This window comes from Ochotona curzoniae, unplaced genomic scaffold (genome assembly GCF_017591425.1).
Source record: "Ochotona curzoniae isolate NIBS_2020 unplaced genomic scaffold, NIBS_Ocur_1.0 contig_2321, whole genome shotgun sequence".
Lineage (NCBI taxonomy): Eukaryota > Metazoa > Chordata > Mammalia > Lagomorpha > Ochotonidae > Ochotona > Ochotona curzoniae.
In genome coordinates, this window is record NW_024465421.1 from 8,638,370 (window position 1) to 8,773,913 (window position 135,544).

The 135,544-nt window shown below is 54.0% G+C and overlaps 12 protein-coding genes across 21 annotated transcripts; 7 read left to right on the forward strand and 5 right to left on the reverse strand.

Annotated features, from left to right (window-relative positions):
• Positions 1–4,920: 4,920 nt before the first annotated feature.
• On the forward strand, positions 4,921–13,026 carry SEPHS2 (selenophosphate synthetase 2). The gene is made up of 2 exons (XM_040973016.1): positions 4,921–5,036; positions 10,439–13,026. Exon 2 carries the CDS (start codon positions 10,862–10,864, stop codon positions 12,230–12,232), a length of 1,371 nt encoding a protein of 456 aa, XP_040828950.1. The 5' UTR covers positions 4,921–5,036; positions 10,439–10,861; the 3' UTR covers positions 12,233–13,026.
• Positions 13,027–24,863: 11,837 nt separating this feature from the next.
• Positions 24,864–26,946, forward strand: DCTPP1 (dCTP pyrophosphatase 1). Its single transcript, XM_040973712.1, has 3 exons — positions 24,864–24,970; positions 25,352–25,462; positions 26,532–26,946. Exons 1-3 carry the CDS (start codon positions 24,864–24,866, stop codon positions 26,788–26,790), a joined length of 477 nt encoding a protein of 158 aa, XP_040829646.1. The 3' UTR covers positions 26,791–26,946.
• Positions 26,947–28,289: 1,343 nt separating this feature from the next.
• ZNF771 (zinc finger protein 771) lies at positions 28,290–35,443 on the reverse strand. Of its 4 annotated transcripts, none has more exons than XM_040973860.1 (3): positions 35,360–35,443; positions 34,854–35,018; positions 28,290–29,314 (listed from the first exon to the last, which is right to left on the reverse strand). In XM_040973860.1, the coding sequence occupies exons 2-3, from the start codon at positions 34,992–34,994 to the stop codon at positions 28,502–28,504; spliced, it is 954 nt and encodes a 317-aa protein (XP_040829794.1). In that variant the 5' UTR covers positions 34,995–35,018; positions 35,360–35,443; the 3' UTR covers positions 28,290–28,501. The 4 variants fall into 4 exon arrangements, with proteins under 4 accessions (XP_040829794.1, XP_040829796.1, XP_040829792.1 ...); XM_040973862.1 differs by having other exon boundaries at positions 34,854–35,030; positions 35,360–35,409; XM_040973858.1 differs by having other exon boundaries at positions 28,500–29,314; positions 34,848–35,003; positions 35,352–35,408.
• A 12,095-nt stretch (positions 35,444–47,538) lies between these two features.
• On the reverse strand, positions 47,539–51,917 carry ZNF48 (zinc finger protein 48). The gene is made up of 3 exons (XM_040973017.1): positions 51,800–51,917; positions 51,501–51,594; positions 47,539–50,116 (listed from the first exon to the last, which is right to left on the reverse strand). The coding sequence occupies exons 2-3, from the start codon at positions 51,577–51,579 to the stop codon at positions 48,303–48,305; spliced, it is 1,893 nt and encodes a 630-aa protein (XP_040828951.1). The 5' UTR covers positions 51,580–51,594; positions 51,800–51,917; the 3' UTR covers positions 47,539–48,302.
• A 9,416-nt stretch (positions 51,918–61,333) lies between these two features.
• SEPTIN1 (septin 1) lies at positions 61,334–65,989 on the forward strand. The gene is made up of 11 exons (XM_040973018.1): positions 61,334–61,569; positions 61,722–61,812; positions 61,896–61,982; positions 62,144–62,267; positions 63,693–63,827; positions 63,926–64,043; positions 64,422–64,523; positions 64,613–64,712; positions 64,957–65,116; positions 65,422–65,512; positions 65,635–65,989. Exons 1-11 carry the CDS (start codon positions 61,567–61,569, stop codon positions 65,719–65,721), a joined length of 1,098 nt encoding a protein of 365 aa, XP_040828952.1. The 5' UTR covers positions 61,334–61,566; the 3' UTR covers positions 65,722–65,989.
• Positions 65,990–66,090: 101 nt separating this feature from the next.
• MYLPF (myosin light chain, phosphorylatable, fast skeletal muscle) lies at positions 66,091–68,103 on the reverse strand. The gene is made up of 7 exons (XM_040973863.1): positions 68,047–68,103; positions 67,440–67,535; positions 67,139–67,214; positions 66,858–66,962; positions 66,676–66,754; positions 66,382–66,430; positions 66,091–66,287 (listed from the first exon to the last, which is right to left on the reverse strand). Exons 1-7 carry the CDS (start codon positions 68,047–68,049, stop codon positions 66,183–66,185), a joined length of 513 nt encoding a protein of 170 aa, XP_040829797.1. The 5' UTR covers positions 68,050–68,103; the 3' UTR covers positions 66,091–66,182.
• Positions 68,104–71,927: 3,824 nt separating this feature from the next.
• Positions 71,928–80,674, forward strand: TBC1D10B (TBC1 domain family member 10B). Its single transcript, XM_040973019.1, has 9 exons — positions 71,928–72,837; positions 75,194–75,293; positions 75,503–75,610; positions 75,695–75,801; positions 78,148–78,262; positions 78,354–78,419; positions 78,562–78,751; positions 79,049–79,203; positions 79,296–80,674. The coding sequence occupies exons 1-9, from the start codon at positions 71,951–71,953 to the stop codon at positions 79,929–79,931; spliced, it is 2,364 nt and encodes a 787-aa protein (XP_040828953.1). The 5' UTR covers positions 71,928–71,950; the 3' UTR covers positions 79,932–80,674.
• A 133-nt stretch (positions 80,675–80,807) lies between these two features.
• LOC121151545 (sesquipedalian-1-like) lies at positions 80,808–82,025 on the reverse strand. The gene is made up of 2 exons (XM_040973020.1): positions 81,692–82,025; positions 80,808–81,470 (listed from the first exon to the last, which is right to left on the reverse strand). Exon 2 carries the CDS (start codon positions 81,444–81,446, stop codon positions 80,808–80,810), a length of 639 nt encoding a protein of 212 aa, XP_040828954.1. The 5' UTR covers positions 81,447–81,470; positions 81,692–82,025.
• A 259-nt stretch (positions 82,026–82,284) lies between these two features.
• Positions 82,285–84,993, forward strand: CD2BP2 (CD2 cytoplasmic tail binding protein 2). Of its 4 annotated transcripts, none has more exons than XM_040973022.1 (7): positions 82,285–82,371; positions 82,908–82,999; positions 83,507–83,645; positions 83,732–83,889; positions 83,999–84,437; positions 84,523–84,629; positions 84,719–84,993. In XM_040973022.1, the coding sequence occupies exons 2-7, from the start codon at positions 82,928–82,930 to the stop codon at positions 84,827–84,829; spliced, it is 1,026 nt and encodes a 341-aa protein (XP_040828956.1). In that variant the 5' UTR covers positions 82,285–82,371; positions 82,908–82,927; the 3' UTR covers positions 84,830–84,993. The 4 variants fall into 4 exon arrangements, with proteins under 4 accessions (XP_040828956.1, XP_040828959.1, XP_040828958.1 ...); XM_040973025.1 differs by lacking the exon at positions 82,285–82,371 and adding an exon at positions 82,398–82,417; XM_040973024.1 differs by lacking the exon at positions 82,285–82,371 and adding an exon at positions 82,421–82,507.
• A 23,142-nt stretch (positions 84,994–108,135) lies between these two features.
• On the forward strand, positions 108,136–112,389 carry SPN (sialophorin). Its single transcript, XM_040973026.1, has 2 exons — positions 108,136–108,226; positions 108,552–112,389. The coding sequence occupies exon 2, from the start codon at positions 108,586–108,588 to the stop codon at positions 110,032–110,034; it is 1,449 nt and encodes a 482-aa protein (XP_040828960.1). The 5' UTR covers positions 108,136–108,226; positions 108,552–108,585; the 3' UTR covers positions 110,035–112,389.
• On the forward strand, positions 110,516–117,095 carry QPRT (quinolinate phosphoribosyltransferase). Its single transcript, XM_040973713.1, is given in 5 exon segments — positions 110,516–110,560; positions 115,893–116,211; positions 116,214–116,443; positions 116,881–116,980; positions 116,983–117,095. Coding segments are annotated over 5 exon segments (807 nt in total).
• A 6,426-nt stretch (positions 117,096–123,521) lies between these two features.
• CUNH16orf54 (chromosome unknown C16orf54 homolog) lies at positions 123,522–125,318 on the reverse strand. 4 transcript variants are annotated; one of them, XM_040973029.1, is made up of 3 exons: positions 125,215–125,318; positions 124,849–124,925; positions 123,522–124,634 (listed from the first exon to the last, which is right to left on the reverse strand). In XM_040973029.1, the coding sequence occupies exon 3, from the start codon at positions 124,632–124,634 to the stop codon at positions 123,810–123,812; it is 825 nt and encodes a 274-aa protein (XP_040828963.1). In that variant the 5' UTR covers positions 124,849–124,925; positions 125,215–125,318; the 3' UTR covers positions 123,522–123,809. The 4 variants fall into 4 exon arrangements, with proteins under 4 accessions (XP_040828963.1, XP_040828962.1, XP_040828964.1 ...); XM_040973028.1 differs by lacking the exon at positions 125,215–125,318 and having other exon boundaries at positions 123,522–123,961; positions 124,100–124,634; positions 124,849–125,133; XM_040973030.1 differs by lacking the exon at positions 124,849–124,925.
• Between the last annotated feature and the right edge of the window lie 10,226 nt (positions 125,319–135,544).

Consider the following 135,544-nt stretch of genomic DNA (forward strand, 5'->3'; position numbering starts at 1 on the left):
TGTTCAAGAGTACACCTCAATTCTCAGTCTTAGGAGCGAGTCAAACGTCCACTCTTGAGCTACACACCCTGGTCATCCTGACTGTAAGGGGCAGGAACAGATCACACCCTGAAGTATAAACCCTGTGTCTGGCCTTCTCACCAGAGTGGGGACATGTTCTCAAGTTCATGCTGCGGGGTGAGGCAAATACATCAGAAGCATTCGCCCTGGGGTCAAGCTCAATTTTACTTTATAATCTGGCCCAGCTTCCCTCTGGTAGGCTCCTGTCTTGTTTTGCTTCCTCAGTCGCTCTGGTTGGCCTAGAAAATAAATTCTCCTTTACCACTTGCCAACATGACTCCAGGCAACTAAGGTGTCATCTCACTTCTCCATGTCATCCCTTTAAAAATAAGAATACAGAAGTTTGTTTATTTGAAAGGCAGAGTGAGTCTTTTCAAATATGAAATTGTGTTATTACACATCTAGTTGAGGATTAAATACCATTTATCCCCTCCAAGATTGGCATGTGCCAGCATTGTGGCACAGTAGGATAAGGTGTTGTTTGAGGCACCTGCACTGTGTGTCCCATATTGGAGTGACAGTTCTGGTTCTGACTCTACTTCTGGCCCAATGCCTTACTAACATGCCAGGGGACGTTAGTAACATGATGGTCCAAGTACTCAGGCCCCACCCACATGGGCAACATCTCTCTTCAATCTGGGCCAGCCCTGGCCATTGCAGCCTTTTGGAGGAGTGAACAAGCAGATAGAAAACCTCTCTCTCTCTCTGTTTTTCTGTAACTCTGCCTTTCAAATAAGTCATTTTAAAAAAAATACTATCTCCTTATCCATGTTTTCATTTTCCCTGGTTTCATGGATCTACTGTCAACTACACTCCAAAAAATAATATTAAATGGAAAATTTCAGAAGTCAACAATTTGTAAACTTTAAAATGTACTTACCTATTTTGAAAGACAGAGAGAGAGACATCTTCTACCTTTCCATTTCCAGCCAGGGTGGTCCAAGCCAAAGCCGGGAGCCTGGACCTCCACCCAGGTCTTTCTCATGTGAGTAGCAGGGCTCCAAGCATGTGGTGCATCTGCTGCTGCCTTCCCACACCTGTTAGCAGGGAGCTGGATCAGAAGCAGAGCAGCAGGGACCTGAACCAGCCAGCCTCAGCAGCTACTCCATGCCAACCCCAATTCATAAGTTTTATGTGACAAAATCTCTTATTACGGCGTATTGACATAGTTGTTTGCTTTTATTATTTTAATTATTATTGTCTGTTGCTATGTTTATTTTGTAAATTTTACCATAAAAATGTGTTTATAGAGGAAAGTGTGGTTTACGTAAAGTTGAGTACTGTTAGTGGTTTGTTTAAAAAACATTGATTGATAATCAGGTTTAGCGAGAGAGAGGGTAAGGGAGAGAGAGTTTTCATCCACTGGTTCACTCCATAGATGCCTGCAATGGCCAGTATTAGGCCAGGCTGACACCAGAGCCAGGAGGCCCTTCCAGGTCTCTCACGTGTGTGGCAGGGACCCAAGGGAGCTTCTTAGTCTCTGCAGCTTTCCCAGGCGCATTAGTGGGGAGCTGGATCAGAAGTGGAGCAGCTGGAACTTGAACTGGCACCCATATGGGCTGCTGGCATTGCAGGCAGTGACTCTCCCTGGTTGTACCAAAATCCCAGCCCCTACTAGTGGTTTCAGACATCCAGCAGTAATAAGAAGTTGGTTAAACTGATTAAATATATCCATTTTATAAGGCTACCATTCAACTCTTCACAAACTATATGGGGCTCACACAGGCCAATGTGGAAAGATTACGCTCTGTAAGCGGAAAAAACCACCACATTACACAGTAGTGTCTTACTTCTTATCTGTCTGCTCGGCAGGAAGTCCGCCTTTCGCAGCACCTTTCTCCCACATCCCTACTTCTGACACATTCTTCATCATGAGGTAAAATGAAAGGGCAGATACGTGTATGAACTCAACATAGCCACTACTTCTAGTTTTTAGAGAGGTCAGGACTTATCTGTCGGCTATAAATGATAAGGATTTAGCGAACTCCGACATGTTATTTATATACAAGTGTGTATTTATATTTTCACACATATATGTATCTAACTTTTTAAAGACTGATTTATTTTTCTTGGAAAGTCAGATTTACAGAGAAGGAGAAACAGAGAAAGATCTTCTATCTGCTAGTTCACTCTTCAGGTGGCCTGCAATGGCCAGAGCTAAGCCAATTCAAAGCCAGGAACATCCTCGGGGTCTCCCACATGGATGCAGGGTCCTAAAACCTCAGACCATCCTTGGCTGCTTTCCCAGGCCACAAGCAGGGAGCCAGAAGGGAAGTGGAGCAGCTGGGACATGAACAGGCACCCACATGGGATTGCAGTACATGCAAGGCGAAGACTTTAGTCACTAGACTATTGCGCCAAGCCCTACAACTAAATGTTTAATGAACAACATGTAAAAATTAGAATCAGAAAATAAAAAAGGGGGCCCGGCGGCGTGGCCTAGCGGCTAAAGTCCTCGCCTTCAACGCGCCGGGGTCCCATATGGGCGCCGGTTCTAATCCCAGCAGCTCCACTTCCCATCCAGCTCCCTGGATAACCCAAAGCCTTAGACCCTGCACCCACATGAGAGACCTGGAAGAAGTTCCTGGATCTGGCTTTGGATCGGCATAGCACCAACCATTGCATTCACTTGGGGAGTGAATCATTGGACAAAAGATCTTTTTCTCTCTCTTTCCTCCTCTCTGTATATTTGACTTTCCAATAAAAATAAAATAAATCTTTAAAAAAATAAAATTAAAAAAGGATTTGCAATGCTTTGGGAATCCCCCTGAATAACAGGTGCTGCTCGAGTGACAGAGGGAGAGATATTCCCATCTACTGATTTACTTCCCAAATGGCTGCAACAGCCAGTGCTGCTCTGAGCTGGAGCCGCAAGTCAGGAACGCCATGTGGGTTTCCCATGTAAGTGGAAGAGATCCAAGCACTCTGGACCATCTTCTGCTGCTTTCCTGAGTGCATGAGCAGGGAGTTGGATCAAAAACAGAGCAGCCGGGATTCGAACCAGCACTCTGATATGGGATGCTAGCAGCGGCTTAACCGGATGCACTAAACGCTGTCACTTCTTACAAAGATTTCTTTATGCAAAGAGACAGAGGCAGACAGAGATGTTCTTTTCTCTTAATCATTCTTTCCATTCTTTCAATCAATAGTATCTAAGGTTTTCTTTGCAACAAGCTCCCTGCTGCGCCTCGGGCTCACAGTGCAGAGAAGCACGGACTCAGTTATGAGGGTCCCCCCTCTGGCTGGCAGGGACCCAAGGACTTAAGCCATCACAGCAGCCCCCCAGGGCAGACATTAGCTGGAGCCTGAAATGGAGAACCCACGTACTCCAATACACTGTGCAGGCTTCCAAAATTACATGTCGAGGGCTGGGCCCAACTCCTGCGTCGTGTGAGTTTTTTTTAAACAAAATTCACGGGAACTTCCGTTGGTCTCGAGGCTGACCAGCTATGATTGGCCAATAGCCGTGTCTGTGAGGCAAAACTGCCCATCAGGCCACCGTGTGCGATTCTCTCTTCAGTTGCTGCGTCCACACGGCGTGAGAGAAGGTCAGGCTGTAGGTTGGAGCGGTTCTGGTTCTTGAGCAGCCGTCTGTGGCCTGAGTGTTTCCTCCCTTTCCAGTGGACCGCCTACCGTGGGAGTGTGGCAGGAATGACGCCATTTTGGCTACCGGAAGTCACATACCCGGCTTCCGGCTTTCTGTGACTTCTTTCTCCCCTAGAGATAACAAGCGCCCAGTCCTTCCCAGGACCCACGGGATGTCACAGCAGGTCTATCCATATGCCGGGAACTGAGTACCTGCCCTTCTCTGCCTCCAACCACCCGACCCCACCTACCCAGACAGAGAGAGCCTCCGTCACCCACTCCACCCCACAGCCTTAACTCTCCCACCCCGAAGGGAAGCCAAAGACCTTCCAGTCGTCACCCACAAGGCTGGGAGGGTGCCATATGACCCTTCATGGCATAATGTCCTTTCCTCTTGTTCATCTCTCTCAGCACCAGCCCTACTACTGGGCTTTCAAAACATCAGGTTTGCCCCAGCTCAGGCACGGCCATTTTCTCTCCCACTTGAGCCACGACTGCCACCTTGCTCCCTTCACAGGCGCCCTGGCCTGCTTTCTCTGTGTCCTCCACTCCTCTAGTTCCTCCTCCGCCCTTTCTCTTTGGGTTTTCCTCTTGCTGGGGCAGCAGCAAGCAGCCGCTCCCTAGCGTTGCTTCTCACCTTTGCCCCACGCTGCCACTTTCTGCCGCTTGGGTTGGTGGAGGGTGGAGCGGCTGTCAGCCCTGTGGGCCAGGTGTCATCACTCAAGCTTCCGGCGCCAAGTCTCTGGCCGCAAGTCCCAGAGGGTGTGGGAGTCGGGAACTGAGGCTGGGCTGGTCCCATCAGGGGCTAAGAATGGAATCCCTCCTCACCTGGTGGCTGGACTGGGTACTGCAGATGAACATCTACCATGAAGTCAGAGGATGCTATTCTTCTAAGGGCTTGTGAGGTCCCATGTTACGTGCCACCTTCCTCCCTCCCACACACACATCCGTCTGCTCCCTTGCTACAACTCTTACATTCCCCAGTCAAGACCTCCTGGTCACCTTGGCCTCCTTGTTGCTTCTAGAACATTCAGATACATTCCTGCCTCAGGACCATTGACACTTGCTACTCCTGCTGCCCACAACACACTTCCCCAGCTGACTGTGTTTCCTCATTTCCTTCAGGTCTCCAAGGTCAAGCTCACCAAGGCTTCCTCTAAACACAGTCACGTGCTGCACCCATCCTGCTTCTGTACCTCTCCCTTTGGGCTCTATCCTAGATGCCCTTAGCAGCTATCCCTAACTCATGACCAATCTTATCTATTGCAGTAGTAATGGCGCCTCCACCAGGACAGGATCCTGGCCACCTGGGTTGGCAGCACACCGCCGGGGTCTGGTCCAGTGGCAGTGAATGAATCTCAGGGGAGTGGTGAGCCCCTGGAACGTACCAGGTAAATTCCAGCCATTATGTTATTTCTTACTGCAAGTTCAATATACCTGATGGGAAAACCCAGAATCTGAAATGTTCAAAAGCAAACAAAATCCAAAAACTTTCCAAAAAGTGTTTTTTTGTTTAAAAGGCAAAGAGACAGAAGAACCTTCCATTTGCTGGTTTGCTTCTCAAATACCCACAAGAACCAGGAGCCTGACACTCCATCTGGTCTCCCACATGGGTGCCAGGGCCATCACCTGCTGTCTCCCAAGGTGTGCATTAACAGGAAGCTGGAATATGGGGCCGAGCTGGAATTCCAGCCTGGTCATTCCAAGCAGCATCTTAGTTGCTCCACCAAATGCATGCCGTCAAAATCAGAAATCTAGGGGGCCAGCACTGTGGTATAACAAGTTAAGCTGCCATCTGCAATACCAGCATCCCATATGGGCATCAGTCTGAGTTCACAGCAGCTCCACTTTTGATCCAGCTCTCTGTTTATGAGCCTGGGAAAACAGCAGAAGATGGTCCAAGTGCTTGGGCCCCTGCACCCACATGGGAAACCTGGACACATCTCCTGGCTTCTGGCTTCAGCCTCGCCCATCTTGAGCCTTTCCAGCCATTTGAGGAGTGAACCGGAGAACGGAAGATTTTTATCTCTCCATATTTATATATATATGTATATATTTATATATTTTTTATATATTTATTATATATATATATATATATATCCCTCTCTCTTTCTGTAAAGAGAAAAGTAAATAAGTGCCAATAATCTTTTTTTAAAAAAAAAAGTCAAAGTGTTTTGAATGCTGATATAATATTAGTGGAAAATTCTACTGAATGAAGCACAAAATTTTTAAAAATAAACTATTTTCAAGATATATGTATAAGGTATTATAAAGCACCCAGTCCCCAAGATATATCCTTATTTCTACCAACATATTTTTAAAAATCAAAACACTTCTGATTAAAGGGATACTCAGTCTATAGAAAGAAATGGTGATGTGGCACAGTAGGTTGAGCCAGTGCTTGGGACAGCCACACTCCATGTTGGAGTGCCTGGATTCAGTCCTGCCTACTTGGCTTCCCATCCAGCTCCCTGCTGATGCATCTGGAGGGACAGCAGAACTTGGATCAAGCAGTCCCCACCCACGTGAGTAATCAGGATGAAGTTCCCGGCTCCTGGCTTCCACCTGGCCCAGACCTGGAGAGTAAATCCGTGTGTACATGCCTTTGAAACAGATTATTAGAAGGAAGGAAGGGAGAGAGGGAGGGAGAAAGAGATAAAGAGAGAAAGGAAGAAAGGAGGCAGGGCGCCCCCTGGTGTTTGGTGGGAGCCGGTGGTCCCGTGTACCCATGAGGAAAGATGTCTTGAGACGTTACCCACTAAGGCACGTCACTCAGGGAAGTTCATGAAACTACTTATTACAGGAAGAAACTTTCAACTCTTTTGCAGTATAATAAATTTGCCTTTTAATTCCATTTCCCATGTACTTTTAAGGCATCTTCGTGATTTGTTTTCCTACCATGAAAACGGAATTATTTTAAGTAGAGAAAAATGTAATTAAAGCTATACTAAAGCTGCCTGTATGCTTATCACAGCAAAAAAAAAAAAAATCAAGCATTAAAATAATCTACAGTGTAGTGTTACAACTCTAAGTTATCATCGTAGTGGGGGGGGGGGGGAGGAAATCATAGCTATTCCAAATGCTTTTTACTGTGTGTTCAAAACAGAAAATAGGGGCCAGCATGGCGGCGTAACAGACTGACCTGCGATGCCAGCATCCCATATGAGTGCTGGGGCTTCATATCCTGGCTGCTCCACTCCTGTTCCAGCTGCCTGTTAATGTGCCTGGGAAAGCAGCAGGGGGTAGCCCCAGGCTTTGGGTTGCTGCACCCACGTGGGAAACATGAAAGCAGCAGCTCCTGGCTCCCAGATTCAGACCAACACAGTTCTATCTGCTGCAGCCATTTGAGGAGTGAACCAGGAGACAGAAGATCTCGTTTTCTGTCTCTCCCTCTTCCCGTGAGTCTTTCAAGTCATAAAAAAATAAATAGAATAAAAACAAGATACTCTGGGACTTAGATTTGCTAATTTTTAAAAAATTTATTTGAGATACAAATACAAAGACGAAGACTTTGTATCAGTTGGTTTGCTCCTCAGATACTCATGGTGGCTCCCCAGGGGCCAAAGCCAGAAGCTGGGAACTCAATCCAGGTGTCTCAGGAACCCAACTGCCGGAGCCCTCAGCACTGCCCCTGGAGTGTAGCACTGGTGGGGAGCTGCAGTCAGAAGCCAGAGGCAGCTGTCAAACCTCCGCTGTTTGACTGGGGTGTCTGGACTCTTAGGCCGAACGCCCACTCCACGGCCCCTCATCTTTAAGGACCTTTCCTCTTCCGTCTCACATCCCACGCTCCTGCCTTCACCCGGAAGAAGCTCCTGGCTCCTGGCTTCTCCTCTTGTATTCCCTTCTCCCCCATACATGGGAAGAAGAAAAGCAAAATGTGTAAACAGTGGTCTCACCCACTCTCCTCTGATCCTTGACCCCTCCCACACTGATCAACTATGTAAACATCATGAATAATAATAATAATATCTATTTTATGGGGACCAGCACTGTAGAGTCAGTCATAAGTTTAAGTGCCATCTGCAGTGTGGCATCCCATATGGGCACCGATTCTAGTTTTAGCTGCTCAACCTCTGGCTCAGTTTCCTGCAAATGTGCTGGGGAAAGCAGCAGAGGACGGTCCAGGTCCTCGGTGCCCCTCGCACCCAGGGGAAGACCTAGAGCAAGTTCCTGGTTCATGGCTTCAACCTGGCCTAGTGCCGGCTGTTATGGCCATTGGAGAGTGAACCAGCAGAGGGAGACCTCTCTCTTTGTCTCTCCCTCTCTCTCTGTAACTCTGCCTTCCAAATAAATAAACCTTTCATCCCCCTCCAAAAAAAAAAAAAAAAAAACCTGTCATAAAAGAGTTATTTCATTAGATAGGGCCCAGCTCATGACTAGATCCTGTCCTGGCATGCACGGGAATCCCATGTGGGTGCCCGTTCATGCCCCAGCTGCTCCATCTCCCTTCCAGCTCCCTGCTTGTGGCCTGGGAAAGCAGTCGAGGACGGCCCAAAGCCTTGGGACCCTGCACCCGCGTGCGAGACCCAGAGGAAGCTCCTGGCTTTGAATTGGCTCAGCTGCAGCCATTTTAGGAATGAAGCAGCAGATGGAGAATCTTTGTCTCCCCTTCTCTCTGTAAAATCTACTTTTCCAATAAAATTAAATAAATCATAAAGGAAAAAAAATGGTTACAGACAGATTTTCCATCTGCTGGTTCACTTCACCCCAACAGCCGGGCCAAAACCAGAAGCCTGGGGCTCTTCCTGCATCTCCGTGTGGGTGAATGGAGCCAAAGCACCTGGTTCATCCTCTGCTGCTTTCCCAGGCACATTAACAGGGAGCTGGATCAGAAATGGAGCAGCTGGGACACAAACCAGCATCCATATGGGGTGCTGGCATCACAGGCAATGGCTTAACTGGCTACAACACAATACCAGTCCCTTCCTCTCTTTTGTTTTTGGAGTTCTTCAGGGTGGTTATGCTCATTCCCATAATTCATTTTCACAGGTAAATAGTCTTTCAGGAGTGGGTATGGGTGCAACAGTTAAAATCCCACTTCAGACTCTGGCCTCCCCATACGAATGTTTGGGTTCAAGAACCAGCTGCGCTCTGAATTCCAGCTTTCTGCTAGCCCAGACCCTGGTAGGCAGCAGGTGCTTGCTCAGGGGGTGGATCCCTGCTGCTCAGGTAGGGACCCCAGCTCCCAAGAATTAGGGGAGTGATCCAGCACATGGATGCTCTCTTCTGCTTATCTGTCTCTCAAAGAACATAAGCGAAAAGTTTAAGAGCTGTTCCATTGTGCTATTGCACTACAATTTATGTATGCAGTCTTTTTTTAATGTTTAAATTTTTGTAAATGTTCATTGTTATTTGAAAGGTAAATATGTACAAAGAAAAAGACACACAAAGGGAATTTTTTTATCCTCAGGTTCACTCCTCAAGTGGCCCCAATGGTCAGAACTGAAGCTGGGAGCTTCCTCCCCACCTACCCACCTGTGTGCAGGGGCCCAACTCCTTGGACCATCCTCCACTGCTTTCCCAGGCCATGAACAGGGAACTGGATGGGAAGTGGAGCGGCCAAGACACAAACCGAAACCCACATGGGCTCCCGATGCAGGGGAAGGATTAACCAATTGAGCCACTATGCCAGGCCCAGATTTTTTTTTTAATTATTTATAGATTCAAAGGGTGACATCAGGCTGATATTGTGGCATAGCTAATAAAATTTCTGCCTGCAATGCTGGCATGCCATATAGGTTCAAATCCCAGCTGATCTGCTTCTGTGTCAGCTCCCTGCTAACAATCTGGAAAGGCAGCAAAGGATGGCCCAAGTGCTCGGGCCCCTGCACACACCTGGAAGACCTGAGGAAGCTCCTGGGATGGTCTGACCCAGCCCTGGTCATTGTAGCCATCTGGGAAGTAATCAAGCAGAGGAAAAATGTGTGTGTGTGTGTGTGTGTGTGTGTGTGTGTGTGTGTCTCCATTTCTCTTTGTAACTCATTCAAATAAAAAGAAAAGAGTGACAGAGATAGACAAATGTCCCAGCTGATTCACTGCTGCGTGGCTGTAACAGCCAGGTCTGTGCCATGTTGACCCCAAGATCCTGAAACCCATCCCAAAGGCCCGTGAGGAGGGGGGCAGGGCTTTCCCACGCGTGTTAGCAGGAGCAGGATGCTGGTGTGGCAGGCAGGAGCTTACCATGCTGCTCCACAAAGTTGGCCCCTCTGGAGATTCTGAGGTGTAAAGCATTTAGACTATGCTTGTTAGAATGGTGTGACTACATGAATGCTTTCACATGTTTCACAGTACATGCCATTATGTGAAAATGACATCGTTTATCGTAATCATAGCTGATAAGCAATTAAACAGTTTGCAGAGCGCTGATTTTACAAATGACACAGTAATCAAGTCTCCCTCCCTATAACTATCTGGCACATATGCAGGATAAATCCTAGAACTGGTGTTACTGGGTCAAAGGTGCGGTGTGCGGTCGTTATTTTAACAGGCTCCGGCAAGCTGCCCTGCTGAGCCTATCACAGTTTCTCATATATATTAACTTCGACACAGACATTTTAGAACAGAATAGTCCCAAGGGAGCCACCGGATGATAAATGACTCAGCAGACGCCAGGTGAGGCGAAGCCACTCCCACAGGGGGGCGGGACAGGTGACTGAACTTTGACTCCTAAATCTCTTTAAAATCTGTGTTAACATTTCAGCACGTTGATGCGCCACGTGTGGACTCAGTGGTAGTGATTTAACTTCTATTTGCTCCTTTTCGCTTTTTTTTTTTTTTTCCTTTTGGCCTACAGGATCGCTCGTGTGCGTTGCCAGGTGACCGATCTTGCCGCTGCAACTGAGTGAAGTGACCGCAGGGGATCCTCCGGCCACTCCCGAGCCACCTTTTAAATCAGCAGGGGAAGCGCACGAAAGCACGTGACGTCCACCCATGCGCCAGTGTGTGGTCCGGCCGTAATGTGTCCTTTAGAGTAAAGGAAGCCCGCCTGTCGTGGCAGCGCCGTCATTGGATGCAGCGGCCGTCAATCACCGGGCTTATAAATACGCGAGGCCGGCAGCTCTTGCTTCAGAAAGGTCCGGGAGGCATCGTGAAGCGTGCGTTTTGCAGCGCGAGTCTTGCAGAGGAGAGACTCTTGGGGTAATATCTGACTGTTACTTCATATTAACTTAAACAAGAAAATTTAAAAACCCCTTCCGCCGCCTGCCGAGCCGGTGCCATGGCGGAAGCCGCGGTGACCGGCGCCAGCGGAGAGGCGATGGCGGCGCTGGTGGCAGCGGAGGGCCCCAGGGGCCCGGCGGGCTGGTCCCCGGGCCGGGGCTTCGCGAGCTACCGGCCCTTCGAGCCGCAGACATTGGGCTTCAGCCCGACCTGGCGGCTGACGAGCTTCTCCGGCATGAAGGGCTGAGGCTGCAAGGTCCCGCAGGAGACTCTGCTCAAACTCCTGGCGGGACTGACGCAGCCGCCCGCGACGCCCTCGCTGGGCCCCAGCCCGGTCGGGGGCCAGGAACCGGCGGCCCAGGAAGCCGGCCTGGCGGCCGGGACGGGCCCCAGCCCAGCCTTGCCCATCCTGACCATCGGGCTGGACTCGTGTGTCATCCCGCTGAGGCACGGGAGCCTGTCGCTGGTGCAGACCACGGACTTCTTCTACCCCTTAGTGGACGATCCCTACATGATGGGGCGCATAGCATGTGCCAACGTGCTGAGCGACCTGTACGCCATGGGCGTTACCGAATGTGACAACATGTTGATGCTGCTCAGTGTGAGCCAGAACATGAGCGAGGAGGAGCGAGAGAAGGTGACTCCCCTCATGATCAAGGGCTTTCGAGATGCCGCGGAGGAAGGAGGGACCGCGGTGACGGGTGGACAGACGGTGGTCAACCCCTGGATTATCATCGGCGGCGTGGCCACGGTGGTGTGTCAGCCAAACGAGTTCATAATGCCGGACAGCGCGGTCGTGGGAGATGTGCTTGTGCTAACCAAACCCCTGGGGACCCAGGTGGCTGTTAATGCCCACCTGTGGCTGGATAACCCGGAAAGATGGAACAAGATCAAGATGGTGGTCTCCAGGGAGGAGGTGGAGCTGGCTTATCAAGAAGCGATGTTCAACATGGCTACGCTCAACAGAACTGCTGCCGGCTTAATGCACACCTTTAATGCCCATGCAGCCACAGACATCACGGGCTTCGGCATTCTGGGCCACTCTCAGAACCTGGCGAGACAACAGCGCAATGAGGTGTCCTTCGTCATTCACAATCTGCCCATCATCGCCAAGATGGCCGCCGTCAGCAAGGCCAGCGGGCGCTACGGCCTGCTGCAGGGCACCTCGGCCGAAACCTCCGGAGGTCTGCTGATTTGTCTGCCCAGGGAACAGGCCGCTCGCTTCTGCTCTGAGATCAAATCCTCCAAGTACGGCGAGGGTCACCAAGCTTGGATCGTGGGCATTGTGGAGAAGGGCAACCGGACAGCCCGCATCATTGACAAACCTCGAGTCATTGAGGTCCCACCTCGTGGGGCCGCCGCTGCTGCCCCTGCTGCCCCTGCCTTTGCTCCCGACCCTGCCAACGCCTCCGCGGAGCCCAGCGCGTGAGCTGGGCAACGCGGGATCATTGGGGTCTCGGAGCCTCCGCCCACAGCTGTGGGTGATGGACAAGAGTTGGTTTTGAGACTTTTCCAAAGAAGGCTGCCCTTTGTGGGTGATTCCAGCCCTCCCCTCAACCCCAGAAAAGCTACCTCCCTGTACATTCCAAGGCCGGGAGAAACAGGTTGAGCTGGGGGGTGGGGATGGGGAACAGCTATTTGTTCATCTCCTGGGGAGATGAGGAAAAGAAAAACCTGTTTTTCTCTCCAAAGCAACATAGGGCCTTCCCACTTTGAGGGGTTTTTCTTTGCACTGGATCGATATATTAGTGCACAGGGAGTGAGGTTATCACAGCTACATGCACATAAAAATGAATTGCAAAATGAAAAACAAAAATTTCCATTAAAGTCCAAAGCAAATGAGCTATTGGTCAACCTAAATGCTGTATCCGATTTCTCGGCAGCACTGGCTCTTTCCTGTTCTGGATGAGAATTGAGCAGCTTGTCCAGTGACTGGGAAAGGAAGGCCCCCCCCCCCGCCCCCGTGGCTTGCTCTCTGATAATGACGCCTCTCCCTCTAAACTCCATTACGGACCTGGGGGAGGCAGAGCGAACCCCAGAGCCCAGGCCTCGGCGGTCTTTAAGATGTTCCACCTTGTGCTGCAAATTCCTCGTGATTCAATTTCATGATCTGGCATTTCTAGGTAAATAAAGGGACTTTGTTAACAAATTAGTCTGGCTAATGTTTGAGTCTTTGGGACTAATTCATACTCTCAGAATGAGCTGGTTATTATCACACTTGGAGTCTGGACAGGGAATTTAACACCCAGGTTTAGGTGGACGCTTTGGCCCTTGAGACGGCAGAAAAAGGACTCGGCATGGGCCTCAACTAAGGAGGAGAGAAGGAGCGGAAGATGGGAGCGGGTGCTGTGGTGCCACGGCCTAGGATGTCCGTGGCACCTGGCAAAAGGCTGGTTCCAGCCTCGGCTACTCTGCACTTGTGATCCAGCTTCCACTCAAGAGCCTCGGAGGCAGCGGACGATGGCTTAAGTACCTGGATTCCTGCCACCCAATGGGAGGCTCTTGGTTTGGGCCAAGCCCAGTCCTGGCCGTTGCTGCCATTGGGGGAGTGAACCAGCGGATGGAGCAGTCTCTGTGTTAACTCCACCTTAAAAAAAAAAGAGGGCGGGGGGAATCACAGGTGGTCAGTATTAGGATGCAGTGGGTTAAGCCACTTCCTGCAGTGTTGATATCCCACTCCGCAATGCCTGGTTTGAGTCCTGGCTGCTCTACTTCCAGTCCAGCTCTCTTATTAATTACCTGGGAAAGCAGTGCAAGATGGTACAAGGACTTAGCACCTACTACCCACCCACGTGGGCTACCCAGTTGGAATTCAGGCTCTTGGTTCTTTACCTGGCCTGGTTCCAGGCATTGCAGCCTTTTTAGGGGAGTGAACCAGTGGATGAAGGATCTCTCTCCCTGCTTTTTAAATAAATCTTTAACAAAAAAAAAGACACATCTAAAGACAGATGTCAGTAATTCTTGGAAGATGGAAGAAGTGGGAAGCATAGTAATAACCTTAGTGGAACAGAGGAGGGGTCCCCAGGAGAAGCAAGGAGCTAGCTGCCGGTACTGAGGAGGTCAGGATGATCAGAAGGATGCCGTCCGGGTAATTAGACCTCTGTCACTCTCAACCCTTCCCCTCGACCCTGCCTCTCACCTCTGCAGGTAAAAGGAACATAGCAGAGAGAAGGCAGAGAACTTGACTGAAAGGGAAAGGAAAAAAACCTGAACCATCAGACTGTTGCAGCCCCTTCCTCCGCTTGGCTCTTAGAAGCACTGGTCACAGAGTTTCTCCCGGCCTCTCCCTGGCACAGGTGAAACAGGAGTAGCCAGAGAAGGTGACCCTGGCCACCAACAGGATGCATAAACATGAGCCAGTGAAAGCGACACTGCCCCAGGATGCCTCCTACTCACTGCCACCCTCCTAAAGGCTGCCTCCTGTAACACGAGCAAGTCAGAACTGCTGGGCATCTGGGGCTGGAGCAGCGGGGTAAGCTGCCCGTTGCAAGGCCCCTATCCATGCACCCATTCAGTTTCAGCTGCTCTGCTTCTGAACCGGCTCCCTGCTGGTGCTCCTGGCAAAGCAGCACCAGAATCCCCAAAGTACCTGGGACCCTGAAACCTACCTGGGAGACCTGAGTGGTCTCCTGACTTAAACTGTTGAGTGAATGACAGGAGGGAAATTTCTCGTTCTGTCATTCTGCACTTGCAAATAAGATTTTTTAAAAATGGGGCTAATACTGTGGCAGAGTGGATGTCAGTGCATGTCTGAGCTGCTCCACTACCGATCCAACTCCCTGCTCGTGGACCTGGAAAGGCAGCAGCGGATGACCAAGTGCTTGGACTCCGTGACCCACCTAAGAGGCCTGAGTGAAGCCCCTGGTTGGGCCTGGTGAGTGCTGGCCATCGCAGCCATCTGGGGAATAAAATGGTGGATTTTTTCTTCTTCCTAACTCTTTTTTTTCTCTCTGTAACTATAACTTTAAAAACCTGTTTTAAAAAAGAATATCCACAAATTTTTAAAAAGATTTTTATTGGAACATCATATACACAGAGAAGAGGAGAGACAGAGAGGAAGATATTCCATTTGCTGATTCACTCCCCAAGTGGCCTCAATGGCCGATGCTGCACCGATCTGAAGCCAGGAGCCAGGAGCTTTTTCTTGGTCTCCCACATGGGTGTAGGGTCTCAAGGCTTTGGGCCATCCTGGACTGCTTTCCTAGGCCACAGTAGGGAGCTGGATGGGAAGCAGGACCACCGGGACATGAACTGGCACCCATATGGGATGCCAGCGCATGTAAGGCGAGGATTTTGGCCACTAGGCTACTGTGCTGGGCCCAAAATGGTTTTTTTTTTTTAATGCACAATAGGATATCAAAATAAAACTGAAAATTTTAACTCAGGAGACAAGATGAAGTTGATGTAATTTATCAGAAATAGTAAAAAGACAAAAAGATATATAATTGAATCATATATAATATTCAGAGTCAAGAAGGTTAATATCTTTCAAAGGCAGGCATTGTGACATGGCAAGTAAAACCACCACCGGACGCTGGCGTCCCATATGGGCATGACTTTAAGTCTCAGCAGCTCCCCTTCAACCAGCCCCCTGATAAGGTGCCTAGGGAAGCAGCACGTGACCAAAGTGCTTGAGCCCCTGCACCCATGTGGGAGACCCAGAAGAAGCTTCTGGCGCCCGATTTCAGCCTGGCCCAGCTCATTTTGGGAATAAACCGTCAAATGGAACAGCTCTCTCTCTCTCCCTCCTTCTCTGTGTGTGTGTGTGCCTTTGTATATCTCTAATTTGCCTTTAGAGATCCAGAAAGAACAAGTAAAAAAAAATCATCAAAGAATAACACACATTCTGCACTTTAAAAGCTGTAAATCACTTGCCCCTTACTTTGCCAGGATAGTGAGTTTTTTCTTTTTTCTTTTTGTAAGAGTATTTTATTGGAAAGGCAGATATACAGAAAGGAGGAGAGACAGAGAGAAAGATCTTCTGTCTGATGGTTTACTCTCCAAGCGGCTGCAACGGCTGGAACTGAACCAATTCGAAGCCAGGATCCCAGAGCCTCTTCTGGGTCCCGCATGTGGGTACAGGGTCCCAAGGCTTTGGACCACCATCCACTGCTTTCCCAGGCCACAAGCAGGGAGCTGATGGGAAGTGGGGCTGCCGGGATTAGAACCAGCATCCATATGGGATCCTGGTGCATGCAAGACAAGGACTTTGGCAGCTAGGCTACTATGCCAGCCCCCTACTCAAGTTTTATTACATTTCAAATTTCCTGGGGTGAAGAGTCTCTGATAGTCATAGTAGCAAATATATGCACCGTGTGTGTGCAGCAGTGCTATATACATGGTGAAGTGCTATATACATGGTGAAGTGCTATATACATGGTGCCTCGGCCTCCCAACACCTTCTAATTTAGCAACAGAACCCAAGTTGCAGGAAGATTCAGAAATTTTTCAAGGATTGGTGTCTGGCCCAGGACCTGAGACGGCTGCCTGCCATGTTAGAGTGCCTGGGTTCAAACCTTGGCTCTGTTTCCAATTCCAGCTTCCTACTGCTGTGGACCCTGGAAGACAGCAGGTTCCCATGGAAAACCTGGATTGGGTTCCTGGCACCGGCCTTGCCCAGCCCCACCTGTAGCAGTCATCTGGGGAATGACTGGTAAGTTCAGGAAAACGTCTTTATCTAAAACTCCAAAAGTTGTCCAAGGCTACACAGGCAGACTTGGGTTGCAACTTTGGTTGCTTGGGCCTGCAGCACTGACACCCTGCATGAGTACCAGTTCGAATCTCGGCTGCTGCACTTTTGATCCAGCTCCCTGCTTATGCCCTGGGGAAGCAGTAGAGGATGGCCTAAGTCCTTAGGCCCCTGTACCCATTCGGGAGACCTGGAGGAAGCCACCTGGCTCCTGGCTTCAGCTTGGCCAAGCCCCAGCCAGTGGGGCCATTTGGGGAATGAACCAGCAGCTGGAAAACTTATCTAACTCTGCTTTGAAATTTTTTTTTAAAATAAGTTAAATTTGAGCTTGGTGTGATAGCCTGGTGGCTAAAGTTCTGACCTTACATGCATTGGGATCCTATATGGTTACCACTTTGTATCCCAGCTGTGCCACCTCCCAAAGCCTTGGGACTCTGCACCCACGTGGGAGACCTGGAAGAAGCACCTGGCTCCTGGCTTCAGATCAGCTCAGCACCGGCCATTGTGGCCACCTGGGGACTGAATTATCAGATGGAGGATCTTTCTGTCTCTCCTCTCTGTATATCTGCCTTTCCAATAAAAATAAATAAATCTTTAAAAAAAAAATGACTTGTCTTCTGCTAGGTCAATTTCACCTCAATCAACTATTTAAAAAAATATAAAGAAATAATGTAAATTTATTTAACCTCAACAGCCAAAAAGAAAAATAAATTCAGTCTCTCCTAAATCCCCACGTGCCCCTCCCCTCCATAGCCCTCTGACTCCTGCATGTTCTGTCTGCCACGCGTGCTAGGTGGGAGCGCACTGGTCACTCTGTCTGCACCGGCGCTAGGCAGGAGTCCAGTTTGAGGATAACAGAAGGGCTTCAGATGGAAAGCAGGACAGAACTGAAGGTGGGCGCAAAGCTAAGGCAGCAACGGGAGGAAGTAAAGAAAAAGGAGAGGGCTCTGGAGCTTATGGGGAAAGGAAGGGAGATAGAGTGAAAGCCAAGGCGTGACCAGGTGAGATCAGCCCATGAGCTGCACCAGGCCCTAAAAACGCTCTGTTCTCATCTGTTCTCAGAGCGTGTCTAGGCGAGAGCCAGGACAGGGCACTCCCCGATTGGCTCACTTTCTAGCGGAGGGGTGGGCCGTAGGCAAGCGCAGGAAAATGATTGGATGCTTCTCCGACCTGGCGCCTCCATGCTCCCCACATGAAGAGGAAAGAGTGGTAAGAGCTGTGAGAGCCAGAACAGATAAAGAGAACAAAGGGCAAATGAGGTCCTCTTCGGAACAAGTTTGGGAGAGCGCTTTGAAGTGCAGTTCTGCAGCCAGTGGGGCTAGGATTACGAGGTGGAACCCACAGAGCAGGGCGTGGGCATTACCACCCAAAGACAGAGCAGGCTGTATGGGCAGGGCAGAGAAGACACAAGTGGGCAGCTGACGGGATCCCAGCCTGGGTGTGGGAGAGGACTGGGGAATTGAGGAAGCACTTCTGAGAAGTGACACAGACTCCTGTGAGCCTGGCTGGGCTAAGCTAAAGCTTTCAGCTGAGGCGTCCTGCAAAAGTTAATAAATATAGACATTCCATATTATAGCAGCAACCTTCTCTCCTCCCCCAACTCCAACCGGGGAAAGGCCAGTGAATCCCTCCAGACACACTATGGTGGCAGGTGCTCAGGATAGGGCCCTTTGAGCTTGTGCTTGAGACCCTGTGTCTCCTGATCAGAGGTCCTGAGTTCGAGTCCTGGCTGTGTTCTCAGGCCTGCCATCGTGACTCCTGGGAGGCTCAGGTCCTTGCTTTCCTGCCACACGGAGGAGACCTGGTGCAGGCTTTCAGCCTCCAGCTCCAGCCTGGCCAGTATCAGCCGATGTTTCTCCCTCCACTCCAAGGTTTCCCAAAGAGCCGAGTTGGGCCCTGGCAGGAAAGGTGACCACACTTCCGAGCAGTGCAAGGGTGTGTGGCTGCACGCAGGTGTTTGTCTAACGCCACCCATCCGGCCCATCACAAAACCTTCATTTGTTTGAAGACACTAGGACAGCTCATCTGTTAGAAGAATATTTTTCTAAAGGACACATCATGGATGTGGACCAAACTAGACCACACGCACACACTGAGGCCCTGGCTGGAGTGTGGAGGCTGAGCTGCCCAGACGTGTCTGAGGATAGTGGAGAAACTTGACTGCGGGGTTGGGGTGGAGGTGAGAGGACAAGCTGGAGGGGTCCAGAGGATGTGGCCGGTCATCCGGACATGAATCTGTTCCCTCTACTCTGGGTTTGTTTGGTTGGTCAACAGAGGGTGACACAATAGGACAAAGAACCTGGGTGTTCCCACATGATTTTTTTTCCCCATCTGATGTTTGATGTCTACTTTTATATTTCCTCCAGGATGGGTGTGGGCCGCTTGGGCAAGGCCGCTGTTCCTGCTAGGACAGGAAGTGGGCCAAGGACCCACTGTTGTGTGTGAGATCTGCCACTGGGAAGTGACCTCTGACAGAATGCAGTCCCTGCAGGTGAGAGCAGGAACCAAGGCTGGGAGCAGTTGCTGAGGCCTGTGCGGTGGACGGCAGGCCGAGATGCTGATGGAGGACATGACAACCAGTTCATTGAAGCCTGCAGAACACATCTGGTACCATGGAGGGCAGAACAAATTGGACAGCTCTCCCAGAGAAGTACCTGGGCAAATTGAGACTCTGAGGTGGACTATGTCAGCCAGTGGACCTTGGAAGGATTTCCTCAACCTTGGAGCAATGAAATCAACAGCATCTCAGAACTATCAAAACCACTTACGCAATATCCTCGGGACCCCGGGATGACATCAGGTGCCCTTCCCCATTCCTGGACACTGATTTGGTTGGGCTGCTGGGAATGGTCCTCACCCTTCTCTCTCCACTTTCCCCAGATACCGGAAGGAAAAAGGAGATTGGAGGCAGTTGCTTTATTCATTTGCCCCCATTCCTCAACGCTCCCCACTTTAATTGGTAGTCCACGTGAACATGCATCTTCTTAACTGTGTAAACATCATCAAAAATAAAATGAATTTATTATTAAAAATACAAAAAATTAAAGAAAAATTTCCTTCCATAGCTCTTATTTTTAAAAGATGTATTTATTTTTATTGGAAAGTCAGATTTACAAAGACGAGGAGAGACAGATAGAAAGATCTTCCATCTCTGGTTCATCCCCCCTCAAATGGCCACAGTAGCAAGTTAAGCTGAGCTGATCCGAAGCCAGGAGCCAGGAGCTTCTTCTGGTCTCCCATGCAAGGTCCCAAGGCTTTGGGCTGTCCTCGACTGCTTTCCCAGGCCATAAACAGGAAGCTGGAGGGGAAGTGAGACAGCTGGGATGTGAACCAGCACCCGTACAGGATCACGCACTTGCAGGGGGAGTATTTAAGCCATCGAGCTATTGCACCAGGCCTGTCCCGTTGTTCACGTTCTTTCCTAAGTTACTAGAACGATGTTGAGACACCTCAGACCTCAGAAAGTCACTGTCTGCTTTCAGTCTGATTTGTCACTGGTCGGTCCCAAGTTGCAGAAGCCAGATCTGATGCTCTCTGCGTTGGAGGTGTCAGAACTGAGTGAGAGGACGCCCCGCCAGCTCAGGGCCGCTCGCTTGCTTATTGGTGCGGAGAAAGCCCTCCCGCCACACACACACCTTTTGGGTCACGAAGCAATCAGTGTTGGGAGTGGCAAGCAAGAGAAGCTGAGTGTGAGCTGGCTTTCCCTCCCTGTTGTACAAGATGCCTAATGAGAGCTGTGGGGGTCCCTTGCTGCGGGAGGCCAGAGAGAGTGTCTGCTTCTTCCAGTCATGGCCAGGACATCCTGCTCTGTGACTGCACAGCCCCGGCCCGGCTCCTGCACGCGGAGCACTCCTGAGAAGGCTGCTCCCTGCCACGTGACTGACTGGGTCTAGAACCGGCGTTCTTGTCAGGACAGGAATAGCAAATACCGAGGAAGGAGCTGGAGCCCCAAACTTGCAGTTCACAGACCTATAAGGTAGCCCAGAGTGCTTGAATTCTAGGTCTGTATGCACCTCCCACCCCGCCCCGATTGGCAGCCAGTTGGAACTCAACCATCTTGAACTCAAATCATCCCAGAGTGAATTCATCCTTATCTTCCCTCCCACGCCAACTCCTGGGTCTACTATGTCTTCACTCACTGGATGGCATAACTCTATCTAATATCTCAACCCAAACCCACCACTCTCTCTTTTGTTGCCAACCCCCCTAGCCTGCCTTCATGCTGCCTCAGCCAGGGGCTGCTTCTTATTCTACCTTACCATGCAGCACCCAAGGGAGACTCATTTGGAAATGAGCCCCATGTTCTGAACCCGTCCCTCTCTAACCTCCTTAACACCACACGCTGCCAAATTCCTTCCTGTTGCCCGAGCTTCTCCTCTGCTCAGCTGACCAACGTGGGAGTTCTCAAATCTTGTGCTTGCCTACATTCATTCTCATTTCTAATTATTTCCTTCTATGACTAAAAACTCAGGGCTGGGCCCAGCACAGTAGCCTAGCTGCTAAAGACCTTTCCTTGCAAGTGCTGGGATCCCATATAGGCACCAGTTCTAATCCTGGCAGCCCTGTTTCCCATCCAGCTCTCTGCTTGTGGCCTGGAAAAGTTGTCGAGGACAGCCTAAAGCCTTGGAACCCTGCACCCCTGTGGAAGACCTGGAAGAATATCTGGGCCCCTAGTTTCAGATTGACACAGCCATTACTGGCCATTGCAGTCACTTGGGGAGTGAATCATTCGACAGAAGATATTTCTCTGTCTCTGCTCCGGCCAGCAGAGCCAGTAATATGGACAGGGAGAGGGTCTGGGGATGAAACACCAACAGGAAACCAGTGATGGTAGAAGTCTCTACAAAGTCTTGCTTTATTGCTCCTTCACCTCTCCTTATCTACTCCCCCTCCCAAGTCCTAATTTAGACAGGAAATTAGATAGAGATGAGTCCAATGAGTCTAGGTGTTTTTAGCCATAAGCCCAGTTCCTGTTTCTGCCCACAATATCTCTCCTCCTCACACTATATATCTGCCTTTCCAATAAAAATAAATGAATCCAGGGCCTGGCGCGGTGGCACAGTGGTTAAGGTCCTCACCTTGCATGCCCGGAATCCCATATGGGCGCCGGTTCTAATCCCGGCGGCCCCTCTTCCCATCCAGCTCCCCGCTTGTGGCCTGGGAAAGCAGTTGAGGACGGCCCAAAGCTTTGGGACCCTGCACCCGCACGGGAGACCCTGAAGAGGCTTCTGGCTTCAGATCGGGCGGCATAGCATCGGCCATTGCACTCACTTGGGGAGTGAATCATCGGACGGAAGATCTTCCTCTCTGTCTCTCCTCTCTGTATATCCGCCTTTCCAATAAAAATAAAATAAATCTTAAAGAAAAAATGAATCTTTAAAATTAAAAAAAAAATGAACCCCAATGCAAGCTTTTAAAAAAAGTCACGGTTTAGCCAGTGAGCCATGTTCAAGTCCACCTTTTCTCACAACCCCAAATCAAACCAAGAACCCACAGACCCAGCCCTGAAATCTGTGCCCCATGGATGCTCTTCTCTCTGTCTTTACCACCATCAGCATGGTCCAGGCCACCAGCACCTCCTGCCCAGAAGGCTGCAGTAACTCATTCCTGCATCCCCACTCGCCCATCCGCAGAGGCCCAAGTACCTGCAGCATCCTTGACTATGTTCCCAGGCGCATTGCCAAGGAGCTGAATGGGAAGTAGAGCAGCCAGGACACTCCAACCAGCACTCCAGCTTTGGATATCAACTTTGCAGGCAAGGGTGTATCGCACTATGCCACAATATCGAGCACTAAAACGTATTTGCTTGTGAGGCCAAAAGAAGAGCTGTGAACTAGAGAACTAGTGACAGAGCTGTCCACTAGTCAGTCCCCTGGTGCCCGGAATGGCTAGAACTGAGTCAAGGTTGAAGCTGGGTACTGCAGCCCTCACCTGCTGCCTCCGTGTGTGTGCATTCACAGGAAGCTGGGATGGGGACAGGCACTCTGGTCCCTAATAGGAGCATCTCAATCCAGCAGCTTACTTGTTAAGCCGCACACCTGCCCCTATGTGACTCTTTCTGATCCTGGACACTTTCCCAGAAGCCTCCAACAGGCTTCCTCTATCTTCTCATGGCCAACGATCAGGTCATGCACTCACTCACAAATCAATCAATGGTGAGGGCGGTGGGATCACATGACTGATCACCAGCTCGAGCAAACGGAGCCTCAATCACCCCACAATGCCTCTAGTCATCTCCTCAGTAGGCAAAATATGGTAGCATTTGGGGCAGGAGTGTGGCACATCAGATAAGAGGTCCCTTGGGACACCTGCAACCCATATCAGGTTCAAGCCCCAGCTCTGAATCTGACTCTGGCTCCCTGTTCATGTGCACCTGGGAGGCAGCAGGTGCCAGTTCAAGTGCTTGGGTCCCTGCCGCCCACCTGGGAGACCTGGGTGGAGTTCTGGACTTTGGCCTAACCTCAACTGTTGAAGTACTTTTTCTGTCTCTCTACCTTGCAAATAAACACAAAACTGAGATTAAAAATGGATAAAACTGCATTAGCAGCCCCCTGTTGCCTACTGACCTGAATTAGAACCTGTTTGTTTTGTTTGGAAAGGCAGATATACAGAGAGGAAAGATCTTCCCTCCAATGATCAACTCCCCAAGCAACCACAAAGGCCAGAACTGAGCCAAGCCAAAGCCAGGAGCCTCTTCTGGGTCTCCCATGCAGGTGCAGGGTCCCAAGGCTTTGGGCCATCCTCCACTACTTTCTCAGGCCACAAGCAGGGAGTTGAATGGGAAGCAGGGCCACGGGGATTAGAACCGGCGCCCATATGGGATCCTGGCGCATGCAAGGCAAGGACTTTAGCCATTAGGCTACCACACCGGACCCTGGAACCTGGTTTGAGCATGCTGTTATCAAGTTACTTTCTTTTCAGTTTCTTTTTTTTTTTTAAGATTTGTTTATTTTTATTTGAAAGGTGGATATACAGAGATGAGGAGAGACAGAGAGGAAGATCTTCTGTCCGATGATTCACTCCCCAAGGAGCCGCAACAACTGGAGCTGAGCCAATCCAAAACCAGGAGCCAGGAGCCTCTTCTGGGTCTCCCACGTGGATGCAGGGTCCCAAAGCATTGGGCCATCTTCAACTACTTTCCCTGGTCACAAGCAGGAAGCTGGATGGGAAATGGAGCTGCCAGGATTAGAACCGGTGCCCATAAGGGATCCCGGCACATGCAAGGTGAGGACTCTAACCACTACGCTATTGTGCCGGGCCCTCTTCTCAGTTGCTTTTTATTTATGGCTTTTTTTTTTAAAAAAAAGAGATTTACTTATTTTTATTGGAAAGGCATATATACAGAGGAAGAGAGAGAGGAAGATCTTCCATCCCATGATTCACTCCCCAAGGAGCCGCAACAACTGGAGCTGAGCCAATCCAAAGCCAGGAGCCAGGAGCTCTTGCGGGTCTTCCAGGCAGGTGCAGGATCCCAAGAACTTGAGCCATCTGCCACTGCTTTCCTAGCCCACAGACAGGAAGCTAGATGGGAAATGGAGCAGCCAACTGAGCCATCTTACTGACCCCTACTTCTCAGTTTCTTTAACTGCAAAATGAGAATAACAATAATAATAGACACAGGAAAGATGAAATATATACAATGTTTAAAACAGTTACCCTGGGCCCAGCACAGTGGCCTAGCGGCTAAAGTCTTTGCCTTGAAAGCGCCCCGGGATCCTATATGGTCACCAGCTCTAATCCCAGCAGCTCCACTTCCCATCCAGCTCCCTGCTTGTGGCCTGGGAAAGCAGTGGATGGTGGCCCAAAGCCTTGGGACCCTGCACCTGCATGGGAGACCTGGAAGAAGCTCCTGGCTCCTGGCTCCTGGATTCAGATCAGTGCAGCACCGGCCATTGAGGTCACTTGGGGAGTGAATCACCAGACAGAAGATTTTCCTCTCTGTCTCTCCTCCTCTCTGCATATCTGACTTTGCAATAAAAAAAATAAATCTTTACATTTTTTTAAATCAATAAAACAACTATCCTGGGCCCAGCACAGAAATAATCCACACTGCCTGATCACGTTCATTATCATTTTGCTGCCTTCTGCACTATTACAAGCCAAGCTGTAACGAGTGCCTCTGGCTCCTCCTAGTGACTCAGACGGGAAGTGATGCGCCTGCGCTTTCCATCGGTATCTACACCTTCAGAAGCAACCCCCCCCAGACTTCCTCGGATTGGTCTGGTCCAGGCGGGGGGCGGGCCTTTCTTCCGGCTCCGCCCCGGAAAGCATCCGCGAGCTCCTGTGATTGGTGCGGGCCTCCGGAGGCGGGCTCCGAGCGGGGCGCGGGGTCCTTCGATCCGGTCCCGGCGATCGCGGGGTGGTGGGCGGCATGGCCGCTGCCAGCGGGGACCCGGGTCCGGAGGGCGCTGCTGCCGCCCCTACCGCCGCCGCTGCCGACACGTTCCGCTTCAGCTCGGAGCCCACGCTCGAGGACGTGTAAGCAGCCCGGGCCGGGGTGTGGGGTCGGCGCGCTCTCCCCCTGCACGTGGCTGCGGAGCGCGACTCCAGCAGCCCACCCGTGCACGCCTGAGGCGGGAACAAGTGGGTCTTTCGTGCTGAATATTAGGGACTCCCTCTTCCGTCCCAACCTTGGCGAGGTTTCGAACTGCACCCTTAGCGGCACGAGATAGTGACGAAAAGGCTGCAAGTAGGAGTCGGGCTGAAGTCCCTGCACGGCGGGGGTGTGGAGTGGGGTTGCCCAGCAGAGTCCAGGAGTGAGGGGATTAACTGCTCCAAGCCGTGGATCCCGTTCCCCTGGGGTGGGCGGACCCCCCCCCCCCCAGTCACCCCGACCCTCATTCGGTGTCCCCGTTGCAGCCGGCGCCTGCATGCTGCCTTCGCCGCTGAACGAGACTGGGAGCAGTTCCACCAGCCTCGGAACCTCCTCCTGGCCCTGGTCGGAGAAGTCGGGGAGCTGGCAGAGCTCTTGTGAGTACGCGGGTGTTGGGGGCCAGCAGTGATAGGGGCAGCCGACGTTGGTGGATGTCGTTCCCTCCTCAAGGGCCTGGGCCCGGGCGGGTGTCGGGTATAAAAACGGGAGAGAGAGAGGTGTCCATGGCTGTGACCCCTGCTTCCCGGGCTGGGGGACTGGGGTGTTCTGTGGGGAACCTATTGGGGTGTTGTTGGGGTGGGGGCACACGCAGGAAAAGGGTCACTTGGGGAAGCACCTGATACTCGCTCAGTGTAAGGAGGTCAGGGAATCATTGTGCCCTAAGTGAGCACTTAATGTACCCCTGCGTGAGTGATGGGCTGAGCCAGGGAGTGATGGGGTGGAGCAGGCTCCTGGGAACACACCGCAGAGCTGATGGATGAGAACAGAGAGTGCGAGAGTAGCCGCTGCCCCACTCCCCAAATGGCTGCAGTAGGCAGAGCCAGGAGCCTGGAGCCTCCTCCGGGTCTGCCACAGGAGTACAGGGGGCCCAAGTCCTCTGCTGCTTTCTGTGGTCCATCAGCAGGGAGGTGGAACCAGTGCCCGTATGGAAATGCAGATTTTCCTGCCATGAGACAATGCCCGCCCCTAAGTAAACCAGTTTGAAAAGATCCGGAATTGCCATAGATAGGTTCTGTGAGGAGAGGAACACATGACGATGATGACCGAAGGCTTCTCTAAGGGGACACCTGAGGCCCAGAACACCACAGCGATCCTGTGATGGGCAGATCTGTGGTGGGAGAAGCAAGGGGGCAGGCCTCCAAGGGACAGAAGGACAGTGGCAAACCATGATGGGGTGGGGAGGACGGGGCAGGGTCATCCCCGGTGGGTTCTGGGAAGTTCCAGATGTGACCCAGAGGCCATGGCAGGCAGTTGAGGGGTAGAACTATGCCTCCTCAGCTAGTATTTCCTGGGACCCCGGTGGGTAGGGTTGTCCTTGAGGAACTGCTGGAAGTGTGAGTTCAGGACTGTGAGTTCCAGGGTGCTCCTGGGGGAGGCGGAATCCTTGTGCCAGCTGGCTTCCATGTGTGTCTCTACATGTTGTGTGTGTCCTGTCCGCCTTCCCAGTCAGTGGAAGCCCGATGAGGAACCTGGACCCCAAGCCTGGCCCGCCCGTGACCGGGCAGCCCTGGAAGAGGAACTCAGTGACGTCCTCATCTACCTGGTGGCCCTGGCAGCCCGTTGTCGCGTGGATCTGCCCCGCGCAGTGCTCTCCAAAATGGACACCAACCGGCGACGCTATCCAGTCCACCTGTCCCGCGGCTCTGCCCGGAAGTATACAGACTTGGGCCAAGAGGCCGCCTCGGAAGACCAGGCCCCGGCCTAACCACGGGCCGGGGTCCATCCACATTCGGCCTGGCCGTGGAGCTCGAGCGTCTAGATCTTTCCTCACAGAGCCTTGCTCTGAGATCTGCTGTCCGCAAGCTTTCCGGCAGGTGGCTTCTTGGTGTTCTCTCTCCCAATAAAAGTTCTGGGTAACAGCTTCTAGATTGTTCCCTACTGGCCAGGGGGTATCTGAGCAGGTGCTGCAGAGACAGACGCTAGGGGTGACCGTGAGTGAGTCCAATTCCCTGTCTCTCTGGCTGCCTGCTAGACAAAGGCAGGTCAGGCCTGAAGAGGAGGGGAGATGTAGTGGGCTAAGATCCAGGTTATTGGCCAGGCTACCTGGATTCAGGTGTTGCCTTGGAAGCCTTCCCAGGCAGGTGACAGTCATGAGCTGGGAAACCCCAGCGCCAGCTTGATGGGGTGTTGAGGGGGTGAGTTAGCGGAGTGGTGTAGATGGGGCCTGCCGGGGTTTGGTGGGAGAAGGCTTAGAGCACATGCTGTCGTTTGTGGCACCTGCCTTTTCAACTCGGAACTTTTGCAGGGGCCTCAAGTCAGGGACAGGTGTCACGTGTGCAGACCAGGCTGCCCCTGCCTCCTCAGAGATGGCCCGTGTCTGACGCATTGCCACCCTGTGTGGGGGTGTGACCTTGGGCACTGGATGCCTCTCTGAGATACAAGTGGTTGCCTTCCCCACACATGGGGTGAGGCAGCACTGGGTCTCCCTCCAGACAAAAGCAGCGAGCCTCCAGCCTCGGGGATCCTCTGGGATCCTCTGGGAGTGCTGTCCGCCTCGCCCACTTACTCCACCTCACACCGCCATTTACTTCCCCCACCGGCTGTCGCAGCCCAGCTCACTGTTGGCAAGATACCTCAGACAAGACAGGTGCCTGGTCCCTTCTTGCCTCTGGTAGTCCTGTCCCACCCCTGCTCTTCTACAGGTGGGCTCACAGGCTCCCAACTTGAGGTCTGAGTAGACATGTCCCACATATGGTAAAACCCCTGCCATCTGCTTGGCATTCTGTACCCAAATCTTGGGGACAGTGTCCAGCAGTTCACCAAGACAAGACAAATGAGGGCAGTCACATCTGCCCTTGCCACATGCCCAACATGTCATTCGTTCCTGGGTCCCCGGGGGGTTTCCACATTGCAGCAGTCCTGAGAGACTTCGGGCTTCCTCAGCTCCGTCCTTGATGCAGACCAGGCTGCTGTTGGAGACCCCACCAGTTCAAAAACATATTCCTGGGGAGAGCGGACTACAAATGGTTTGTTTCTGGCCCACTGCTGTGTCTGTATCTGCGACTACCGGAATAAACAATGCACCTAACTTTGGGGTGTCCTGAGAATTGAGGCATCTTGCTACCCTGCACACGCCTGCGGCGGTGCCTGCTGAAGTCCGTCTGCGTTGTGCTCGCAGTGGGACCTCCACCCACCAAGACGGTTCGGTCGCTTAGGTTTGAAGGACACCTCTCCACCCGCCTCACTCACAGGCACGGGTGGGTGGAGGGTAGAATACTTTATTCATTAACGCGGGCCACAGGATTGCACTGAAGGGGGAGTGGGCACGCTCTCCGGGGACCCCGGCAGGGTTTATGCCCTTTGTCCCTGGGCCACCACACACCTGCCCGTCCCACCTTTCCCCAGAGCCGCGTACTGGGGCAGGGTGAGTGTATCGAGGGCCAAGTCCCCCGCCCAGCGGCGGTTGGGCCGGCAGCTCAACTGCCCTCGCACTCCGGGCAGCGCTCGGTGGCGGTGGCCGCTGTGGCGCCGGCCGGCAGCTTGAAGTCCCGGCCACAGCCGGCGCAGATGTAGAGGCGGCGGCGCATGTGCGCGCGCCGGTGGCGGATGAAATGCGAGCTGAGGCGGAAGCGGCGGCCGCACTCGGTGCACGGGTAGGGCCGCTCGCCGGTGTGCGTGCGCGCGTGCTCCGCCAGGTTGGAGCGGTGGCCGAAGCGGCGGCCGCAGACGGAGCAGCGGTGTGGCTTCTCGCCCGTGTGCACGAGCCGGTGCTTGGCCAGCGCCGAGCTCTGCGCGAAGCGCGTGCCGCAGTCGGCGCAGGCGTAGGGCCGCTCGCCGGTGTGCGTGCGCCGGTGGCGCGCCAGGCACGAGCTGCCGCCGAAGGCGCGCCCGCAGTCCGGGCACGCGTACGGCTTCTCGCCCGTGTGCACGCGCAGGTGCTGCGCGTAGTTGGAGCTCTGCGCGAAGCGGCGGCCGCAGTGCGCGCAGGCGTACGGCTTCTCGCCGGTGTGGCGCCGCCGGTGCTGCCGCAGGTTCGAGGCGGCCGAGAAGCGCTTGTCGCACTCCGGGCACTCGTAGGGCCGCTCGCCGGTGTGCGTGCGGCCGTGTTTGGTCAACGCCGACTTCTGCGAGAAGCGCCGGCCGCACTCAGTGCACGCGAACGGCCTCTCGCCCGTGTGCGTCCGTGCGTGTTTGGCCAGCGTGGAGCGGCGCGCGAAGGCGCGGCCGCAGTCGGGACACGCGTGGGGGCGCGCCGGATCGGCGGGGGGCGCTGGCGCCTGGCTCGGGGCCTGCGGGGAAAGGAGAGGGGGACAGGTCAGCCGGGGCCTCCGCAGGCTGCAACCCCTGTGCTTCAGTTGCTGTGGTCTGCGGAGCGTGGGACGCTTTGTGCACATTCGGTGAAGACGCAGGTACCACACGCATTCCTGCTGGCTTTATTACTTCAACAGATATGTACTGGGCGTGTGCGGTGTGTTGGCCCATGTTAGGTAAATAATTGGGCATTAAGCCTGGGGACCCTCCAGCTCCCTGCTTCTGGCCTGGAAAAGGGAAGGGGATCCTGCACCCATGTGGGCTATCTGGAAGAACATCCTGGTTCCTGGCTCCGGATCAGCTCAGCTCAGCTCCAGCCCTTGCAGCCATTTGGGAAGATGGAGAATCTCCATGTCCTCTCTCTGTGTAACTCTCTTTCAAATAAAAATAGTCTTTTTTAAGAGAAAGCTCCTGCTTTCAGAACGAATGGGCAAGGAGCACTCGCCGGCACAGGGGCACGGTGAGGGCTTCGCATGGTTTTCTGCCATCTTGCCGGTGTGAAAAGCAAATATCTACAGGAGGCACCCAGGAAGGTGCCCAACAGCAGAAGCCCCAGGGGCTACCTGCCCCAGGTTCTGAGGGACGCAAGGTTAAATGGAAATGCAGCATCTCTATGGGATGCTGGAGCTACAGCGAGAAGGATTAACTTCCTGTGCCATAACACTAGTCCCTCAGTGGCAATCTTTAGTCAGGCTAGAAGAGATGGCAATCCCCGAACACGAGGTGCACACCACAAGCTGCCAGGAGATTCTGGGGATCTGCGGGCAGACTTCTTTATGGAGGACAGTCGAAAGCCTTGAGACGCTGCACCCGCATGGGAGACCCAGAAAAAGTTCTGGCTCCTAGCTTTGGATCACCTCAGCTCTGCATGTTGTACCACTTGGGGAATGAATCAGCAAGTAGAAGAGCTCTCTCTCTCTCTCTCTCTGTCTTTCCCTCTCTCTCTGCAACTCTGACTTTCCAAGTAAAATAAACTTTTTTGGAAATACTTAAAAAAAAAAAAAAGCTTTGCAAAAAGCAAACCAGAGAATCCATGAAAGGACGGGGCCTCCAACAGTTCCACAGAATAAACAGCACTGGGCCCAGTGTGGCACAAATTGGGACCCATATTGGATCTCGGTGCTTACAAGGGGAAGATTTGGCCACTGAGCCATCATGCCAGGTCCCAGGTCCTACTTTTGTAATTCGTAACAATGACATGGGGCAGGCAGTGTGACACAGTGCTTAGGCTGCTGCCTGGCATAGCTGTATCATGTGTCACAGAGGCTGGTTCTGGTCCAAGGCACCTGCCTGCTAATGCACTCTAGTGAGCAGTGGAGGATGGCTTGATTAGGTTCCTGCTGCCCACATGGGAGACCCGCACTGAGTTTTGAACTCCTGGGCTTCAGCCTGGCCCCGCCCTAGCTATTGCAAGCATCTGGGGAGTGAACACAAGCTCTTTCTCATTCAAATAAAAACCTGGGTAATGGTATTGGTTCGCCACTTCCTCATTTTGAAATCTCACAGTGCTTTGGCCTAGGTACCTTTGCCTTAGCTTTTTTTTTTTTAAGATTTATTTTATTTTTATTGGAAAATAAGATATGCAGAGAGGAGGAGAGAGAGAGAGGAAGATCTTCCATCTGATGATTCACTCCCAAGTGGCCACAACGGCCGATGCTATGCCGATCCACAGCCAGGAGCCAGGAACTCCTTTCCGGGTCTCCCACACGGGTGCAGGATTCCAAGGCTTTGGGCTTTGCCGTCTTTGACTGCTTTCCCAGGCCACAAGCAGGGAGCTGGATGGGAAGTGGAGCTGCTGGGATTAGAACCAGCGTCCATATGGGATCCTGGGGCGTTCAAGGCGAGGACTTTAGCCGCTAGGCCTCGCCACCGGGTCCCCTTTGCCTTAGCTTTTACAAATGAGACTTAGACGTTAGATTAGGTAACTACCCAAAGCCACACAAGTTACAGATGGCAGAGCCAAGACTTTGAACTGGAAACCTGGTATACTTTAAGGCACCCAGCCTCTTGACCAGGCCGCAGTTCAGATCTGATGGCTCACACACTTCCTCTGGGCCCTTCTGGTGGGGGGTAACCTCCCCCTTTGCAGTGCAAGGTAGGAAACAAGCCCCCAAGGGCTCTGCAGACCACAACGTGGGCAGCATGGGGACCCTATTGGAGACAGAGGCTCACGTCCCAGCCCTCCACCCCGAAGTACTTGGTCAAGATCTTCATTTGAACAAGATCCCGGATTCCTGTTGACAAATGAAAAAGCCTGTCCTAGGAGAGAGAAGAGCGACCCCCGGAGGGAGCAGGTGGAGGTGAGGCCAGCCCCATAGCAGGATGGGCAACACCTCAGAGGTGCGAAGGGGGCTGATCTATGAGGAGCTGGGCTGGGGTACATATTCCAGGAGTCAGAGATGCAACCAGGAGCGCTCTGAATGCCAGGTAAGACCTGATTCCGAGGGACAGAGCCAGAGCCAAGGACAAAGGCAGGTGTGGATGGTCATGGAGCCCTCTGAGAAAAACCTTTTCTGCGCCCTAAATGACGGGCTGGATTTTGATAGGCCCAGATGCCCAGTGCAGCACGATTGGGGTCAAGTACTGGCAGGGTGATGAGACAACCTCACAGGATGTCCACTAAGGGAAGACACTTCTGAGATCACCAAGTTACAGAGAAATGAGGCCAGTCAGTGTGCCGGCTTGCAGCTGGGTCCAGGACGCCTGGAATCCTTAGTTCCACTCTCTTCTTCCAAAACCCACCTCCTGGAGAGCACCTCACACACCGGCACGCGAAAGCCTCCTGCTGCTGTCCCACTGCACAGGTGAGAAAGCTGAGGCAGAGCTGGTACATGCTGGGGATCAGAACTGGCCATGACACCACTTAAGAGTGTGGCCCTATGTGCACTTCTGACTGGTCAGGCCAATCCTCCAGTGTGGTCCCTTCTCCCCATCACCATGGCTACCACCTCAGTGCCAACACTGATCCCATAAGCCCCAAGCAGCCCATCCTGCTTCTCAACAGAAAACCCAAGTCCAGCTCTCCTGGGACTTCCGGAGTCCCAGCACTGCACAGCCTAAAACAGGACACCCAGATTTCCTGCCCTGGCTCTCCAGGCCTTTTCCTCTTTGGCCCCAACTGCCTTTCTAGTCCTGCCTCCTCTGAGCTTGGCTCCTGCTTCCAGAATGCCCCCCTTCCATTTGCCAACACGCCCCATCTAAGCCTTCCAGGCCGAAGTCAACCGTGAGCATGGTGAAGAGCTGCCCACTGCGAGACACTCTCTCTCAAGGCCTCCAGGCTGGCTTCCGGTCACCCCGGTCCTCAGGGTTCAGTGCAGAAAGGCACTGATGAAAAGAAGTTAAAAACTCTCCAGCAGGATGACCTAGCCCATGGCTCTGAACTTCCAAGAGAAGAAGAAACGGCAGCCAATATTGACATGTTTATTATGTGCCAAATCTGGTTCCAATTATTTCTGTCTTAAGAATTTATTCACTTGGGCCTGGCAGAAGGGCCTAGCGGCTAAAGTCCTCATCTTGAACGCCCCCAGGATCCCATATGGGCACCGGTTCTAATCCCGGCAGCTCCACTTCCCATCCAATTCCCTGCTTGTGGCCTGGGAAAGCAGTTGAGGATGGCCCAAAGCCTTGGGACCCTGCACCCGTGTGGGAAACCCAGAAGAAGTTCCTGGATCCTGGCTGTGGATCGGCATAGCATCGGCCGTTGTGGCCACTTGGGGAATGAATCATTGGACGGAAGATCTTCCTCTCTGTCTCTTCTCCTCTCTGTCTCTTCTCCTCTCTGTATATCTGACTTTCCAATAAATAAATTAAAAAAAAAAAAAGTTCCTGGATCCTGGCTTCAGATTGGCACAGCACCGGCCATTGTGGCCACTTGGGGAGTGAATCATCAGACGGAAGATCTTCCTCTCTCTCTCTCCTCCTCTCTGTATATCTTATTTTCCAATAAAAATAAAATAAATCTTTATATAAAAAGAATTTATTCACTTGAAAGCAGAGTGACAAAGAGGGAGCAGGGGCAGTGAGAGGTCAGATCTTCCACCTGCTTGTTTACCTCCCCAGACGCCTGAAATCATCCCAGGACCAGACCAGGCCAAAGCCAAGAGCCCGGGACTCCATTCGGGTCTTCCACATAGTGGCAGGATCCTGAGTACTTGGCCAGCACCTGCTGCCCCCAGAGGACACTGCCAGGGAGCCACACTGGAGGCACAGCAGCTGGGACCGGAACTGGCACTCTGGTAGGGAATGTGGGCATCTCAATGGTGACTTCGTGTGGTTGTCACAATGCCAGTCCCGGTTCTAGTGCTTTCTTAAACCTTCACAACTCTAAAGGATTTTGCCTTCTACCAATGGGGAAAGTGAGGCACACAGGTAGAGGAACTTGATCCATGTCGTGGTGAAGTCCACCCCAAGCTCCGGGCTCTTTGTTCTCAACTTCCAAGTCCAAGTGGAGGTGGTAGTGGGGAATAAACTGGGCCCTACGGGGGTGACCGAGCTAGGAGGAGGGGCTGACAAGGAGCCAAGAAGGATGCAAAAAAAACAGCTGGAGTGAAATGAAGGACGTCGCCCTAGGGAGCAGCCCCCAGCCCACGGCACAGGCAATGCCCACCAGGGGGCAGCAGAGCTGTCTTTCCCTTAGGCCTGGGCCCCGCAGTTGGCCCTCCTCCTGGACCTGAACCTTCCTGGCTAAGGGCGGACCTGGACCTGCGGGATTCTGGGAAGTGGAAACGTACCTGGTGACACGGTCTGGTGTGGGGAACTTGAACACAAACCTTCAAGCGCCTTACGGATAAAACACAGCCTTCCTCTTTCCTGCCTAACCCGCCCACCCACTGTCACCCCAGCCTCACGGAGGGACGCAGTCACCCCCACCGCACTCCCACTTTGGCTCATGATGAGCCGTCTGTGCCTTCACTCAACTCTGTGTGGTCATTTACCAGGCTGCCCCAAGCCTGTCTCTACCCTGTGAGGGGCAGTCACCGGGATGAAGGCTTAGCCCCGTGGGGAAGACGCTTGCATGCCACACCAGAATGCCTGGGTTCCAACCTCTTGGCTCCAGCCTCCTGCACATGCGGACCCTGGGAGGCAGAGCGACACCTCAAGCAGTCAGGCTCCATGGGGGAGTCTCCTTCTCTGTCTCTCAATAAAAGAAGTGGAATAACTACCACGTACATCACAGACTCAAAGTGCTGGGCCAAGTCAGCTGTCACTTCCAAAGCTGTTCATCTCCCATTATGTCCCCCAAAGTCTGAATGCTCTTCTCGCCTCTGTGTTTGCCCACCCTGCCCCTCCATGACTGAAACAGCCCATGTACCCTTACCCAGAACCCAAAGCTTCTTGGGGATTCAAGGGTAGCTTCCTCTCCAGCACCCCACCTGGCACATGGAAGCCAGGCTGGTGGGCGGATGGCAGGAGCCACCCTCACATTCCAACTCTGAGCGTCCAGGGGTGATATCCCAGGTTTCCCACTGTGGCGGGGTGGGGGTGGGAGCAGAGGGGTTCAGACTATGCAACACGTACCTCCTTGTTGTCCACCGGGATCTTGAGTTTCACCACCTCATACTTCTCCTCCCCCTCCTCCTCCTCCCCCTTCACCAGCAGCACCATCTCCTCCTGCATCTCTTCCTCCTCTTCCTCCTCGCCCTGTTGCTCCCCGGGCATCTTGGAATCCTGCAAGGGGGGAAGCTGGATCAGGAGCTCAGGACCACCGAGCACCACCACCCTGGCCCTGACCCAAGGAAAGCAGCGCAGCCCAGATGGTTCCCACAGCTTACCCTGCTCCCCAGGTCCGGCCCTCCTCCCATCCAACCCCAGCCTGGACCCCCTAAACCCTGCACGTTCACCCCACTCATCCCGGCATTCAAGGCCCTCAACAGTTCCAAATCTGCAAGCCCAGAGTCGCCACCCACCCCGACGCTGAGTCACTCCCTGCAGCCCGGGTCGGCGCCCCAGGAGCTCCAGGGCTCGGGCTGGAGACGGCGTGGGGCGCGGACCCTGCGGAGGAGCGCAGGGACTCACCACCCCGCGATCGGCGCTCGCGCGGACCCAGGCCTGGGCGCCGGGCTGCGGGGCACTCGGCGAGGCCGCGGCGCCTGGGACGGGGCGGGGGCGGGGCCCCGGAGGCGTCCCCTCATTGGCCAAGTCGCAAGGCCCCGCCCCGGGGGAGGGGCGCAGGGGCGGCAGGGCGGCTGCTCATTGGGCAGACCACAAGGCCCCGCCCCGGGGGAGGGGCGCGGGGGGCGGCCGGGCGGCTGGTCCCGAGCAGCCCGCACAGCGGCCGCCCTGCGCTGCTCCCCCGGCGCCCCGGAGCCCGGCGCTGCCCCATCGCGCCTCCCCCGGGCCTCGCAGCCCGGTTCTAACGTACGCTCCCGGGCTCGTCTCCCACGACTGCCTCGCAGGTCCCGCCGCTTCCCCGCGCCGAATAGGCCACGTGCGCTCCCGCCCCGACCTGGGCCTCTTGCTCGAGCCCCGCATGGAGGGTGGACCCCTGCTGCCTCCCTTATCTCTCACTTCTTCCCGTTTTCTTTTTCTTTTTCCTTCTTCCCTCTTTTTTTTCCCCCGAGAGATCTGGTGCGGGGGTGCCTTGCTGTGCACTTGGGGTCACAGCTCATGTTCCTTCAAATTCAGGCAGGGGGCCTACAGATGAGGTGTGGGAGCAACCCTGTCCACCAGCAGACAGCCTCAAAAGGAAATGGAAGTGCCCGGGGCCAAATCCAGTCCCTAGCTGCTGAAGTAGCTTACTTTGCCCTCAGGGTGTATTCTTTAAAAAAAAAAAAAAACTGTGGGGTTATTATTACAAATTACTTAAAAATAAATAAATAAGGTCCATCCTAAGGCACCTGTGTGGAAGACCTCAGCGAGCTCACCTTTGGCCTTTGCCGCCCTTTAGGGAAAATCTTTCTGTCTCTCTGTGTCACCTGATCTGCCTATCCAATATTTTTTTTTAAAATTACACAGACAAATAGATATCACTCCAGACAAAAGAAGTACCAGTTGCAAGCTTTTAATTTCCAACATCTAAACATTGGGATGCTTCTTACAAAAGTCTGTATTTCCCACATCAACAAATAATCTCATTCCCTCATTTTCTGAATGGGGCAGAATCAAGAAAGAGCTACAGAGAAGCAGCCTTCAGCAAGTGCCTACAATCTGTTGTTCCGGTAGAGTTGACCCTGAGAGGGTCAGTAACAGTGTTTCCCTTGCACCAAAGAGCAAACACCCCAGGAGAAGAGACAACGGGCAGGGGCTGGCTAACGCCCATGCCCACCCTGTGCTCCTTGACTGGCAGGGATTTGCTTTCCTGGGAGTCAGGCTGCCTGAGGACTCGGGCAGAGAAGGGATCCAACCCTAACCCCAGGCTGCAACACGTGGCTGCGCTGGGAGGAGGGCAGACCTGGACATTCACATGCAGGAGCCCCCAAAGCCACTTTGATTAGTATTCATCTCTCTCTTTTTTTTTAATTTTTAAAAATTACATATTTTTATGAAAGGCAGATTTAAAGAAAGGAGGACAGATCTTCCATCAGCTGATTCACTCCCCAAGTAGCCTCAAGGACCACAGCTGTGTCAGTCCAAAGCCAGGAGTCAGGAGCTTCCTCCAGGTCTCCCAAGAAGCTCAGGGTCCCAAGGCTTTGGACCATCCTCCACTGCTTTCCCAGGCCACAAGTAGGGAGTTGGATGGGATGTGGAGCATCCAGGACACAAGCTGGTGCCTATTTGGAATCCCAGCGCATGAAAGGTGAGGAATTTAGTCACTAGGATACTGCATTGTGCCTGGGGCCCTTTAAATATATATCATTTTTTAACATTTATTTTTTTAAGATTTATTTATTTTTATTGCAAAATCAAATATATAGAGAGGAGGAGAGACAGAGAGGAAGATCTTCCGTCTGATGATTCACTCCCCAAGTGACCACAACAGCCAGTGCTGCGCTGATCTGATACCAAGAGCCAGGAACTTCCTTCAGGTCTCCCACATGGGTGCAGGGTCCCAAGGCTTTGACCTGTCCCTGACTGCTTTTCCAGACCACAAGCAGGGAACTGGATGGGAAGTGGAGCTGCCGGGATTAGAACCAGCACCCATATGGGATCCTGGGGGCGTTCGAGGCAAGGACTTTAGCTGCTAGGCCATGGCGCTGGGCTCTTTATTTTCTTTCTTTCTTTCTTCCTATTTATTTTTATTGGACAGTCAGATATTCCGAGAGGAGGAGAGAAAGAGAGGAAGATCTATTCTGCTGATTCACTCCCCAAGCAGCTGGAATGACTGGAGCAGAGCCAATCCGAACCCAGGAGCCAGGAGCCGCTTCCAGGTCTCACACACAGTTGCAGGGTCCCAAAGCTTTGGGCCATCCTCGACTGCTTTCCCAGGCCACAAGCATGGAGTTGGATGAGAAGCAGGGCTGCCAGAATTAGAACCAGTGCCCATTTAGGATCCCAGCACGTGCGAGGTGAGGACTTTAGCCTCTACTACTGTGCCGGGCTCTTATTTTATCTTTAATATTGTTTACATAGTTGAGAGGGATGCACACCCATGTGGATGTCCAATTAGGGCAGGAAGGGGTGGGTGGTACAAATGTTGCAATTTTTTTCCTCCTGTGTCCACAGTGAGGGAAAGGGAGGGGCCATTGCTTGTTACCAAAGTACATCAGCAGGCACAGATAGGGACAGTTATTTGATGATGTTTGATGACACCTTAGAGGAAGTGTTCCAAGTAGAGTGGTTTGATAGTTCAGAGATATCATCACTTTTACACTAGGGTGGTGAAAATCTTTCCAAGGTCTACTGGCAAATTAAATCCAGCTCGGTGCACCCACAGGCCCAGGAACATGTGGCAAAGCTTGGCCGGGTGAGTTGACCAACCTAGTTTCCATTCCAGCATCTGAGAGTCGACATCCTCTGCTGCCCGAGAAGATGGTGCTGATATGAGATTCTTGAACCACAGGTGGAAGATTAGCCTACTACACTACACTGCGCCCAAGGCACTTCTAACATCATAAAAAAACAACCTCAGACAGTGTGCCAGATTAACCTGCTGAGATGAGACAGGCACTGAGGCAGCAAGGTCTGTTTCCGTGGGTGTTGTAGCAGTCTGTTCACAATGACAGTACTGCAGAGTGGTCTTATTTTTTTTTTTTTTAAGATTTATTTTTATTATTTTTTTTTTATTGGAAGGGCGGATATACAGAGAGGAGAGACAGAGAGGAAGATCTTCCGTCCGATGATTCACTCCCCAAGTGAGCGCAACGGGCCAATGCTATGCCGATCCGAAGCCAGGAGCCTCTTCTGGGTCTCCCATGCAGGTACAGGCAGGGAGCTGGATGGGAAGTGGGGCTGCCGGGATTAGAACCGGCGCCCATAAGGGATCCCGGGCGTGCAAGGCAAGGACCTTAACCACTGCGCCACTGCGCCACCGCGCCGGGCCCAAGTGGTCTTATTTTATTTCCCTTTTTCTGCAACCACACGTGAAAGTTGCTCTCTGCCAGTGGCAAGAGGACAGTATGTTGGAACACTCAGCAATTATCAGGCAGCACCAGGAAGCTTACCTGTCTCTTGGGTGAAAATCTCAGAAGCCGATCATCCAGAAATGGTAAGCGAGATCACACTGGGAACTTGGACTGTGTTTTCCATCAGCTTTTCCTCTTTCTTTTGTAAACAAGGTGAGATGGAGAGAAATCACCCATCTACTGGTTTGTTTCCCCAAATGGCCACCATGACTAGAGCTGACCTGATCCAAAGCTGAGAGCCAGGAGCTTCTTTTTGGGTTTCCCACATGTGTAGGGGGCCCAAGGTTTGAGCCACATTCTGTTGCTTTCCCAAGCCATACGCAAAGTGCTAGATAAGAAGTGGAGCAGGTAACACGCCACTTGTCTAAAAACATACAGATTTTTTTAAGCCTTTTTTTTTTTCTATTGCAAAGTCAGAGAGAAGGAGAGACAGAGAGGAAGATCATCCGTCCCATGATTCACTCCCCAAGTGGTCACCAACGGCTGGAGCTGAGCCAATCTGAAGCCTGAAGCCAAAAGCTTCTTCCGGTGCTCATATGGGATCCCTGCATGTTCCAGGCGAGGACTTTAGCTGCTAGGCCACAGTGCCAGGCCCCATACAGATTTTTATATCCCAAAAAGCCAGGGTGTCAAAGCTCTGGTTACAAAGTCCTGGATATACAATCTTTTGTTAATCCCCATCTTGGGTAGAACTGAGTCTAGGGTTGGCTTTCCTGTGTTAATTATTGAAGAAAGCCAAAAGGGAAGAGCAACATAGCCAACTTGAACAAAGGGAGAAAGGAGGAGATCGACTTGGGTTGGGCGGGGCCATCTTCCTTGATTTACAATGGGAGGGAGATTGGAAAGATAGCATTGGGACTTGGTTGCTCCAAGTCACCAGGTGTTCTTGGTTGTGATAAGCCTCTAGTCCACAGACACTCTAAGTTCCTTCAGCAAAGCAGATCTGATTTTTATACAGACAAGGAGACAGGAAAAACTTCCATCCACTGGTTCATTCCCCAGGTGGCTACAACAGCTGGAGCTGAGGAATCCGAAGCCAGGAGCCAGGAGTTTCTTCCATGTCTTCCACACAGGCATGGGAGTGTTGCAGGAATTTTGACTCCGAGTATGGCAGCAACCTCAAATTCTTGTCTCGCAGGAAAGAAGAATTTTCATGCGGACACAGTTTAGTTTTAACACAAGATTTATTAGGAAAGTTGAGAAGAGAAGACTCCCGTCCTAGTGACGGGAGGGGGCTTTGAGATAGAAAGAACCCTTACCTCCTGCCATAGTGGCAGGAGGAAAAGGACCTCAGTGCTCTGCCATAGTGGCAGGAAAATAAGAAGCAAAACCCTAGTCCTCTGCCATAGTGGCAGGAGAAGAATAAGCAAAACCCTAGTGCTCTGCCATAGTGGCAGGAGGACAAGAAGCCAAAACCCCAGTGAATGGTGGGGAATGCACCTTTTAAAGGTTTCCCTCAAAGATGTTTCTCCTTAAACAAAGAAAGTTCCTGATTTCCAAGGTACCTGGCCTTGGGACAAAAGGTCACAGAGATACCAGACATAGGACATTCCAGGCCTTAGGCACCACTGTCCCTTGGAAGAGACGTGCCCTGGTGAGTTCAAGACATGGTGGGAAATTCTCTTTTACTCAGGGACCCAGAATACCCTAACTGCCTACTACCCACTCTAACTCCTCTCTCAGGAGGATGGCTTTGGACCATCCTCCACCGCTTTCCCTGTCCACAAGCAGGGAGCTGGAGGGAAGTGGAGCAGCAGGGACTTGAACTGGCAACTACATTGGATGCCTTGTTCATTAGGATAACAGCTGTAAACAATAAAGCAATAAGATTATTAGACTTTAGTGATGTTTTCACATTTGTACCGATAGCAGTCTGTTAGGTTAATAGTTCATTATACTGGAACTAGAGCTAGCTAGCAGATTTAGTCACCAATAAGATGAAAATAACTTGAAGTTTAAAAAAGTTGCTTTGACAAATAATCAGATTTCAATTCCACTGTCCCAAAGATGAACATTAAGATGTTGTACACAATGTTCAATTGTACCATACATCCTTTAAGAACTTGCTGTCTTCCTGTAAGACAAAGTCTCACAAATGATGCTTTTTGCAAGTTAGAACATAAATAATCAACAATGCAAGAATACAAATAATTCCACAACGTGATACAGCTTCGCGATTAAAAGACAACTTGATCAATAAACATAACCACCAGTATATGCATCAGCAGTTTTTGAAACTTCACCAAGAATCTTTGTAATTATGCAAGTATTCTTTAACTTTAGTTAGAACATACAAGCTCGCACACAGAATCTGCTCCTCCTTATAGCAAGCACTACTCTGGGTGTAAACACTGTAGGCCAGATCTGGTCAGAGCTAGGATGGCACTATAAATCAGTAGATGGTTAAACTTCAAGACCAAATAGCAACAAAAGCAGCAGAAAACATTGCAAAAACACTGAGAACTCATCGCTGAAGCCAGTTGCAATGACACAGAAAAACTTTGATTGAAACATGAACACAGCATTAACAGTGAGATACACTATGAAGCAAAAGGCACATAGAATGAAATACTAGTAGTCGGGGGCAGAGGAGACTGCAAAGGGAAAGAATCTCTCAGGCTACAAAGAGTTAATGAGTTTTAAGTTCTCTCCGGGGGTGCAGGAGTCTGGGGTCTGGCCCATTGTTAACTAGCAATATTCCCGTTGGTTCCCGAGATCAGTGACCAAGGAGAGACAAAATGAACTTCTACCTCCTGTTAGATATCTCTAGCAATTAAGCCTAAAATGAAACAATTAAAGCTAAAAGACAAAACAGGGAAGGCTCAAGGTAAAAGACAGTTGTGTGCTCCACGTGGCGGTGGAGCCAGCACAGCACAGCAGCATAGCCATGCAAAGAGGCCCATCCAGACTAACTCTCTCCACTCTAAAGCTCAAAGCTGGCAGCCAGGCTGTGGCATCCCTGTAATTGCGGAGGCACCCCAAGGGGTATCTCCGTTCAGCCCCCCATTCCTGTGACATGCTAGCTCTGGGACTCCTGCCAGTACAAGTAAATCCTGGTTTTGCACCTGGACATACTTGTCAGAATAGCATGTGCTGGGAGCACTGAAATGAGGATAGAAACTAGAAGCGGCCCTCAGTTTCTATCTCTCCTGAGTCTAAGACGTCTCTTAGGACTCCTATAGCTCGTCCGTGGTGTCCAGGTGTGCGCTGCTGAAGACCACAGAAGAAGGGAGGAAGGTGGGAGTGAAGTCAGCACACTTGACTCACGTCGCTCGACCTTCCACGCCTTGTGGGATGTCTCGGTTAGAACAGCATGTGCCAGGAGTGAACAATCCGCTCCTGTTTCCTGCGCCATGCTAGACCTAGGCCTCTGCCTGGTGCAATACTCTGATGTCCTGGAGAACATACAAGTCAGAAGCAGCATGTGCCAAAAAATATCCCCTGCACCCTGCTGCATCTGGGACTTCTGCCGGACAAAATATGCTCTCCTTTTGAAATTTGTTCTAACCTCGAGCTGACAAGCCTGACCTCAAACTTCGGCCTGATTCTATAAGCCTATGTAACAATGTCCTTAATGAGAGCTGGAGGAATACCTGTGTTGACTCTGGTTTTCTGCTCACATTAGCGACTACACTCGTTAAGAGCTAACCTGGAGGAACTGTCTCTGCTGACTGCCTTGTGAGGGAATTAAAGTGCTTTCCAGTTAAGTTTATCTTAGATCTCATCTTTAGAGGGGCCTAGAAAGAAACTCTGCCTGCCTTTTCCTTTTCCCCATCACAGACCAGCTGGTATTTAGCACATGCTGACCAGTAAAAGAAAACCCAAAAACTGAATCCATAGAGAATGAGGAGACTTAGTGAGAAAAAGCCTTTGGAGAAGATATCAGAAAAGGTAACGGAGGACTCGTCTGTGCCTGAGGCCATTTGGGAATTGAGGCACGCAGCCCAGGGCTCGTGGCCTCGCCGTGGTGACAACTGAGTCCCCGCAGAAGGAAGGAAAGAGTGCAGATTTCAGCCCGACACCCTGACGGGCTGTCAGAGTCTGGGGTACAGTCCAGAGGCCTTTCGAAAAGCATCAGGGAGTGGCCCTGACCAGAATTTCTGAGGCGCCCTAAGACTTCTCCCAGTCTCACGCGACGGGCTTAGTCCGCGAAAGGAAACCGAGTCTGGACAAAACCGACATTCCTGGAGCCAAGGACCCCAGCTCCAGGGGATCAATTTAGCCAAACTCAGCAAGCCTCGCCCCTGAGTCTTAAGACCGGCAGCCGCGCTAACCGCATTTAACTGGCTGACAGGGACCCGGTGTTTCTTTTTTCGAGAGTTACTAATTGTGGAGAGCTAGTGTCTCCGAAAAACAGGATAGAGTCCGCTTTGCTCACCGTCCGACGAGATGGATGTCTGGAGGCTGGCTGGAGATGAACTCAAGTCTCGCTGGTAGAATCCGAGTCACACGGCACCAAAACTGTTGCAGGAATTTTGACTCCGAGTATGGCAGCAACCTCAAATTCTTGTCTCGCAGGAAAGAAGAATTTTCATGCGGACACAGTTTAGTTTTAACACAAGATTTATTAGGAAAGTTGAGAAGAGAAGACTCCCGTCCTAGTGACGGGAGGGGGCTTTGAGATAGAAAGAACCCTTACCTCCTGCCATAGTGGCAGGAGGAAAAGGACCTCAGTGCTCTGCCATAGTGGCAGGAAAATAAGAAGCAAAACCCTAGTCCTCTGCCATAGTGGCAGGAGAAGAATAAGCAAAACCCTAGTGCTCTGCCATAGTGGCAGGAGGACAAGAAGCCAAAACCCCAGTGAATGGTGGGGAATGCACCTTTTAAAGGTTTCCCTCAAAGATGTTTCTCCTTAAACAAAGAAAGTTCCTGATTTCCAAGGTACCTGGCCTTGGGACAAAAGGTCACAGAGATACCAGACATAGGACATTCCAGGCCTTAGGCAGATGTGTATTACTCCTTTCAATGATAAAGAGATCAGCCTGAGGCCCTCCCACAATAGCCAAGGTAATGGCCGATACTTCAGGTGGGGAATTGATATGCTAATAGCACCACTGTCCCTTGGAAGAGACGTGCCCTGGTGAGTTCAAGACATGGTGGGAAATTCTCTTTTACTCAGGGACCCAGAATACCCTAACTGCCTACTACCCACTCTAACTCCTCTCTCAGGAGGATGGCTTTGGACCATCCTCCACCGCTTTCCCTGACCACAAGCAGGGAGCTGGAGGGAAGTGGAGCAGCAGGGACTTGAACTGGCAACTACATTGGATGCCGGCACTGAAGGCAGAAACTTAGTCTATGTGTCATGTTGCTGCACCAATTTGTTTATTTTAATGGAAACTGCTCTCAGCTAACCAGTCTTGTAACCAAATTTTTCTGCATTTAAGCTTTCCCTCTTTAGTCACATATTTGAACTTAAAATATTACTAATGAGTTATTACATTAAGTGAGAGGTAATTATGAGAAAAGGGAACATCCGCGAATGATGGGGCACTGAGGGAAAGGAGGAGGAGGACCCTGCATGCAGCGCCTGTGGTTTAAGGTCTTGCTTCACACCAAGAGAGGGAATCTCTGGAGAAACAGTACTTGGAATTCGGCCCACTAAGAAAAGGTCATGGGTGGCGAAAGAATTCACCAGGGTACATACTGAGCAGACTGTGTTGGTCCAACACACTCCAAGAAAGGGGGTGACATTGTGGTATAGTGAATAATGCCTGTGACAGCTAGCATCCCTTATAGGCACCAGATCCAGTTGTTCCACTTCCCATCCAGCTTCCTGCTAATGCAACTGAGAAAGCAGCAGAGGATGGCCCAAGTGCTTGGGGCCCTGCGCCCAAGTGGGAGACGCAGGAGAAGCTCTTGGCTCCTGATTTCAGCCTGGCCCAGCCCCAGCCATTGTGGTCATTTGGGAAAAGACTCAGTAGATAGAAGAGATCTCTTGGTTGTTGGAAAGACAGATTTCAGATTTCAGCACAGCACTGGCCGCTGTGGTCTCTTGGGGAGTGAATCATCACATGGAAGATCTTCCTCTCTGTCTCTCCTCTCCGTATATCTGACTTTGCAATAATAAAAATAAATAAATAAATCTTTTAAAAAAATACTTATTTAATCCTTTAAAAAGTGGAGTTACAGAGACAGACAGGAAGAGAGAGAGATCTTCTTTCTGCTGGTTCACTGTGTAAAAGGCCCCACCAGCAGGACTGGACCAGGCTAAAGCTGGGAGCCTGGAGCTCCATCTGGGTCTCCCCCATGGGTGGCAGGAGCCCTCGTACTTTGTCCATCATCAGTTGCCTCCCCCACACACATTAGCAGGGAGCTGAATGGCAAGTGCGGAGTAGATGGACCTTCAACCAGGCACTGCGTATGCCATGTGCATGCCCCCAGGTGGCAGCTGCATCCCATAGACCACAACAGTTCACCCTTTGCTTCAGTTCTCTAACCCCCAAGCATTTGGACAGCTTTCTCTACCAGAAGAAAGGGTTCCATCTCCCACCCGCTCCCTGCCACCTGCTTCCCAGCCTTGCGGATGGACACCATCGCCACCTCTGATCAAAGGCCTGGGGGGCCACAGGAGGCCCCCCCCCCGCTTGTCTGCTGCCAGAATGGCCCTTTCCACACCGTTTATTCCATATCTGTCTCCCGCCTGGAAACAGAGCAGGATCGCAAGTTCCTTTTGCCTTCTTTTGGGACACCTGGACACAGCTGATTTCACAGAAGAGGTTAACGTGGGTGCCAGGATGTGGGGAGCAGCCTGAGTAAAGAAAACGATGTTTACCAGGGACAGATCGAAGGGCATTAAAGGCTAACTGAGCAGTTATGCTTTACAGAGAGGGCATAGAGGGGCCCAGTGTGGTGGCCTAGTGGGCACCGGTTTTAATCCAGCTCCCTGCTTGTGGCCTGGGAAAGCAGTCGAGGATGGCCAAAGGCCTTGGAATACTTCACCCACATGGGAGACCTGGAAGAAGTTCCTAGCTCCTGGCTTCAGATCAGCAAGGCTCTGCCGTTGTGGTCACATGGGGAGTGAATCATCAGACGGAAAATCTTCTTGTCTCTGCTCTTCTCTGCATATCTGACTTTCCAATAAAAATAAATAAATCTTAAAAAAAAAAAATCTCTCTGGGGACGGTGCCAGGGCACAGCTAGCTAATCCACTGTTTGGGACACCTGCATGCCGTGATAGGAGCACCTGTGATGGATTCACACCTCCGCTGCAGGTCCACCTGCCTGCTAATGTGGACCTTGGCAGACAGCAGAAGGTGGTGCCAGGAGACACCGGTATCCCTGCCACTCCCAAGGGAGAACCTGAAGGGTGTCCCAGCTCCTGGCTTCCACCCTGCCTCAGCCCGAGGCTGCTGGCATTCTGGAAAAGATCTCGCTGTCCCTCTGCCTTTTAAAGAAATACATACTCTAAAATGTACAATATTCTTGGAAAAGTCATTTTTTTTTTCAACTCGACCTTATCTATTTCCTCTAGAGAAGAGTTTCCTTTTTAAAACCTTTTTAAAGATTGTATTTATTTTTATTGGAAAGTCAGATATACAGAGAGAAGGAGACGGACAGAAATCTCTTCAGCCCACTGATTCACTCTCCAAGCGGCCACAACAGCCGGAGATGAGTCAATCGGAAACCAGGAGCCAGGAGTCTCCTCCAGGTCTCCCATGTGGGTGCAGGGTACTAGGGCTTTGGGCCATCCTCGACTGCTTTCCCAGGCCACAAGCAGGGAGCTGGATGGGAAGCCGGCCACCGGGATTAGAACCAACGCCCATATAAGATCCCGGCGTGCAAAGCTAGATGCTTAGCCACTAGGTTACCGCGCCGGCCGGAACAGCACTTTTCATGTGGGTGGCGTGCCATAGTCCTGTGTAATTTACTGAGGTCAGCTTGAAGTATAAACTAGTCAGGGATGGGTAACAAGCAAACCGGCAGAAAGGATCCGTCAGCAGCCCAGAAGGTCCACGCAGGCGCATGGTTACGTGCGTGCCTGGCGGGCGGAAGGAGTCTTGCCCTGAGCCTAACTGACCAGGGGGCGGAGGCAGGAGGGCTTTGTGGTGCCCCAACGAGCTGATTGGCTTCCTTAGAAGTCAATCAGAGGGCTAAGATCTCGCGAGAAATTCCAACTAGGGAACAACTAGTGTAGCACAGATGCTGGCAAGGGGTGAACTTGCAAAGCCAGCAAGTACTTGTTTGCTGAAACTCTGGTCTGTTTTGTCCTTGGCCGGCCAGTCCCTCTTTCACTTTTTCTCCCTGTTCTTTGGAAAAGCAAAGAGTTGGAAGCCTCTTTGCGGCCGTCCTTGTGGCCCTCGCCTTGCAGCCAAGTGACCCAGTTTTCTGGTTATCTCAAATGACCAGCGCCACGGTCACAGCGTCCACGCAGGACCCGCCATATCCCCCGAGTGCAGTTTTGCTGATGGCCCTGCTCCATTCTTTGGCCAGGCCTTAGACCTGGACCTAGGTCATCTGTGGCCAAACCTGCTGGCCATGGGGCTAAATGTCCACCAGGACTTGAGGATTTTGCCTGGAGCGACCCCTCTAATGCCCTTTGCAAGGCTTGCTACAGATGGGGTGAAGATCTTCAAAGACTCAATGGAAAAGTGAACTCAGAAAAGTTCATAAAAATGTACTGCTACAAAAAGTGTACAAATTTCAAAACTACACCCACCTTAAAATTCATATTTCTGTGAACACACACACACAATACAGGCTTCAGACAAGAAGCAGTTTATTGGCAAGGAGACAAGGAAAACATGGCAATTGGACCCCAGAGCATCTCCAGCTGGAAGGACGGCCCCTCACCCCAGTCCTGACCTCTCCCAGCCAGCTGGAACTGGCTCATGCCCACTAAGACCCACGCTTGGCACCATGCTGGATGCCAGACACACTAGCCCCTGCTGTGACCTGTCTGTCACAGTCCAGACGTCAGGGGGACTTGAAGGTCCTTGAGGCCACACAAAAACATCTGAGCTGTCCCAAGAGTGTCCATCCTGGCTGAAACCAAATCCTGGGTGGGGTGGACGAGCACTGCGGCCACACAGCAATTCCCTGGCTGGGATGCTCCACCTGCCCCTGCCTCCTGTCATGTCATTTCCACTGTGACAGCTCCGAACCCCGTGAAGCCTACTTCGAGTGTTAGTCTCCCAGGACAACACAGGGAAACGCGAGTTCTTTGCAGGCGAGAGGCTGCGGGCATTTAGGGCTCCCGAGGTGTTGAGTCAACGGATGCTTGCTGAACGCCTACTGTATGCTAGGCGATGTTCTGGAAGCTGGGGCTCTGCTCATTTTGGGGGGATGGGAGTCCTGACTGAGCCCAGCCAGGGCGGGTTCCTGAGCGTAAAGATTACAGTGCCCATTGCCTACGCCTATCTAAGTCACTCCTTTCTCCCCAGTCTGCCCCGTCTTCTCCCTCCCACCACCTCCCCGGCCCTCCTTGCTGCTTGGGCCAGCTGGCCTCCCTCCCTTGGTGACCCCATCACTCCAGTTCTATGGGTGGCTCCTCCTTGAGGGGCCTTGCCCGCACATCTGCGATCCCAAAGGGCCTCAAGACCAGGTGGCCGCGTTGGTGCTTGATCCGGGCGGAGCTGTCGCCGAAGCCCTTGCCGCACTCGGCACACTTGTAAGGCTTCTCACCCGTGTGTGTGCGCCTGTGTTTCACCAGATCTGAGCTCCGGGGGAACTCCTTGCCGCAGAAGCCGCACACGTGGATGTGTGGCTGGCTGGGGCCCGAGGTCTGGGCCCGAACTCGGGATCGAGGAGCTGGAGGTGCCAGGAGGCCAGGCGGGTTGTGCAGGCGCAGGAGTGTGGGCGGCGTCGGGAGTGGCCGGGCGCGCTCCCCACGGTGAGTGCGCAGGTGCTTGACCCGGGCTGAGCTGTCGGCGAAGCCCTTGCCGCACTCGGGGCAGAGGTAAGGCTTCTCCCCGGTGTGCACGCGGTGGTGTTTGACTAGGTCGGAGGTGCGACGAAAGCCCTTGCCGCACTCAGGACACTTGTGGGGCTTGTCGTAGTCCAGTGGTGGGGGTGGCTCACCGGGCTGTGGATCCCCTGGCTCTGGCTCCAGACCCGGCAGGCCAAAAGGCCCGTCCCCGGAGTGGGATGGGCTTCGGGGCGTCAGCGGGGGGCTGGTGGCAAGGGGTGGAGGGGGCGGGGCCGGGGGGCTGGGAATCAGGGCGGCCAAGGGGTACCCTGGGAAGCTAAAGTCCTGGGGTTCCATGTGAGTGAGGCGGTGGCGGAGCAGGGTGGAGCTGAGGCTGAAGGTGCGGTCACACTCCGGGCATGCGTGGGGCCTCTCGCCGCTGTGCGTGCGCAGATGCTTGACCCGGGCTGAGCTGTCCGCGAAGCCCTTGCCGCACTCGGGGCAGAGGTAAGGCTTCTCGCCTGTGTGGACACGCAGGTGCTTCACCAGATCCGAGCCGCGGGCGAACTCCTTCCCACACACGTCACAGGCAAAGGGCTTGGGCCCTAGGTGACTGCGCTGGTGGCTCAGGAGGCTGCAGCTGAGCACGAACCTTTTGCCACAGTCGGTGCAGATATATGGCTTGTCCTGGGCCTTGGATCCGGCCGCGGCTGCTGTGGCTGCCTGAGATGGTGGTCGGCGGGGAACCACTGGCCGGGGTGGCTGCTCCCCGCGGTGTGTACGCTGGTGCTTGATGCGAGCAGAGCTGTCACCGAAGCCCTTGCCGCACACACCGCACTTGTAGGGCTTCTCCCCTGTGTGTGTCCGCTGGTGCTTCACCAGGTCCGAACTCTGCCGGAAGCTCTTGCCACATTCGCCACAGATGGTGGGGCGCTCGCCAGCCGGGATCCGGGGCCGTGCAATCTTTGGGGGGCCCTGGGCCGCTGGCCGGGCTCGGTAGGGCTTCTCCCCACTGTGAGTCCGCTGGTGTTTGATACGGGCTGAGCTGTCACCGAAGCCCTTGCCACACACACCGCACTTGTAGGGCTTTTCCCCAGTGTGGGTGCGCTGATGCTTCACCAGGTCAGACATCTGCCTGAAGCTCTTGCCGCACTCGCCGCACACTGCTGCCCGGTCCCCACTGGCCTGGCCCCAGCGCGGCTCTCCTAGGATCCGGAGGCCTCGGTCCCGGGCCTGCGGTTTCCCCAGCCCCTCTCTCTGGACCCATAGATCATCCCATGTCTGGATGCCTTCGGGTTTGAGAGAGACGGTCACCATGTCATGGCCCGGGCCAAGATCTTCCTCTTCCTTGAACTCCAGATCCTCTTCCTCCTCCTGGGGAGTGGGCTCGAACTCATCTGGCTGAGAAATCTCCACACTGTCACTCTCCAGACCTGAGGGAGCAAAAGGGAGGTGGAGGCCCTGCCCTTTGCTCAGGGCCCGCACTGCCATTCAGGGCTCCCCTGGAAGTGCCAGGTGCCTGGTGATGGCGCCATTACCAAGTATGTCCCAAGATTGTGGTAGAAGGAGGCGGGAGAGCCCAGGGCCCCGGACAGGGTGAGGCTGGGAATGCTAACCCGGGCTGCCTTGCCCCCAGCAGGTATAACTCCCCTTCTATGCTAGACTTCAGGTATGTATCACTGAGCCCAAGTATCAGTGAGTCATCCTAGGAGATGTAGTGATCTCCAAATAATTTGCATGGAGACTTAAAGAATTTCAACCACTAGCTCATCAGGGCCATGAATGGTTAAAGGGGTGGGTGAGCAGTCCAGCTCCTCACCTTACACCAACACCTGGGATGCCCGCTCCCTGGAGCAGCCTACCTGATGCTGGCCCTGGCTATCCTGTTTCCCATGGCAAATGAGGGCTCAAGGACTTGAGCCTCTGCCACCTACGTGGGAGACCTGGGTGGCAACCTGGGCCTAGCCCAGCAACCCTTCCTTGGGCTGACTCCAGCTGGGGCTTGATAGAAGATCTCTTTATCTCCTAAGCTGCCTTTCAGAGAAAAATAAACATTTTGTTTTGAAAGCTTACAAGGTGAGGTTTCTCCTGGGCTCTGCCTGAGAGCTCACTGGTTGTCCTAGCAAAGCCCTGGCATTTGCCTGGTCCAGTGTATCTTGTTATAGAAAAGGTCTTCCGAAAGTTCATGCAACACGCACATTATAAAACCACTAGGCATGAACTTCAAATTTGGTTCTTTTGGCATGCAAATAAACTTTATTTTTCATTCCATCCTGCTCTTGAACTTCTGGAAGCACCCTGACCTCTAGCCCCTCTGTAATCTAGTACACTCCTTGTGGGCAGCTGAGAGAGCTCAGACGCCCATCAGGATGTGTGCAGGTGGTGGGAGGGATTCAGAAGTCACAGGATGGGGGCGCTACAGGCACAGGCATTCACAGCCACGCAGAGAGGCTGTGAAGTTGGAAAAGGGCGCAGGGGCTAGCCAGAGCACAAACCCCTGGGGACTAAGCACCTCAGGAAGGCTTTTAATTAGCAGACACAGGAGAGGCAAAGCAGGTTCTAGAGATGGCAGGATAAGATCTGGATTCAGACCAATCTGCCTGCAGAGCTCATCACAAAGGGTCTAGGGAGGGTTGTTGTAGAAGCTAGGATGAGCGGGGAGAAGGGCCTGGGCTGGTGACAGCTGCAGGGAGAGGGAAGCAAGTCCTGAAGAAGATGCCTTTGGCAGTCCCTGGGCCCAGCAGGCATGAGCCCAGCACCAAAGAGTCCACACCCTGTCCCGCCATTCCCTAGCCAAGTGATGCATGCGGCCCTCACCTGCACGGGAGTCTCCCAGCTGCTCCCTTTCCTCGGGGTCCTGGAGATCTGGGTCCCAAGGCTCAATGGCGCGTTCCATGGCCCGCACACCGCCCTGAGCGAGGGGACAAGACACAGCAACCAGCGGTCACACAGAGTCATGTGCGCGGCCCATGACGCCCTGCCGCTGCCCTCTGCCGGCCAGTGCCATGTCCCAGGCTCCAGGAGCGATTCCCGGTGACCACCCCACCCCACTCGGGCAGCCCTGCACCTGCTGCTCGGCTTGGCCTGGCCACGCAGCCGGACCTACCCGCTCTCACCTCGGCGCCGTCCGGAGCTTCTCAGCCGCCCGCGGTGCTGGGGAGGCAAGCTCCGCGCCCAACCCCGAGTGGAGATCGGGAGAAGGGGGGCTCGGAGCCCTGGCGTCCCGGGGGTGGCCGCCGGGGGCGGGGACGGGAAGCGGAAGCGCAGGGCGCACGGAGGGAGCCTCTCTAGGACCTCGGAGGAGCCCGCCCGCGTCGCCCGCAGCACGGTGGCCCGCGGGGGGCGGCTGCGTGCGGCCGAGAGGGCTACTCTAAGCCGAGGGCCGGGGCCCGGACTCGCTGGTATTAACCGTGTGCCTCCTAGGCGGCAACTGGCTCGTCCAGGGATCCCAGGGATCGGCGTCGCTGGCTGGGTGGGCTCTCCGGGGGTGCTGCCCGGTTAGCCTCAGCCACCCGGGCCCAGGACAAAGAGGGCTCCAAAGACGGACCCGGAGGAATGGGGTGTGTGTTGGGGGAAAAAGACCGAAGCAAGCAGACAAAGGGCGGCGGAGACCCCAGACGGGGCGGGGCGGGGCGCCGAGGCTCCGGGAAACAAAGCCCGGCTGGTCGCGGAGGCCGAGGGCCAGGGCTGGGGGGTGGGGACTGGGCTGGAGGCGGGGGTGGGGAGGACCGGGGCGGCCGAGCAGGCAGGCAGATGGGCTTAAACCCGGGGCTCTGAGCCAGAGCCCTAAGAGACGGAGGAGGCAAAGAGACAGAACACACAGCAGGGAAAGACGAGTAACCAGAGACAAAGAGATGCAGACGCAGATAAAAGCCCTACATCTCCACCAAGTGCAGGAAGAAGCCACAGTTGGAGGAGCCCTGGGGGGAGGGAGGAGAAGCCAGAGTTCCCAGCGAGAAACAGGTTCAGAGTAGGGTGGTGGTGGTGGTGGGGAGGAGGGGGAAACGACAAAAGGCAGCAGCAGGCAGCGACAAAGGGACAGAGCCTACAAAGGCAAAGAGACACCAGGGACGGGTGTGCAGCCCGGCGGAGAGGCCGCGCGAGCGCACAGGCTGCGGAAACCAACCCTGCTTCCCATCTGTGGCTCTGGCTGGGGCTGCAGATTCCCCGGGGGCCCCAGGAGCTTTTGACTGGCAGCAGCTGGAACCCTCGGCAGGCAGGCAGGCAGGCAGGCTGGGCTTTTTTTTTTTTTTGGTCGGGGGAGGAGGAGGGGAGCTGGACTTGGATCTTCATTTGCATTTGTTAGCACCTGGCTGCTAAGCCAAGAGTTTGGACCGTAAAGCTGAAACCCAGGCAAGGTTTGCCAGAGTGTCCCACACCCCATCCTCTCCTCGGGAGGATTGCTACAGGTTTAAAGGGGCAAGAAAAATAAAAAGAGCTGCAAGGGCATGAAAGAGTTACCAGAAGGGACTGGAGAGAGTGTGGGAGAGCAGGAAGAGGCTATTTGTGGAATGAGTCGCACGGTTCTGTGCGGCTGGGTTTGCACCAATGTTCCTCGCCGATCCTTAATGCTCGAAGACACAGCCCCAAATGCTGCCATCGAGATCCTCAAACATCAGTTTGAAATCTCACCTCCTCCTTCCATTTCCCAAATCACAGTCCTGGAAGATTAAATTCTCCAATACCAAAATCCTCAGGACTACAAGTCCAAAACCACCATTTGCTCTGAGACCAAAAAATAAAAAAACTTCTCTAAGAAGAAGAAAGCCAAAAACTGAATTTTGGGGGGGATCGAGGATTGTAAGGGTGGTTCCTCAAGTGAAGCTGAACCAACATCCCTGGTAGAGCAGGAGGTAGGTGGGGTGCTGGGGAGAGTGGCCGCACAGGAAGTGAGTGGGGGAGGTGGGGAAGGTCACAATTGGAGCGGACAGACTGCTGGGGGGGCGGGGAAGAGGGCAGAAAGAAGGATTCCAGGAGGGGGATGGGTCTCAGAGCTGGGATGGAATTTTTTCTTGCTGTCCTGACAGCCCCAGGCTGCAAGCCTCTCTATACTCTAGAACTTGAACGCCCAGTACAGTTCTACCCTGGCTCCTCAGAGCCAATGCTGGCATCCTAGATGGCCTGCTTGGCACTTCTCAGCCTCCACACCCACAAGAGCTAGTTCCCCTGAGAAGCCCCTCCTTTTACATAGCAGGGTATTTCCAAAAGCTTATGGGGAGGGGGAGATTAAAATTACAAGTTTACTTTGTGCAAAAAGCTTTTTTAAATCATGCATATTTCTTCCCCCACATGAATGCTGGGAAAAAAAGTTTTATTTATTCTCAGTGACTTCAAAGGCAGTGACAGGGAGAGAGGAAGATATCTTCCATCTGCTTGCTCACTCCCTTTTAAATGCTTGCAACAAGCAACTGGACCAGGCCAAGGCCAGGAATCCAGAAGGCCACCACACGGTCCCACACGGGTGATGGGGAGCATGCATGAGAGCCACTGCTGCCCAGTGTAAAGCCAGGAGCTGGGTCAGAAGTGGAGGAGCAGGGACTAGAACCAGCACTCTGCTAGGACATGTGAGCTATAATGGGAAAGAGCATGACACTACTCCTTTGCTAAAAGACTGACAGGAATGGTGTGGTGGCCCAGCAGGTTCAGCTGCCACCTGTATCGTATCCTACATGGGAACCAGTTCTGATCCTGGCTGTGCTGCTTCTGATCCAGTATCCTACCAATGTGCCTATGAAAGCCATGAGAGATGTTCTCAGTGCTTGGGTCCTTTTCACCCAGCCAGGCTCAGGTTATTGTGGCCACACAAAGTAAACAAACTGATGGAAGGTCTCTCCTTCTCTGTGTATCTCCACCTTTTAAACAATTAGCAGATAGAAGATCTTTCTCTTTGTCTCTCCTTGACTCTGTAAATCTTCTCTGCCTTTGCAATGAAAATAAATAAAAGTCCCCCCAAAAACTCTAATTACTGTCAGTATTGAAAAAAAAAAAGAAAGAAAAAGAAAGTAAGGGCCTGGTACAGAAGCCTAGCTGCTGAAATCCTCGCCTTGCAAGTGCCAGGATCCCATATGGACACCAGGTATGGCCCAGTCTTGGGACTCTGCACCTGTGTGGGAGACCCAGAACAGGCTCCTGGCTTCGGATTGGCTCAGTGCTGGCCATTATATCCGCTTGGAGAGTGACTGTGTGGATGGAAGATCTTCCTCTCTGTCTCTCCTCTCTATATATCCGACTTTCCAATACAAGTTTTAAAAATCTTTAAAAACAAAAAAATATTTATTTTTATTGGAAAGTCCAGAGAGTTCAGGGTCCAAGGCTTAGTCATCCTCCACTGCTTTCCCAGATCACAAACAGAGAGCTGAATGGGAAGTGGAGCAGCCAGGACACGAACTGGCGCCCACATGGAATGTCAGCCCTTGAAGGGGAGGATTAGTTAAATTGAGCTATTGCACTGACCCCCTTCATGGATCAGAACATTCTAGAAGTTTTTCACTGGTTTAACATTACAATTTTAGGGTGTCATCAATAGTTTGTTTTAATGAATTGAAAGCTGCAAATGCCTGAAAAAGTAAAGTTACCCATGGCTAGAAAATCTCTATGCATGTATGTGTGGTCAGACAAGACTGGTAATACTGCAATATTACTGTTGCCACGTCGGTGTTCTGAGCTCTCAGAAGAGGGCACATTGGGTGGATTTTCAGTAACCAAAACAACACGAATCATGGTACAGAGATGGCAGAATTTCATCAGCAATGCTGAGGTGGGTAGAGAACAAAGGCTGGAAGAATTTCAGAAAGTGGACATAGAAAGTGAATGGGAACATAATCTGCAAAGAGAGCCATGCCTAGAGGGGAAAAAAAACAAGAGTAAAAGCAGCTATTCACATTGAAGCAAGACCAAGATATAGTTAATGACCCTGAAGATGACCAGGCACGTGCTCTCTGTGCGGTTGATTACAATCTCTCCATGTAACACACACGCTCACACACACACATGCCCTCTCTCTTTCAATCCATTGATCTATTTGAGAAGCAGAGAGACAAAGAAAGAGTTTCACCTGTTGTTAGAAACCCCCTCCCCCTAAATGCTCCCAACAGCTGGGGCTGGGCCAGGTGGAAACCAGGAGCCAGAAACCCAAGCAGGGTTTTCACCCAAGGACTTGAGCCAGCACCTGCTGCGTCCCGGAGAATGTATTAGCAGGTAGCGGGAATGGGGAACAGAACCAGGACTTGAACCCAGGCACTCCAATAAGCAAAGTAGACTTCCCAGCCTAGGTCTTAACTCTCAAACTCCCACTTCTTAATTTGTTTTTTTTTTTTTTCCCCTCAGTTTTTGTTTATAGTTTTTTCTTGCCATTTTAAATAATTATTTTGACAGAGAAGGGAGCAAGAGTGAGAATGCTTCATTCACTGCTGCTTCACTCCCCAAATGCTCAGAACAGCAGCCAGGGCTGGGCCAGGCTGAAGCCAAGAGCCCAGCACTCCAGGCAGGCTCACATGGGTTACAGCGACGCAACCCCCAGAGCCATCACCTGTTCCTCCCAGAGTCACATTAGCAGGAATCAGAAACTGAGTAGCTGGGACTGGGAGCAGGTACTCTGATATGGGATGTGGCTCCTGTCTTGTGAGATTAGAGCCCAGACTCCTGGATGTTAGAAATAGACAGAAATGGGGCCCAGAGACCAATCAATACACATTTATACTGACCATTAACCAATATGAGAGTATTTTAGGAAATGCAAAAAACTCCTCAAGGAGCTTTTTGCTCGTGAAGCAAACAACGTGGCAAGTTCCAGACTGGCTGTGTGACAGGACATTATGGGGGACCCTGCAGAGAGCAAGCTGCCTTATGCCTATCCGGGGGCCATGGATAACATCCTAGGTCCTACGCCTAGTGCGATTCCTTGGCCTCATCACTGAACTGCTGTTTGATCTACGGGAAGTAACTTAAACTTCTGTTTCCTGGACTATAAAAATAGGGCTGAACATACCCAATTTGGACAGCTGACGATTAACTGTGTGGAAAGCGCTTAGCTCTGGCTCCAGGCCAGAGTAACTGCCAGAGGACAAGGAGGCTTTTGTGTTGCTCCTTGCAAGATGGCTAAAGTCTCAAAGTCCAGAGAATCTGGCTGGAGTGGGGGCTGAGTGAAGGACTCCAAGCCAAGGCATGACATGAACCACTGCTCCCCCATGAACCAAAAACCTCCCGTGTGCTAGAACTTTGAGATCCAAAGACAATTAAGAACAATCCTTGAGGTTGATGCTGTAGTGTGGAGGGTAAAGCTGCCAACTGCAACGCCGGCATCCCAGATGGAAGTCTGAGCTGCTCGAGCTCCGATCCCACTACCTGCTAACGCACTCAGGAAGGCAGCAGAGGATGACATATGCCCCTAGGATATCGCATATCTAATACCAGGTTTTGGGTCTGGTTCAACCCTGGTTGTTAAGACCATTTGGGGAGTGAACCAGCACTCTGTGCTCTGTCTTTCAAATAAATAAAATAAATATTTAAAACAATACAACACAAGAGGGCTATCCTCAGCGAGGAGCAAGTGTGGTGGTACAGTAAAGCCACCACTTGGCCCTGCTATCATCCCATGGGATGCCAGTTTGAGGGCGTGACTCAATTGGCTGATCCTGCCCTTGCAAGCAATGGGATCCCATATTAGTGCTGGTTTTTGTCCTGGCTGCTCCACTCCCCATCCAGCTTCCTGTTTATGGCCGGGGAAAGCATTAAATATGGCCCAGAGCCTTGGAACCCTGCACCAGAGGAGGCTCTTGGTTCCTGGCTTTAGATTGGCTCAGCTCCGGTCACTATGGCCATCTGGGAAGTGAACCTGGAGATGGAAAATTTTTTTCCCCATCTCTCCTTCTCTCTAAATTTACCATTCCAATAAAAAATGAATAATCTTGGGCCTGGCACCATGGCCTAGTGGCTAAAGTCCTCGCCTTAAATGTTCCTGGATCCCATATGGGCATTGGTTCTAATCCTGGTAGCTCTGCATCCCATCCAGCTCCCTGCCTGTGGCCTGGGAAAGCAGTCGAGGATGGCCCAAAGCCTTGGGACCCTGCACCTGTGTGGGAGACCTGGAAGATCTGGGGTCCTGGCTCGGGATCGGTGCAGTACTGGTTGTTGTAGTCACTTGGGGAGTGAATCATCGGACGGAAGATCTTCCTCTCTGTATATCTGACTTTGCAATGAAAATAAATAAATCATAAAAAAAGAGAAATATTTACTTATTTACTTCATTGAGAAGCAGAGTAAGGAAGAATGACAAAGATCTTTGCTGGTTCCCTCCTCAAATGGGCACAATGGCTGGGGCTGGGCCAGGCTGAAGACAAAGCGCTCCACCTGGGTCTCTACATGGGTGGCAGCCTGCCCAAGTACATTTTCCAAGAGTTGGATGAGAAGTAGAGCAGCTAGGACATGAGTTGTGGTCCTGATACGGGGCAGCAGCACTGCAAGTCTCCGTATATTTATTGAAACGTACCTTCTGTAAACCATACAAGTTTCAATACACACACAAGTTGCCCAGCAGAGAGGTTGCCTTAGGGTGGGGAGGCGCCAGGAGCCAACTCTGGGGCTTTCTGAGGCTGCATCCGAGACACCAGGCCCTGAGCAGCTTGAACAAGCAGACTTGTTTGCTGACAGCTCCGGGGATGGAGGTCCAAGCTCAAGGGCCAGCACGGTGGTGCAGGAGGCGCCTCTCCTCGGACTGCGGGTGGCTGCTGCTTGCTCTGTCCTCACGTGGCTTTCTCGTCTCTGTGTGCACACGCACACAAAGATTATATAGGAGACTGACCTTAGGTATCAGGCCACACACATACACCCCATTTCTCCTTTCTGACTTCTTATGGATTTTAAATTATGTCATTTCTTTGAGAGACAAAAATCTCCCAGTCTGTACAACACCCACGCCAACTGGAACTGAAGCTGGTACCCAAGCCCTCGGCACACTTCGGTAACATGGCGCTGAGGCAGAAGACAGTGGAGGGTTAAACTGGGGCTGCTGAGAGGAGCAGATTCCAGAACTCCCCACCCCTGGCAGCCTCAGTCTGTTTCTCTTTTTCTGTGTGTCTGCCTCCCTGTCCTTATTCCTGACCTTGAGGAAGGAGACAGAGAAGGACTACTTGAGGAAGCTAAGAAAAAAAAAAAAAAGTGAGCCTGACAAAGCTTCTCTCAGAAGCTGGAGGCGTCGTCGGTGCGATTGTGGCCAGCTGGCCTGCGTGTGCACGCTCGCTCGGCAGCCCACTAAGGGGCCCCTCGCCCAGGACCAGAGCACCCTTAGAAAAGACACAGCTGCACGCGCCTTGGGGACCTCGGGTTCTGACCTGCGGCTTAGCGGGGAGCACTTTTACTATCCTCTCCTAGCAGCAATGTTGGCTGTTAATGTTTGTTCAGTGCCTGCCCATGGCTTCCTACCCTCCACTCCCCCCACCGTGCTACATCCCAGGGTGCACAGCAACAGGAAGCTGAGCTGGGACCCCACCCCAGGCCCTTGGGTGTGGGAGGGGTCTGCAGAGGTGGCTTCATTGCCGCACTCTCCCTCTCCAGCTCTGTTCCCTCATGCGGTTCTTTTGGGAGGTAGAGGAGTTTCTTGGGGGAGGATATAATTAACCCCTAACAGCTAAAAGGGAATTCATACACAGGACCAAAGAGAGAGGGAGAAGAAAATGGGGCTGGTGAGGCAGGCAGCTGCAGGTGCAGCATTCTCTGTCCAAGGACATAGGTCCCTGTCCGGCTACGGTGAGAATAAGGTAAGGGGCCCCTACGCTAAGGTACACACCCAAGGGAACCCTGCTCCTAAATGCTTAGTGTTTGTGCAAATGACTGAAATGCACTCAAAGTCATTCATTCAAGACCACTCAGTCTTGATGACAAAGGGCTCCTATTCCAGCAAGGGAACTGGTTCAGAAAGATTAGTCACTTGCCCAGGGTCACACAGCAAGCAGGTGGTAGAGCTGGGTTGAGAGTGTGTCCTTCCTTCTTTCACTCCTCTCATTGTCTTTGAAGATGTGTCCCCTGCTTCTTTTAAGATTTATTGATTTGAAAGGCAAAGTGACATGGAGGAGGGACAAGAGGTTTTTCATCTGCTGGTTCAGTAGTTGGCCCGGAGCCAAGGAGTCCATCTGGGGTCTCCCATGTGAGTGGCAGCAGGAATCCAAGGACTTGGGCCTATCTACTGCTTTAGCAGGAAGCTGGGGGCTTAGCATGGAATGACTGGGACTCGGGCAAGCACTCTGATGTGGGATGTGGGGGTCCCAAGCAGGCAGGGTCACCCCCTGCTGCCACCCTCCCTTGCGGATTCTGATGGCAAAGTGAGGCTCCTGTTGTGTGTTCCTGCAGCCTCCAGCTGACTTCCTGCAGTCACTCTCTCAGGCAGACACACACGTGAAATATCACTGCCTCATCCTTTGTGCCAGGCCCTGGGTATACAGAAACCAGTAAGTCACGGACTGTGCCCCCAAGGCTTGGCTGGAAGAGAGCCGGCTGGGTGGCAAGGGAGTGTGACAGGGCTGGGAAGTCTACAGGCTGGAGAATGACACCGCCTGGGGCAGCTGGGGACACATTCACCGGAGCGCTCTTGGACGGATGAGGTGGGAAAGAAACAGCTGGTCGGGAGCAGAGAGCCAGGGATGCCTGGGCTGATGAGAGCCAGGTGACAAGTCGGAAGCTTCGGCTGCCAGGCCGGGACTCGGAGGGGTGGAGGGGTGGCAAGAGGGCACCCTGAAGGTATCTGAACTAGGGAGCTTTAGGAAATAAGGTTTCCTGGCAGCCCAGTCCAAAGACCTGAAGTTCTTTCAACAAACCATCAAATCTGCCACGGGAGCTACAAAGTTGCCAGTCCCTCCGGCCCTGCTGACAATGCTCAGAACTCTCCCCCACCCCATTTTTAAAAGTATAATTGATGCACCCTCTGTCTGAGGACAATATATTAAATGGATTTTTGGAGCCTAGAGTTGGAATGGGATCTCGCATCGTCCACTCCGCACATCGACTTGGTGTTGTGGTACCTCCAGGAACGGTGCACCAAAAAATCAAAATAAAGGGTGTGTGGGGGGGAAGAGTAACAGAGAAAGAGAGGTGGTGTGGCACAGTAGGTTAAGCTGCTGCCTGTGACACTGGCATCTAGGTTTGAGTCTCAGGTGCTCCACTTCTGATCCAGCTCCCTGTTAATGTTCCCGGGAATGCAATGGAAGATGATGCAAATACTTGGACGCCTGTCACCACGTGGGAGACCTGAATGTGGAGTTCCTGGCCCAGCCTAACCTACTGCAGCCACTTGGGGAGTGAAGCAGTGAATGGAAGAGCTCTTTCTCTTTCTGCAACTCTGCCTGTCAGATAAAAACAAAACTGAGAGAGGAAGAGATATCTTGCACCCTCTGGTTCACTCCCTAAATGTTTGAGTTACCACAGTTGCCCATTAGCAAGAAGCTAGGACCAGAAGCTCAGGTGGGACTTGAGCCCAAGTGCTTTAATACGGGATGTGGATGTACCCAACCGTGTCAACACAGCCATCCCTGGAACTTTTAAAAAATCATCCTGTCAGCCTTTCTCTCACCTGCCAGACAGCAGCCTGCTTCCTTCCGCTCTGCCCACACCCCGCCTCTCATCATGGTAAAGAGGCTGCTGTGGGGCTTGGACTAAAGGAATGTGGAGAATGGAGGGGTTGATGCTGCCAGAAGCATGATGGGAAAATGGATACAGGTGAGGACCGCCTCCCACCCACCTGCTGTCATGGTCATGGTTTTCATCACCTCTCTGGCCTGGGCGGACTCTGCATCGGAACTTCCTACCACCCGCCCCCTTGTTTGCCGCCCTCAACTTCCTGTCCCGCCAGAGGAAGTGGGGAGCGACAGCAGGTGCAGCAACAGCCAGCAGAGCCATGGTGAGTCCCTCTGCCGAGGAATCCAGTAGCTGGGCCCCCTAGCCCCCTACTCCCAGGGTGGCCAGACCCAGGCCGAGTCGCTGAGTTCCGGTGATGCTGGGGTCCCTGCCTGCCCCTGCGGCCACCTTAAGTCATCCGCCCCCTGCCAACAGGACAAGGAGTATGTAGGTTTTGCAGCTCTCCCCAGCCAGCTGCACCGCAAGTCCGTCAAGAAGGGGTTTGACTTCACACTCATGGTGGCAGGTTTGGAGAGGAACGATGGGAGCTGGGGAGGGGGACCTGGCTGCTCTCTCACCTACCAACCAAGCAGGCATGTCTCTCCCTAGGGGAGTCAGGTCTGGGGAAATCCACCCTCATCAACAGCCTCTTCCACACCAACCTCTATGAGGAGCGGCAGGTGCCGGAAGTCAGCGGTGAGAGTACCGCTGCTCCCCCATCCACCCCCGCCTCATGTGTTGCTTTTCCACGGGGGGGGGGGGGGTGGGCGAGGGGGGCAGCTATGATGCTGGAAAAAGGAAATGAGTGCCCACTGAGACCCCAGGCAGCCCCGAGACCCTCCCTGTCCTCCTCATAGCTCGCTTGACACAAACGCTGACCATCGAGCGCCGGGATGTGGAGATCGAAGAGGGAGGCGTGAAAGTAAAGCTGACCCTGGTCGACACACCTGGCTTCGGGGACGCGGTGGACTGCTCCGACTGGTGAGGGGGCTAAGGGGAAGCTGCCCCTCTGTGCAATTCCAGACCAGAGTGGGTGGTCCGGACTCCATCACACACAATGTATCCCAAAGTGCCCTGTGCTTTTCTTTTTTATTTGCTTTTTTTTTTTTTTTAATTTGAAAGGCAGGAGGGGGATAAGGGAATTCACCATCTACTGGCTCACTCCTCAGATGGTTGTGATTCCCAGGGCTGACCCAGGCTGAAACCAGGATCCAGGAGCTTCTTTCAGGTCTCCCACGTGGGTTCAGGGGCCCATGCATTTGGACCATCCTCCACTGCTTTCTCAAGTATGTTAGCAGAGACCAGGATGCTAGGACTGCAGTCCGAGGCTTTATTTGCTATGCCACAGCTTTAAAAAAAAATCTTGCCGGTGCCATGGCATAGTAAGCTAAGCCTTTCTGCCTGCAGTGCCAGCATCCCATTCGAGGGCTGGTTCTAGTCCCGGCTACTCCACTTCCCATCCAGCTCCCTGCTTATGTCCTGAGAAAGCCGTGGAGGATGGCTCAAAGCTGTGGGACCCTGTACTTGTGTGGGAGACCAGGAGGAGGTTCTTGGCTTTGGATCAGCTTAGCTCTGGCCATTGCAGCCATTTGGGGAATCTATGACTTCCTTTCAAATGAAAATAAACCTTAAAAAAAAAATCTTGGAGCAGACATTTGGTGTAGCAGTTAAAGATAAAACCTGGAGAGCCCTCATCCCTTATCAGAGTATGGGATAGAGGCAGTCCCAGCTCTGCTTCTAATCCAGCTTCCTGCTGATGCATACACTGAGTGCTGGCTCAAGGACTTGGGTCCCTGTTACTCCTGGGACACCCAGACTGACTTCCAGGCTCTTGGCTTCAATCTTGCCGAGCCTTGACTGTTGTAGGCGATGGGAGAATTCTGCTTCCAATAATATGAAAATAAATCCTGACAATACATTTATGGGGCAGAGGGTGACAGGATGTGTGATGTAATCAGATCAGGGTTTGTGCCACTGCTGCCCCAGTCCTGCGCTCCTGGCTGTCTTACCCACACCCCTGCCGGCTCTCTTGATGCCTTTTAAAATTCATTTTATTATTTTTAGATTTTCATTTTATTCTATTTGAAAGATAGATTGAGAGAGATGAAAGAGCTTCCTTTGTCCGGTTTACTCCCCAAGTGCCTGCCTGCACTGGCTGTTGCAGGGCCAGGCCCAAGCTGGGACCTTCAGCTGGGTTTCCGGTGGCTGAAAGGGTCCCAAATACTTCAGCAGTTCATCACCTGCTACCCTCCTGGGTGGGCATCCTCAGGAAACTGACTCAGAAGCAGAGGAACAGGGACTTAAGCCTGGCATGCTGACAGGGGATACGGAAGTGGCAGCCCCACCTCCGCATCTTGCTCCTTGCTCCCACAGCCTCTGACCTCTGGGGGCACTTCCTCTCCCCAGCTGGCTGCCCGTGGTGCGCTATATTGAAGAGCAGTTCGAGCAATATCTTAGGGATGAGAGCGGCCTGAACCGCAAGAACATCCAGGACTCCCGCGTCCACTGCTGCCTCTACTTCATCTCGCCCTTCGGCCGGGGGTCTGAGGAGCACCCTGGGAGCACCAGGGGCGGGGGAGGAAAGAGGCTGACCCTGTGCACCCTGGGACTGGGCCCTGACCCATCCCTGCTGGGTGCAGGCTCCGGCCCCTCGATGTGGCCTTCCTGCGGGCGGTGCACGAGAAAGTCAACATCATCCCGGTCATCGGCAAAGCAGACGCTCTGCTGCCCCAGGAAACCCAGGCCCTCAAGCAGAAGGTGGGGATGGTGACCTCTGACCTTTGGCCCCAAGGGAAGCCAAAAGCCATGACCGAACTTGAACTAGGCTTTGACTTTGTTTTGATTGTGGAGGGCTGTTTGGGTGAGGGAGGTTGGGCATGGGTGGTTATATGGGCCTGGACTTAGATATTTGATGACCTGTGATACCTGTCTGGTCCCACGAAGCTCTGTCCCCCTTCCCACCACCCTAGAACCCCTCCTGCTGATTCGCCAAACACCAGGATTTTGGATTCAGTTCTGCTTTAGTTTCAGTTGTTACCACCCTGCCTTTGGCATCTTCCCCTCTCTCGGTGACAGCGTCCTAGCTGTGACTCTTTCCCTCCATTTCTTACCATCCCTGTCTCTTTCTCTTTGGAGATCCGGGATCAGCTGAAGGAGGAGGAGATCAACATCTACCAGTTCCCAGATTGCGACTCAGATGAAGATGAAGACTTCAAGAGGCAGGATGCAGAAATGAAGGTGAGAGCGGCCCCAGGGAGGGGGAGCGAGGGCTGGAGGAAGATAGCAAGGGGGGGCTGAGACGGTGACCCCTGACTCCCCTCCTCTAGAGCAGCCTCCCTTTCGCAGTCGTGGGTTCCTGCGAGGTGGTGAGAGACGGCGGGTCACGTCCAGTGAGGGGACGCCACTACTCGTGGGGTACTGTGGAGGGTGAGTCACGTCCGGCCAGCAGCCAACACTGGGCCACTTTCCAGTCAGCAGGACCTAAACGTGGGAGTTTGGGGGTTTCTGGGTGGGCTGTGGTCCCAGATGCCAAGAAGAGTCCTTAGGATGTGGACACGGGACCCTGGGCTGGAATGGTGGCAGGAACTGGTGCAGATCCGACCCTGAGGCTGGGATTGGATCCCAACTTCCCTGATGCTTGCTGGCCCGCCCCCGCCCCCCCCCCCGCCAGTGGAGAACCCACATCACTGCGATTTCTTGAACCTGCGACGGATGCTGGTGCAGACACACCTGCAGGACTTGAAAGAAGTCACACACGATCTTCTCTATGAGGGCTACCGGGCCCGCTGTCTGCAGAGCTTGGCCCGGCCCGGGGCTCGGACCAACCGCAGGTGAGACTCAAGTCCACCGGCCAAGGGGATCCTGGGCTAGGAGGCCCACGCTAGGTGCGGCCCTTCCGGAAAAGACCCCGCCCAGAACCCCAGCTTTTCCCGAACTCCACCCCCTCCCTACGGCCCCGCCTGCATTACCCAGGCCCCTCTCTCACTCTCTCTCCCGGATTTTCTCCACCCACTTGGCTTCGGGTCCAAATCTTGTGGAAATGGCTCAGCCTGCAGGGGCCCCACCTCGCCCCAGGCCCCGCCTCTCGGCCTGGAACCTCCATTCCTGATCCCCGTTCCTCCCCCCACACCCCCAGTAAGCTTTCCCGCCAGAGCGCCACAGAAATCCCCCTGCCCATGCTGCCCCTGGCCGAGACGGAGAAGTTGATCCGCGAGAAGGACGAAGAGGTGAGCGGGACCACCTCGCTCCCACTCCACCCCCAACACGCCCGCCAAGGCCCAGGCCCTCGTCGTCGGGGTCCGGCTCCGGGCTCGCGCGACCCCACCGTCTGCACTCTCGCCCCGCACAGCTGCGCCGCATGCAGGAGATGCTGGAGAAGATGCAGGCCCAGATGCAGCAGAGCCAGGCTTCGGGCGAGCAGTCGGACGCTCTCTGAGGTCCCCCGCCCGGCCGGGACTCACCTGCGCTCCGCCTGCAGTCTGTCTCCAGCCCAATGCCGGGTCCTACGCTGCCAGGTGACTGAGCCACCTCCGGCACAGCCGCCCTTGCGTGGGCTTTGTGCGGGTTCTCGGGCCGAACGGCTCTCCCAGAGTCGCGGAGTTTAGAGCCCCGCCCCCGGCCCCGCCCCGGAGCGGCGGCCACGCCCCTCTTCCGGCCCCGCTCCTCCCCGCCCATCGCCGACTTCAATAAAAACTCCAGCTGTCCCGCGGCCTTCGCGTGTCCACCGCCACACCTTCGGGTCCCCAGGGGTCGCGTGAGCCCACCCTCCTGCCCGCGCCCACAAACTCTGCAGAGGCGCCACCCATAAGAAACAAAGACCAGTCGATTTTTATTGGGAGTCGGGGGAAGGGGGTGGAGGTCGGACTAGCCGGTCAGAGGAGGCCCCAGAGGGTCCCCCTACTCCTGGTCCTTGGCGTCACCGTGTGTGATGACGTAGCAGATGTTCTTGTAGTCTACGTTGCCGCCCACGTCGGGGGGGAAGGCGGCCCACATGTTCTTGATCTAGGGAAAGACGCGGGGTATCAGCCGGTCCTGAGGCCAGCCAGCCTTCCTCTCTGGCCCCCTCCCGCCTTCCCAGCCTCCTGTCCCCACTCACCTCCTCCTGGGAGAAGCGATCACACTGTGTAGTGAGCAGCTCCTCGAGGCTGCAAGGGTGATGGACCCACTTGAGATTGGGCTCGCGTGGGCACTCCATGCCCGGGGCTACCACCCCGCCTTCCCTGATGGCCAGGAGGTCACTCGCTGACCCCCAAGGGCTTCCCTTTTGTTGCCCTTCTTCCCCCAGCCCCTTTTGATGGAATCCCCCATTGCCTATGTCCAAAGTCTTAGTTCTCCCTGTCTGGCAGTGCCTAACCCTTGGCCGTGTGGGGACAGATGCGGGGCCACTCACAACTGCTTCTTGATGGTGCCCTTGCCCTCGGGGTCCAGGACCTTGAAGGCTCCGGTGATCACGTCCTCAGGATCAGCACCTGGGGGGAGGGGAGGTCAGAGAGCAGAGGAGGCGCGGGTGTCCCAGAGTGGACAGTTGGGGGAGGGGCAGCTGGCACCGTGGCCCCATGACACTTGGCTTACCCTTTAGCTTCTCCCCAAACATGGTCAGGAAGACAGTGAAGTTAATGGGTCCGCTGGCTTCCTTCATCATGGCGTCTAGCTCTTCATTCTTCACGTTGAGGCGGCCTGGAAGGGGGGCCAGGAGGAGATTGGAAGGAGTCTGGAGCAGAGTTCTGGGCCACAGCTCAGCTTCCCATCACTTCAGGCCCTCCCACTATTTTTCAGCTGGGTAGACTGAGGCCCAAAGTGGAACCCAGACAGAGCCAACTGAATTCTCCAGACTCTGGTAGGGAGCAGCTCACCCATGGCTGCAAAGGTGTCCCGGAGGTCCTCCTTGTCAATGATGCCATCGCGATTCTGGTCAATGACAGTGAAGGCCTGTGGGGGACAAGAGTGTAAAGGAGTGAGGTTCCCGTGAACCTCCCAACCTGCACTCCCACTCCAGGGAGAGGTCAGGTTTTGGCCATCAGCCAGCTGTCCTCTTCCACCCCGCCTGGGGAGTTGGGGAAGGAATTCTCCCCTCTGCTCCCCCCACCCCCGCCCAGACAGGTGCACATTCCAGAAAGGGGGCTGTGTCAGGGAGGGGTCTTCAGTCACCCTCACCTCCTTGAACTCCTGGATCTGAGTCTGGTCGAACATGGAGAAGACGTTGGAGCTGCCCCCTTCTGCCGCTGCCCTTCTCTTGGCCTTTTTGGGTGCCTGGGAGGTAACAGTTGGGCAAAAGGACATGTGAGCAGGTCTCCACCCTCAGAGGAGTCTTTCAGTCCCTTCTGGGAAATGAAGGAGCTTTTCAGGTCTGCACCGTGGCCTCCTCTTTTTCTTCCCCTCCTCCTCGGGACCTTTCTGCTGAAGGAGCTACTATGATTACATCCCCAGAATTCCTCTCTGCCCCCCCCAAGTCTACATCCCTCCAGACATGCTGTTTGACCTGGATCCACTGATTTTCCCCTGTCTGAACCATCACCTTCTCAAGTGTCAAAATGATAGAAGGCACCCAGGTTTGGCTATTCCCAGGAGGCTTTAGAAGGGCCAGAGCAGTAAAGCATGGGGCCAACCTGGAGATAGATTGGGTATTGGGACCCTCATTCTGTCTGTCGCCCTTCAGCAGCATCAATACAGGGAAGCCTATTTTTTTTAACTTTTGTTGAGATTGGAACTAGCTGTCTTCTTTCAGGAGGTGAGGCCAGGGACAGGGAGCATCCCCACTTACCATGTCTCAGGTCTCGTAGAGGCTGGGCAGTGCGGTGACTGGAAGAAGGCAAAGAGGCAGCGTCAGCACCAGGCAGTCCTCCGGGGTTATATACTCCCGCCCCAGGGAGCCCTCACCGCACCCGGTAACCTTAGCCCTGCGGGTGCCCACCCCAGATACCAAAATAGCCCGGCTCAGGGCCTCTCCTTTCTTGGAGGGCCCACAGCAGCTGGAGCCACAGAAGGGAGGGAGGGAAGAAGGGAGGAGGTAAGAGAGGAAAGAACAGGTTCTGGGATGCATGTGTTACCAGAACCAAGGCAAGAAGAGACATTTTATTCTCCCAAAACACTGGCTGGGATGTGCTTGAGTTTCCAAGGGAAAGAGGGGATGCCCAGACCAAGGCTGAGTTCTGGAAGAGAGAAGAGCTGAGATCCTGTACCCCTTGGTGCCAAGGAAACATTTAGCAAGGACTTGCAGTGTACCGGGCAGTATGCTGAGCTTGGCACAGTCTCCCCCTGCCACTGTGAAGCTCACAGTCAAGGGTGTGAATGTGGGGGGGTGGAACATACCATCTGTAGAAGGTGGAGATCTTTAATTTTTTTAACACTTATTTTTATTTGAAAGGCAGAGTTACAGAGGGAAACTTAGACACACACACGTCTTCCATCAGCAGGTTCACTTCCCAAATGATTGCAATGGTTGGAGCTGGGCATATCCAAAGCCCAGAGCCAGGAGCCTCATCCAGGTCCCCCATGAGGGTGCAGAAGCCCAAGTATTTGGGCCCTCCTTAGCTGCACTCCCAGGTGTACCACCAGGGAGCTGGATGGGAAGCAGAGCAGCCTGAGGCTTAGCATGCAATGCCCTGGTGCTGTCCTTGTGGATGGAGATCTATATCCCCTCAAAGTCTGGGGGATGGGGTTTGGTCTTAGGATTTGTGCTTCAAGTCCCTGGGCCTTCATTTCCCTACCATGAAATAGAGCTGCCCCCCACCCCTCTCCTTAGAGAACTTGTTTTATAAGTCACAAGAGGCTTGGCCTCGGTAGAAGTTACAGTCCAGCCAGGCAGAAAGAAATGTACCCCAATGCTCATGAACCCCAAGTCAAGGTGGAGCAACCTTGTCTGAGGGTTAGGGACTGGCTTCAGGAAGTACCCCAGAGTCAGAAGGAGGTGGAGGGGCAGGCTTGCTACACCTAGGGCAGGGCATGGACAAAGGTCCAGGGAGGGAAAGATTGGGGATGTTGGGCTGGTCAGAATGGCGGTGCTGGAACTGTGCCCTGACACTGCAGGGTCTGGGGAAGGTGTGACGTGGGAGAAGGACGTGGTCTTTGACATTCAGAGGAGGGAAGGCTGCCAGCAGGACACATCCTCCTGGGGGGGGGGGGCTGGGATGGCCAGTGGTTCTTCCTGGAGTCGTCTCTGGGATTGTGAGGTACCCATTCTGACCCCGCTAGGTTTTGGGACCCTTATTCCCTCCTACAGTTGGAAGTCTAGGAAAATGATGGCAGAGGAAAGCCCGGGGTGGTTAGGACACTCCATTGCTCCCTCCTCCTGCTCCCTCTGGGATCCGATGTCCTGAAGAAGATGCCTTTCTGCCCCCACCTCCCCCCAGCCCATACCAATGCCTCTAAGACATTTTCCTTTCTGGGCACTGGGGCCTAGCCACCTGTTGTCTCTAAGAAGAGGGAAGAAGCCACCCTATACTTAGCAGCTGCCCTTGGCCTCCTGCACCAGCCCCTCCCCGCCTCGGATGGCAGCTGCCTCGCCTTATATGGTTACTACGGGGGTCCAGGCCAGGGAGGGCTTCCCTTATTACTGGGGTGGGGTGGGGGTGGGGAGAAGACTCCAAAAAAAGAGAAAAGGGGGAGGTTGTTCAGAATGCTTGGGTCAAAACAAATGGAAGGTGGAGAAGATCAGACTCAGAATGGGAATTCACAGGATTGAGAGTTGAATTGGGAATGAGGAGCTTGGGAGAACTCAGGAGCCAGGGAGGAACTGAGAAGATGTGAAATCAGAAATTGACTCCTTCTAACACTGAGGGTCCATACGAGAAGGGGGTGTCAGAAACATGGAAGGAGGGCTGGCACAATAGCCTAGTGGCTAAATTCTAGCCTTGAGTCTGCCAGGATTCCATATGGGTGCCAATTTTTGTCCTAGCTGACCCCATTTCCCATCCAGTTCCCTGCTTGTGGCCTGGGAAAGCAGTAGAGAACAGCCCAAAGCCTTGGGATCCTGCACCCATATGGGAGATCCAGAAGCTCCTGGCTCCTAGCTTCAGATTGGCTTAGTTCAGGTCGTTGTGGCCACTTGGGGAGTGAATCATCCCATGAAAGATCTTTTTCTCTGTAGCTCCTTCTCTTATATATCTACCTTTCCAATAAATGTAGATAAATCTTTTTTTTTTTTTTTAAGTTTACAGGTTGAAGCTCCCATAGTCAGGTCTTTTGCGGTCCAGGGGCGACCCGTGGGGCTCATGAAATGGGACTGGGGTCCTAGTTCCTTTAAAGAATATGAACACAGACATGGTGCTGGGATTCATGGACTTGGGTTCTAAGATCCAGTGTATGTGTTGGGGGGAGCGGGGAGGCGGCATTCAGAGGGCCGCAATCTGAGAGCTGAGATCCCGTATTCTAGGGAGGAATTTAGAAGGAGGAGAGCTGGGGAGAGGGGCCTGGGATTCTTGCAGGAAACGAGGGTCAAGGGTTGAGGGTCGAGGGTTGCTGGGGCAGAACTAGAAACATTGAAATCAAGCGTCACGGGACAGAGAAGTGGTGGTAGGCTCCCGAGCTGAATGGACTCTCGGAGTCCAGGAAAGCTTCGGGGAGGGCAAAGCATAACCACTCTGATTGGTTACGCGCTGCGCTAATGTCCCCCGGCTGTCTCTCCGCGCTGTCCCCAACTGTCACCCCCATCTCCGGTTGTCACCGTCTATCTCTGGGTTGGCACTGCCCGCTGGTAGCATCCCTGCCTTTTCAATGCTCCCATTGGCTGAAACAGCAATCTATCCTCCCACCTGGTCGTTAAAGGAGGAGAAAACGGTCAGCTGACCCGGCAAATAAATCACAAACTTAGCCCGCCTTCCCCAGCGGCCATTCCCTCTTGACCATCTTGGGAGAATAAAATAATTCCTCAGCTCTTCCGATTGGCTGCGGATGCTGTCTGTTACCGACCAGCGTTCGTTGTTAATTCGACCTCCGCCTGCTCTCTTTCCCATTGGCTCCTTTCCTACCACTCTGTAGCTTAGAGGCGCCCAGGCCCGCCTCCCACACCTACAGGGCCTGCCCCCTCTTTCCCCGCCCTTCCGCGGCCAGTCCCTCTTCAGCCTTGCTTATTGGCCAGGAGATTCAGGTTCTCGCTTTTCTAATAGCTACTCCCTTAGTCCCGCCTTCGCCAGACAAGAGGATTGGCCGGTCTTTCAGCCGTTCGCGGGCTCCGTTTCCTCTTTCTAGCTTGACCACCCCTTCCCGCCTCCAAGCCCACCCACCCTTTCAGCGATTGGTAGAAACCCAGTTCCTTCTCTCCTCTCATTCGTCCAAATCCTCTAAGGAGGCGGGAGAAAAAAAAAGGAACACTATGGACCGGCCGGCGCGCAGGCGTGGAGGGCGGAGACCCTGGCCGCTTAGCCGGCTGTGCAGCGTCTGCGCAGGCGCGACGTCGGCCGCTCGCCCTCAGCGGGAGGGAGGGGGTGGCGGCGAGAGCGCGCGAGGGGGCGAGAGGGCGCGAGCGAGACCCCGGCGCCCCGCGCCCCCCGACCCCTGCCCCGCCTCCGCGCGCTCCGCAGCCGCCCCGCGCCGCCCCGCCCCCGGCGCGCGCCGAGCCGCGCCCTTCGCCCTCTCCGCTTCCCCGGCGGGGCGGCTCGGGGAGGCCTGAGGGGCGGCGCCTTCTGCGGCCTCCCCGGCGGGGGGGATGTGAGGGGCGGCCCGCGGCCATGGAGACGGGCCCGGCGCCCGTGGTAGCCCCGCCGCGCCGTCATGGCGCCCCCGCGGCCCCTTCGCCGCCGCCCCGGGCTTCCCGGGCCGGGCCGGTCCTGGTGGTAGCTCCGGGACCACCAGTGACTACAGCCACTTCGACTCCCGTCACCCTGGTGGCCCCCGGGGAGGCGCGGCCGGCCTGTGTCCCAGGACCGGCCCCGGCCGCCACGGTGGTGGTGCTCACGCTGGAAGCCTCCCCTGCGGAAGCCTCGGAGAAGCAGGTATCCCCGGGCGCCGAACCTTCGGTGCCGGTTCCGGTGGCAGCGGCCGAGGCCGAGACGTCCATGACTCCGGCCTCAGGGACAGATGCAGCGAAGACCGAGGAGACTCGCACCTCAAGCTCCGCAGCCCCGGAGACCCCCAGCAGAACCCCTTCCAGAATGGCTCCTGGGGCCTTGGCCGCCAAGCCCCCGCTGGCCCCGAAGCCGGGAACTGCAGCGGCTTCGGGAGGGACCTCACGGGGCGCCACGGGACCGGTGACAAGTGGCCCTGGAACCGCAGCAGCGACCTCAGCATCAGCAGGCCAGGCCCCCTCGGCCCCCTCGGCCCCAGGGACCGGAGAGGCTCCCGTAGCTGTTGTCACGGTGACCCCAGCCCCGGAGCCTGTCGAGAACTCCCAAGACCTGGGCTCCACTTCCAGCCTGGGACCCGGTATCTCCGGGCCTCGCGGGCAGGCCCCGGACACACTCAGCTGCTTGGACTCCGTGAGCCTCATGTCCGGGACCTTGGAGTCCTTGGCGGATGATGTGAGCTCCTTTGGCTCGGACTCCGAGACCAACGGGCTGGCCCTGCGCAAGACGGACAAGTATGGCTTCCTTGGGGGCAGTCAGTACTCCAGCAACCTGTGAGTGCCCGGTCTTCTCCTCCCCGGGGGAGATGGGGTGGGGTGGGGGTAAATGATACACCAAGGGCAGCTGGAACCTGGCTGGAGCCTACATGGCGTGATGAGCGGGCACTGTGGTGGCCTGGAGCATCCTGAGGTTTCTGTGGCGTGGGTGTGTTGGTGAGACTTTCAGGTCACAGGTCAGGAGATTGGGGTTCAGCCCTGATGTTATCCTGCTCCACTAGCGGCACTGCCATGCATCCTCACTTGAAGTTGCAGGAAATGATCCCGAAGGTCATCCCAGCGCCCGGTGGAGAGGCTGGGAAGGATACAGGCACCTGCTGTCTCCATCCTGGGATTGGATGGAGCGCAGGTGCAGAGGAGGGGGAAAGGGAGGCTCCTGAAGGCAGGGTCCTTCCTTGAATCGGGAGAGGGCGGGCTTGTTTTCACCCAAGGGTCCTCTTTCCCCATTTCCTCCTCTCTCCTAGTTCCCTCCAGGGGGCCTGAGTCACCCAGGAGGCTGGGCCGAGCTCACCTCTCCCCTCTGACGTCCTTGCTGCCTCGCTCTCTGGATCCCGCCTGTAGTTCTCATGTCCCTGGACCTGCTGGTCACTTGAGGTCACTCAGGTAGCTGGGCCCTATGCTTGGTCCTCCAGCTACACCCTTGCTCCCAAGGAGACCATCCCCTGGAGGGAGAGAGGGTGGGAACTCAGCTGATGCCATCAGGGCCGTGGGAGGGTGTTACAGGCAAGGGGTTATAAGGCAATAAAAGCTAGAAAATTCCTCCTTGAGGACCAATGTTCATGGTTCTGAAGTTTGACCTGGGTGATCTCCCATACCGGCACCTGTGCTGCTGTGTGCACCTGATGGATGGTAAAGTGAACTGTCCCTTGACTAACCCGCCTGGGTCTGCATGCCTGGGTGCTCTCCTGGGGAGCCTGGGTGGGCTCTGCAGCCTGCCCCCCATGTGCCAGTTGCTGTGCAGGGTGCTCTGTCACTGTGTCCCTCTAAAAAAATTCCCTCTCTCATGCCAAAGGAGCCCACCCGTGAGGCCAGGCTGTGGGTGGCACACATTGCCGTGAGAGCGCCTCGTGGCTCACCACGGTCTGGCTGCAGGGTCAAGCCCAAGCTCCTTGGCCCGCACACGGTCTCTTTGTCTAGCCTGGCCAGCCTCTCCAGTCTCTCCTGCCACTCCTTGCCAGCTCTTCCGTGTGTGGGTCCTGCCACGCCAGGGCTTGCTGTCCGGCCTGCCAGGAATGCCCGTCTTCCCTTCCTTTCCCTTCGTGGCTTGCCTAAGATGCCTTCTGTTCCAGGAAGCCTTCCCTGGTATCGGCTGCCCCCAGGCCCATTGGGTTCCTCTTTGTGTCTTGGTCATTGCAGCTGTCTCCCTCTTAGGCTGGACCATTTTCCAGGCCTCACTTGGAAGTGGACTTAGGTACAGGGGAATGCAGGATGTGGGCCGTGTTTGAAGGAGCTTCAAGGACAGAGGGAAGTAGCTCTTCTTTGCCTACTAGGCATTATCTGCAGGTTTCTGTAGTCTGGTAACTCTGACTTGGGTGGTAGCCTCTAACGCTGGGGAAGACTCAGGTGCTCCTTTGCTTACTGGGAGAGGCCTGGGGTTGCCCTCAACTCTTTTTGATTCCTGAGACCTAGGCAAACCTGGTTCCCCCTGGGAATGTCAGCCAGGTGGAGGAAGTGGCGGAGGGCTGAGGGGTCTCAAGAGGCTGGCAGTTGATTCTGAGGAGATCGAGGGTTCTAGGCTGGCCTTCGCTCACTCTGAGCCTTGACCACCCCCAGATCTCCCAGGTGGGCGCTGTAATCCTCACACCTCACACACGAAGACATTGAGGTTCAGAAGAATGAATTGACTGGCCTAGGGTCACACAGTGGGGAAGCTGGGGAAGCTGGAACTTGGATTCCAGTGTCATGCGAAACATGACTATTTTTTTTTTAACCTATTAATTTATTTGAAGGTCAGAGTGGCAGAGAAAGGAGGAGAGACCTGGCCACTAGTTCACCCTCCAGATGGCTGCAATGTACTTGGGCCATCTTCTGTTGCCTTCCCAGCTGCTAGCAGGGAGCTGGCTTGGGAGGAGAGCAGCCAGGACTTGATCTGGTACCTGCATGGCTGGAGGCTTTTCCTGCTATACAACATTGGGCCCTAAAACATGTTGTTTAAGTGTCCTGCGCATTCTTGCCTAGGTTCAGATACATGAGGACTGGGATTTATACACTATCTCTATGTACCTGTCTCACATGGAAGGAAGGCCTTTCTGTGGGATGACGTGGAGCCCATGATGGCAGGGCAGACCACTCAAAATAGGCAGGGGCTGAGTGGCTCCCTGCCATCTGACCCCTCCCCGCCCCTGCCCTGCAGAGAGAGCTCTGTTCCTGTGGATGTGGCTCGGCAGCGGGAGCTCAAGTGGCTGGAGATGTTCAACAGCTGGGATAAGTGGCTGCTGCGGCGTTTCCAGAAGGTTTGTGAAGGCCGAGGTTGGAGCTGGGCAGTACATGGGGTGAGGGGGGTATGATCCGGGGAGGCTCGGACTGCAGCAGGTCCTGGTCCTTAAAGTTGGAAGGCCAGGTCCGGCGGGGTCTTGCCTGTGGGAGGAGTGTCCAGGGGGTCGAGGGGTCCCAGGGGGCAGCTTAGGGGCTAAGCCGTGCCCTGGTCTCCCCTCTGCCTCAGGTGAAGCTGCGCTGCCGGAAGGGGATCCCCTCCTCTCTGCGTGCTAAGGCCTGGCAGTATCTGTCCAACAGCAAAGAGCTCCTGGAGCAGAACCCTGGCAAGTTTGAGGTGTGTACAGCCCTGGGGGTGTGGGGACGTGTGGTCCTGTCTGCATCTTCCACACCCTAAGCTGATCCCTGCCGTCTACTGTAGGAGCTGGAACGGGCCCCTGGGGACCCCAAGTGGCTGGATGTGATTGAGAAGGACCTACACCGCCAGTTCCCCTTCCACGAGATGTTTGCTGCCCGAGGCGGGCACGGGTAAGGGGCTGGACAGCACCTCAGGCAGCAGTCAGCACGGCTGTGTCAGCCAGCATTTGCTGAAGTCCAGGTGGATACGGGCTGAACTGAGAGTAGGTCCCGCCCCCCAGGACCTCTGCTTCAGGGAGTGAGCGTCAACTCCTGTTGAGGTGTTCAGGGCGGGGGACTCCAGCTCCTGTGTGTTGTGTCTGTGCACCTGGGACTCACTGAAGAGCTGAAGCCTGAGGGAACAGGAGCGGTGGAGTTTCATAGCCCAGGGGTCTGTGGGTGGCGCCTGGGCAGAGGGGCAGGGGAGAGCTGCAGCTGGCTGGGAAGAGTGGCGCCAGACCACCAAGACCCTGGGAAGCTATGCCAGGCCCTTGGGGTTTTGGTCTGTTGGCTCAATTGCCCTAAGGTGGGCTGTGTTCTTGGGGTGTGCAAGGTGAATCCCAAGTGGATGCTTGTGATCAGGATGGTCATCCCTCTGCTGTGTTGATGGAGCACTCGCCTGTGCCTGTGCAGTTCTAGTCATCCGTGATAGCAGTGAACAAGGAGACAAACTCCTGCCCCTGTGGGTTGATTGTAGTATAGTGGGGTAGACGATATGTCAAATAAGCAAAGAAAGCATGTTGTGTGTGAAATGGTGCCAGAAAAGGTGGGCATGGTGCGGTTCCAGGGGACTTGACCTGACTTTAGTTTTAGAAGGATCATTCTGGTAGCTGTGTTGAGAACAGACTGCTGGGAGATGGGTGGGCAGAAACAGACTGGCCAGGAGAGATGGTGATAAGAAAGGTTGGCCAGGAAGACAGCAGTGGTGTCTGGGGGAAGTGGCTGAGTGGGGGGGTCTGTTTTGAGGGTAGAGTCAAAGCATTTTCAGTAGATGTGGAGCGTAGGGAAAGTTCAGTCTGACTTGTGAGACTTGACGTCCGGGCATGCTGAAGAATGGGGTTCCTAGTGACTGGTGTGTGTGTGGGATGAACTAGGGCAAAGACAGGTTTGGGAGGCGTACTAAAAGCTCAATTTGGAGTATTTTCATTCAGTGTGCTCCTTGGATGGGTGATGTGCAGGCGGGGATGTAAATCAGTCAGCTGTATCACAGACATAGGTCTGGATTTCAGGGGGTTGGCCCAGCTGGAGGCTGTGAGCTGTCAACTGCCAGAGGGGCTGGACCTCCTCCTCCCATCCCACCCCCTCCATTAGATGCAGCTATGGAGGCCCAGGAACGTGCTCTCTCAGGGGTCCTGTGGAGGTCTGTAGTGACCTTGGGAAAGGCAGGAGTATAGCCCAACTGGAGAATGGGAGGAAGGAAGTGGAAGCCAGCAAGTCTGTATGCTGGAGTTTCACAGGAGGCTTAAGGAAAGAAACAATGTGATGTAAGAGGGGAGTGAAGGGTCAAGAGACCAGCCCCGGTTGGTGTGCCCACAGGGGTGGATTCACAGAGGGCAAGCCTGAGGATGAGGAGAGCTGGACTGGTTGTAGGCACGGGGATGAGCTCCAGAACCCAGCAGGGGAAAGGCTGTATGTGGCCAAGGTCACAGGCATACAGGCATACCCCCGCAACAGGGGAGCAGGCACGTGAGTGGGGACAGTTGGGAGCAGGCACATGAGTGGGGACAGAGTGAGCTGTGCAAGTGACATGTTGTGTTGATTTAGCACGCCTTAACCAGCCTGTCAGACTCCTTAGGAATGCTGTGACTAAGTGAAGAAAAGATACTAAGTACACAGTAGTAGATTAGTTTGTAGATGAAACACAGAAGAGGAGGGAGATGCTGTTGTTAGGAGTGTGTGAGGCAGAAAGCTGGGAGAGGACCCAGGAGGTCAGCACTGCTCTTCTGAGCAGGAGGTGGTGGTCTGAGCAGAGCGGGCGTGATCAGCCTTGCTCATTGGGATAGAGGAAAGCCCTCTCTGGGACATGAGCCCAGGCATGGCTATGGCACGCCTGCAAGGCAGAGGAGCAGGCTAGGACGATTTTGTTCTTTTGGGTGCAGAAGGCATAGCTGTTTCCAGATCTTCCTCCAGAGCCGGAACTTGGTGGACATGCATGTTCTGGATGATAATCCAGACCGTGCTAGTGGAGGGCAGATGCTACGGAGGTGGAAAAAGTCCTGGAGAACATGACCTTGAAGGTTTTTGGGCTGGTGGCAGATGCAGCAGGAAGAGGATGCAGCCTGTGCTGGGCAGGGAGCGGGCACCTTGGCTGAGGCTGCGTGGGCAAGACCGGGGAGGATGGGGAATGTGGTGGTGAGCCCTGAAGAGAATCCAGAACTAGATGAGGAGAGGTCCGACCTGGATTGGTGTGTGTGGATTGGGGCAGAGAGCACCCAGGTCCTGTGACCAGCCTCGCTGCATTCTGCCTTGTCTCTACAGGCAGCAGGACCTGTACCGGATCCTGAAGGCTTACACCATCTACCGGCCTGACGAGGGCTACTGCCAGGCCCAGGCCCCTGTGGCTGCCGTGCTGCTCATGCACATGCCTGCCGAGGTTAGCAGCTGGGGAGGGCCAGGGGGCCTTGGCCGGTGCTGGGCCGGGTCGGGGAACTCACCTCCCCATACCTTGTTGTCGCCCTTCTCAGCAAGCGTTTTGGTGCCTGGTGCAGATCTGTGACAAGTACCTCCCCGGTTACTACAGCGCAGGACTGGTGAGTGCTGGCAGGCTGGTGGCTCTAACTGTGCCTTCCCCCCCAGGGCCTCACCTTGCCCAACCCCAGCCTTTTTGTCCCTCTCCTCTGGGCCTCCCCACACAAGAGAAGCTGGCTCTTCTGATGGCTCACTCCACCACAGGAGGCCATTCAGCTGGATGGAGAGATCTTCTTCGCACTCCTGCGCCGGGCGTCCCCGTTGGCGCACCGGCACCTGCGCAGGCAGCGCATTGACCCTGTGCTCTACATGACCGAGTGGTTCATGTGCATCTTTGCCCGCACCCTGCCTTGGGCGTCTGTCCTGCGTGTCTGGGACATGTTCTTCTGTGAAGGTATCCCGGGGGCCTGCTGGGCTGTAAGGGGGTCGGGCTCCCCAGGGGAGATGCCGGGGGTTTGTCACTGTACCCGTGGGACCTTGTTGGTCTGAGACTTCAGTGTAGGCATCCTGGGGGCTGGGACACGAAGGCCTGACCCTGCTTCCGTCCCTGACCTTGAGCCTGCTCTCCCCAGAGTCAAGCCCACAGCTGCTGTCTCCCTTCTTCAGGCCTGAGGCAGCAGGTGGGGTGAGGGGCATTGCCCCCTGAGATCCTGGACCTCAGCCCTTGCCTTCTTTCTTTCTGACCCCATAGGCGTTAAGATCATCTTCCGAGTGGCCCTGGTTCTGCTGCGACACACACTGGGCTCTGTGGAGAAGCTGCGCTCTTGCCAAGGCATGTACGAAACCATGGAGCAGCTGCGCAACCTGCCACAGCAGTGCATGCAGGAGGACTTCCTGGTGCATGAGGTAGGCCTGGCCTCTCCCTGTCCACCTCCAGACCTGCTCCTGCTTACGCCCATCCTTATCTCCACCCTCACACTCACCCCCTCTCCATCTAGGTGACCAACCTCCCAGTGACAGAAGCCCTGATTGAGCGGGAGAATGCAGCCCAACTCAAGAAGTGGCTGGAGACCCGGGGTGAGCTGCAGTATCGGCCCTCTCGGCGCCTCCACGGTTCCCGGGCCATCTACGAGGAGCGCAGGAGGCAGCAGCCCCCCCTGGGCCCTTCCTCCAGCCTCCTCAGCCTCAAAAGCAGGGGCTCCCGGGCCAGTGCAGGGGCCCCCTCACCACCACCCCCCATCCGCAGGGCCAGTGCTGGGCCGGTCCCGGGGCCTGTGGTCACTGCCGAGGGACTGCACCCATCCCTCCCCTCCCCGACTGGCAATAGCACCCCCTTGGGCCCCAGCAAGGAAACCCGGAAGCAGGAGAAGGAGCGGCAGAAGCAAGAGAAGGAACGGGAAAAAGAGCGGCAGAAGCAGGAGAAGGAACGGGAGAAGCAGGAGAAGGAGCGGCAGAAATGGGAGAAGGAGCAGGAGAAGGAGCAGCAGAAGCGGGAGAAGGAGCGGCAGAAGCAGGAGAAGAAGAGCCAGGGCCGCAAGCTTTCGCTGCGCCGCAAGGCGGACGGGCCCCCGGCCTCCCAAGACGGTGGCGACAGGGCCTCCGCGGGCGAGGCCCGGCAGGACGCCTACTTCTGACTTCCATCCTGGCACTGGACTGTGTGGCCCACCTTTTCCTGTCAGGAGCAGGCTTGGCCATGGAGGCTGCCCTGGCTCCCCAAGCAGGCTGACCCTCTTGGTGACTCCAATCTCCTTGCCAGCTGCAACCCTACCAGGACTGCCACAGTGCGTGGGGCAGCGATGACCGAGGCTGGAGCCTCTTGTCTCGCCGGGCTCTCCATCACTCCAGGCCATTTCCCAGGGTCCCCTCCCAGGGGCTGCCACTTGGCGGCAGGAGGCAGCAGGCTGTGGATTCATGCACTCCTGTGGCTCTCCTCACCCACGATGGGGAGCTGGCTTCCTTTTCTCTTCTTGGGCCCTGCCTGTCACCTGTGTGCTGGCCAGGGGCCCCGGGCTATATCCTGGACATCTCCGAATTGTAATTATGTATAGAGGACTGGGTTGGCCCCAGGCGTGAGTTGGGGGGTACTGGCTCTGTCTTCTTTCAACTCTCCTTCCACATGTTTCTCACTCTGGTTTATTTAAGGGGATGTGCATTGGACTAGGACATGTCCCCCACTTGCCCTCACTCTGTATTCTCAGGCCCCAGCTTCATCTCACCAGGACACCCGCCTTCCGTCTGGATCCTTCCAGCCTCCAGCCCCCAAGGAAGGGGTCTTCCCTTGGCCTTCAGGGGGTGGAACCTGATGTTTACATTTTCTGTCTCTGCCCCCACCCCTTGCAGCGCTTTGAGGAACCGGAAAAGAACCTGCTGTCCCTGGGCCTGTCTCCTGCCTTGTTATTTGATGGAGGGACTGGGAAAGAGGAATAGGGAAGAGGTGGTAGGAGGCCAGGGCCTGGTCTTTCTGGTGAGGCCGCTGGGCAATGTCAGGGTCCTTGTCCTTTGACCGCCTCTCAGTCACTCAGCAAACATGGGCTGGGCTCCTGCTGCTGTTCCGCCTCTGCCTGGGACCTGCTGTCTTCGTCCCTGGCTTTCTGGGGTCCTTTGTGTGTCCCCAGCAGCAGCCGGATTGGTGCCCCGAAGCGCTCATGCAGCTCCAGGAAGCTGGAAGTGGGGCTGGTGATGGCTGCAAACCCGCAGTCCTTGTCGGGCCAGCTGGGTTCTTGGCCAGCTGCCTGGCACAGTGCCCGGTACTGGGCTTCCACCAGCGGGAGCAACCTGGCCAGCCGCCTCCAGCTCACCCCAGCCAGGGCCTGCAGCCAGGCCCCCAGTTCCTCCTGGGTCTCTGCAGCCAGCCTGTAGGCCCGCCCGCCTGCGCCCTCCGCGGCCCCCGGGGTCAGGATGCTGAAGGCATAGGGCTCTGCGGCCTTGCTGCGGGGCTGCACCTGGCAGTTCTCCAGGAGGATAAGGCCCAGGGGTGCGGGGTCTTGCCGGCGCTCCAGGTAGAAGAGGAGGTTCCCCCGCAGGACGAACCAGCGGCGCTGGTAGCTGGAATTCCGGGACCCCTTCTTGAGCAGGAGGCCCTCCTGGTCTGGGGCCTGGGTGCTGTACCCCTGGAAGAAGCTCAGCACGGACCTGCGGTGCAGTTTCATGGCGCTGCAGGACGGGAGGGGACCCTGCACGAGATGGGAGTGGTCACCCGGGGAGGGCTGCGCGTGCGTCCCCGCTCCTGCAGGCGCTGCCCGGGCAAACAGGCCTTCCTGTGTCCCACCACGCGGGGGCCCTGCCCGCCTACCTCCCGGCTACCACCTGGGCAGGGGTCCCCGGTCCTGGCTTGCCGGGGGTCGGGCTTCATCTCCCCGCTGGGGTGTCTCTCGGTGCCATTTGTCAGGCCTACCTGAGAGCAGGCACAGGAGCGTCTGGCCTGGCCACAGGGCACCGGTACCAATGTCACCTCTCCCCGGGTGGCTGTCCCACCTCAGAAACCAGGAACTTGCTCTGGGGATAGGCGGGGAGCAACTGATTTCCTCCTGGGTCCTAAAGCGAGCTGAGTTCTTCCTGAAAGCGCCCTTGGTGGGACAGGTTTCCCCCAGCGAGAAGGGCAGGGCCGCACCTCGGCCTGGCAGGGGGCTCCCGCCGACAGTGGACCAGAGGAGTCAGGAATTCCAGCGAGATGGCAGGAGTGTGGGGCGCCTGGCCGATAGGAGGCAGGCGGAGAACTGCACTGAGGAAGGAAGCCCTGGGTTCGGCTCCCATCTCTCCTCCCGGTGACCCCGGGCTTCCCTCTAAGCAGAGCGCGTCCCAGGTTTTCCCCAGAGGCCGTGCGAGCGCATCCCTCAGACACCCCGCGCGGCTGACCGCACTCTGCTAGCGGAACGAGGTGGGCGGGGTTTACCTCCCAGGCTCGCTACCTATTTCCGCCCACACTTCCCTTTAGTCGTAACAACCACAGTGAAGCCACTTCCGGCCTCTCGGCCTTTCTCAGTACTCTTCCGGGTGATGGCGGCCAGGTGCCCCGGATGTAGCCCTGGTGAAAGCATCTTTCCTTTTCTTCCCCCGCGTCCCGCAGCTCCGCAGGTGATTGCTCGCGGCTCGGGCTGTCCAAGTCCGCGCCCTCTGATAGGTACTCATACCCCGGGACAGCTGGGGGTCAGTACGCAGAATTAGGAGTTGGGCGCGAGGAAGAGGAGGAGCAGCAGGGCGCCAGGTCCTGGTGAGCCAGGGCGCCGCGGGAGCTGCGGGTCGGGGAGCGGGCGGCCGGCTCGCCGGGCCGGGGAGCGCACCAGCTGCGGGGAGCCGGATGTGGGCGTGATCACGTGGGGAGCCAGGGTGCAGACGTCCCCGCAGAAAGTTGGAGGAGGCGTTCCTCTGCCCCGCGCCTCTGCTTCCGCCCAGCTCCGTGAACTCTTTGGGATCCTGAACCGAGTCCGGTTGGGGAGGGGGAGTGTCCTGGCTACCAGCTTCCCCTTTGGGGAGTGTGTGTATGTTGTCATTATTTCTCAAAAGGCCAAGAAAATGTCCGCGGTTGCCGGGGGGGGGGGGGGGAGGGCCCCCGTAGGTCGGCGGCCTCCCCCAGTTCCTTAGTCTGCATCCTCATTTCCTGTCCGTTTAAGGAGACCCACTCCCGCCTGTCATGCCCAAGAGGAAAGTGACCTTCCAAGGCGTGGGAGATGAGGAGGAGGAGGAAAGTGTTCCCAAGAAGAAGGTGAGGGGCGGGGGCTCTGGAGAGGAGTGGGGGCAGGGGGTGCTGAGACAGCCGAAAACTGCTTGGAGGGAGTGTTTGCAGGGTTTTCATCCTGGTAGCTGAAGTAGCCGGTGCTCTGCGTTTGTTTTCTTTTCTATTTTGTTTGTTTGTTTTTAAGATTTATTTATTACTGGAAAAGCACATTTATAGAGGAAAGACAGACAGAAAGACAGTCAGTGTATTGGTTCACTCCTCAGATGGCCACAATGGCCAGAGCTGAGCCAATCTGAAACCAAGAGCCAGGAGCTTCCTCAGGGTTTCCCATTGGGTACAGGGTCCCAGGGCTTTGGGCCGTCCTCTGCTCCTTTCCCAGGCCACAAGCAGGGAGTTGGATGGGAAGTGGAGCAGCTGGCACATGAACTGACTCCCATATGGGATGCCAGTGCTTGTGTGTAGAAGATTAGCTAATTGAGCCATCGTGCTGGGCCTGGTGATCCACATTTCTCACCCACTGCCCCCTGCCCACAGCTGGTGGATCCTGTGAGCAGGGCAGGAGGCCCCGGGAGCCGCTTCAAAGGCAAACACTCCTTGGACAGTGATGAGGAAGACGAGGAGGAAGAGGAGGGAGCCAGCAAGTATGACATCCTGGCTTCAGAGGATGTGGAAGGTGAGCTGAGCTGGAGGCAGGAGGTGGAGGCCGCTCCTGTGTTGTCACCATGTGCCGAGCCTGGGATGCCTGTGTCTTCCGTTCAGGTCAAGAAGCAGCCACGCTCCCCAGCGAGGGGGGTGTGCGCATCACACCCTTCAACCTGCAGGAAGAGATGGAGGAAGGCCACTTCGATGCTGACGGCAACTACTTCCTGAACCGGGATGCCCAGATCCGAGACAGCTGGCTGGACAACATCGATTGGGTGTGTGGCCCAGGACTGGGCACGGCTGGGGGAGGGGGTGGCAAGGGCTGGATCTGGGCAACCTGAGGCAGTTGGTCAGGGATGACCGCCTCCCTGCCTCCCATTCCAGGTGAAGATCAAGGAGCGGCCACCAGATCAGCGCCCGGCGTCCGACTCAGAGGAGGAGGCAGACAGCCTAGGCCAGACGCCCATGAGCGCCCAGGCCATCCTGGAGGGACTTGTGGAGCTGCTCCTGCCAAGAGAGACAGTGGCTGGGGCACTGAGACGCCTGGGGGCCCGAGGAGGCAGCAAGGGGAGCAGCAAGGGGCCTGGGCGGCCCAATTCTCCCCAGCGACTGGACCGGCTATCTGGCTTGGCTGACCAGATGGTGGCCCGAGGAAACCTTGGTGTATACCAGGAAACAAGGGAGCGGCTGGCCATGCGGCTGAAGGGATTGGGGAGCCAGACCCAGGGATCCCAAGCTTCCACGCCACCACCCTCGCTGGACATGTTTGCTGAGGAGGTGACAGAAGGGGAGCTGGAGACCCCGACCCCTGTCCAGAAAGGAGGTAAATATGGCGGGCCGTGGAGGGCAATGTTGACAGGAGGCAGGGTGCGGGGGCTTCAGTGGGCTTCTTGCTGCTGCCTCCACAGAGGCTGAGACTGGAGGAGACGGCCTGGTAGACGTGATGTGGGAGTACAAGTGGGAGAACACGGGCGATGCCGAGCTCTACGGGCCCTTCAGCAGTGCCCAGATGCAGGTAGGCACTCCGACCTGGCCTGCCCCACCCCGTCCCTAGCTCAGTCCTCCCCCCCAATTCTGCCCCTCTCCCTCTCTATCTCCCTGCAGACCTGGGTGAGTGAAGGCTACTTCCCAGATGGTGTCTACTGCCGGAAGCTGGATCCTCCCGGTGGGCAGTTCTACAACTCCAAACGCATTGACTTTGACCTTTATACCTGATCTGCCAAGGGCCCCGCTTGGGGACCCGTTTGCTGGACTTGGTGGAACTGGCCCCCAGCTGCCTTGGGCAGTGAGAATCTCGGAGGCCATTTTTCAGTCCGTTTCGTTCTTTTTCTTTTTTCCTTCCCGCTCGCACCCCACACCAATAAAACCCTTGAGTTGTTTTTGAGGGCCTGGGCTGTGCTGATGGGCCAGCAGCCATGTCCACTGTTGAGTGTCACTTATAGGAGCCTCTCTGACATCTGGAACCTCCTCGCCTTCGTTCTCCAGGACCTGATGGGTGTCGTGTAACATCCCCACCCCTAGGCAATACTGGCTCCCTGTGGATGTCTTCACAGGGTTCTTGGTGGGCTGTCAGGAGTGGGACTGCTGAGCCAAGATCAGGCTGTGTGCTTGAGAGCCTGAACGCCAGCAAGGTTGAACACCAGGGTCATCTCCATTCTCACTCCCGCTGGCCTTTGCGGCAGTTCCCTTGGATGAAGTGCAAGCTTAGTGATGACACTTGCCAAGCCCCTTGAGGATTCCTGGACCAGCCCTGGTGTTACATGGGTACGGATGGGCAGTGATGCACTAGAGGGTACACTGGCACAGAGCTGGCCCAGTCCCAGTGAGTGTTTCTTCCAGACCTCGTCTTGGAGGTGCAGCGGCTTCCTCTACTGTCCGTGACCAGGGGCGGGTGCCCAAGATGCTCAGAGGACCTGGCTCAGGGCCTTCTGGAATTGTGGGCCAGGCCGAGGGAGACCTTGAGGATGAGGGGGATTGTGGCATGTCACCCTGACCTCTCCTGGCCTTCCATGCTCTGGCTGCCTGCTGGGCCCTGTTGGGGCTCTGCCATGCCTTGGGCCACTTCCATGCTTCCATAATTGGCAGACAGACAGAGCCATGGGGTTTGGTTGCCGTGGTCCAGGCAGATCCAGGGAGCAGGCCTGATTCCTAGACCCTTCTGGTGGAGTAGGGTTGAGCGTGTGCAGGGTCCTTTAGCTACTGATCAGCTGAGGGTCAGAGCCAGGGGACATGGGAATACAGACTGGCTGGACACGAGGAGACAGGAACCCTGCGCGTGTTTGACCTTCTAGTAAGCGTCTCCACCCCAATTGATAAATCAAATTGAAATATAAGTTTATTTCGATCCAAAAAAGTTTGAAATCCATGCATCTGATAGACTCTTTGAAGTTCATGGAAAGTGTTGGGAAGAAACTGCATGGATTCCCATGATGCTCAAAGCACTTAGTTATGGGCCCAGCACGATGGCCCAACGGCTAAAGTTCTTGCCTTGAATGCTCCAGGATCCCATATCGGCACTGGTTCTAATCCCGCAGCCCCACTTCCCATCCAGCTCCCTGCTTGTGGCGTGGGAAAGCATTTGAGGATGGCCCAAATTCTTGGGCTCCTGTACCCACGTGGGAGACCCAGAAGAGGCTCCTGGCTCCTGCTTCAGATAGCTCAGCTCCAGGCATTGCAGCCATTTGGGCAGTGAACTAGCAGATGGAATATTTTTCTCTGTAATCTGCCTTTTGCATGGGTGCAGGGTCCCAAGGCCTTGGGTGGTCCTTGACTGCTTTCCCAGGCCTTAAGCAGGGAGCTGGATGGGAAGTGGAGCCACTAGGATTAGAACTTATGTTCACATGGGATCCTGGCATGTGCAAGACGTTAGCCGCTAGGCTACTGTGCCAGGCTCAAAATAAGTAAATCTTTAAAAAAAATGGATATGGAGTATAATTGATGTGTACTATATTTGGGTAAGTTTTGTATCTACTAGAACAGTTTTTTGTTTTTGTTTTTGTTTTTTTTTTTTTTTAGAATTACAGAAAACTTCCACAAATAGTTTTGTATTAAAGAGAGAGTGCTCACTCACCCCGGTTTACTCTCCAGATGCCCACAACAGCCAGGCCTGGGCTGCAGCTGAGTCGGGAATTCTGTGCAGCTGGCCCAGGTTGGGGGCAGGAACGTCATTCCCTTGAGCTGCCACCATGACTTCCCAGGGAAGGAAGCTGGGGCTAGGGTTGAGCCCAAGTTTCTTCACTGGGAGGCCATACTCCTACCCTCCTCGTTTCCATTTCTTGAACAGATCTCAAGGTATGATCCATACACCCTGGTGGTTTTTGTTGAAGTGTGAACTGGCATGGTGGCATAGCATGCTAAACCTCCACCTGTGGTGTCAGCATCCCATGGGTGTTGCCTCAGTTCCCATCTTTTCCATTTCCAATCCAGCTTACAGCTGGGCAAAGCAGCAGAGGCAGGTCCGAGTGGATGAAAGGCCTCTCTAGCTATCTCTCTGTCATTCTCTCTTTCCAATAAAGATAAATCCTTTTGAAAAGGAATATGTAAAATGCTATGAAACTATCACCTTCATCTAATTTCATTTTTTTATTGCCTTAAAAGGAACCTGACCCATTAGTAATCCCTTCGCATTCTCCCCACATGACCTCACCCGGCAGTCACTTCCTGTCTCTGGCTTATCCTGGGCATTTGAGATAAGCAGAATCAAATGCTGTGGGCCCTTCGTGTCTGGGTCCTTTGGCTGGGCACGGTGCTGTGGCAGTGCGCCATACTCCGGCCTTCCTTCCCATGTTGCCCAGTGAATGAGCACATGGCACAGCAATCTTTTTTAGACAAAATATTTGTGTCTTTGAAAGGCAGGGAGTTGGGCAACTCCTATATACTGGTTCACCCCCAAGCCGCTACAACAGCTCAAACCAAGTAGCCCAGAGCTCTTCTCAGTTCTCCTAGGTGGGTGGCAGGGACTGAGTCCTTGAGCCATCACCTGCCACCTCCCTCCCAGGAGTGTATGAGCAGGAAGCTGGCATCGGAAGCAGAGCCAGGGCTTGAACCCAGGGCCCTCAGCTATGGGATGCAGTTGTTGCTAAGTGGGACCTTCACTGCCAAGCCACCACTGTGTCACTGTTAACCAAACCTCACACTTTATTTAAAATAGAGTTGATTTCTCTCCCCACCCCTGGCCCACTGCCCTTTTCTGCCCTAGGTCCCATCAGAACTTATTCTGTCTCCTCACATCTCAGTTCCTCTCCCAGTCTGACAGCTTTTAGACTCCCCTTGTGCCCTAGACCTTGAAGGGTTTGTGAGGAGTGGTCTCCTCTGGTCTTCACTGGTGATCAGATTTGGGTTCTGGGTTTTGCATTATTATTATTATTATTATTTTTAAGATTTGTTTTTATTGGAAAAGTAGATTTACAGAAAGAAAAGATCTTCCATCTGTTGATTCACTCCCCAAATGGCCGCAATGGCTGGAGCTGAGCTGAGCAGAAGCCATGAGCCAGGAGTCTCCAGGTCTCCCACGCAGGTGCAGGGTCGTAAGGCCTTGGCTGTGCTCTACTGCCCTTCCAGGCCACAGGCAGGGAGCTGTATGGGAAGTGGAGCAGCCCAGACATGAACTGGTGCCCACATGGGATCCCAGCGCATGCAAGAGGAGGATAAAAATTGACCCATGGCACCAGGCCCAGGTTCTGTGTGTTTTTTTTTTTAAAGTATTGAAAGGCGGATATACAGAGAGGACGAGAGAGGAAGATCTTCTGTCCAATGGTTCACTTCCCAAGTACCGCAACAGCCAGAGCTGAGTCAATCCGAAGCCAGGAGCTAGGAACTCTTCCGGGTCTCCCATGCAGGTGCTGGGTCCCAAGGCTTTGGACCATCCTCAACTTCAGTCCCAAGCCACAAGCAGGTAGCTGGATGGGAAGTAGGGCTGCTGGGATTAGAACCGGTGCCCATATGGGATCCCGGGTGTGCAGGGTGAGGACTTTAACCACTACGCCATTGCACCGGGCCCGGGTTCTGGGTTTTCTTGAAGTCTCAAGGCACTGAATTGTACTCACCCTGCTCAGTTTCCCTTGCTGCTCTATACCCTCCCACTCCTGCTCCGCCCACTGAACCGTGGCTTTCCAGCACCTGCCAGGAGCACCTTCCTAGGAAAGGCAGATTCACTGTATGACTCAGCCTTCAGCCTTCTCTTCCTCACAGCTTCTCTAGCTTCCATCTGCACTGCCCCAGCTTGGCGGCTGCTCCACCCCCAGCGCCCACACAGGGCACAGATCACAGATGTCTGTGGCAGCTCCCACAGCGGCTGTACCTGGGCTGTGACCACTGCAGGTTACTGGGGATGGGAAGTCGGCGCTGATGAATGGAGGAGGGAGTGAGTCAACTCCTTCCTGGTCCCCTCTGTGAACCAGACGGGGAGTGACCTGGGGCAACTCCCAAGGAGGTGAGGTGTGGCCCACATAGGTAGCAGGTGGGTGCCTCTCTCAGGGAACAAGCTGAGGTTCTTCCGGCTCCAAAGGGTATCACTGAGTCATGGTCAAAGACAGGAAGGGCTTTAGATCAAAGCTGTGGTTGATGTCCTTGCCTTCGGGAGGCCTGGGCCCTCTCAGTTCAGCCTCTTGCCCTGGTTCCCCAGCCATTAGGGGATCCTCAGGTGGGCGAGGATGGAGGCTGTGCAGGGTCAGGGTGGACACTGGCCAGAGGTGGGGGTCTTAGGTCTTGGCTGTCCCGCCCTGCCTCTGCACCAGGATCTGGAGGTGCGCAGACCCAGGACCTCACGCAGCAGGTTGTGTGACCCCTGGTGCAGCCACTTGAACCAGGTTTGGGGTGATAGGGAGCCCTGAGCCTCAGCTTTGCCACCACAATGTGCTGGAGACCCAGAAGGCCTCCGCCCCTCCTCTATGTGCAGGTCCGAGGCCCGCGCGCACGGACTAAGTCCATTTCTCTTGCTCCACTGCCATCCATTCCCTCCGGTCTGACTCAGCCTTTGAGAGTGTGACTCTATCCTTCAAGAGAAGAGGGGGTGTCTGCCCACTGCTGAGTCCCTCAGAAATGACAAGCTAAATGACCTAGAGGCTAAAGTCCTCACCTTCCATGCACAGCGATCCCAGACAGGTGCCGGTTCTAATCCGACAGCCCTGCTTCCCATCCAGCTCCCTGCTTGTGGCCTAGGAAAGCAGTTGAGGACAGCCCAAAGCCTTGGGACCCTGCACCCACATGGGAAACCAAGAGGAAGTTCCTGGCTCCTGGCTTCAGATCGGCATAGCAATGGCCATTGTGGCCACTTGGGGAGTGAATCAGTGGATGGAAGATCCTTCTTCTTTTCTCTCTGTAGCTCTGCCTTTCTAATAAAAATGAGTAAATCTTTATTTTAAAAATTCATGAAAAATGTATGTTATAAAATTATGCAATACATTTCAACTCTTTGCATCAAAACAAGCACTTTTTAAAGAAGACAGCTGAATCATTTGAAAGGCAGAGTTACAGAGGCAAGGAGAAGCGGAGAGAGGACTCGCCCTCGCTCCCCCGCAGAGGGTCGCGAGGCCTGATGTTGACTGGGTTCTGCTGGCTCCCGAAGGTCATCGTCTGTTGGTTAAAGGCGACTTCCCCATGGCGTGTGGTCACGGATGTTGGCGCCTGTTTTTTTGCAAATTCTCGCTTTGATTTGTAAGCTTGAGTTCCTAGAAATGCCTGGTGTCTGCGTTTGCCTGATGGCCCATTCCCCAGAGCCAGGCACTTCTGTCCCCTGTCAGCAGACCTGGGAACGGGCAGGAAGGCACAAAGCCAGGTCACCCACAGGCCGCCTTACCTTTGTGCTTCTTTTCTTTTCTTTTTCCTTCTTTCTTATTTTTAAAAAAGATTTATTTTATTGGAAAGTCAGATTTACAGAGTGAAGGTGAGATAAAGATTTTCCATCCATTTGTTCACTTCCCAAGTAGCTGCAATGGCTGGAGCTGAGCTGATCTGAAGCCAGGAACCAGCAACTTCCTCTGGGTTCCCATGTGGGTGCAGGGTCCCAAGGCTTTGGGCCGTCCTCTACTGCTTTCCCAGACCACAAGCAGGGAGCTGGGTGGGAAGTGGGGCAGCTGAGACAAACCGGTGCCCATATGGGATCCTGGAGTGTGCAAGGCGAGAACTTTAACCACTAGGCTACCATACCAGGTCCTCATCTGCTGGTTTACTTCTCAGAATGGACATAATGGCTGGAGCTGGGCCAGTCTGGAGCCAGAAATCACACAGGTGCAGCATTCCAGCGCCTTAAGGGGACCATGTTCCGCTGCATTCTCAGATTCATCAGCAGGGAACTGGATTAGAAATGGAGCAGCCGGGATTGGAACCAGTGCTCATGTGGGTCGCCCGTGCCACAGGTGGAGGCTTAGCAGGCTTCATGAGGGTTCCAGCCCCTTGCCTTTGCCATTCTCTGCTCTGTTGGGTCTCCTCTGTGTATGCAGCCAAGGGTATGTGGGGAAACGTGGTGTCGGCTGCAAACACAGATGGCCTGGGCTGGGAATGAGCTCGCGTCAGTTGCAACTGCGCAGGATGGCGGAGCCAGGGGTTTGCCAGCAAGGGGGTCACCTGTGTCACAGGCTGGGGTATCATTTATTTTCCCAGACTGGAAGTACCCAAAGAAGCCGCCAGTTCTCCGCGTCGCCCAGGCCTGTGCAGCAGGGCAGCGGTGAGGTGGAGCAAGGCCAGGGAGCTGCCCAGCCCAGCTGCTCTGACCCAGGTTCAGGCAGCAGTGTCCTGTCCTGGCTGACAGACTGCCGTGTGCTGTGCCTTTAGGTGATTTGAGGAGCACAGAAATGGCTTTCTCTGTTTTGTCCAGCTTCACAAAGTCATGTGTGATCTCTGAGAAACACATCCTTAGGAATTTTAGTGTCATGTCAAAAGTAATGAGTACAGAGGTATAGTATATATAGAGAAATACAGTATAAACGTATAGAATGTCAGGCATGACATAATGGCAAGACAGCCTCAAAAGTTTCATGCCAGGACCCGGTGCTATAGCCTAGTGGCTAAAGTCTTTGCTTTGCATGCGGCAGGATCCCATATGGGCGCCAGTTCTAATCCTGTTGGCCATACTTTCCATCCAGCTCCCTGCTTGTGGCCTGGGAAAGCAGTTGAGGACGGCCCAAAGCCTTGGGACCCTGTACCTGCGTGGGAGACCTGGAAGGAGCTCCTGGCTCCTGGCTTTGAATCGGCACAGCACTGGCCATTGCGGCCACTTGGGGAGTGAATCATTGGACGAAAGATCTTCCTCCCTGTGTCTCCTCCTCTATACATACCTGACTCTGCAATAAAAATAAACAAGCCCATTATTTTTCGGAAAGCTTCATTTATTTGAAAGTCAGGTCACAAGGCCATGGACATTAACAGGGAACTGGATGGGAAGTGGAGCAGCTGGGACTCGAATTGGTGCCCATATAGAATGCTAGTACCACAGACAGAGGCCTAACACTGTGGCATTGGCCCCTCAATCTTTGTGCACAAAAACCGAAATCCATGAAAAGTTCATGGGAAATATGTACTTTCACAAAACTACTCACCCACATCTGGACAGGAGACTCTACGTCATAGCTGCTGGGCGGGGTGCCCGACCGGCACAGGGTTCTCCTGCCCAGGCAGGTGACGGCCAGAGTGGCGAGCACATCAAAGCATGCCAAGGCCCAGGAAGAACGTTACCCAAAACGGGTCTGCGCCCTGGCGTCCGAGGCGCGGTTGGTCGTGAACGATGCGCCCTCACGTGGAGGAACACTGTAACTGCTGCAGGTGGCCGCAGCAGCCTGGGGTCTGTGCTTTCGTTGCCCATGGCCCTGCTCTGCAAACTTCTCCCTGCCCAGCCTTTCTGAATTCAGAGCTCCGCTGGAAGACGAGCAGCCCTGACCCTCGCCTCCTATGTCGTTTTTCTCTTAGGGCTCTCTGCCGTGTACCACCAGGGGTCTGTAAGGCCCACATTTTGAGTGGCATTTGACTTAAGATACACAGGCCCAGGCCTGGCATAACAGTTTAACTGGCTAATCTTTCATCTCCAAGCACTGGCGTCCTATATGGGCACAGGTTCATGTCCCGGCTGCTCTACTTCCCATCCAGCTCCCTGCTGGTGGCCAGGGAAAGCAGTAGAGGGTGGCCCAAGGCCTTGGGACCCTGTACCTGCATGGGAGACTGGGAAGAGGCTTCTGGCTTCTGGCTTCGGATCAGCTCAGCTTTTATCATTGTGGCCAGTTTAGGGTCAACTAACGGATAGAAGATCTTTTTCTCTCTGTCTCTCCTTTGCTCTGTAACTCTGATCTGCATTCCCAATAAAAGTAAATAAATCTTTAAACACACACAGCTGGCCCCTGTTTCTGTATTCCGGGTAGAAATCCGGCCAAGGGTTTAGGTTACATTATGCTGCACCCCAGGTCCCTCCCACCCCTCTCCCTTGAGCCCCCGCAGAGGTGATCTTGGGAACCTGGGGCTCCACAAATATCCCTGAAGTTCTCTATGGAGGTCGGCAGAGGGCGCCATTTCCCATAGTTCTGAGTGCTCTCGCAGCGTGAGCCGACTGCAGGTGTGGAAGACCAGGACTGCGGAAGAACGCTGGCACTGGACTCAGGGCTGTGGGTTCCCTGCGACGCTGCTGCCACCAAGAAGCCACGAGGAGGTGCGCCTGAGGACACCCCGCTGGAGCCTGCCTTGCAAACTTTGGTCTGGTTGCTTCTGAAGTTGCTGTGGCGCTGCTGATGACGTCTGACTGGTCACATGTGAGAACCCTGAGCTGGTGTCCTCAGGATCCCCAGGAGGACAGCTCCTCTGTATTTCCCCGTTGGACGAGCCAGCACATGGCAGCTGACCTTGACTCCTGTGGGGACGTCATGGACACGCCGGTCTTTGCCAGGACTAGGATGAAAAAAACAAGAAGCTCTGTGGCTTTCCCGTCACTTTTCCCAAGAAGGAGACCCAGGCTTGGGCCTTCACTTCCCCTCCTCGGGCACCTTCCAGCAACTTCTCTGTCACAGGCTCTTGGCTGCCCACGTCCCTGGCTGGGCCTTCAGCTGTCCGCAAACAGGCTTTTCTTGACCCTCCATATTCGGGCAGGGGTCCTTGCTCAATATGGGAGGCCGAGAAGAAGCTCCTGGCTTTGGATAGCTCAACTCTGGCTGTTGTGGCCATTTGGAGAGTGAACCAGCAGATGGAAGATCTCTCTCCCTGTTTCTTCTCTCTTTCAAATAAAAATAGGTTAAAATTTTTTTACTGTAATAATGCACACTTTTAAAAGCTCCAGGAACATTCAAAACTTATGCTGAAAAGCAGAAGTTCCCTCCCCACCCCCCTCCGAGTCTCACTTCTGTAGACACTTGTTCTAAACTTTTAGCTGTTCTCACTCACCCCTGTGTCCCCATTTTTAATACCATGCTGCCCTTTAAACCGTCGTCAGTTGCCATGGTTTTTTTGTTTGTTGTTGTTGTGTTGTTTTGTTTTTAACAAGCCACTTTACTAAGCTGTAACGTACAGGCCGTCTCACTCTCACAGTCAAGCATGCCGTGTAATTTCAGGATATCTTCATGACCTCAACCAAGAAACCTGCAGGTGGGCACTGGGCTTCCTGGCTGAGGCGCTTGCCTCACATCTCGGGGTGCAGCGGTTCCCTCTTGATGCAGACACACCAGGTGGCAGGCAGAGCTCAAGTAGTTAGTCGATTTTTTTTTGAAGATTTATTTATTTTATTGGAAAGGCAGATGTACAGAGAAGAGGAGAGACAGAGAGGAAGATCTTTCATCCGATGATTCACTCCCTAAGTGGCCGCAACGGCCGGTGCTGCGCCGATCCAAAGCCAGGAGCCAGGAACTTCTTTCTGGGTCTCCCACGCGGGTGCAGTGTCCCAAGGCTTTGGGCCGTCCTCAACTGCTTTCCCAGGCCACAAGCAGGGAGCTGGATGGAAAGTATGGCCGACAGGATTAGAATTGGCGCCCATATGGGATCCCAGCGCATTCAAGGCGAGGACTTTAACCATTATGCTATTGTGCTGGATCCTGAAGTAGTCAATTTTACCCACTTACTGGCGATGTTACTTTGAGCAGGACCCAGGGTCCCTCTGAACAGCCAGGCTTTCTGCGGCTGGAACAGCAGCCACCTCCCTTCCCTGTCAGTGTGGTTCCGCCCCCACCTCTTTTTTTTTTTAAGGATTATTTATTTTTATTGGAAAGTCAGATATGCAGAGAGGAGGAAAGACAGAGAGGAAGATCTTCCATCCGTAGATTCACTCCCACAGTGGCCGTAATGGCTGGAGCTGAGCCAATCTGAAGTCAGGAGCCAGGAACCCTTCTGGGTTTCCCATGTGGGTTCAGGGTCCCAAAGCTTTGGGCCACCATCCACTGCTTTCCCAGGCCACAAACAGGGAGCTGGATGGGAAGTGGAGCAGCCAGGATTAGAACCGGCACCCATATGGGATCCTGGCGAGTTCAAGGTGGGGACTTTAGCCACTAGGCTACAGAGCTGGCCCTGGCCCCCTTCTCTTGATGAATGCTCATGCACCAGGCGAGCTCCTAGCTGGCCCTCCCACCTGAGTGTGGACACGCCCCGGTTCTTTCCTACAGTGTAAGCTTCACATGGCAAGTTTTCAAACTGCCTGCTTGGAACCTGCCCTTGGGTGTCTGCCCGACTTAGACTGTCCCCGCGTGAACTCTTTACCTTCCTCCACCATCCTGCTGCTGCCCCGGGCTGCCGTATGAGGAGGACCCTGATGCTGGAGTCAGGTACCTTGATGTGGCGCTTGATTCTCTTTCCCTTCCCCCACCCCCACCTAGACCGCTAGGAAGCCCCTCCTTCCCCGCCTTCAGAGGAGCGTCAGAGCCTGACCCGCACTCTGTTCCTGGACCCAAATCGTCCCGGGATGTTTGTCGCTGGGAAACAACAGATCAGACAAGCACGGATGTGGGCGTATGGGACATAGAGTGGTTACCTGGAGGAAGATGGACTCTGTGAGCCCTAATGTGCAACCCTCTCACCTTACAAGTTAACCATGGGACCATAGTTAACCATAGTTATCTAGTAAGAGAGAAGGAGAGAAAGAGAGATCTTACATCTACTGGTTTGCTCTCCAAATGGCTGTGGCAATGTGAAGCCAAGAGCCAGGAGTCTCCACTGGATTTTCTACACAGGTGCAAGGGCCCAAGCACCTGGGCCATCTTCTGCTAGCTTCCCACGTGCAGCGAGCTGGATGAGAAGTGGGAATAGCTGGGACTCCTGGCACCCATATGGGAGGCTGGTGCTGCAGGCAGAGAGTTAGCCTTCTAGACCACAATGGCAGTCCTAACCACAGGGCCTTTTGAAGGGTTGAGCGGTTCTGGGAAAGGTCTTGGTGGGGCATCTCCCTGTAGTTGAGGACTGGCTCATTTGAAGTGGAGGAGAGGGGGAAGGTGCGTGTAGGCACACTTTGCAATTGCAAATGTGTGGCTGGTCCAGGTTCAGAAAGGGGGAAAGGAAAATGTAGTGCGGTTGCAGCTTCCCACTCCTCGTCGTCCTTGTGCAGCCCCGGTGTCTGACTGTCAGCTGCAGGAGCCGCTGCTGATCTTCCCCCTCCCACTCTAGCGGCCACAGTTGGTCCCCCTTCCCCCTGGTGACAGCAGCCCTGAGGCAGTGCGCAGTGGCCAGGGTGCTACTTGGAATCCCATGTCTGGCATCCCAGGGGCTGGGCCTGAGTCCCAGTTCTGCTTCTGGTCCCAGCTTCCTGACAGTGTACAGCCTGGGAGGTAGCTGGTTGCCCTGGACTGAAGCACGGGCTCCTGGCTGCTGACCCTGGCCTGGCCCGGTCCCAGTCCCAGCTGCCGTGGGCATTTGGGAGGGAACCAGTGGATGAAAGATCTTTGTGATTGGTGTTTCTTTCTCTTTCTCTTCTCTCTCTCTCGATATATATGAAGATTTTTTTTTTTAATTGGAAAGTCAGATTTGCAGAGAAAAGGAGAAACAGAAAGAAAAATCTTGCATCCACTAGTTCACTCCCCAGGTAGCTGCAATAGTTGGTGCTGAACTGATCTGAAGCCAGGAGCCAGGAACCTCTTCTGGGTCTTCCATGTGGGTACAGGATCCCAAGGATTTGGGCCATCCTCAACTGCTTTCCCAGGCCACAAGCAGGAAGTTGGATGGGAAGTGGAGCAGCTGGGATATGAACTGGCACCCATATAGGATCCCGGCACATGCAAGGTGAGGATGTCAGCCACTAGGCTACTATGCCAGGCCCAATAAATATTAAAAAAATATGTGTGTATATATATATAAATCAAAAAGGTCAAAGACCTCTGTCAGCTGCCCTGCTGACTCAGAGTGCAAGAGCCTGTGATGAGCTGAGGTCAAGTGTGGGATGGCTACTTTCTCCTCCTGACCACCCCTCCTGCCTGGTCTTTCATCCTCCTTGCTTTACCCTATTGGCCTCCATGGGGTTTTCAAAGCATTTCAAGAGTCACCTATTATCCAGGCCTTCAAATTAGCTTTGTCCTCAGCTGGGATGCCCTTTTTACAGATGTTGCATGCGTGGACTCCTCACTTCCCATGGGTCTTTGGGTGGTGGTCACTGTCTCAGAGTCGCCTACTAGGAGAGAGGAGCATTTCCTGTTTCCTTTCTCAGGCTGCCCCATGACATCTGCATGATAGGTTGGTTTAGGTCTATGCCGTTAGGACAGCAGATATGAATGTACTTGGTGCTTTGCCATCCATAGCCCTGTGCCCGGCAGTTGGGGATGAAATGAACCTGTTAACAATGCATGAGGTTGGGGCTGGTGTTGTGGTGCAGCATGTTAAGCCTCTGCAATAGCAGCAGTTCAAGTCCCAGGTGCTCTGTTTCCAATCCAGCTCCCTGTGAATGTGCCTGGGAAGGCAGCTGCTTAAGGCCCAAGGTCTGGTACCCCTTTCAAACATGTGGAAGAGATGAGATAGAGTTTTGGGCTCCTGGCTTTGGCCTGGCAGTGCCAGCAGTGGCAAGTACTTGGGGAACGAGCTAGTGGATGGAAGATCTTTCTCGCACTTTGCCTTTCAAATTAATATATACGTATATATATAACAGATTTATTTATAGATTTCTTCGGAAGACAGATTTAGAGAGAGAAGGAGATACAGAAAGATCTGTCTGGGCCTGGCAGAAGGGCCTAGTGGCTAAAGTCCTCACCTTGAATGCGCTGGGATCCCATATGGGCACAGGTTCTAATCCCGGCAGCACCACTTCCCATCCAGCTCCCTGCTTGTGGCCTGGGAAAGCAGTGGATGGTGGCCCAAAGCCTTGGGACCCTGCACCTGTGTGGGATACCCAGAAAAAGTTCCTGGAACCTGGCTTCGGACCAGCATAGCATCGGCCGTTGCGCTCAATTGGGGAGTGAATCATCGGATGGAAGATCTTCCTTTCTGTCTCTCCTCCTCTCTGTATATCTGACTTTCCAATAAATAAATAAATCTTAAAAAAAAAAAAAGAAAGATCTGTCTATTGGTTCACTTCCCAAATGTCCACAACAGCTAGAGCTGAGCAAATCGGAAGCCAGAAGCCAGGAGCCTCCCCCTGGGCTCCTACATGGGTGCCGGGTCCCAGGGCTTTGGGCCATCCTCTACTGCCTTCCCAGGCCACAAGCAGGGAGCTGGATGTGAAGTGGAGCTGCTGGGACACGAATCAGAGCTCGTAGGGATCCCAGCGCATGCAATGTGAGGATTTTGCCACTGAGCCATCGTGCCAGATCCATAAGTAATTAATCTTTAAGAACATGTGTGAGGGCCCTGGTCTGTCTGTGCCCAGGCCCTTGCCCCTGCATGATAGTGGCCAGCAATGGTTGCATGCATGACAACAGGTAGCAGGAGCTGCATTCCCCCTTGGAAGCTAAGGGTTGGGAGAACCCTGGGTTGGCTGGGGGGTGACCTTGCTTCCTCCTTTTTGAGCTGGAGGTCTCTCTTGCGTTTCTCTTTCCAGGCCAGGCCCAGGAAGCTCAGAGCCAAAGGTGCAGCTGGTCACACTGCAAGCCTTGTCTCAGCTTTGGGTTTCTTCTCTTGGTCAGGTCGACCTTCCCACCAGCTCCTTCCTGTTCCCTGGCAAGCAGTGAGTGCACTACGACATATCAGATGGCCAGTTCTGATTGGCTGATTGCAACCGTTGCTTGTGATGTCAGCTTGCTAGATTGGAGAGACGGTTCAAGTCCCTGCTGCTCTGCATCCCATCCAGCTGCCTGCCAATGCACCCGGGGCTTTCCAGGAGGCCGCTCTGGCTTGCGTGGCAAGGGCTGGAGTTGGGGGTGCACACACTTAGCTGCTGCAGTCCCAGCCAGGGCACAGGTGGTGACTTCAAATTCTGCCACTGTGGGGACTGGGCCCCTATAGAAGCCAGGATCCACAACTCTGCCCAGACTCTCCCACGGGTGGCAGAACCTCATCTTCTGAACCATCACCTTCTCCCTCCAGGGTGCACATTATTTGGCTTCTTGTTTATTTAGTTGTACTGAAAAGGCAGAACTTCAGAGAGAAGAGGCACAGAAACAGAGAACACTTCCATTTACTGATTCACTCACTCTGTGGCCACAACAGCCGGAGCAGGGCTGGTCTGAAGCCAGGAGCCAGGACCCCAGCCCGTGAGCTAGACTTACACATGCTTGCTTTTGAGGTGGGAGGGAGTTGAGAAGAACTCTGATTAGCAAAAGACTTTGTATCAGCAAAGACACATATTCACATCCTGGAGGAAAATGTAGCAGTCTTTCCAGGTTCTAAGAAAAAAATATTTTTTTTTTTTTGGCTCAAAATCTGTTTTATACATCTCTGAGAATTAAATACTTAGAAAATTTGCCTTTTTAGGAAGATCATATTAAAAAAAAATGTATCTCCCAGGGAGGGTCCCATCTGCCCAAATGCCCCTGACTGCCTGGGCTGGGCTGGACCGAATCCGAGAGCCAAGGACACACTCAGGGTTTTCCATGTGCGTGGAAGGGCTCCACATGCTTGGTCACCCATCCCCTTTGCCTGCCAGGGTGCACGTTAGCAGGAAACTGGAGCTGGGAACCAAACAAGGGCACTTCGAAGTGAAACACCAAGCCACACACCTGCCCTGGGAAGGCCACTTTATTTGAAAGTGACTTGAGTTTGTGCCCTTGAAGGCAGAGGATGCGAGCATAGAGGAGATGCCCTTCACCCAGGAGAAAGGCACCACCCTGCCCGGCTGGGGCTGTGCATTGAGGGGTGGGGCAGGGCAGGAGCTGGCCCAGCCTGAGTCAGGATCTGGAGAAGCCAGCAGAAGCTCCAAGACACACGCCAAGACCCCTGACTCGGGATGAGAAATCCCAGCGAATTATCAGAGTAATATTGACGGGGACTCAGCATTTTCTGTTTTCCCCATTGCTGGACCAGACAGCCCTGAGCTGAAATATTTGAGCTGCTGGCAATGGTGTTTTTATAGCTTCATCAACCATTGCCAAGCCACATATGGTTTCCAAGGGCTTGAACTGTGGCTGGCTAATGGCAACAGAGGGGGCTGAATTCCAAGTCTTATTTCTTAATGTTTTTAAGGATTTATTTATTTTTATTTGAAAGAGACATTTACAGAGAGAGTGATAGAGAAAGACCTTCCATCTGCTGGTTCACTCCCCAAATGGTAGCAATGGTTGAGCTGGGCCAATCCAAAGCCAGAAGCCAGGACCTGGCTGCAGGGCCCCAGGCTTTGAGCCATCCTCAACTGCTTTCCCAGGCCATAAGCAGGCAAATGGATCAGAAGTGAAGCAGCAGAGACACAAATTGGTACCCAGCTGGGATGTCAGTGCTGTAAGCCGAGGATTAGCCCGCTATGCACTGTGCCAGCTCCTATTTCTTAAATGTTCTAATGGACGCCTGCTAACTGTCCATCTTTCAGGGGTGCTGTGGGGTATTTCAACACACTGCTGCAAGCCAGAAGGTGCAGCCATTCATTTATCTCTTCTTGGTAGTGACAAATTCAAAATCTTCTCTGGCTATTTTGAGAGACCCAGTGAATCATACTATAGAAAGGGGCGGGGGGGAGGGGCGCATTTCCTCTGAACTTAAACTCCTTCTCCCATCTCCACTGCCCCACCCGCATCCTTCCCTAGGAGATCAACTTTTTCAGCCACCACACAGAAAGGCATGTGTGGTATTGGTCTTCCTGGGTCACCTGACAATGTCCTTCTCCCCACCCCCGCCTACTGTCATCCACAGGTTTCCTCCTTTCCCGTGTGTGATCAGAGCAGCCACCATGCTAACCCTGTGCTGACCGAGGCTTCGTGTGAGTTCTTAGTGGGCAATGTTTGTTCCACTACTATGGCGAAAGGCCCTAGGCTGGATGCTTCATGCAGAAGCTGGGTTTCTGTAGTGCTCAGCTGGGGGGATGGAGGGCAAGGGTGTGGTGCAAGAACTGACTGGTTCTGGTGTGGAGGTGGCATGGGAGGGCCGGACTGCATGGTGGGTCCCCTCCCACCCCCCACCCCCCACCCCCCACCCCCCACAAGCCAGAGCAGCAGGGGGGCAGGGGGGGCGGGTGGAGGGGAGGTCTTCCTGTTGTGCTAGCTGCTCACCCACACCGGAGCCATCTTAGGGGCCCCTCCACACCCGCCTGGCCCCTCTGAGAAAAGCAACTCCCTCTCTGACCTGATGACCTCCCGCCAGGCTCTACCTCTTTTTTTTTTTTTTTTTCTTAGGATCTGTTTTATTTATTTGAAAGGCAGAATTAAAAGAGAGAGATCTTGTATCTATTGGTTCTCTTCCCAGATGACTACAACGGCTGGAGCTGAGCAAAGCAGAAGCCAGGAGCCAGGAGATTCTGTGTGTGTGTGTGTGTGTGTGTGTGTGAGAGAGAGAGAGAGAGAGAGAGAGAGAAAGTCTTCTAGTTGCTGGTTCACTCCCCAAATGGCTGCAAATGACCGGAGCTGAGCCTATCCGAAGCTAGGTGCCAGGAGCCAGGGGATTTTTCTGGGACTTCCATGTTGGTTCAGAGATCCAAGTGTTTGAGCCATCTTCTGCTGCTTTCCCAGGCCATTACAGGCAGCTGGTTCTGAAGTAGAGCAGTTGGGACACAGACCAGTGTACCAACGAGAGTCAGCCCCACGGTGCTGGCTCCTGCCCAGTTTCTGTTTGTATGTTTCCTATGCAAAGTTGAATGTATCTCTTTCACCTTATCTGGAACTCACTGTCCACACAGCAACTACAGCCCACACAAGGATAGTTTATATTAATAAATATTCAATAGGATGTAGATAGAACTCAAGAACCCAAACATAAACCAAACCCAACATTATTAGTAGGACAGGAATAATAAAAATATGAGCAGAAATAAAACTGAGACTAAAAATGCAGATAAGAAAAAAACCAGCTTCTTTGAAAGTATACATCAAAACCTTTAGCTACAGCAAGAAAAAAAAGAGACAGAGAGAAAGATGCAAGTGAAAGTGAAAGATGAGTGATTGACACAGTGGTTAAAGACAGTGCTTGGGATCCCACAGACCCATGTTCAAGTCCAGCGCCATGAACGCTCACCCCAGGAAGCGGCTGGAGACGTCACTCAAGCACTTGGCTCCCTGAACCCGCCTAGGTGTTCTGGACGGAGCTCCGGGCTCCTGGCCTCAGCCTGGCGCAGTGCTGGCTCTGGCTCCAGGCGTATGGAGAGGGAGCCAGTGGAAAGATGGCTCTCTATCTCTCTTGAATAAAATGGAAAGAAACATTTAATCAGAGATGAAAAAGGAGAAATTACGACTAATACCTCAGACATACAAAAGCTCATGAGGGGCCCTTATAAATAATGACACTAACAAACCAGAAAACCTAGAAGGGATGACTTTCTGGACCTACAACAATGGAAACGCAAGGGCATATCCAGGATTCTCCCAGGCCGACCAAGACATCAAGGTGAAGGAATAAACAAGTCTCCCAACACAGAAAGGTCCAGGCTCGGGTGGCGTCGATGCTGAATTTCATTCAAGCTTGAATGAAGAATTAACTGTTTTATTTATTTTTTTTAAATATTTACTTTATTTTTATTGGAAAGGAAGATATACAGAGAGGAGGAGAGACAGAGAGGAAGATCTTCTGTCTGATGATTCACTCCCCAAGTGACTGCAACGGCCGATGCTATGCTGATATGAAGCCAGGAGCCAGGAACTTCTTCCAGGTCTCCCACAAGGGTGCAGGGTCCCGAGGCTTTGGGCCGTCCTCAACTGCTTTCCCAGGCCACAAGCAGGGAGCTGGATGGGAAGTGGTGCTGCCGGGATTAGAACCAGCGTCCCTATGGGATCCCAGCACATTCAAGGCGAGGACTTTAGCCGCTATGCCACGGTGGGCCCGAATTAACTGTTTTAAATTGTTCCAGATGAGCTCTTCAAGGCCAACATTACCCAGATGGCAAAACCAGACATGAACACGATGAAATAGGAGACGGACGGGCCCGGCATGACTGGCATCTCACATGTGTGAAGCTTCCGTTCCAGCTATGCCCACTTCCAGCGCAGCTGGCCGCTGGGCAGCGCTTGGGCCCCACCGCCACGTGCGGGACCTGGGTGGAGTCCAAGCCCTGGCTGTTGTGGCCATATGCGGAATGATTCAGCAGATGGAAGACTCTCTTTTCCTCCTCTCCCTTTGAAATACATGAAGAAATCTTGATTTAAAAAGAAAATCTATGTGGCTGGGGTGCAAAGGAGACGGTATTTGGGAAAATCCCACCTCCTTGGGCCGGTGCTGTGATGTGGCCAGTGCAACACCCCACGTGCCGACAGAACCCACTCCGTAACTCCGCCTTTCAGACAAATGGGTATTAAAACAAAAAGAATTGGTTTCAACCAAGCTTCACACGGCATTTTGGGGGCACTGTCTCAAGTGCTCTCCGAGTCTTAACTCAGGCATTCTTCATGGCAAGATGGGGGGTTCCTGTCATTATCTCCTTCTAGCAGCAAACCAGGGCCCAGAATTCCGAGCAAAGCAAGTCACACAGGGTCCAGAGTGTTGATTCAATTAGCTAATCTTCGCCTTGCAAGCGCCAGCACCCCATGCGGGTGTTGGTTCAGGTTCTGGTTCCTTCACTTCCTCTCTCTCTCTCTGCTTGTGGCCTGGGAAAGCAGAAGAGGGCAGCCCAAGGCCGTGGGACCCTGCACCCATGGGGGACATCCAGAAGAAGCTCCTGGCTCCTGGCTTCCGATCAGCTCAGCTCCAGCCATTGCAGTCACTTGGGGAATGAACCAGAAGGACAGAAGATTGTATTCTCTATCTCTTCTTCTCTGTATAAATCTGCCTTTTCAGTAAAAATAGATACATATTTTTAAAGTTATTTTTGATGATGTTTACGTAGTTGATCAGCGTGGGAAGGGTCAGGGGTTTGGGAAAAGTGGGTATGATCATTGTTTCCAAATCTTCTTAGAACTTCTTCTTCCTGATTCTGGGGGAAGGGAAGGAGCCATACCCACCTCCTTCTTTCTTTTTTTAGATAAATATTAAAAAAAAAAAAAAGAAAAAGCTAAAACTGAAAGCTTTAAAACAAGGAAACAAACACGTCACATGATGGCTCAGTGGCTGGGCTGAGGTCTGGCTCCAGGAGTTCCAGCCCCCCAGAGCTGCCCACTCAGCCACACTGCACCGCAGGCTCTGACACCAATGCTAAATATTGAACAGGGTCACAAAAGTGATCATTACAACAGACCTGAAAAGAAGAACAGATTTTTTAAAGGATAAAATGCGTATATTTGAAAGACAGAGTTATAGAGCAAGGGAGATCTTGCACCCACTGGTTTATTCTCCAAATAGCTTCCATGTGCTGGGATGCATCCGGGCCAAAGTCAGGAACCAGGAGTTCCAGCGGGGTTACAGGGACCCAAACACTGAGGCAAACCCCTTTTGCGTTCAGGCTCATTAGCAGGGAGTTAGATTGAAAGTGGAGTAGCTGGGACTCGAACTGGAGCTCATTTAGGATGTTGTTGTTGCAGGTAGCAGTTTAACTGCAAACACTGACTCCTGAAAAGAGGGGTTTAAGTAACCTGGCAGGTGGGAGGGGAGGGAGTTTTAGCTCACAGCTGGAAGCAGCAGAAATGGGGCAGGTGTTTGGCCACCTGGAACATCAGCACCCTGCAGCAGAATGTCTAGGTTGAGCTCTGGGTCCACTTTTTAAATTTTTTTTTAATTTGAAAAACAGATAAACAGAGAGAATGAAAGAGAGAGCTTCCACCTGCTGGTTCACTTCCCAGACGGCCAGAGCTGCGCCGATCGGAAGCCAATAGTCAGGAGCTTCTTCCAGGTCTTCCATGAGGGTGAGGGGCCTTGAGCTGTGTCCTTCATTGCTTTCCTAGGCTATAAGCAGAGAGCTGGATGGGAAGTGGAGCATCTGGGACTAGAACCAGTGCCCCTAATGGGATGCTGCTGGTGCTACAGGTGGAGGTTTAGTCTGTTTTGAGCCACTGCACTGGCCCCCTGGCTCCACTTTGGATTCCAGTTTCCTGCTAATGTGCGTTTTGGGAGGCAGTAAGTGATGGTTCAAGCAGCTGGGTCCCTGTCATCCTCATGTGGGACGCTAGGATTGAGTTCCTGGCTCCTGGCTTTGAGTTGATGTGGGCATTTGGGGGGTGGGGTGGAGGGGAGGAGTGTCAAGGTGAGCCGATAGAAGAAAATTAGATAGCTGTGTCTCTTGCTTTCCAGAAACAAAAGAGAGAAAAAAGTAAAGGAATCCACCTGTTGGGGGTGTGGGTATATGGAGACGTCAAGGCCAGACCAGGTTTGGCCCTGAAAGTGGTACCTCTTTGGGATTATGACATCAGCAGCCTGAGGACAGGGCGAGCAGCAGGACCATCTATCCCTGTTCAGATAAGCACCCCAGTGCCTGGAGAATGTGTTACATTGATAACCATGAAATAAAGAATAGATAAAACCAGGCATTTTTATCACTTTCTCTTACTAGGAAGAAATTCTAAAGGGATGTTGCTGCTTGCGTGGGCCAGGAGCCGGGGCAGCAGGCCAGGGAGCAAACCGGACCCTGTGGCTCTGGGTAGGTGAGCCTAAACAGCTACTGTGTCAAAGGTCACCATGGTGTCAGAGGTCAAGCTGGCCTGATTTCTGGTAAGGTGGCCAAGGGGGATGGCAGGCAGTCCATCGCAGCTTGTATGGCGGTTGTGAGCATTTTACAGGAAGGGTGAGGGAGAGGAGAGGGTGTGGCTGCGGTTGGGAGGTTTCATGGAGTCAGAGTGGTGAGATGGCACAAAGGGAGTTGTGTGTCCGTGGGACAGCATCGGGTGGGCCTGCGGTAGGTGGGCCTGTGGGTGGGCAGCGGTGGGATTAAAGATCCCACCCCCCCCACACACCCCAGAGACAGTGAGATGGGGACCCTGAACTTCTGGCCAAGGAATGCCTCCCAGTCCTTGAAGGAGACGCTGGGTTATTCCTCCACACTCACAGGAGGCCCTCTGCTCAAATCCAAATCCACAGTTCCCTATCTCAAACACATCTTCCTGCATCCTTGATATAGCGAGATGAGGGGCTGGTGTGGCGGCCTGGCCGGTTCATCCACTGCTGGTGACATCACCGTCAGAGCACTGCTTTGAGTCCTGGCTGCTCTGGTTGGGGATCCAGCTCCCTGCTGGTGCTCTTGGGAAAGCAGCAGGATACCTCTGCCACCCACATGAGTTATCTGTCCACCTTTGGGGGATGCAGAGGAACTCAAAGACAGGGAAGCCATCCCAAGAGCAGGTGGTGTAGCCTGGAGCCGGTACAGGGGGCCCAGATCTTCTCCTGTGGCTTCTGACCAGCTCCTGTCCACCTGAAGTCTGGCTTGGATTAGCCGCTCAAAGGCCCGTCAGGGAGCTGGGGCCTGCGGAGAGTAGAGTTGTTCTTTTAGTAAAAGCTGGCTAACTTCTGATGACCTCTGATGACCTCTGAGGCTTGCTCAAGGCTGATGGAGGCCGTGGCTGGGAGAGTGGCTGGCTCTGCGTCCCCACTCCTCACCTTGCCCCCATCTTGGATCCCCGTGCCTGGATCCTACAGCCTACAACCCTCTGCCTTTTCTCAGATGGAGACCTCTTGAGTCGATACACAGCAGTGGATTCCTAACCAGGCACCAAGCACCTCCATGGGACTGGTGACAGATCGTATGAGCAGATCCAGGCCTGAGACCCAAGAGCCTCTAAGGACCCAGGGAGAGAAGAAAGAAAAACAGGAGCAGGAAGTAAAGGATGGCCTGGAGATGGAGGCAGGTGGGAGCGTACGGAGAGAAAAGGAGAGGGTCATGACTGGAGAGGGGTGGGTCAAAGAAGGAAATGTCAGGGTGAGTGGTCAGGTTCTGCAGGTGGGGTGGAGGTCCCAGGGTACGCTGTTTTCAGGGACAGAATGGGCAGGAGCAGGGGCAGTGTGGATAAGGCAAGGCGAGTGGCCAGGCCACATGTGATGGGCTCGGCTGGGAGCTGTGTTGGGGATGGAGTGGAGCAGGGACGGGGTCTGAAAGGCCATCCGGTCCCTCTGATTGCTCAGGGAAAAGCAGTTAGAGGCACTGCAGAGAATAAACCTCTTACAGTGTCCACTGGAGGGCATGGGGGGTTTGAATCCCAGCTCCCTTTCTGGTTTCCTGGTGATACACACCTCGGGAGGCAGCAGGTGGCAGCTCAGGGCTTGGGCCTCCCTCTCTCCGCGTTCACTGGAGAGACCTGGATGGAGTTCTGGGCTTCTGCCTGATCTTGCAGACATTTGGGGAACAACCCACCAATGGAACTTCTCCCTCTCTCTGCTTTTCACATAGGATATAAATAAATAAATAAGAAAAAAATCAAAAAAAGATGAGGCCACATCTGGGGCACTCATTGGACAATGAGTGAAGTACAATTGAGAAAAGTACAATTTCCATTGTGTACATATGCTGCTTTGTAACAAATCAGCTTGGATTTTTGTCTTTTTTTTTTTTTTTCTTAAGTAAGACAAAACCTAAAAGTGCTCACCACACAAGGCAGGGCTTACTCATGAGGCAAGTCAGGAAAGAGAAACCTTGCAGACAGGAGAGCTGCGAGCCCTCTCCTGGGCCAGCCCGACACACCCCAGCCAATGCTCCACTCCTTCCAGGTTCCGGGCTCTGCTGGTCTCTCAGCAGCTTTAGGCGCCCGCCCGTGTGTGTCGGGTGAGTGCGTGGTTGAGGGATGCATCCCCTGCCGGGGCAGTGACTCCAGCGCCTTGTGCTGGGACCGTGAGCAAGGATTCACAGATCTGTGAGAACGTTGTCACACGCCTCCCGCTCCCCCCCACCCCCCTCCAACACCCTCTGTCAGAATCAGCACAGGAAACGCGCCACCCAAAGTCGCATCAGGGGACCTCAGATGGCAAACCACCTGCCCCTCCCTTCTACTCCCCAGAACCCCTCCTTCCTCAAGTCCATTTCCATCACCCCAACCCTGACATTCCCACCCCAAGGGACCGGACCCCCACCTGCACCCCTGATGGCCTCGGTTAACTCTTCCCCTTGCCCCCAAACGGGGTCCCCAGGTACCCTCTCAGGCTCTCCTTAGAGGAGCTGACTGGGGTGGGGCTTCATGCAGGGGTGGGGTGGGTGGAGTCAGGGCCCACTTCCTTTCCCCTTGGGGCCCTATCTGCCTCAGTCCCGCCTCAGCCTCAGGAGCCGTTGGAGTGGCCGCCCCAGCTCTGTGATTATCAACCGAAGCTGGTGAAGGGGTATGATCTGGGAAGCAAAGGTCCTTGGTGTGGGGGCTTGGGGCTGGGCCTGTGACTGGGGAGGACTCCTGCTCAGGGATGGTGGCAGGAGGCGGGGAGAGGATCCAGGGGCTGAATGGGAAGAGGGGAGCAATCAAGGCAGGCCCAGAGGTGGAGGTGGCACTGCCGGACTCGGAGTTCATGGGGAGTGAGTGCATCTGCTCCCTGGTACTTCGTGATAATAGCAAAAGCCAGGGTTAGAAAGAGCTGTTAGACTGCAAGCCAGGCCTGGCAGCTGGCAGGGAAGTGCACCTCAATCCTGCTTCTCCGGTGTGCCCACCTGCAGGTCCCATCTCTTGCCACTGCTGATCGCCCAGGACATGGCCCTGCTCCTCCTCCTTCTTGTTGGGGGCTCCTGGGCCCCCAGAGTGGTGAGTTCCCAGACCGTGTTCACCACTTCACTGTTGAATTCCGAGCCTTCCGCCTCCTTCACCAGTTTGGCTGTAATGGACTCTGGGAAGACCAACTTGAGAGATGGTGAGAGGGAGTCCTCCCACAGCTCCCTGGCACCTGAATCCCAAACCTCCCAGGAAGTTTCCTCTGAGAAGTCATTCATTTACCCCGAGACTCCCAATGTGACCAGGGATCCTGTTGTCTCCGTGGCAGAAAGTTCTCAGGGAGCCCACATCCCAGCCACGATGATCAGCTCTCCTCTAGCAACCCCAGCAGCCTCTGGTGACCTCAGCGGATCCCTTATCACCATGGTGACCAGTACCTCGGGGACCTCTCCCGTCTCCAGGGGTAGCATGCCCCTGATGGCCACCCCAAAGGCCCCTGAAGGCACTCTGTCCTTTTCAAGTCCAGCTCAGGGGTTGAGTGGATTCCCTGTCACGATGGCAACGAGCACTGTGGAGACCCCCAGTGGGAGCAGCGGAACCCCCATCACCATGACAACCAGCTCTGTGGAGACCAGCAGTGAGACAAGTGGAACCCCCATCACTAGTGCAACCAGTTCTGTGGAGACCCCCAGTGGGAGCAGTGGAACCCCCATCACCATGACAACTAGCTCTGTGGAGACCAAGGATGGGACCAGGGAAACTTCCATCACCATGGCAACCAGCTCTGTGGAGACCCCCGGTGGGAGCAGTGGAATCCCCATCACCATGGCAACCAGCTCTGCCAAGACCTCCAATGAGATGAGTGGATTCCCTACCACCATGGCAAGTAGCTCTGTGGAGACCACCAGTGGAACCAATGGTCACCCTGTCACCACGGTCCCTAGCTCTCTGGAGACCTCTGGCACTGCGGTAGAAACTGCTATGGTGACTACCAAGGAGCCCTCTGGAAACACGAGCGTGCAGCCAGAGATGGGTGGCATGATGCCGGTGGCCATGCTGGTGGCTGTGCTGGTGGTCATAGCTTTCCTGGCCCTGCTCCTGCTGTGGCGCCGGCGGCAGAAGCGGCGGACTGGCGTCCTGACGCTAAGCAGAAGTGGGAAATACAACGGTGCTGTGGATGCCTGGGCTGGGCCAGTGAGGGTTGCCGATGAGGAGGCTGTGCTAACAATCACAGGAGAGTCTGGGGGACCGAAAGCCTCGGGGACCCCCGAGGTGGAGGAATCTGGTCAGCTGCCCACGCTCAGCACTTTCTTTGGCCGGCGGAAGTCTCGCCAGAGCTCGGTGGCTCTGGAGGAGTTGAGGCCTGGCTCAGGCCCGGGCCCTATGGGGGAGGAGGAGGAGCCGCTGGTGGGCTGCGAGGAAGAGGCTGCCGACGCCCCTACTTCCAATGGGCCAGCAGCGGGGCCTGGGGCTGAGCCTCCCAGCTTGTGAATGAGCGGATGTTGGAGCCGGCTGCCCTTCCCCACGCCCCTACCTCTCTACCTTCCCTGCTACTGTTACTTCCAACCCTTCTCTCACCAGGCGTCTCCAGATGTTACCACCCTGGAGTCTCACTGCGCATGCCACCTCCATTCTCTGAATCCGGCAGCTTGCTCCCTCCCACCCTCACCCTTGCAGGCAAATCCCTGTAACCAGCCCCTTGGCTGTGATCCCTCGCACCCCCCATGGCTTTCCCAGAGTTCCACATCTCCCATCACCTTTCTCCCCGTCTTTCTCTCTTTGGAGCCAATCCAGAGGGTCTGTCTGATTTGATCTGGAATCCTGAGAAAACCCCTCCCTCCTCCCTCCTCCCTCCTCCCTCCTCCCCCAGGAGTCCAGAGTGTGCAAAAGAGGCGAAAGGGCCCACACGTGAACTGCCACGGGAATGAGCTATAAAAAAAGTTCTTGCCGGTCCCTCTACCCTGGCCCGGCCATGACCTTCTTTGGAGTCCTGGGGCCAGTGGCCAGCCTGAGGCCCGTGGGCATGTAGCTTTCCCAGACTCTGGGCTGGTCCTTGTTCCTGCCCCAGCCCCCATGCTCCCCACGCTGCCCTCCAGGCCTGGACTGAGGTGGTGGCAGGCTGACGCTTCCTCCTTCTAGGGGCAGAGGGTGGGAGTTCCTGGCCAGGTGTTGTTTTCAGACGCTCAGGGCAGGCAGTGTCCCTCTGTGTGGGTTGATTCCTGAGTGTGGTCTGGGCAGGCTGACAGTTCCCCCCTGTGGGGGGGAGCAATGAGTCATAGGGTGTTGGGGTGCTGGGGGTGGGCAGGAAGGGGTTGCAGTGGCCGACAGATGTGGGTCTCGGTGCCTTTCCTCTTCTGCTGAGAATTTGTGTGTCCTTGTTTTTGCTGAGAGCCAGTAGTGCGCAAACACACACACACAAAGACCATAGCCCAAGGTCACACAATGTCAAAAGTTAACGCTCAGCAGGTGTGACCTAAGTGCGGGCTTCCTGGCGCAGCCTCCGTCCCTCTTCCTCGAAAGGCTCCACGCTCCACTGCACACCAGCACCCACACACACTGCTGCATGCACCCTCATTGACGCACACACAGCTTCACATTTAGACACCCTCACTCACACACATACATCCTTCACACACACACTCACACACACAGAGGCAGGGAGGCAGCCTGCAATGGGGGTTCAGTGCTGTGGGACCCTGCCTCTCTTAGATGCTCAGGTTGCCGTTGGTCTGGCTGCCTGCCTCTCTCCCTCCTCCTAGGGCAAGCAGTGAGAAGGAGGCCAAGCAGGAGAGTTGTCAGGCAATGGGGGAGCGTTCTGAACTAATGAGGAGAGACTAAGACCATCCCCCCTGCCACCTCCTTCCCCGGGTATGCTGAGAGCAGCTAGGATATGATGTGGGCCAGAGGCCTTTGCTAGCTGCCCAGGGCCCAGAGGAAATTTGCAAAGAGGAAGTTGTTGAGACAGAGTCATTGGCAGCACACCAGTGTCCAACTAACCTATAAAGCCTGGAGGCTTCTTGGGAGGACCAGGTGGTCAGATTGAGCAACAGCAAGAGCTCCAAGGAGAGAGAAAGGGGTAGAAGGGGCCTCAGGTCCAGCTGCCTCAGCTCTGTGGGGCCCAGCCTTGGAGCAAAGTGGTCTCCTGCTAGTTGGGGTAGGCACTCCAGGAGTAGCGGGTAAAGCGCTGGCCACTTTCCCCTACTTCTCACATGGTGTGTTTATTTGCATAGCAGAAGTAAGCTGGAAAAGTCCCTTGGACCTACCACAACTCGTGGTTGACATTTGCCAAACCAAGTGTCACCATTTCAGTTTTAGCCGCTCCAGTGACTGCTGGGAGCCCAGCAGCTCCTCCTCTGCCCCCGTGCCGCCTGTCTGCTGTGGTTGACTTCTAGGTGCTGAAGGAAGCAGGGAGGGTGATGGTGGTGGGGTGGTCTGGGATTTCAGGGCAAAGAAAATATGAAATGTACTGTAAATGTTAAAATAGAGGCTCACACCACGTTTCACCAGCGATCGTGTCAGAAGGGAGGGATGGTGGGACGGCGGCATCGCTGTTATATTCCTGGTGGCTACTGTGCTGCCTGGAATTCCATGTTCAAGTTCATTTGGATAAGTAAAAACCAGAGCCAAGGTAGATACTCTCAGATTCCAAAGAGCAGGACTGAGAGAAACAAGTAGGAAGCACAAAAGATGGTGGTCGGACTAAATACGTCACTTACGGCAACGGCTACGCATACTTGTCAAGGTCACTCACAATTGTGTTTTCGAAAGCCAGGTGACCACTGGGGAAGTGCTTATAATAGCATGTTTGTTGGAAACAAAAGAAAGTGGTTAATCTTTTTTTAAATTTTCATATCTTCGATTCATTTTCTGTTATTTTTAAATAATAAATTCATTTTATTTTTTATGATGTTTACATAGTTGAGAAGGATACATGCCCGTGGACCGCTGACTAGGGTGGGGAGGGTAGAGGTATAAGTAGATGAGACAATTGTCTCCAATCTCCTTTTTTCTTCTTATATCTGGAGGGTGTGGGAGAGACAAGGCCCCTTCCCAGCAGCCCAACCAAAGCAGTACATGGGGGCGGGGTGGGGGGGGGCCAGGGAAGGGGATGGGGGATGGACACTCGATAACATCCCAGGGGCCCCCGAGGAGCATGTTCTGAGGCTATTCCTTAAGTGGTTCTGATTGTTCTGAGATGCTGTTGATTTTGTTGCCCCATGGTTGAGGAAATCCTTCCGAGGTGCACTGGCTGACATGGTCCATCTTACAGCCTTGATTTGCTCAGATTCTCACTGTCAGAACTTGGCTGGGAGAGCTGTTCGATTGATACTGCCATCCGTGGTACTAGACGCTTCTGCAGGCCTTCAATGAATGGTTGTCATGTTCCCCATGTGCATCTGGGTATGCTGTCTACTGCACAGGCCTCAACAGTGAAGGAGACCCAGTTCTGACTTATGTACTCCTCGGTCAGACCACAGATCCTGTGATTTTCACCATGGCTGGAGTTCTGAGTCCAGTGGTCCAGTTGGGAGGTGGTTCTCCCCCAAAAAAATCTTCCTAGGGGACCCCAACCTGATTCCTGTGTGTGCCAACCAGTGTGGGGTCTGCTTAGTACAACATCCATATTAGCCTATGCACACACTGGTGGTTGCAGTTGCTGGGTCAGTTCTGTCCCTAGCTCCATCTAAAACACAAACCAATGGATGCTACAGCCAAGCCCATTCCTGCCCACCACACACTGTGCCCTCATGCACACTGGTGGGAACTGCAGCCCAGTTGGAGGCTGCCAGAGGAAGCGGCTGGTCCAGCCGGCAGGGTCAGCCCTTCAGCTTGCTGGGCCCTCCCCCGTCCTCCCTGGGGACCCTGGCACGTCCATGGCTTGGAGAGCCAGAAGCCCTGTTCCCACCTGGCTCTGCCCAGAGGACCAGGCTGGGAATAGGGGAGCCGGGCTCTACCATGTGTGAGGGCTGCACGCCTCCTGGGTGGGAAAACTGAAATGGAGGCTTGAGTTCTGTTTCCATCCTCTTTGATGTATAAACACATTGTTTTCAAAATATTTGCTTTATTTATTTTCCGAAAGGCAGAGTTAAACAAGAGAGATCTTCCATCTACTGGTTCAGTCTGATGGGCTGCCACAGCCACAGCTGGGCCAGGCTGAAGCCAAGAGTCTGAAACCCCCTCCAGGAGTCTCACAGGGGCGGCAGGGACCCAAGCACTTGGGCCATCTTCTGCTGCCTTCCCGTGCATGTTAGCAGGGAGCTGGATCAGTAGTGGAACAGCTGGGATTTGAACCTGTGCTCATATGGGATGGCATTGTCACAGGTGGCAGCTTAACCTTCTAAGCCACAATGCCAGACTCTCAAACACTTTTTAACCTTTTGGAATTTTTTTTTTTATCTAAAATTTTGAATTTTATTGTACAATTCTGTATAGTCTGGGATTCTCCTGCCCCAGTCCACCCCGACTAATTTTTTTCATATTGTCACAACAGTGTGCCCAAATGTGCCGAGTGGTCTGGCTCCATTGAAATGTCCATCACACCAATAAGATCCCTCCCCCTTCTCATTCAACCAGCCCTGAGAAACCACTGAATTGTGTCTGTCACTCTGTATCAATTTGTCTTGTTTAAAAAAAAGTTTATATTTTTATTGGAGAAGCAAATATACAGAGAGAAGGAGAGACAGAAAGATCTTCTGTGTGCTAGCCCGCTCCCACAAGAGCTGGAGCTGAGCCAATCTGAAGCCAGGAGCCAGGAGCTTCCTCCAGGCCTCCCACATGGATGCCATGGCCTTGGGCCATCCTCCACTGCTTTTCCAGGTCACAGCCGAATAGGAAGTGGAGCAGCTGGGATATGAACCGGCACCCAAATAGGATCCCAGTGGATGCAAGGTGAGAACTTAGCCACCAGACTATTGCTCCAGGCCCATCAAGTTGCCTTTTTTTGAGTGCATTTCATGTCCAAAACAGTGGAAGTTTTTCCCTTTGTTATAAGATTTAGTTATCTGTTTGAAAGGCAGCGTTACAGAGAGACTGAGACAGCGTCTCCCAGGGTCCCCACCACTCCTGCCTGCCATCCCTTCAGCTCCTGCTCCAATGGAAGCAGCCAGGGCTGTTCACGAGGCTGCAAGTCTTCTTCTGGCCACCAGGTGGCAATGCTGTACGGCGTCGGGGTCCTGTCTGCTGTCCACTGCCCTGACAGGTCCCTGACTTTCTGGGCGAGGACTCGTGGATGCCCCTGAAGAACAGAGCTGCAGTCTCATTGTCCCTGCCCTCTTCCCATGGGCGGTCTGCCCCTGTAGAAACGCCCGCTGACCTTGGCTTTGGGTTTGGGGGAGACCCCCAGGGCCAGAAAGAAGCAGAGGAACCTCCAACCCCGACCCCTAAGTTCACAGCGCTGACTCTGCCATCAGTTTGCTGTGTGGCAACCTCGGGCCTGACATGCCCTCTGTGGTCCTCCGCCAGCCCGCCACTGGCCCTGGGTAGGTGTCTGGCTCAGGGGTTAAGCTGGGGACACTTGGAGCCCAGACCAGAGCACCTGGGGTCAGGGGTCAGGGCCCAGGTCTGCGCTCCATGTCTTTTTTCTCTTTTAAATCTTCATTGATTTTACTTGATACAGTTACAGAGAGAGTGCTTCCATCTGCTGGTTCACTCCCAAATGGCCTAAACAGCCAGAGTTGGGCCAGTCCATATCGGTGCTAGTTCAAATCCCGGCTGATCCACTTCTAATCTAGTTCCCTGCTAATGGCCTAGGAAAGCAGTGGAGGATGGCCCAAGTGCTTGGGCCCCTGCACTCACATGGGAGACCAGATGAGGCTCCTAGCTGTGGCCTGGCCTTGTCCCAGCTGTTGCAGCCAACTGAGGAGTGAACCAGCAGATGGAAGCTCTCTCTCTTGTCCTGTCTCTGTAACTCTGCCTTTCGAATAAATAGGGTTTTTTAATATATATATTCAATAAATCTTTATTGGAAAGTCAGATCACATTTACAGAGAGAAGAGAGACAGAGGGAAGGATTTTCCATATACTGCTTCACTCCCCAAAAGGTCACAACAGCCAGAGCTGAGCCGACTTGAAGCCAGGAGCTGATTTGGGGTCTCCGACACAGGCGCAGAGTCCCAAGGCTTTGGGTCGTCCTCGACTGCTTTCCCAGGCCACAAGCAGGGAGCTGGATGGGAAGTGGAGCAGCCGGGACACCCACATGGGATCCTGGTGCTTGGAAGGTGAACATTTAGCTATTGAACCATCAGGCAAGGCCCCAGTACCCACCCCTGGAATACCTGATCTTCTGCCTGATTGGCTGTGGCCAATCCACAGGTTGTCACCGTGTATACTGTCCTCCCAGGCTGTGAGAGGCTTCTGTCTTTTGTCCCCTGCCACTGCTGCTGCCCGCTCCGACACTGGCAGTGTTGGCCAGCAGCGGGCTGTGGGAAGATTGCCCGGGCCTCCACTTCTCAGCCCTGGCCTCTGGGGCATCGCCTGTACTGGCTGCGCTCTGGGCCAAGTCCCCTGGCATCCTGGCTGGGCAGCTGTTCTTTGAGGCCGTCTTCACTCAGCTTGGCTGCCAGGTCTACTGGTTCCTTCCTGAGGGGTCGGAGCTGGTGCCTGTGACCAAGGTGGCTGAGGTCCGGGGCCCTGCGCACTGCCTGCTGCTGGGAGAACGGGTGGCCCTCAACATGCAGCCTGCTGCAGCGGCATTGCCAGTGCAGCTGCCACTGCAGTGCGAGTCACCAGGGCCACCAGCTGGACGGGCCATGTGGTTGGCACGAGGAAGACAACGCCGGGCTTCCGGATGGTGGAGAAGTACGGGCTGCTGGTGGGCGGGGTGGCCTCCCACCGCTATGACCTGGGAGGGCTGGTGATGGTGAAGGACAACCACATTGTGGCGGCCAGGGACGTGCAGAAGGTACATGCTCCTCCCAGGTGGCAGTGGTGGCAGTGGTAGGAGGTGTGCCCAGACCCAGCCTGGGCTCCAGGGCTGCCAGAGCCTCAGCTCCAGCCTCAGCTGTTCCATCTGCAGAATGGGCTACCACTCCTGCTGTCCAACCCTGGAACAGGTTTCCAGGGGAACCCAGGGTCCATCTTCCTGTCTGGAACATCTTCCTCTGAGTCCCATGGAAGTGTCAGACCCAGATACCAAATGTTGCTGGTATCTAGCCTTGTTTGCACCCATAAAAGTGATCCCCGCATGCATGATTGTACACCAACAGAAAACATTGCCAGATGTACCTCCTGTATCAGTCCCAAGTTCATTACCCATTCAGGACCTTTCCAATCCCAGTCCCATCTGTGCTGCCTGCAGGGGGCCCATGCCAGCCTCAGGACCCCCTCCTATTCCTGCAGACAGTGCGGGGGGCATGGCAGGGGACAGACTTTGCCCTGAAGGTCGAGGTGGAGTGCAGCAGCCTGCGGGAGGCCTTGGATGCTGCCCAGGCAGGAGCCGACCCGTGGATGTCATCTCCCTGGGGGTGCTCACCCAGGCGGCCCCACCCTTGGACTTCTCCCTCAAGCTATTTGCTGAGGGGACTGCTCCTGGGCCCCAAGCCCGCTGGTCCTGAAACCAAGGAAAGGGATGCCAGCGGCGGTGGGGAGGTGGTACCCCCATGGTGACCAGTGGCCACTGGGGCATAGTTAGCGTGAGCCTGGGTCGATTCCTGCCCCCGGCTGCCCACTGACCTCATCGCTGTGCATGTCAGTTTCCCATTCTGTAGAACGGGTCTAATAAAGACTCAACCTTTTGGGTCTTTCTGGGTGGTCGTGAGCACCTGGCGAACAGCCTGGTCAGGGTTAGGAAGGGCCACAGGGCCCCCTCCCAGCTGCACAGAACCTCTGCTGAGTCAGGTGTTCATTGCATCAATGGTGCTTTGCGGTCACCATGAGCCAGGCAGCTAAGGTCACAAGAACTACAGCAGCCCGTGCAGGGAGCTCACGGTGCATGGTAAGAACCCATACCCAACGGCCAGAAAGAACTCTTTCACACATAAAACAGGACTCCTAAGTGATGAGCTGGGGTCAGGCCCTGGGGAGTGGCAGAGACCCCACTCCCACCCTGTGGCAGTAGCTTGCATTGTCTGCTGGCAGCTTTGAAGCCAGGACTGGGGAAGACAGGATGGCTGGGGCACCAACCAGCTCCAGACCACAGAATGGTAGGTCCAAGGCTCTGGACTCGGCTCCAGGAGCAGTTGGAGGCCAGCTGGGGTGTGTGGTCAGTGTGACTGCAGCTCAGCCAGGATTTGCATGGGCAGGTGTGGTGGAGGAAGTCAGCATGGCCGTGATGGGGGGTGGGGAGACCAGAAGGAGCCTGCTGAAGAGGCCTTGGTGTTGGGGCGTGGCTGGGCGTGGCTGAGCATGTGAGAGACGGATGCAGGTGGGGGTACTGTACATCAAGCAGGAGGGAGATAAACGTTTGAGTCTTCCTGGGGCTTATATTCTAGGGTGCGGAAGAATAAAGAGAAATCACGTAAGGAAAATACTGAGGTACCAAGGACCAGATGTCAGGGGCCAGGGCCGTGGTGTAGTATGCTAAGCCTCCACCTGCAGCACCAGCATCTCATATGGGCACCAGTTTGAGTCCTGGCTGCTCCACTTCCCATCCATCTCCCTGCTAATGGTCTAAGACATCAATGGGGGATGACCCAAGTCCTTGGATCCCTGTAATCATGGGGAAGGCCTGGAAGAAGCTCCTGGCTTTGTGGCCATTTGTGGAGTGAGCCAGTGAGTAATGGAAGATTTTTCTGTCTCTTCTTCTCTCTGTAAGTCTTCCTTTCCAATAAAAATAAATAAGGATGGGGCCGGCAGCATGGCCAAGTGGCTAAAGTCCTCACCTTGAACGCCCCGGGATCCCATATGGGCGCCGGTTCTAATCCCGGCAGCTCCACTTCCCATCCAGCTCCCTGCTTGTAGCCTGGGAAAGCAGTCGAGGACGGCCCAAAGCTTTGGGACCCTGCACCCGTGTGGGAGACCCGGAGGAAGTTCCTGGATCCTGGCTTTGGATCGGCATAGCATCAGCCGTAGCGCTCACTTGGGGAGTGAATCATCGGACGGAAGATCTTCCTCTCTGTCTCTCCTCCTCTCTGTATATCTGACTTTCCAATAAATAAATAAATCTTTTTAAAAAATAAGGCCTGGTGCAATGGCTCCATGTCTAAATCCTTGCCTTGCATGTGCCAGGATCCTAGTTTGTGTCCAGACTGCTCCCAGCTCCCTGCTTGTGGCCTGGGAAAGCAGTAGAAATTGGTCCAAAGCTTTGGGACCCTGAACCCACGTGGGAGACCTGGAAGAAGCTCCTGGCTCCTGGCTTAGGATTGGCTCAGCTCTGGCTGTTGCAGCCATGTGGGGAGTGAGTCAGCGGACAGATCTTTCAAAAATCTTTTTAAAAAGAAGAAAAGAAAAAAGGAAGGAAAAAGAAAACCAAATGTCAACCCCCCTTTTGGTCACCAGAGGGCACTGCAAGCACACAGCCTTCCATCTGCCTCTGTGCTCCCTGCCTGGACTGGGGAGACCAGCAAAGGTGGCTGCAGGTGCTAAGACAACATCTCAAGATGAAAGCTAGGAGGAACTGAAGGCAATCGAAGGCCACCGCTGGTCCAGCTTCATCCAGCTTCATCCTCTCATCAGATCCCCATCCCCCTGCCCCAGGACCCCAGTGGGGTCCTGAAATGTTTGCAGAGAGACCTGCAGTTGCACCTGCCAAGGCTTCCTCGGCTGTCAGCCCGTGTTCTTGTCTCCTGCCCCCATGCTGCTGGGCATGACCTCAAGCAGATCTTTACTGCCGCCCATGTGGTCCCCACCTCTTCCCAGACAGATCCTTTCTGAAGAACCAGGAGCCTTCTTTTCAGACGTGATGCTGGGAGCCCATCAGTCCTTGGGAGAAGAGTCTCCCACGTTTCCGGCTTGCCAACCTGTTGGGGCCCAGCCCACCTGTGGTCTCTGTGTAACTATGATGACCATGGCCTGCCAGGGAAGGCTGGGATTCGACTGCAATGTGACCATTTTGTAGCACTTCCCAAGTCATCAAAAGTCTCTGGGCTTGTGTCTCTGGGGCTCAGGTCATGCAGGTTCTGCCTTGGATAAACCTTATATTAACTCTGAAAGAAAAAAAAAAGTGGAGGAGGAAGAGTCAGATCTTCCATCTGATGGCTCACTCCCTGGGACTGGACCAGGTTGAAACCAGAAAGCCTGGAACTCTTCCTGGGTCTCCCTTAAGTGAGGCAGGACCCAAGCACTGGGGCCATCCTCCACTGTGTTCCCAGCTGTTTAGTGGGGAGCTGGACCAGAAGTGAAGCAGCCAGGACTTGCATCAGGGGTCTGTTTGGGGATGTTGCTGAGCCAGCATCGTCACGGCCAGCCTTTCAAGGCAGTAGGGCAGATACAGTTCCCTTAATGTTTCAGCAGTCCTCTGTTTCGTTGTAGGGACTTCCTGGGTGACAGTTCCTCAGGAACATTGAAATCCCGCTCTCTGAGATCTGGAATAACGCAGCCTGTCTGAGGCCACCACCAGCGGGGCATCATGGAGGCTCTAACCACGGCTGGGCTAAGAGTCGGTCATCTCTGGCGATCGCTGTGCCAGCTTCCCTGACCCAGCCATGCAAGCCTTCTTGTGGCAGGTGCAGGTGGCTCAGCGCCTTCCCAGGAAACTGCCAGAGGCCAATAGCATCATCGCCCGTGCCCAGTTGGGTGGCTGCCTACTGAAACATACTTTCTCCCTTCCAGTCCTTCAACTCAAGAGATTCCAGAGCCTTCACAGCTCTGACTGAGGGCACAGAGTTTGAGCCACGGCTTGGGACAACCACACCTCAGATGGGACTGCTTGGGTTGAGTCCCAGCTGTACTCCTGACCGAGCTTTCTGCTAAGGTGCACTCTGGGGAGCAGCAGGGGGTGTCCCCCACGTGTGAGGTCCTGCTGGAGTTCCTGGCTCCCAGCCTTAGCCTGGCCCAGCCCAGTTCTGGTTGTTGAAAGCATTTTGGGGGGTAGACCAGTAGACAGAAGATTTCTCTTTCAGCCTCTCTGCTTTTTCAATAAATTAAAAATAAAAGTTTGAAGTCATAGCACCGCAGAGAGCTGTCCCTCAAGTCACACTCTTTCAAAGTGTGGGATGCTTGTAAGCAAAGAAGGAAGTAAGAGTGTGTTGGAATCCTAGCTGTATATTTACAGGCCAGCTCAGGTCTCTGCAAGGCTGGGCACAAGCCATGCTTGTCAAAAACAGCAAGAAGAAAAGCGACAAGATCCCTTCCCCATCATCTCACAAAAAACCAAGAGACAAGGGAGTTTGATTGAGCTCCAGCTGCTGGAATATGATCGTCTTGGAAGTCCTTCGGCATGGAAGAGGGCTGCTTCCTCTGGGTGAGGAAGAGGGGGACTGTTCCAGGGAGGGAGCCATGTGTGTGAAGGTGACTACAAGGAAAGAAGCAGTTGGGCACAGCTTGGGGCACAGGTGCTGGTTCATTCCCTGCAGTGGTCATCTGCAGTGACCAGGGCTGGGCCAGGCTGAAGCCCGGAGCCCAGATCTCCATCTGGGTCTCCCACGTGGGCTGTCATTTATTGCCTTTGCAGGTGCATTCGCTAGAACCCTGTCAGCTTCCAGCAGCTGAGACTTGGAAATCTGCTCCAATATGAGATGCCAGCAGGGCAAGTAGTGACTTAACTGGTTGTGCTGCAACATCGGCCCCACTGATGTGTTTTAACTGGAGAAGGGCAGCATCCATGCAGTTAACTCAGTGGGCTTCATCCACGCAGTTAACGCAGTGGGCTTCATCCACGCAGCTAACGCAGTGGGCTTCATCCACGCAGCTAACGCAGTGGGCTTCATCCACGCAGCTAACGCAGTGGGATTCATCCACGCAGTTAGAGTAGTGGCCAAGGTGGAGTTCTGCTTCCCTTGTGTGCGGGAGCCCACCCAGCTCTCCCTGGGGTGGGCAGTGAAAGCGCAGCCACCTGTTTCTGAGCAGCTGCACCTGTCACCAACCGGCGTGGAGATGCTCTCGCAAGCCGAGCGAAGTAGCAAAGCCTTGTAGGCATTGTCAGCTGACTGCATGCAGGGGTTGTGGGTGTGGGCCGTGGGCACAGAAGGCCACTCTGGGGCGGTGCAGGAGCAGGGACGGGAGCACAGCCAGGGTGGGGAAAGGAGAGGTGCGGAGTCGTGGGCTCGGGCAGGGCAGGAAGGAGCGAGGTTGGAGAGTCAATGGGGAGGGAGCCACGTATCACTTGCAGGTGGAGGAATAGCCAATTGAGTCGTGCCAGCCCCGCAATGCATTTATTACCGTATTCACTTACTCATTCCCCTCCCACTGGGCTCTCGGTTGTGTTTGAGGCCAAGCTCTAAATGTGAAAAGATAAAGACGATTCTGGAAGCAGTAATGAACTCTGCCTGAAGGATACATACATTCCTCCATTTACCCATCCACTCGTGCACACATGCTTGTCCCTCCCTATCCAGCTACCACACCACGCATCTGTCCACCCAGCCATGTTTCATTGTATAACCTCTCCAAATGTCACAGCCAGAAGGACATCTCCAACTTCCAGTTGTCTTGTACACAGAAAGAGCCAGGGGGTACAGGAGTCACCTCCCTGAGGCCTCTAAGGAAACAGGTGGTCCAGGCGGGTGGCAAGCCAGAGATGTGCCCGCAGCATCCCACTCCTCACTGTCTCTCTGGAGCACTTGGCTCGGAGATATGTGCTTTCCCCGTCTGGTCCCCAGAGCCAGTCCCATCAGCTGCAGGGACGGTCGCCCGGCTCAGGAGTGATGCGGAGTTGCCGGGAGCCCCATCTGTGCCTTGAGTTTGTTTTGTGTCTGTCTTATCTTGTCTCTACCTGAAGCCCCCCGCTCAGTCACATGCCACTCATGCACAGGGGACCCTCGCACTTGGGTGACTTGCCAGTCATCTTGTTTCCTTGTGACAAAGAGCAGAGCCGGGGAAGGAAGGAGTCAGGGGCTCTAGCAGGGAACAAAGTCCACTTTGAAACAGGTTGTTGTTGACCTTGTCTTTGTTTCCTTGTTTTGCCTTCTGCTCTGGGTGGGTGAGACTGCTGCTCCATTTAGAGAAGTGAGATAACGCGGGTTCCTTTATTTACAGTTCATGCAGTAAGCATACAGAAAATACACTTCAGGGTGCAAAGGGGGGACACGGACATGACACAAGTCTTAGCATGTGGGTCAAAAATGTGGACAGTCTGCCTGCTGAGGAATGGAAACTTGGTGGGCCTTCCCCACTCTACCTCCTCCACTAGGGGACAGGGTCTGCTGAAAGAGAGGGCGGGGCGGACCAAGAGCACTGGGCTCCACCTTTTTTTGTTTGTTTTCCAGGTAATTTTTATTTTCCTTTATTTTTTATTGGAAAGGCAAATCAGATTTACAGAGAGAAAAATCAGAGAGATCTTTCATTCACTGGTTCACTTCCCAAATGGCTACAATGGCCGGAGCTGAGCTAATCCGATGCCAAGTGGAGCAGCTAGGACACGAACTGGCACCCATATGGGATCCCGGCGCTTGCAGGAGGAGGATTAACCAATTGAGCCACTGCCAGGCTGGGCTCCATTTCTTAGGGGGTGAAGCTTTATAGGGAAGCCTGTCTTGGGGTACCTCTGCCTCTGTGGACCACTCCTGCTGCCTGGGAGGGCAGCAAGGTGGCCGTGGTCACACTCTGGGACCCTCCTTGGGCTGGGTCAGTGGCTCTCTCTTACATCCCAGACAGCTTTCCCAGGCCACGGTCTTCCTCAACACTGGCACAGGAGCCTGATAGGCTCTGCCGCCACCGCAGGTGAGGGAGGCCCCTCCCTGCCACAGTGGAGCAAGTACCTCCTCAGTGCGCCAGGAAGTCAAGGTCAGTAGTGGTTTCGGTTTTGTGGTGACCCTCCTTAACTCTGTATTTTTCTGGGGGACCTCCGGGAACAGGGAGGTCGGCTGAGTGGTGGGCTTCTGGGAAGCTGAGATGCTGCCAGCACCTGCGGGCTCAGCTGACCCCGGACGCCCCTCACCCACTGCAATCCTGGGTGAGGATTAATCATGACCTCTGGTGGAAGCAGTAAGCTTGGTGCTCCTTCTTGTCCATCTGTTACCTGGAGTTCTTTCCCTAGGTGCCAGCTTCTGGCCCCCTGCCAGTTCGAGCCTGCAGCTAGGGCGTTGGAGCCTGCTCACTGTCCAGACCCAGGGAAGGAGCTGAGGTCCAGCCAGACAGAGGCCAGGAAGGGCATGGTCTGTCCATGAGGTGGGCTTACGGCTGCCCTGTGGCTGGGACCTTGGAGTGCCCCAGAGGCAGGGTGTCTGGGGGGCTCAGAATCCCACACTGCTGGTCCGACCTTCTCGCCTCCAGAAAGCTGATATCTGCTCCAGCGTGACCCTGGGCTGCAGGCTCCAGTCGGGCTCAGGGCTCCCGGGTCGTGGCCTCCAGGGCGGGGGGCCGCCACCCCGCGGGGCCGGCGGGGATGGCAGTGGAGGCGATGGTCGGGGTGCCGGTGATGGTCGGGGAGCCGGTGATGGTCGGGGAGCCGGTGATGGTCGGGGAGCCGGTGACGGTCGGGGAGCCGACACAGGCCGTGGAGCCGGCGATGGCCCCGGCTGCAGCTCCGGCTCCGGCTCCGACCAGCGCACCAGACCCGCTTGGTGGGGTCTCTCCTCCCACGGGTGAGACCCCCAGAAGGTGCAGGGGGCCGGGACGGCAGGAGCGATCGTCGTGGGCAGCAAGGAGCTGGGAGCAGGGGAGTGCGACGCCAGAGGGGCAGGGGGCGCGGTGGCCCGGGCTTCCAAGGTGCCCCCCGGGGTGGGCGGGTCAACCGCCCGGTCAGTGAGCAGCGGCATCGCGGAGCCGTACCAGTCCTCGGAGCGCTCTCGGGCCGAGCTGGGGGGCTCGATCCACAGCTCTCCACCCGGGCGCCACACCAGCGTGGGCGAGTCGGGGCCGGGGGCTCGGCGCAGCGAGCGGCGGAGCAGGCGTTCGGCCAGCACGGCTGTGGTCACCAGGAAGAAGGCGGCCAGGGAGGCCAGGGACAGCATGATGGGAATGCAGGGCCCGCAGGGCAGTGAGGGCCACAGGACGGCTGCCTCGGGCTCAGTGGGCATCTCCGTTTGCCCGGAGGGCTGCTGTGCAGTCGAAGGCATCTGGGGGAAGGAAAGGGGACACAGTGGGGAGAAAAGCTGATGAGGTGGGGTGGGGGGCTGGTCTGGTCCAATCCAGGGGGATGGGAGGTGTCCCAGAAAGCTGGAGACAGACAGGGGCCGCAGAAATTTGGGTTATGGCTTCAAGCCCAGAGGAGCAAAGAAGACCCAGGAGCCAGTAAGGTGTTGGGGGGCAGGGCTCCTTCGCTATACCCACTTCCCTCACGTACACACCAGCTCCAGGCCCCAGGGTTTGTTTCCTCCCGTCCCAAGCCCCCTTGCTTCCTGCTGGGACTTGGGGAAGAAGTGGAGGGAGAGGAGATGAAAACAATTCTTCCTCCCAGGCCTTAGGGGGGGCTCCCCAGTGGGAGCTCCTCATACCCCCAAATACTGGGGGTGGCCCCGTTTCTGGAGGCTCCATGTAGCTGGTCGCCAAGCCCACGGGTAGCAGCTGCCAGGCCTGCACCTCTTGCCCCCGCCCGCTGTGCCCTGTCCCTGCCCAGCCTGTAGCTGTGTTCCCCATCCCCTCCATCTCCCCCATCCCCTCATCCCCCCATCCACAGGGCCCTCCTGCTCCCCTCACCTCGCAGTACAGTGCCACACTCCGCGCTGCCTTCCTTTCAGAGTCGCCCTGCCCTGTGCATGCTGGGAGGCGCAGGGCCTCGGTCTGCCCAGCACCCAAAAGGCGGAAGGGAGGACACCACCTGTTGCCAAGCAACTGCGCCCACTGCCCGTCCCCTGGAGCGTCTCCAGGGCGACCTGGGGGGATGTGGTCACTGTGGTGAGGACATATTTCCTGGGGAGGGTGGAGCCTGTGGGCTTGGCCTCACCCTTAGCCACCCTAGGACCCAGAATGTTCTCCCCTTCCCCCATGCCCAAAAGAGAGAGGACCAAGAACCCATTCCAACCCCAGAGGGTCACAACGCCACCTCCTGCAGAATGCCTGAGCCCCACCCCGCTCCTGTAGGAACCAGCGCCTTCACCCTCAGAACCTGCCCCCAAACTCCTTGTCCCTTCAGAACGCTTAGCCCCTCGGTGGTTGATAAGTGCAAGGGAACTTCAAATAATTCACGGGAAAATGAAATGAAAAGAAGTATTGGTGGGACTGGTGTTGCGGCCCGCGGGTTAAGCTTCAGCTTGCAGTGACTGCATCCCATATGGGCTTTGGGTCCCAGACTTGAGTTTTTGTCCTGGCTGCTACACTGATCTAGCGCCTGGCATTTGTGCCTAGGAAAGCAGCAGAGGATGGCTCAAGGTCTGGGCCCCTGCACCCACACAGGAGACCTGAAAGAATTTCCTGGCTGCAGGTTCCAGCCTGACCCAGCTCTGGCTGTTGCGGCCCCCTGTGGAGTGGACCAGCAGACGAAAGACCTCTCTGTGTCTCATCCTCCTCACCCCTTGTAACTATGCCTTTCAAGTAAAATAAATAAATCTTTTATTTTTAAAAATTATGTTTACAGATGGAAGGAAAGGCAGAGAGAAAGAGCTTCCATTCTCTGGTTCACTCTCCAGATGGCCATAACAGTACAGGGTCTCAAGTCCTCGGGTCATCCTCTATTGCTTTCCCAAGCCACGAACAGAGAGCAGGATGGGAAGTGGAGCAGCCGGGACACGAACTGGCGCCTATATAGGATGCTGGAGCTTGTAGGCGGAGGATTAGCCAGTTGGGTCATCGAGCTGACCCCCAACAAGTAACCCTTTTTTTAAAAAAAGAAATGGATGCCTTGTTTTTCAGCCACACACATTCTCTGTGAAGTTTTAGAAGATTCTCTGTGTGTGACTTTCCATTTTTGGGGGGCACCAAAACTAACTTACGGTTGAGTTACATTTTTTGTGAACTTTCTGAAGGCCCCACATATCTGCCAGGTGAGGGTTGAACAGCAAAGACGTCAGGCCGTTGGTGAGAGCCCGGTGCATGGAGAAGGCCGGGGCTGGGCTCCGAGCCCCCACCATCAGTGGGAACTGTTCTTAACGCAGGCTGCTGCAGCTCGGGGAGGCTGAGTGCCGAGCCTGGTGACATGTCCTCAGTGCCTGGAATCCAGAAACCTTCCAGAAATGATCTAGTTTGACTCATTTAGCAACAGATGACAAATAAGAAGCCTAAAGAAAGGAAATGTGCCCGAGGTCACACTACGTGTGTGCGTGTGTGTGTGTGTGCACGCGCATGGGAGTGGGAGCAGAATGATCAAAACCAGGTCAAGCAAGCTGCTGGCATGCCACACAGCTCAGAACAGGCCTGCATACCCTTTTAGCAAAATGACCACCATCTAATGTGCCTGTAAAAATAGGCTGACACACTTAGAGTCTGAAAAAAAAAAATATGGTCACAGGACAGCCTGACTCAGCTTTGTCCCGGTGGCTTCCAGGAAGAACAAGAAGGAGGGCAGGCTGCAGGCCGCCGGGGAGCCCTGAGGCCGCCAAGCCCCAGGCTGCTCGTGGAACCCTTATGGGAATACAGCCTCACAATAGAGCCTGCTGTGGTACCACAGGCCAAATGTGCACCTGGCAGTAGTCCTATGTGGTTTTACTATAAAAGCACACATTTGATTTTTCTTCTTAAAGATTTATTTATATTTATTGGCAAAGCAGATTTACAGAGAGGAGAAAATACAGAGAGAAAGGTCTTTGGTCTGCTGATTCACATTCCAAGTGGCTGCAGTGGCCGGAGCTGAGACAATCCAAAGCCAGGCGCTTCCTCCGGGTCCCCCATGTAGGTAGAGGGTCCTAAGACTTCAGGCCGTCCTTCACTGCTTTCCTAGGCCACAAGCAGGCAGCTGGATGGGAAGTGGAACAGCCAGAATTCCAACCAGCGCCCATATGGGATCTCAGCACATGCAAGGTGATGATGCAGCTACTGAGACATTGTGCTGGTGTCCCATAAGCTTAGAGTTTCCTGATTAAAATGTTTCTTTAAGAAACCAACAAAATTGAGGGCCAGCACCAAAGCGTTGCAAGCTAAACCTCCACTTACAGAACCAGCATTCCATATGGTAATTCCAGCTTCTCCACTTCCCATGGTCATTGTGTTTGTTACTTCATGGTTGAACAGGTGCCTCTAAAGATAATTCTGCAAAACACTGTGTTCATTCTTCAGTAGCAGCCCTGGAGCGACAGCCAGGACGCCAAGGCCAAGGCCAACGCACATGCGATCACCTGCCGATCACTTATTCCTACTACATTTCAATTTCTACAATTTACCCATCACATAATGGGAAAAATATGTCACAGGGGGAAAAAAAAACAGAAAGATTCAAGACAAAAGTTTCTAATTCCCCTACAACCACACCCTCTACAGCCCCATAAGCAAGCAAACAATAATTAAAAGCATATCTCTATTGATAAAAACATCCTGAAATTCCTCTAGCCAAAAATCATAAAAACGGCTGAAACAACTACATTTTCTATGCTTCAAAGAGTTTCAAGGACAGTTTAGCCTTTACGATCACAGTAACTGCATTTATCACCATGGCAGTTTCAGCTCATAGTCCCATCACTTTTTAATTTTTAGGATGCTTACCAAGCCCTTTCCCATAAGGCACGTTACACGCCTGGGTCAGATTCCAAGGCAATGGTTAGGCACACAATAAGGTGTCCAGAAACGGCCGGGCTTAATTGTACTCCTGTGTGTAAGTTGTTCAAGGCCTCCTCACCAAGACATTATCAGCAGCATTAACGCCCAAGCTCACATCGCTTGCAAAACCCATCTCACAGGGGCAAGCAACAATGCCTCGATGGATTACAGAATTCTTAGCATGGAGTGTCCACGCAAAGGGGGTGAGACTGCGTCGAGGTGGTGGGAGAGACATCCGCCAGGCCTTGTCATACAGCTGGGAGCTCCTCGCGGCCTTGCCAACAGGGGAGCTGTTCTCTCCACACCTTCGTGTCATCCACACCCGCTGCACGGACCCCAGAAGACCGGCTCAGCTCTGGCTGTCGAGACCATTTGGGGAGCGAAACGACGGATGGAAAATCTGTCTCTTCTACCTTTCTGTAACTCTCCCTTCCAAGTAAACAGATGCATATATGGCTTCAGTTTTGACGAATGTGACACTGCTGAGCCATGGGGGGAATGGTGGTCTTTTTTGTAAGGTGCTGAGACAATTGCATATCCCAAAGTACAATTTACCCAAATGTCTATCAACAACTAGACAAACACCTAGCACAACACATAAATGGAATATAATAAAGCAATAAGCTTCCACAACCTGCCACGACATGACTAATTTATACCGCATAATGTTGAGCCACTCAAGAGAGTACATGCTATACTTATTATATTTACATAAAGTTCAAAATGGGTGAGACTCACCTATGATGTCAGCAGTCTGATGCCCTTTCAGGAGGCATGGCTGAAGTGACCCTTGGACCAGAAATGTCACAGAATAGAACCTTCTGAAATGATGGAAATTTTTTCTGGATTGTACTGTCCAGTACAGTGGCCACTGGCTGGCTGTGCCCACTGAATGCATGATATGTAACTGGGAGATGGAGGAACTAGATTTCTATTTTTTTTTAATATTTATTCATTTTTATTGGAAAGATATACAGAGAGAGGAGGAGAGACAGAGAGGAAGATCTTCTGTCCGACGGGTCACTCCTTAAGTGGCCACAACGGTTGAAGCTGAGCCAACTGAAGCCAGGAGCCAGGAACGTCCTCTGGGTCCCCCTCACAGGTGCAGGGACCCAAGGCTTTGGGCCGTCCTTAACTGCTTTCCCAGGCCACAAGCAGGGAGCTGGATGGGAAGCGGGGCTGCCAGATTAGAACTAGCAGCCATATGGGATCATGGCGCTTTCAAGGCGAGGACTTTTAGCTGCTAGGCTATCGTGCCAGTCCCTTATTTTTATTTTCTAAAGACTGATGCATTTATTTGAAAGGTAGAGTAACAGAGAGGGGGAGTGGTGGAGGCAGAGAAAGATCTCTCATCCACTCCTCAAATGGCCACAACAGCCCGTGCCGGGCCAGGCTGAAATTGGCAATATAGGTTTCATCCAATCTCTCCCATTGGGTACAAAGACCCAAGCACTTGGGCTATTCTCTGCTGCTTTCCCAGGTGCATTAGCGGGGAGCTGGATCAAAGGTGGAGCAGCCGGGACTTGAACTGGTGCCAGCTCTGCAGAGAGAGACTTAACACACTACACCACCACGCTGGCCCCAAGAACTGGATTTTTTTTTTTTTTTTTTTTGCATTTCATTTTATGACATCGTTTCATAGGCTCTGAGATTCCCCCAAGAACTGGATTTTTAAATTGCATTTAAAGGCTCTTTCAGACATGCAGTGTAGAATCTGCTCTCATCAACAAGCCCAAGAGATTTGCTGGGTGCTAAGCAGATGTTCTCAGCATTAGAAGCCCCTGGGGGCCTTTTACAAACACCAGATGGCATGGCTTGAGGATGCAAGCGGGGCAAAGCTGCCATGTGGGCTTTGGCCCAATGCCTCACAGTCAAAATCCTGTCTGGTGGGAAAGGAGACAGCAGCAACAGGATGTTTGCTGGGCGGGTCTCGGGCCAGCCGCCACCCCACCCTCCTTGCTGGTTGGCTGCAGCGTTTGTGGTATACACCTAGATGTGTGCTAGGACTGGGTCAAGTGCAGACCACCTCCTGGGAAACAGGAAAGAGGGCAGGAAGAGGGCCGCCTTGCGTGCCTTGAGCGATGCACAGTGGTGGGGAGTCTGCTGCAAGGTTGCACTTCTACCGAGCAGAGCAGCCCCTGCATTGTGCTCTGTCTGAAGTCAGTCCTGGGGCCCAGCACAATGGCTCGATTGGCCAAATCCTTACCTTGCCAGTACCAGGATGCCATATGGGCGCCAGTTCATGTCCTGGCTGCCCCACTTCCCATCCAGCCCCCTACTTGTGACTTGGGAAAGCAAGTAGACAACGGCCCAAAACTTTGGGACCCTGCACCCATGTGTGAGACCAGCAAGAAGCTCCTAGTCTCAGATTGGCTTAGCTCTGGCTATTGCAGCCACTTGGGGAGTGAACCAGCAGATAGCTCTTTCTCTGTCTTTCCTCTCTGTAAATTGGCCTTGCTAATAAAAAGAAATTAAATCTTAAAAAACACCAACACAAAACATTATGCGGGTAGGTTTGTGGTGCAACTGTCCCCTAAAATGGCCACGTCTAATATCAGAATGCTGGATCAGCTGTCTTCCACTGGCGTGCAATCCAGCTGTCTGCTCAGACACCTGTGGAAGTGACAGGTGATGGCCAAAGTTCTGGGGTCCCTGCCAACTCTGTGACCCCGACAGAGTCCAGGGGCCTGGCCTTGGCCTGACCAGGGTCTGGTTGTTGCAGGCATCCAGGGCAATGAAGCAGTAGATTCTCTCTCTGCCCTTCAAATATATAAATCTTTTAAAAAGAAAACATTGGTTTGGCACCATCCACAGCCTGCCTGGTTGTCAGGAAGGCTTGCTCCCCAAGCAGGTGTGAGCCATCTGAGACGTCCCAGGGGCCTCCTCCTCTAAGTCTCCTATCCCGAGGCCCAGGGCACACATGGAAACTGGGACTGCCCCATCTTCCACTGCTGTCCCTCCCACATACAGCGGGACCAGGGAGCTAACATCTTTAGATGGTCCCGTGTTTCCATTCAGAGACCATGACGTGGCTATAAGGTATTCAATTCCATAGGGGTATTTTTTGGGTGGTGGTGGGGATGGGATGGAGACCAACCTGTACACACTCTGATTATTTTTCTGCTGCCGAAACAATTCCCAACTCCCTAGCAGTTACTCCCCATTCCCTTCTGTTTTTGTTGTTGTTTCTAAGATTTATTTCCCTTTTATCAGAAAGGCAGATTCGCAGAGAAAAGGAAAGACAGCAAGAGCTTCCTTCCATTGATTCATTCTTCAAATGGCTACAATGGTCAGAGCTGAGCTGAGCTGAAGCCAGGAGTCAAGAGTTGTTTCCGGGTCTCTCACACAAGCGCAAGGTCAGACCATACTCCAATACTTTCCCAGCCCATAAGCAGGGAGCTTGACTGGAAGTGGAGCAGCTGGGACATGAACTGGTGTCCATATAAGATGCTGGCATCGCAGCCAGAGGGTTAACATACTATGCCACCGGGCCTGGCACAGTGGCGCAAGTGGTTAAGGTCCTCGCCTTGCACGCCCGGGATCCCACATGGGCGCCAGTTCTAATCCCGGGAGCCCTGCTTCCCTTCCAGCTCCCTGCCTGTGGCCTGGGAGAGTAGTCGAGGACAGCCCAAGGCTTTGGGACCCTGCGCCCGCGTGGGAGACCCAGAGAAATCTCCTGGCTTCGGACCGGCATAGCATCGTCGGCCGCTGCACTCACTTGGGGAGTGGATCATCGGACGGAAGATCTTCCTCTCTGTCTCTCCTCTCTGTATATCCGTCTTTCCAATAAAAAAAAAAAAATCTTTAACATACTATGCCACCAAGCCAGCCCTTCCCCATTCCTTTTGCTCCCCAACCCCCCAGTCCCTGACAATCTCTCAGCCACTATCTTTATGGATGCACCTGGCAGTAGGAGGAAGTGCGAGTTGATAATTTTTTTTTTTTAAAGAGGCAGAGAGAGAGAGAGAGAGAGAGCTTCCCTCCTATTTTCTGGCTGAAGCTGAGATCTGGGAACCTAAACTAGGTGTCCCTTCATGGCAACCCAGTGGCTGGAGCCATCACCGCTGCTTCCCGCAGGGAAATGTACCAGCAGGAAGCTGGAATCAGGAGTTGGAGCAGAATTCCAATGGGGGCCACAAGTACCGTAAGTGGTGTCTTCATAGGTGACCAGGCACAAAGCCAGGTGCAGGGTAGCCAATTCTTCAGAAAAAAAATTTTTTTTTTTAATTTGAAAGGCAGATTTTACACAGAGAGAGACCCTCCTTCTACTGATTCACTCCCCAACTGGCCACAGTGACTGGAACTGAGTCAGGACCTTCAGGGTCTCCCATGTGGATGCAGGCTCCCAAGGTGTTCCCAGACCACCAGCTGGATTGAACAATGAAGCAACTGGGACTTGAATCTGAGCCCACATGAGATGCCAGTGCTGCAGGCAGAGGATTACCTTGCTAAACCGCTATGTTAGCACCAAGTAGCTACATTTACAATGACGTTCTTTCACCTGCCCTGTTGCTGTACGCGGAACTCACCCTGCAGCAATGAGACCTTCTGCGCCTCCTTCTTCTGAACTGCTAAGGGCTACTGCTGCAACGTATCAGGCCAACCCTCTGCCTCTGGTGTCAGTATCCCATAGGGGCACGGGTTCTAGTCCCAGCTGCTCCACTTCTGGTCCAACTCCTTACTTATGGCCTAGGGAAGCAGCAAAAGATGGTTTGGTTTGAGTCTCTGCTGCTGTATTTCCAATCCAAGCAGATGACAGATGGTCTGAGGCCTTGGGCCTCCCGCCACCCAGGTGGACTTCCTGGCTTCAGCCTTGTCCTTACTCTCTTGCAAAATGAGTAGACATGAAGAGTGCTGATCAAAAGACAAGCTACAGATTCAGATGCATACTCTAGCCAGTAAAGTTGAGAAGCACCAGGGAAGATAGAATAAGTGATTCTGGCTTCGGGTGGAGCTGTGCTAGGCCTTCATTGTTCAACAGAGTAGCTGATAAGTCAGGGAGAGAAGAAAATGCAGTGCTGGGGGCCTGGTGCAATAGCCTAGTGGCTAAAGTCCTTGCCTTGAATGCGACAGGATCCCATATGGGCTCCAGTTCTGATATTGGTGACCATACTTCCCATCCTGCTCCCTGTTTGTGGCCTGGGAAAGCAGTGGAGAACAGCCCAAAGCCTTGGGACGCTGCACCCATGTGGGAGACCTGGAAAAAGCTCCTGGCTCTTAGCTTTGGATTGGCCCAGCTCCGGCTGTTGCGGCCGCTTGGGGAGTAACCATATAACAGAAAATCTTTCTCTCTGTCTCTCCTCCTCTCTGTATATATCTGCCTTTGCAGTAAAAATAAATAAATCTTTTTTAAAAAGAAGAAGAAAGAAAGAAAGAAAATGCAGTGCTGGGACTGGATCTTTCAAGCTTTATAACTAAAACGTTGGCCTTTTGCGCAGCAGTGAACATGCCATTGGGTGGCCCAAGGGGCCTGCGCTCAAGGCCCAGATGTTGATTTTAACTCGCGCTAATGTGTCCCCTGGGAGGCAGCAGCTCATGTACCTGGGTCCCTGCCCTCCAGGTTGGAGAGCTGATGGCACTCCAGGCTCCAGGCCCTGGCTGGCACAGGCAGAAGGGGAGTGTACCAGCAGATGGTACAGTCATTCTCTCTCTCTGTGCATCTTTCTCCTTCTGACATTCTCTCAAATAAAATGAAAAATAAAACCACAATAAATCACGAGGAATCATGAGGAATTTTCTGTTGGATGGTGCCACTCATCACCACTAGACTAATCTGGATTATTCTAGATTATTTACTCCCGCTGATTCGCCAACGGCCACGGCCCTGCTCAGACGTGGGGAGAGCCGTCAATATTTGTTTCTTTCCTTCTTGTTGTGTTTCAAGAGGAGGAACCAGAGAGGTGCATCTGCTCGGCCAAGGCGCCCAGCACACGGCTGCCGGAGTCCAGCCCACCACACCGCGTCGGCCAGCCTGCCTTTTCTTACCTCTTTCTCATCTTTCTTTTGAAAAATTATTTAACTAATTGAAAATTTATATATTTTTTTAACGACTCAGATGATGCGACCTGCAATCTGCATTTCAGATGAACACATTTCACCTTGTGAACATTTGCCGTTACTTTGTATCACCCACAGATTGCGAGATGCTGAACTTGACGGCGAGTTCCGCAGCGTTCTTTCTCCGAGGTTAACCAGCCCTCGCCTCTTCTGTTCACTTTGAACAAACTGACTGCGGACAACAAGAGGAGCATCGATGAAATGGTCCCTACAGCTAGAGAGATAATTCTCTTGCTTAAAAAAAAAAAGATATATTTATTAGAAAAGCAGATATATATAGACAAAGATCTTCTGTCTCTTGGTTCACTCCCCAAGTAGTCTCAATAGACGGAGCTGAGTCGATCCGAAGCCAGGAGCCAGGAGCTTCTTCTGGGTCTCCCACACCGGTGCAGGGTCCCAAGGCTTTGGGCCATCCCTGACTGCTTTCCCAGGTCACAAGCAAGGAGCTGGATGGAAAGTGGGGCCCATATGGGATCCCAGCGCATGCAAGGTGAGGACTTTAGCTACTAGGCTACCACATCAGGCCCTGTTTCATTTTTCAAATTTATTTTGTTTGGGAGCTTGTGCCTAGAAGCACCAGCATCCCTATGGGTTCATGTCCCAGTTGCTCCACTTCCCATCCAGCTCCCTGCTTATGCCTGGGAAAGTGTAAGGAGGATGACCTAACTCTGCACCTGTGTGAGAGACCCAGAAGAAACTCCTGGCTCCTGGCTTCAGCTTAGCTCAGCTCAGCTCTGGCCATTGTGGCCTCTGGGGGAGTGAATCAGTGGATGGAAGATTTTTCTGTCTCTCCTTCTCCCTGTGAATCTGCTTTGCCAATCAAAATAGCACAACTTTAAAAAAAAAAAATTAAAAAGCAGAGTAATGGAGGGAAGAGAGAGCTGGAGACAGCTCCTTGACCTGTTGGTTGGATGGTTACAATGGCTGGAGTGGCGCAAGTGAAGCCCGGGTCTCCCACGAGGGAGCGCTCAGGGCATTCTCTGCTGCTTTCGCAGGGCCTAGCAGAGAGCTGCGCTGGGGACAGGAAAGCCAGGACTAGGATCAGCGCTCCGATACGGGACACCGACACCCTGGAACTGCCGTGCCGCAGTTCCAGCTGCGGGCAACTATATTCAGTGTGAGAGTCGAGGTGACTCCCCAGCTTCTCCGCACAACTCCTGCACCCTGGGAAGTGACCCGTACTTTGTGTCGCTCTGCTGTCGCCAAGCCCTGCAGCCCCCGCGTTGTTGGCTTCCCCCGCCTCTGCCATGGTCTGCGTGAAGGTTGCCCCCAGCGTGCGGAGCAC

Excerpts from the sequence above, each read along its gene's own strand:
- DCTPP1 (XM_040973712.1), top strand. The coding sequence starts at position 24,864 with ATGGCCGCTGCCAGCGGGGACCCGGGTCCGGAGGGCGCTGCTGCCGCC. Across the intron at positions 24,971-25,351 it reads GAGCCCACGCTCGAGGACGT|CCGGCGCCTGCATGCTGCCT; the intron begins GTAAGCAGCCCG and ends TCCCCGTTGCAG. Across the intron at positions 25,463-26,531 it reads GGGGAGCTGGCAGAGCTCTT|TCAGTGGAAGCCCGATGAGG; the intron begins GTGAGTACGCGG and ends CCGCCTTCCCAG.
- ZNF771 (XM_040973858.1), bottom strand. The coding sequence starts at position 34,994 with ATGCCCGGGGAGCAACAGGGCGAGGAGGAAGAGGAGGAAGAGATGCAG. Across the intron at positions 29,315-34,847 it reads TGGACAACAAGGAGGTACGT|GCCCCGAGCCAGGCGCCAGC; the intron begins GTTGCATAGTCT and ends CTTTCCCCGCAG.
- ZNF48 (XM_040973017.1), bottom strand. The coding sequence starts at position 51,579 with ATGGAACGCGCCATTGAGCCTTGGGACCCAGATCTCCAGGACCCCGAG. Across the intron at positions 50,117-51,500 it reads GCTGGGAGACTCCCGTGCAG|GTCTGGAGAGTGACAGTGTG; the intron begins GTGAGGGCCGCA and ends TTGCTCCCTCAG.
- SEPTIN1 (XM_040973018.1), top strand. Across the intron at positions 64,044-64,421 it reads CCCAGGCCCTCAAGCAGAAG|ATCCGGGATCAGCTGAAGGA; the intron begins GTGGGGATGGTG and ends TTCTCTTTGGAG. Across the intron at positions 65,513-65,634 it reads TCCGCGAGAAGGACGAAGAG|CTGCGCCGCATGCAGGAGAT; the intron begins GTGAGCGGGACC and ends CGCCCCGCACAG.
- MYLPF (XM_040973863.1), bottom strand. Across the intron at positions 66,963-67,138 it reads GGACACCTTTGCAGCCATGG|GCCGCCTCAACGTGAAGAAT; the intron begins GTGAGCTGCTCC and ends CCCCCCTTCCAG. Across the intron at positions 66,288-66,381 it reads ATCGCTTCTCCCAGGAGGAG|ATCAAGAACATGTGGGCCGC; the intron begins GTGAGTGGGGAC and ends GTCTTTCCCTAG.
- TBC1D10B (XM_040973019.1), top strand. The coding sequence starts at position 71,951 with ATGGAGACGGGCCCGGCGCCCGTGGTAGCCCCGCCGCGCCGTCATGGC. Across the intron at positions 75,294-75,502 it reads TGCTGCGGCGTTTCCAGAAG|GTGAAGCTGCGCTGCCGGAA; the intron begins GTTTGTGAAGGC and ends CCTCTGCCTCAG. Across the intron at positions 78,752-79,048 it reads GGACATGTTCTTCTGTGAAG|GCGTTAAGATCATCTTCCGA; the intron begins GTATCCCGGGGG and ends CTGACCCCATAG.
- LOC121151545 (XM_040973020.1), bottom strand. The coding sequence starts at position 81,446 with ATGAAACTGCACCGCAGGTCCGTGCTGAGCTTCTTCCAGGGGTACAGC.
- CD2BP2 (XM_040973022.1), top strand. The coding sequence starts at position 82,928 with ATGCCCAAGAGGAAAGTGACCTTCCAAGGCGTGGGAGATGAGGAGGAG. Across the intron at positions 83,646-83,731 it reads GGCTTCAGAGGATGTGGAAG|GTCAAGAAGCAGCCACGCTC; the intron begins GTGAGCTGAGCT and ends TCTTCCGTTCAG. Across the intron at positions 83,890-83,998 it reads GGCTGGACAACATCGATTGG|GTGAAGATCAAGGAGCGGCC; the intron begins GTGTGTGGCCCA and ends CTCCCATTCCAG.
- SPN (XM_040973026.1), top strand. The coding sequence starts at position 108,586 with ATGGCCCTGCTCCTCCTCCTTCTTGTTGGGGGCTCCTGGGCCCCCAGA.
- CUNH16orf54 (XM_040973027.1), bottom strand. The coding sequence starts at position 125,052 with ATGGAGCCTCCAGAAACGGGGCCACCCCCAGTATTTGGGGGTATGAGG. Across the intron at positions 124,635-124,848 it reads CTGGTGTGTACGTGAGGGAA|ATGCCTTCGACTGCACAGCA; the intron begins GTGGGTATAGCG and ends TCCTTCCCCCAG.